This window comes from Desmodus rotundus, chromosome 6 (assembly GCF_022682495.2).
Source record: "Desmodus rotundus isolate HL8 chromosome 6, HLdesRot8A.1, whole genome shotgun sequence".
NCBI lineage: Eukaryota > Metazoa > Chordata > Mammalia > Chiroptera > Phyllostomidae > Desmodus > Desmodus rotundus.
Window position 1 is genome coordinate 115,364,324 of NC_071392.1, and position 108,802 is coordinate 115,473,125.

General features: G+C 50.6%; 4 protein-coding genes, 1 long non-coding RNA gene and 2 pseudogenes across 7 annotated transcripts; 3 read left to right on the forward strand and 4 right to left on the reverse strand.

Moving 5' to 3' along the window:
* The first annotated feature begins 9,958 nt into the window (after positions 1-9,958).
* NRSN2 (neurensin 2) lies at positions 9,959-17,916 on the forward strand. 2 transcript variants are annotated; one of them, XM_045194804.3, is made up of 3 exons: positions 9,959-10,010; positions 14,090-14,284; positions 16,115-17,916. In XM_045194804.3, the coding sequence occupies exons 2-3, from the start codon at positions 14,099-14,101 to the stop codon at positions 16,538-16,540; spliced, it is 612 nt and encodes a 203-aa protein (XP_045050739.1). In that variant the 5' UTR covers positions 9,959-10,010; positions 14,090-14,098; the 3' UTR covers positions 16,541-17,916. The 2 variants fall into 2 exon arrangements, with proteins under 2 accessions (XP_045050739.1, XP_024415652.1); XM_024559884.4 differs by lacking the exon at positions 9,959-10,010 and adding an exon at positions 11,447-11,498.
* A 9,941-nt stretch (positions 17,917-27,857) lies between these two features.
* LOC123479634 (uncharacterized) lies at positions 27,858-32,440 on the reverse strand. The gene is made up of 2 exons (XR_006655306.2): positions 30,781-32,440; positions 27,858-29,026 (listed from the first exon to the last, which is right to left on the reverse strand). It is a non-coding gene; the product is annotated as an uncharacterized lncRNA (long non-coding RNA).
* A 4,484-nt stretch (positions 32,441-36,924) lies between these two features.
* Positions 36,925-48,869, forward strand: TRIB3 (tribbles pseudokinase 3). The gene is made up of 4 exons (XM_053927102.2): positions 36,925-37,128; positions 40,913-41,203; positions 44,456-44,745; positions 47,514-48,869. The coding sequence occupies exons 2-4, from the start codon at positions 40,913-40,915 to the stop codon at positions 48,004-48,006; spliced, it is 1,074 nt and encodes a 357-aa protein (XP_053783077.1). The 5' UTR covers positions 36,925-37,128; the 3' UTR covers positions 48,007-48,869.
* Positions 48,870-53,924: 5,055 nt separating this feature from the next.
* Positions 53,925-71,350, forward strand: RBCK1 (RANBP2-type and C3HC4-type zinc finger containing 1). The gene is made up of 12 exons (XM_024559694.4): positions 53,925-54,622; positions 55,701-55,845; positions 61,137-61,230; positions 61,335-61,533; positions 62,644-62,765; positions 62,847-63,020; positions 64,032-64,192; positions 65,182-65,293; positions 68,086-68,265; positions 68,893-68,991; positions 69,306-69,449; positions 70,628-71,350. The coding sequence occupies exons 1-12, from the start codon at positions 54,601-54,603 to the stop codon at positions 70,706-70,708; spliced, it is 1,533 nt and encodes a 510-aa protein (XP_024415462.1). The 5' UTR covers positions 53,925-54,600; the 3' UTR covers positions 70,709-71,350.
* Positions 71,351-73,558: 2,208 nt separating this feature from the next.
* On the reverse strand, positions 73,559-99,581 carry TBC1D20 (TBC1 domain family member 20). Of its 2 annotated transcripts, XR_008427070.2 has the most exons (9): positions 99,368-99,581; positions 92,639-92,824; positions 90,362-90,442; positions 81,147-81,333; positions 80,874-80,975; positions 79,587-79,728; positions 78,592-78,779; positions 76,684-78,341; positions 73,559-76,249 (listed from the first exon to the last, which is right to left on the reverse strand). XR_008427070.2 is itself a non-coding variant. In XM_053926249.2 (8 exons), the coding sequence occupies exons 1-8, from the start codon at positions 99,435-99,437 to the stop codon at positions 78,086-78,088; spliced, it is 1,212 nt and encodes a 403-aa protein (XP_053782224.1). In that variant the 5' UTR covers positions 99,438-99,581; the 3' UTR covers positions 73,559-78,085. The 2 variants fall into 2 exon arrangements, 1 of the variants encoding a protein (XP_053782224.1); XM_053926249.2 differs by having other exon boundaries at positions 73,559-78,341.
* Positions 86,916-88,350, reverse strand: LOC128781173 (small nuclear ribonucleoprotein E-like; annotated as a pseudogene).
* On the reverse strand, positions 88,727-90,350 carry LOC123479618 (rho-related GTP-binding protein RhoN pseudogene; annotated as a pseudogene).
* Positions 99,582-108,802: the final 9,221 nt, after the last annotated feature.

Below are 108,802 nucleotides of genomic sequence, written 5' to 3' on the forward strand. Positions count from 1 at the left end.
GAAATCTAGTTTCCACAAAGCTCCCAAGCCTGCTCCCCAACTTCACCCCCATCTTCACATACCAGTAAAAGGGCCAAAATCTCTCTCTTGTTTTGGCTCCTCTTTTTCCTGCAGCTTCAGATTCCTTGGCTCTGCCTTCAGAATGTGCCCTGTGTTCTGTCACTTCTCACCTCTTTCGTGGCCACACTGCTGGGCCTGGCCCCCATCATTTCTTGCCTGGATCCTGTACCACCCTCTTCACTAGACTCCTTTCTCCTTCGCCCTGCTCAGTCTTCTCATCCACACATTGGCTACAGGGATCTGGTTCATCTGTAAATCAGACTGTGACCCCGACCCCCTGCTCAGAACACTCCAGGGGTCTCCATCTCGTTCAGACTCAAAGCCAAAGGCTGCGTCTCGCCTGAGTACCTATCTCCAATGGCTTTTCCTTTGCTCCCCGTGCTCTAGCCATACTGGCTTCCTTGCTGTTCCTCAAAACTGCTAAGCCCACAGCCACCTCAGGCCCTTTGCACATGCTATTCACCGTGCTTGAAATGCTCATCTCCCAGATATTTACTCCCTCACGTCTCAGCTCCAATGTCACTGCCTCAGAAAGGTCTTCCCCAACCATTTACATAAAGTATCACCACCACCCCCTTATACTATCTCCTTTGCTTTATTTTCCTTTATGTATTTTTATTTTTTTAAAGATTTTATTTATTTATTTTTAGAGGCAGGGGAGGGAGGGAGAAAGAGAAGGAGAGAAATACCAATGTGTGAAGGACGCATCCATCAGTTGCCTCTTGCACACCCCCACTGGGGACCTGGCCCTCAAACCAGGCCTGTGCCCTGACAGGGAATCAAACTGGTTACCTTTCTGTTTGCAGGCCAGCACTCAGCCCTCTTAGCCACACCACCCAGGGCTGTTTTATTTTTCTTAATAGTATTTAGCACATATAGTTTTTATTTTTATCTATATTTCTGATAAATATGTAAGCTCCATGAGGAAGACTCCACGCCTAAGGTTATTCAATGTCTCATTCACTCACCCATTCAACAGGAAAACCCTTATTTATTAAGGGTTTGCTAATGCCAGACTCTGGGCAGACAAAGGTGAAAAAGACAGACATGGTCCGTTCTCACTGAGCCCACAAATCTGAGAAGGAAGAGATACATATACACAGGGGTAGAAACGCACTTGTGGGGATGGGAAGCGGGGCTGGGAACACAGAGGAAGCACTCAGTCCAGGCATGGAACAGGGTACCCTCCAGGAGACGGTGATTTTAAGCTGTGAGACCTCAGTAGGTGGCTGTTGTTTTAGAGCATGCCTTCCAGTTCTTTGACATTCCTTCCATAAATGTCCTTCCCCTTGAATCTGGACTGGCCTTTGTGATCCACTTGTAACCAATAGGATACAGCAGATTGATGTTATGCATTTCCAAGGTTAGGTTACGGTGAACCATCAGGTGAGAAGTCCAACAACCCTCAGACCATCATGTGCTGAAGAGTTCAACACACATGGAGAGACCACGGGTAGGTGCTCCGGGTTTGCAGGCACCTGCTCAGGGCCGGACAGGTAGGCAAAGAAGCCTCCAGGGGATTCCAGCCCCGCCATTCAAGTCACTCCCAGCTGTTGCAGTGCCTTCCCAGCTGAGATTCAGCCGTCAGGGAGCAGAGACAAGCCACCTCCTCTTGCCCTGTCTGAATTCCTGACCCACAGTGTCCGTGAGCCTAATGAAAGGGTGGTTATTCACACTTCTGAGTCGGGGGACAGCAATTTTAACTAGAGCAACAGGACGGAGCTTTCAGACACCAGTAAAGGCGAGTGGAAAGACTCAGCGAGGCTGCCATGGAAGGAAGTCGGCTGTGGCTGGCGGGGTGGTGGGCGAGAGGAGACAGACTGGCGAGAGCATGAAGGGCCTGGAAGGCAGTTGGACTTTCTCCGAAGTCTCCACACTGCAGCCCACGGGTCTTCTGAAAACAGCAATCCGACCACTACGGAAAAACCTGGGCGGCTCTACACTACCTCCAGGATGATGTCAAAGTTCTTGACCTGGCATGCAAGGCCTTTTGCAATGGACTCTTTACTGTTTTATAGACTCTTCTTCAGCTACCGGCTCTGCCTTAAAACTGCCCCAGCCATGCCAGGCCACTCATGACAGTGGCCTCCCACGCCATTTGTCTTTGTTCTTGTTGAGAAGTTGGAGTGACTTTGAGCTAATCACAGGGCCTTTTGATGCCTCAGTGTCCCCCTCTGTGCAGTTAGGTGGTTGGACTAGAGGTCTGTAAGAACACACCTGGCCTGGCATTGTAGGAGCCTATGAAAAGGTGGGAGAAAGGTGCTTCTAGCCAAACCTGCCTGGCTGGCTTCTTCCAGGTTGCCTAGCAATAGATTCTAACCCTCTCCCCAATCCTCAGAGGTCTCTTAGCAACAGGATTCCCTGTTAACTAAATGAATGTCAAGTTCTGCTTCTTCTATCTTAAAAAACAATCTTACACCAAGGATCTCTTTAGAGACCTGGATACCAACCCAGAATGGAAGGAGGCCTGAGTTTGAAGTCACCGGAGGATTTGCTGTGTGACTTAGAGAAGTTTCCTGACCTCTCTGCTTTTAATGCATATTAAGAGTACCTGCCAGGTGCTCCTGAAGGCTTTCCCTCTTCTCATGTGGGTGTTTTATCTGACTGCTAAATTTATTCACTTTTTCATTGTATTTTTTTCCATCACCATTAATTCTCCCTTATATCCCCTCCCCCCAGCAATCACCATACTGTTGTCCATGTCCATGAGTCCTTTGTCCTTTTTGCTATGTCCCTCTACCCCCTAACTCCCCACCCCCCAGAGCTGTCATCCTGCCCGCTCTCTATGAGTCTGCCTCTGTTTTGCGTGTTAGTTCAGTCTGTTCATTAGATTCCCCATATGAGTGAAATCATATGGTATTTGTCTTTCTCTGACCAACTTATTTCACTTAGCATACTATTGTCAAGGTCCATCTATGCTGTCACAAAGGGTAAAAGTTTTCTTTTTTACGGCCACGTAGTATTCCATTGTGTAACTTTTCCCACTCATTTACTGATGGACACTTGGGTACTTTCATATGTTGGCGATTGTAAATAATGCTGCAGTGAACATAGGGGAGCTTCTGTTCTTTCAAATTAGTGTTTTGGGTTTCTTCGGATATATTCCCAGTAGTGGGATTTATTCACTCATTCAATAAATTTTTACTGAGTGCCTACTCTGAGCCAGGCCATGTCTTAAAGACTGGGCATTCTGCAGTGAGCAAAACAGACAGTCCCTGCCTTCATGAAGTTTACACTCCGGTGGATGGAAACACACAATAAATCGACACTTAAGTAGGTACAATAATGCCATGTGGCGAAGGGGATGAAGTGTGAGAGGGGGCCACTATTTCAGGTCCAGTGATTGTATCAGTCAGGGTGGGCTACAGAAGCAGAGGAGACAGGGCAGAAAAACTGTTCAGGCTTCTCCCTGTTTCCTGCCAGTCTCCGGTCCTGCCTGTTCCTCTCTGCTGAGCTCAGCTGGATGCCAGCTGACAGGGGTGGCTGGGAAAGAGCCAAGAATGGACTGGAAGGCAACCAGACCGAGCTGGCTGGGATTCTTGGGCAGCCCACAGCATTTTCCTTTCACTTCCTGCCTGCAAACTTTGGGGACCCTAGGATGATCTCCTCTTCCTCTTTCTCCTCTTTCTTCTAACATTTTGATACTGAAAAAGAATTGTGGTAGATACACATAACATAAAATTTACCATCTTAACCACTTGTAGGTGTGCAGATCGGGGGCATTAAGCAGTCCCATTGCTGAGCAACCACCATCGCCATCCACATGCAGGACTGGAACACTACACCCCCCAAATAGCTCCTCCCTTCCCCCCCACCCCGCAGGCCCTGGCAAAAGTCATTCTACTTTCTGTCTCTGATTTGACTACTCTAGGAACCTCATATAAGCAGAATTTACATTACTTGTCTCTTTGTGACTATCTTACTTCACTTAACGTAATGTTCTCAGGGTACATTCATGTTATAGCATATGTCAGAATTCCCTTCCTGCCTTGGCTGGTGTGGCTCAGCGGATGGAGTGCCCATCTGCAAACCAAAGGGTTGCTGGTTCAATTCCCAATGGGGGCACATGCCTGAGTCGGTGCGGGGGCCGTGAGAGAGGCAACCACACATTGATATTTCTTTCCCTCCCTTCCCCCCTCTCTAAAAATAAATAAGTATTTTAAAAAGTAAAAATTTTTTTAAATAAGAATTTCCTTCCTTTTTAAAGCTAAACAATATTTCATCGTATATGTATTGCATTTTGTTTATCCATTCGCCCATAGATGGACACTCAGGTTGCTTCCACATTGAGCATTGTGAATAATGCTGCCATAGACACGGTGTGCAGACACCTCTTCAAGACACCCTGCTTTTCGTTCTTTTAAGTGGGATTTCTGGATCATATAGTAATTCTATTTTTTTAAGATTTTATTTATTTTATTTTATTTTTTAGAGAGAGGGGAAAGGAGGGAGAAAGAGAAACATCAATGTGTGGTTGCCTCTCGCGCGCCCCCTACCGGGGATCTGGCCAGCAACCCAGGCATGTGCCCCAACTGGGTATCAAACGAGCAACCTTTTGGTTCACAGGTAGCTCAATCCACTGAGCTACCCCAGCTGGGGATAATTCTATTTTTTTATTTTTCAAGGAGTTGCCATAGTGTTTTCCATAGTAGCTACACCATTTTCTCACCAACATTATACCAGGGTTCCAATTTCTCCACATCCTCACCAACACTTGTTATATATTTGCTGTTGCTGTTGTTTTTTATAGTGGCCATGCTAATAGGTGGAGGTACCTAGGGTCATTTTGCAATTCAAACCATCATGGGCTTTTTATCCCAGGCTCGTGATTTTTTTGGCAGAAGAGTTCCCTCAAAAATGTAGTCATCTTATCTCTTTGACTCCAGCCGGTTCCATGTGCCAAAACCACACCCGTAATATGTTTCAGTACATAGAGCTCAGGTTTGCTTAATTTCTTTGCTTTCTTACCCCAACAAAGTCTCTTCATGTAACGGCAGCTCTCAGGAATAACAGGTGGTGAAGCCACACCCTTAATGTAATCTTGGCCCTGAATCAGTTTACCCATCTGAGAGTATTTTCCATCCAATACCTTTTAAAATCCAATCTCTTATTTTAATGGGCTTTAGCCTGAGGTACTTTAATCAATACAGAAGGTTTTTTAACGAGTGTGAAGGCCATATTCTTAATCCAGAGACTTTCAACCTTTTTCATCTCATGGCACACGTAAGCTAATCACTAAAATTTGTGGCACACCAGAAAATATATTTTTGCTGGTCTGATAAAAAAAAGTAGGTGTAATTTTGATTCATTCACACCAGATAGCTATTGTTGTGTTGGCTGTTGTATTTTTTATTTGACAGTCTGAAGGAAAAGAGGTCAGTGCCCCGCCCGCCCCCCCAAATAGTCAGGTATTTCATGTTTTAAAAACTCCTGCGGTGTGATGGTTGGAAATCGCTGCCTTAGCCTAATCTTTACCTTGGAACATCTTAGGAATTCATCGATTTTACTGTGCTCAGCACCTTTGAAAAGCTCGTTTCTTTGTATTTGGGCTCAAGAGGCCTTAGACTTTGCCACATCTGCAAGGACCTAAATTTCGGAACTCTATTGCCTTTTATTTCTGTTTGCAAACAAGCCAGTTCCTTCCTGAATCCATCTCTCTCTTAAACATTTGGACAGATGCTATCCAAGGTACCCTCAGAGTCTGCTTCCCAAGTTACCGCAGTAAAGGTTTTACTGGACGTTTTCCTTTTGCATAACACGGGTTGCCAGCTCTCTTGCCTGCTGTGCCAACCACTAAGGTATTGCCACCTATTTTAGTTTCGGTTACATAAGTAACCTAAAAAACCTACTTCTGCTACCAATTTCTTTATGAGTCAAGATAGGCTGGATTGTGACCCAGTTAACACATGGTGTGAAATACCAGTGGACCGGCACGGTAAAGGCTTATTTCTTTTAAAAAATATTTTATTTATTTACTTTTAGAGAGAGGGGAAGGGAAGAAGAAAGAGAGGGAGAGAAACATCAATGTGTGGTTGCTTCTCACGCATCCCCCACCGCGGACCTGACCTGCAACCCAGGCATGTGCCTTGACTGGGAATCGAACTGGTGGCCTTTTGGTTCACAAGCCTGTGTTCAATCCACTGAGCCACATGGGCCAGGGCTAAAGGCTTATTTCTTACTGAAATATAGTCTGAGACTGTGACTCTCTGGAGCAGCTGCCTTCCCCTCACAGGCTCAGCAATCCAGCCCACTTCCATTCACTGACACTACCGACTTCTGATACGACTGTGCCAACACGCAGTCTCCGCAACCGCAGTGGCCAGGGAGGGAAGGCAACCGGAAGGTCATGCACCAGCTCTGAAATGCTCTAGCTTTTCTAAAACATAGCCCCCAAATTATTTGACACTGCTTCTACAGAGAGTTGGGGTGTAAATTTTTGCCCCTTGAATCTGATCTGGGACCAACAGAATAGGGTAGAAGTGACACTGTGCCCGTTTGCAGACTCTGGCCTTAAGAAGTGTATGGCTCTCGTCTCCCCTTCCCTGGGGTACTCGTCCTTGGGATCCAGCCACCCGGCTGTGAGGAACCTTGACAAACTGTGCAGTCCCGCACGGAGGAGAAGGGAGGCCCCTGGCCCTCAGCCCCAGCTGAGAGCACAAGGCAGAGACCAACAAGTGCAAGGGCTCCAGAGCCTTGAGGTAGGAGTTTGCCTGGTGCACTTGGCTCATTCCGGGAACACCAAGGAGGCCAGTATGGCTGGAGAACAGTGACTGAGGGAGTGAAAGAGGAGGAGATAAGGAGGCAAGTAAGGTTCTGGGACAGGTGCAATTACAGGCCATAGTAGGGACTGGTTTGGGCTATGTGTTGTTGCAAAACCACCTCACAATCTGGTAGCTTAAAACAACACCGTTTTATTAAGTCTCAAGATTCGGTGGGTTCACAGAATCACTGGCGTGGTTCTTCTGCTCATGGGACGTCATCCGAGGGCTCAGGTGGGCAGCAGCATCCAAGAGGACTCACTCACGTGTCCGGTGCATTAGCTGGTGCTCGCCGTGGGCTGAAGTTTGGCTGGGGCTGTCACCTGGAGCACCTCCACGTGGCTTGGGCCCCTTCAGGATGGGGGCCGGGGTCCAAGAGGGAGCAATCCACAAATGAGTGTTCTAAGAGGGGGAAGAGAAAGCCAGTCCTCTTGAAAGCTGTGTCCAGAGCTGGCGCGGCAGCATCACTGCTTTCACCACAGCCCCTTGGCTAAAGCTGTGGTTGGCCAGCTCAGATTCCAGGGGAGGAGAAATAAACTCCCCCTCTGGAAGGGCAGGGGGACCAAGAGTCTGTGGCCATCTTTAATCCCCCACAGTCTTTTCTTTTACCCTGAGTAAGTTGAGGTGTCATCGGAGGGATCTGAGCAGGGGGAGGAGAGAATCGACTCACAATTTAAAGGATCGTTGTGGCTGCAGCATGGAGAAGAGACCACTCGGGGCAGGGGAAAGCACTGGGTGAGAGGGGAGGGACGGGGGTCTGAGACGGCAGTCGGCAGGTCCAAAGTAGGGCCCTGACAGCGAGGCTTGTCCCACTGACCCTGGACAGTCCAATATGGTGGCCACTGACTGCATTGGGCTGAACTTAAATTTACAGTAATTAAAATTAAATACGATTTAGAATTCAGGCTCTTACTCATACTAGCCACGTTTCAAAGGCTTCATAGCCAAGTGTGGCCAGTGGCTCCCACAGAGGCAGCACAGATGTAGAACATTCCCATCTTTGCAGAAACTTCTATAGGATGGCGCTGGCTTAGACATTCTCGTCTCCTGCAAGCTCTGCATCTAAAATCTGGAACTACAGCGTCCCACACTCTGACCTCAGACTCCCTTCCTTCCCATCCAGCTATTTTTTTTTTTTTTTTTTTTTGGACTTCCTTCAGCTCCTCAGTCTAGAATCCCTGCATCTTCTCCAGAGTCGTCTGCTCCCCCCCTGGGCTGTCTTGGCATCCTTCCCCACCCAGCCAGGGCCCTCCTGAGGTTCACTGTGGGATCTGCTCCCTGCCCTGCTCTCTGCATCCCCATCACTCCCTCCTTCTGCCCCCGCCCCGTGCCCATCCCGGAGAACCTCACTCAACCCAGGAGCTGGGGTATCAGCAGCCTTCTTCATTCCCGCTTCTCCTGACACTGACAAAGAAAGTGACAGCCACGCGGACCACCATCTGCACAGATCATGGCCTCAGAGCCAATTCAGAGTCTGCCATGTTGTGACTGAATGACCGCAGGCAAGTGACGTACCCTCCAGGGTTTATCCTCTGTAAAATTGGAATGATCACAGCTTCTATCTCCTGAAGCTATTGAGATGAATTATCCAGGCACATAGTAAATGCTCAACAAGTTATATTTCTCACTGCTCTCATTATTATTACTGATTGTTCTGGATCTTCTCCGCCTTTTCTAAAAAAATTGTGGTAAGATTTACATAACATACAACTTAGCATTAGTGACATTTAGTACATTCAGAATGTTGGCCAACTCACACCACTCTGTAGTTCTAGAATATTCTTATCACCCTAAAAAAAATCCATTCAGGCAGTGCTCCCCATTCTCCCCTTCCCCCAGCCGCTAGGAACCGTTAATCTGTTTTCTACCTCTGCAGATTTTCTGGCTGGATGTTTCCTGTATATAATCACACTAACTGTGGCCTCTTGTGTCTGCTTCACCGCCCTTTTCAGGCCTCCTGTTGAACTAAAACCTTTCTTTTTCTTTATAGATAATGGGTCTTGTTTCTCTCAAGAGCATGCAATCTATCAGGTGTCACGTCACTCAACTTCCCACCTACAAACTAACGTGCTATTAATAGCGGTAACAACACGTTCCAGGTACTTTGCTGAGTGTCTTAGATGAACATCTCTTTTCACTTTTTCCAACCCTCTGAGAGGCAACCACTCATATTATCTCCATTTCACAGTCAGGGAAACTGAGGCTCAGAGCAGATACATCATGTAAGTAGCAACTGGCAGAACCGAGACTCAGACTTGGGTCTGTTTGACTCCAAAGTTCAGCTCACAACCGGCACACTCTGTCTCCTCTCAGCGGCCACTCTCTCTTCCCTCCCCGGAATTCAGCTAGTTTCTTAGACAGCAGAGGACACTGGATTCTTCCTGGGCTGGCTCCAGCCTAGCCCATCTTTCCGTGCCTCTCACCCCACCCCTTCCCATCTCCTCCAGAGCCTCAGCCATCCCCTCTCTGAGATCATCAGAACTGAAGCTGATTCAAACGGCAGTGTGCTGAAATCATCTAGTCGCTTCTTCAGTCGCTTGTCTGATGACTGAACTAGGATGACTCAAAGGCCAAGTGCAGCTGAGACTGCGGCGCCCTCAGGTGGGCTCTCCACGTGGTATTGGCTTCCTCACACCACAGCAGCCTCACGGTAGACAGTCTTCTTGCATAAAGCCTCAGGTCTGCAAGAGCTAGAGCTTCCTGGGAAGTGTGCCTCCTCCCGTGTCTTAGCCGTGGAAGTCAGGGCCTAGGGCCCGCCATCCTCTAGCGGTTGAAGCAGTCATCATCAGCTCACTCAAGACACACAGAGAGGGTACTCCAGAAGAGAAGCGCTCAGGAATTTGCAGCCATGTTTTACATGATCACAGGTGGTCTCCAATTTGTTGCCATCTCTTTAGTTCCTTTTAGCCCCTAATGTCTCTTGAATCCATTTCTCTGCAAGCTCACTGGGCAAGGCATCATCATCTCTGGATGGGAGTCGCCTCTCTGATCTCTCCACTGCCACTCTTGAGCTTTCTATCCTGTTCCCCTAAGGGATCAGCAACCAGAGGGAACTTTTTTAAATTATTTTTTTAATCCTCACCCAAGGATATATTTTTCATTGGTTTTTAGAGAGAGAAGAAGGAAAAGAGAGAAACATTGATGGATTACCTCCCATACTTGCCCTGGCTGGGGATTGAACCTGCAACCTAGGTATGTACATTGACCAGGAATCGAACCCACAACCTTTTGGTGTACTGGACGAGGCCCCAACACACTGAGCCAGGGCCAGAGGGAGCTTTTGAGTGCAAATCAGATCACGTCCCTTCCCTCTTTACAACCTTTCCATGGACTTCCATTTCTCTTGGGTTGAAGTCCAAACTCCTTACGAGGCCCTGAAGGATCTCATGTATGTAGCCTGCCTGTGCACGCAAGGCTTACAGTTTGAGCTCCGTCTCTCTCTCTCACACACAGTTAGATGAGTAAGTAGTACATATAATGCACTTAGACAAGCCTTTGCACATAATGGGCATTACACAGGGTGGGGCAAAAGTAGGCCTATGAAACACAGAGTTTATGCTTGTATTATTATTTATTAATTGTATTTTCCACACAAACATTTGTAAATCTACTTTTGCCACATTCTGTATATCTGATATTATCATTAATCTGTGTTCAGAAAGTATTTATCGAGCTGCCTACTCAATGCCGAGCCCTATATGAGGCCCGGTGCACAACACTGAACAAAAGGGTGTGCGGAGTTCATTCATCCCCATGTCCCAGCCCCTAGCAGGGAGAGAGACAGAATGGATGCTCGAGACATGAAGACATGTTTGTCCAGTGGTACCTGATGAAGCTCAGAGAGGTGCAGTGACTTTCCCAAGGCCACACAGCAAATGTGGGACAAAACCAAGGTTGTAGGTACCTGACAAGGACTCTCCAAGGAGATGGGCCATAGGCACACATCGCCCAGGGCAGAAGCAGGGGTAGGTTGGGAGAGACAACAAGGGAGCCTGTCTCATCGGCTCCCTCTTGGGGGAAGAAATCTTCTTTTCCAGCACCTCCACCCCAATCCCAACTCCCTTCTCTAGATGAGGGGTGGGGTGGGAGTGATCCTTAGCAAGGGGTAGAGGCTCAAAGACGGAAAAAGAATGGAGAGAGGATGGGGGGTTCAATGAGAGGGTGAGGTCCTAGGTAAGAGATAAGGCCCCCCCCCCCCGTAGGGACTCAGTGAGATAGGTGAGGCTCAGTGATGGGTGGGGGCTCGGAGAGAGGGGGGGATGGAAGCCTGTGAAGGGGGTGCTCAGCGAGGAGATGAGCGTTCGTATACTGGGTGAGGGCTCCATGAGGGGAGTGAGACCTGGAGGGGGGACTGAGAACAGTGAGGAAATGAAAGCTCCGTGAGGGCAAAGGTCTTCAGTGAGAGGGAGCGCTGCGAGAGTCGGGTGAGGAGTTTGCGGGGACCGCCTGAGGCGTGTGGTCCAGGGAGGTGGTGGGGTCTCTGCGAGGGGTCTGGAGACTCAGAGAGAGATAGGAACTCTGGAAGGGCACAGGGGCTCGCGATCCTGCAGGGGTCCGCAATCTGCAGAGCTACTCCTTGGGGGGGCCCTTCCACTCTCGGCTGCGGCGCAGGCGCGACCGAACCGGCTTTTGCTCTGCTCGCGCTCCTGCTCCCGCTCAGCTGAGACAGCAGGCAGAGAGGTGAGTTTAACCCCGCTCCACGCGCGGCCGGACCCCCACCCCGAGCCCCTACCCCTGCCCGAATCCCCAGCCCAGGATGAGTCCCGCCTCGGGCAGGACTGCAGCGCCCAAGCCCGGGGTGCCTCTGGCTTTGGGAGGTGGGCTCTCAGTGAAGTAGCCAGGGGCAGCGATCGCACCAGCTGTCGGCCGTCGCCCCGAGACATCTCCGGGGTGATAGGCTGGGCGGAGGCTTCACAGGACAAGACCTGCACCCACCTCTCTACTAAAAAGCCATTACCCCACCCACCTGGACTCAGTTTACCTCTAGGGGAAAGGACGCAGTTACTCTCGACCGGAGAACCGTGGCTGGGTCAGAAACATTGGCGCGGTGGGGGGCAGAGGGGTTGGCCTGATCCCTCCGGCCTGGCCCCCAGGAGGGCGCCCCTTCTCCCGGCCTGGGCAGCCCGGGGCGCTGGAGTGGGTGGGTCTGGGGCTCTGGGAAGGAGAACTAACTGAGGCGGCGCAAAGAGGCGCGATTCCATCCATCTCCAGGCCCTCGCGCCGGTCATCTTCCCGTGCGCCTTCCCCCGAGCGCCTACTCGGCCGCAGTGCCCCCTCTCAGAAGCTGGGCCCCCTCCTCTTCCCAACGAGCTCCTCCCCGCTCCCGCCTCTGGGCACCTCCCCAGTGTTGCCTCCGCTAGCCTCGTCCCGGGTACGCGCGCAGGGTCGTCTGCATCCTCTCCCTCCCTCCTCCGGACCACGAGACCGCCTCCCGGCAACTGGAGATGGGGGAGGGGGAGGGGCCAGGCCGAGGGAGGGGGGCAGGCAGCGTCAAGGTCACCTTCCTTCTTCCTCGCCTGCAGGATTGAGTGATTATGTATATTTGGGGAAGGACAGTGAGTTGCAGGGGAGGAGCTAACCCAGGCCAGCCATCCCTGAACCCTTTCCCTGCCGTCTCCCTTAGGGGCTCTAATTAATGGTGGCTGCCCTAACTCCGACTGTTCCGCGGGCCCCATTCATTCTCCCTCCCAGGCTCCTCCGCCCTTCAGTTCGGGGCGGTCCCCGCACTGGCCACGCCTCCTCAGAGCTCCGCCCCGCCCGCCTTCGCCAGTCTTCTTGCCCTTTTTCTCTGCCTTCGCTTTTAGTCTCTGCCTTTTCCCTGTCAATTTTCTCTCTTTCTTTCTTTTCCTCCTCTTTTTCGCCTGGATTGTAGGTGAGGGCTGTGAAGAGCTGTGATTTATAGGCAGGTGTTAACTACCGCACGCCCGTGACATGTGTGGATCTCTGGGGGCTCCCGGAATCACCCCAACGCACACTGGCTGTGTTTGTGCCTGCGTGTGTGTGTGTGTGTGTGTGTGCTTATGTGTGTTTGTATGGGTTTGCTTCTCTGCGCTGTGCGTGTTTACCTGCTTGTGTCTCTGTGTGGTATAATACGTGCGGCTGTCTGGTATGTATGTCTCTTTGGGGTGTCTGTCTGTCTGTGCTGGTGTGTGTCTCAGTGGTGCGTGCGTATATGTGTCTGTCTGCGTATGTTTCTGTTTGGGGAGGGTGCTGATGAGTCTCCCTCTGCAGGGATTTGAGGGCCACATCTGATTGGAAGTGAGAGGGGGGCTGGAAATTGGTCTTCCCCTTCAATGGAAACCCGTTGCTTTATTTTGTCTGAGGGCCATCACGGAGGTGGGAAGGGCAGGGGCCCAGTCCTTCCCCAGCACTGCCCCACCCCCCTGCTCTGACTGTGGTCCTACCTGTGTGTGGACGTGCAAGTACCTTTCATTCCCGAGACCTGGGGTTCCGGACGTGAGAAGAGGGGATCTTAGACAGGCTTCTCTAGAAATCTAACGCCCTTGACCCTAAGGGCCCCTAATCCCAAGCGCTCCCGAACTTCACTTCCTGTGGAGTTGAGATTCCCTGGGACTGGGAGGTTGTCACCTTTTGAGTGGCAGCCCTGGAGAAAGACCCTTTCAGGCCTTGCAGCTTGGGGAGCTCTGCCTGATTGGACAAGTGTCAGCCAGGACAGCTGCCCCCAAGAATGCCCTGAAGGGGAGGGAGATTTTGAGAGGAGATGGGGAGGAGCACCTCTCACTCCAGACATGGGACTCCGAAAGTTCAGGATGAAAATAATAAAGACAAAATTACAGCAATAATAACCATCACAGCAGCTACCACTTCTTTTGGCACCGGAAGACACAATAACTGTACAAAGCAAGGTGTGATCACTAGCCCTGATTTACAGATGAGGAAACTGAGTCTCAAGGAGGTGAAAGCACTTGTCTAAGGCCACACAGTCAGGAAGTAGTGGGTCTGGGATTCCATCCAGACAGCGAGGCTCCAGAGCCCAGTGTCCCAGCCACGGAGTGGACTCCAGGGCAACACACACCTTTACTGAAACCTACAATTGCCAGGCACCGGGCTAAGCACTTCAGTCACTGGCTCATTCACAGTATACTTGGGAGAGCCAGGCCAGGATTCCAGAAGGCCAGGCTGTGCTGAGTGTGGGGTGTCTTAAACAGGAGATGTGGATGGCACACCAAGGTTTAGGAGCCTGGGAGGGTCTCCATGGGCAGCTCTCACTGACCCTCCCCTCTGTTCGCTGAACCTTGCCTGCCCCGCAGGAATCCAAGATGCCAAGCTATGACCGTTCCTGTGGATGTAGCCAGGGCCCCAATGTGGAAGATGGCAAGTGGTATGGGGTCCGTTCCTATTTGCACCTCTTCTACGAGGACTGTGCAGGTACCGCCCTCAGTGATGACCCTGAGGGGCCTCCTGTTCTCTGTCCCCGTCGACCCTGGCCCTCACTGTGCTGGAAGGTAAGGCCGGAGGAGGAGCAACTCTGGTGATTTCCCGTGGCTTCAAGGAAGAGGTGGACTCAGTGGAGAGAAAGAAAAGGGACAGTGCAGCGGTCAGGAGTCTTGCACATTCAAGCAATAGAAAACCCAGCTCAGACGGGTTTACACAACGAAGGGAAAATATCACTCATTTTACAGAAGAGGCCAGAGGTGGTGTGCTTTCAGGCAAGGTGTGATTCAGCAGTTCAAACCCTCACACTGAGGACTCAAGATTTCTCTTAGTCTTCAGGCTTCCCATGGGGCTCCCTCCCTGCAGCCCCTGTTAGCTTCCGGTTCTTCCCACATGTTCCCCAGCTGGCTGGGGCTGTGCTGACCCTCAGTCTTCCACTCCACACCACCCAAGGGAAACCCTGCAGTATGTCCTTCAGAAAAGAAACAATGCTGTTTATTTATGGAAGTCCTGGAGAGCATCGCATTGGCTCTGATTGGGTCGCTCGCCCAGCCCCAAACTAATTACTGTGGCCAGGGGGGTGGCTTACGCTGACTGGCAGGGATGGAGGTTCGTCCCACTGAAATATTACTATGCTTTTCAATGACTTATTGGGGTACTGCTGTCAGGTCAGTGGAAGACGTGAGAGAAACAATCAATGTTTACATCAGCCAGGGAGAGTGGCCAGCTGGGGCACACCGTGTGGGTAAGCGTGTGGAGGTGGCAGCGAACCCCGTCCCTGCAATGGTCACGGCTCTTTGGTAAACTGTGCAGGGTGAGTGCACAACCTCAGGCCGGGTGTGCAGAGGATGCCGGGAGAAGAAATGCTCTCAGTGCTCCCCGGGGTGATCAGGGAAGACTTCCAGGAGAAGGCCAATGAGTATTTGACTTTTTTTAAAAAGCTTTTATTTATTTATTTATTTATTTATTTATTTATTTATTTATTTATTTATTTATAGAGAGGGAAAGGGAGGGAGAAAGGGAGGGAGAAAGAGAGGGAGAGAAACATCAATGTGTGGTTGCCTCTCACACCCCCCCTACTGGAGATCTGGCCCACAACCCAGGCATGTGCCCTGACTGGGAATCGAAACTGCGACCCTTTGGTTCACAGCCCATGCTCAGTCCACTGACCTACACCAGCCAGGGTGTATTTGACATTTCTTAAGTGTCTTCTAGCCAGGCCATGTGCTAGGCTCTTGGGGACACAGAATTGAAGAAGACCTGGTTCCTGTCCTCCAGAAGCTCCTAACTGTGGTTCATTTAATTAGTCTGCAAACATTCTGGCAGCTACTGTACTAGTACAGTGCTAGGCATGGAAGACACCTAGTGAGCCAAAGTGGGCACAGTCTCTGCTCTCACGGCTCTCTCAGCTCTCAGGCCGGGAGGCAGGCCGACATCACTTACACAGTAACCAAAGCACTCACCCTAGTACACACCAAGGTGAGTGCACTGAAGAATGAATGGGCACAGCATTTGCACAGAGTGTAGAGCAGGTGACTTAACCCAGTTCAGGGGTGTCCTGGAAGGCTTCCCCGAGGAGGTGAGGTTTAAGGTGCAATCTCAGGGATGTGTAGGAGTTAACCAGACAGAGATAGAGGGTAGATGGCACAAAGGGATAAGATAGGACCCAAATAATGATGGAGGGGGACTCAAGATTGGCAAGAGAAACCCCCTGCCAGGTGGGAGCTGGGAAGGAAATTAAAAGAGAGGCCCCAAGATTCCAAGTAGAATCAGTGTGCTCTGTGGTTCCCATCTCTTAACATTGATTAAGGGGTCACCTTTAAGTCCAATTGGGACCCAAGGTGATCCCTTGGCTGAGGGGTTGACCCTGACCACCTCCCAATCTGTTCACCTCTCTCCAGATCAGCCTGTCCTCGGGGACCCTGCTTCTGCTGCTGGGTGTGGCAGCCCTGACCACAGGCTATGCCGTGCCCCCGAAGCTGGAGGGCATTGGAGAGGGCGAATTCCTGGTGTTGGATCAGCGGGCAGCCGACTACAACCGGGCTCTGGGCACGTGCCGCCTGGCAGGCACAGCGCTCTGCGTGGCAGCCGGTGTCCTGCTGGCCATCTGCCTGTTCTGGGCCATGACCGGCTGGCTGAGCCAGGACAGCAAGGCAGAACCCTTGGACACGGAAGCTGACAGCCACGTGGAGGTCTTCGGAGATGAGTTGGAGCAGCAGCTGTCTCCCATCTTCCGTGATGTCAGCGGCCAGGCTTGGTTCTCTCCGCCCGGCAGCCCCTTTGGGAAATCCTCTGTGCAGACCATCCAGCCCAAGTGGGACTCCTGAGCTGCCCACATGGCCAGAGAAGGCACCAGGCCCAGGGTCTGGACCCTTCCTCCTCCTACCACACCCCACCCTCCCACTGTCTCCTTAACTTCTCCCTGTCAGCAGGGACCCTCCTTTCTCTGCTGAAGGCTCAGCTCTGGGTCAGAAAGCCTGGAGCTCATGTCCCCATGCCCATTCCCAGGGGATAGGGCCCCAACCCATCCCAGATACCAATCCTTCCCAAGTCCAGTGAAACCTTCCCAGTCACCACCTCCTTCCCCAGGCCCTTCAGGGGCAGAAAGTGTCTCCCTCAACCTGCCTTTACTCTTCTCTCTCTGTGACCCTTACCCTTTCAAACCACATTCCTGCCTCTGTATTATAAGGGTTTGGACCAGATTCTCAAGTTCCATGACTTTCCTATTCTCCCTTGATGTAAGTGTTACCCTCTACAGGCAAAAATGGGTGGGGGGTGGGGTGGCAGGGTCATTCTCCTCCCTTGACCCCCACCCTCTGTCGGCTGCACCAGGATGCCTCAGGACGGGTCAAAGATGCTCATTGGACTTTCTGTCCAGGATGGCGCAAAAACATTTAGCCCCTAGAGTATGTTTTCTTCATGCATTTTGGCATCCGGGCCCCTCTTCCACCACATTTTGGGCTATTACCAGCCCCAGTGCACAGATGAGGCGGCTGAGGGAGGCTGGCAGTCTGCAGGAACACTGACTCGCATCTGCTGACGACTCCTGGGCCAGCTCTTTTTTTAAAAATATATATTTTTAAATTTTTATTTATTGATTTTAGAGAAAGAGAAGAAAGAAGAGAGAGAAACATTGATTTGCCCTTCCACTTATTTATGTACTCATTGGTTGATTCTTGTATGTGCCCTGACCAGAGATGGAACCCATAACTTTGACATATTGGGATGAGGCTCTAAGGGTCTGACAATTGAGCTACCCTCCCAGGGCTGGGCCAGCTCTTGTTCTACAGCTGGAGCAGGGCCCTGCACCTTCCTGGCTTTCATGGGACCCGCAGGGGCTGGGGCCAGGCTTGGCCCAGAGAGACTAGCTGGAAGCCTGATGAACCCAAGTAGCTCAGAAAATACTTTGAGCATGTACTTAAAGGGTCTCTAAGACTTAGGGGTAGGAAACCTAGGACCTCCAATCCCTCATCCAGAATCACCCACCCACAGGTGACGCGGCGTCTTCGTTCTCTGCCACTAGGGGGCGCTCCAAGATAGCAGAAAAGAGCCGTCCAAGCCGCACCCCTACCCCGGGCTCAGTGTCGTCCCCAACCTTCAGAGGCCTCTTTGGGTGGGGCGGGCGGGCGTCCCTCAGTTGTCTCCCACCAGGCAGGCCCTACTGCCCTTGTGCCCCAGGCCACCTCCCCATTCTGCACCTCTTCCACCCCACCTTCCCATTCAATAAACAGCTGGGGTGGATACTGACTTTGCTTCTTTTCTTCTGACCACTGGGGCTTGGGGAGGGTGGAAGGAGGCTGCCACCTGTGCTGGGGACTTAAATCCATCATTTTTCATTCGCTCCTCACGAGCCAGGAAATTATTATCTTCATTTTACAGATGAGGTAGTTAACCTCAGATGAGGAAGAAGGTTTCTTTGGCATCTTGTGGACAGACTGCCCCACCAGCCCTGAGAGAGAGGGAGGGCAAGGATGGTTTATTTTAGGGAGGGAGCTGGAGCCAAAAGTGGGATCTTCACAAGCAAGAACAGCTAACCCCTGTCGGCACCTGCCGGGGCCCAGGCTCTGTTCTCAGTGTTTTACAGACCCCGTGTGATGCCCACACCTTAGAGAACGGCAGTGCCAGCCTCCTGGTTGCTCCCGGAAAAACCATGGAGTCATGTTTGCCTCCTCTCTTTCCTCACGGCCTGCATCCAATCCTTCTGCGAGTTCTGTCAACTCAACCTTGGAAATACGTTCTGTGCCCAACCACTGCTCACCAAACTCACGGATAGCCACCAGGCCTGAGCTACGGCCTCCTCCCATCTGGATATTGCATCAGCTCCTTCTTGGTCTCCCCGCTTCCGGCGTCTCCTTCCCCCAAGTCTACTCTTTACAGAGCAGCCAGATAAACCCTGTTATATAAGTTAGGTCACACCCTCCTCTGCTCAGTACCAGCTCAGGGCCCCTACTTCACTCATATTAAAAGCCAAGATCTCCCAGACTTCGAGCCTCCAGGACTGTGAGAGAATAAATTTTTGTTTTGTTTTTTTGTCATGTAGTATGGGGTGCTTGGTACAGCAGCCTTAGCAAGCAGGCTGTGACCTGGCGCAGCCTCCAAGAGAGGCGGTGTGGCCATATCAAAATGGGAAACAAACAAGCCCTGTGGTCCCTCCCTCTTGTGCGGGTAAATCCATAGCTTCAGTGATACATATTGGGACTTGGGACACAGCAGCACTGTCTGTGACAGAAAACATTTGGGAACAACCTAAATGTTGATTGATAGGGGACGAGGTAGTAAATCACGGCACAGTTACACACTGGAGCACTATGCAAAAGAGCAAAAAAGCTCCTTGCGTACTGATCTACACGGATCTCCAAGTTGTATTGTCAGGTGAAAAGGTGCAAGGAGCAGAACACTATGCATATTTTCAAACCGTTTGTCTAGAAAGATGCGTGGGTCTCGCTGGTGCATGCATAAATCTCTATTGCCTTTGGTCGTCTTTGGGGAAGGGACCAGGGATGGGTTGGCTGGGGACAGGGGTGGGAGAGACACCTGCACTCATTTTGAATTTTGAACCACGTGAGGGTAATTAACTTTAGCATAATTAACTTTAAGTTTTTAAAAATAATGTAATTGATTAAACACATTTAATAAATTGGGGAGAAGGGGTTTCCCTTACAGAAAATTTCAATAAGTAGACGCAGAAGGATTGAGAGAAATAGAAAAAAATGCCCTTAGCGTACCACAGTAGTGATTGCTGCGGGCAAAACCCACCTGTGGATGCTAAACGGCGTAGGTGAAAGGGGACATCTGCATAATCTTCCCTCCAAATACTTATTAATTTCTGTGGTGACTTTAACCTGCGTCCACAAGTTCTTTGATGCTCTGCCCTGCGGATGGTGAGGCTTGGTTCCCGTCTCCCTGAGTGTGAACTGGACTCAGCAACTTACTCCCAACAAACGGAAGGTGGAAGGGGAAAAAGAGACTCGCAGTGGAGACATCTGCCAGGCACTACCTGCACCAATGATGAAAGTCTGGCTGATACCGCGGAACCCTGAATGATGTGAGAAGTGAACCTCATTGGTGTGGTTCTCTCCCCGCCAAGCCCATGACTCCAGCCTAACCATGGGAAGCCCCAAACTAAAGAATGCTGCAAAGCCCCACCAGCACTCTTCATAAGTGTCAAGGTCACAAAAGACGAAGAAAGGCCGGGAAGCTCACCGACTGAAGGTGAGCATCTAGGAGGTCATCTAGGAATTATCTGGACTCTTTGCAACTCTTCTATAAATCTAATACGATTTCCCCCCCAAAAAGCTAAAAAAAACAATAATACAGTTGTTCTGGCCAAGATGGAGTAACAGGAATCAGTCTCCGTGTCCCACTGGAAAGAACCAAAGAACGAACCAGTAAGTAAAGGAATGAGAGGAGCCCTACAGTCGCCCTTGGTGCCCCCCCTGAGTTTCCAGCCTATGGCCCAGATTTCAAGACTTCTCAATACCGAGGAAACATGCAGAAAAAACCAGTAAGGGTGGGGAAGGTCTGACCAGCACTGCCACCCACGTAGGCCTAACCGGCATTTAAAAGGCACTCCACCCAACAAGTGCAGAATACAAAAGGCCTTGGGCCTTGGTGGCTCCTGCAGACCCAAGAGGCGCGTGGGAGGACTGAACGGACACAGAGTACTAGCTGCCTCTGGGCACCCTCTGGGGCAGCTCGGCAGTTTGACAGCTTCCCCTACCTCAAGGGGGAGCTATTTTCCCTCTATCCTGCAGTCCCTCCCCTCTTCGAGGTGGGGAGACCTGGGAGAAGGAGGAAAAGGGGGGGTCTACCTTCTGCTCCACTTCTCCTGTCAGAGCCTGAGCGCCCACCCCCACACCACCCAGAAGCTGCGCCTCCTTCCTGCTGAGTCTTGCATTTCCTCCCTCACCCCTGCTGACCCAGGGGACCAGCCTCAGAGAAGCTCCTCCACCTCAGCCCCAACTGGGCCAAAGAAGGGTGACCTGGTGCCATTGCCTGGCGTCTGGGGACACCGTGTCCTGCCACGGTGAGAAGGAGAAATACAGGGATATTCATGGGGGGCAGGGAGAGAGAGAGAGACAGTCGGACGGGGAGTCCAAGAGCAGAGGATCTGCAACATCGTGGCCCAAACTCTTCATCCCAAATCTCATGTCAGGCTGTCGGCCAGGTTCAAGTCATTTTGTGGGCCTGGGAAATTTTTAACCAATTTGAGTCTCACCTTCTTTGTCTCTAAAATAGGGCCATCGAGGATACCAAGCTCTTGAGACTGTTTGAAGACCTAATGAGCTTAACACTGTGCCTGGCACATAGAAGTGCCCGTGAAATGCTAGCCGTTGTCTTGAAGGAGGAGAAATCCCAGGTTCAGGATGAGCAGGCGACGTGCAGGTTATAACCGAAGATGTCTCAGACACAGCCCTGCCCGCCGGGACTTCCAGTCTAGCGGAAAGAACAGCCTGGCGGAGAGGCAGTGGTGGTATAACGGGGGGGGGGGGGGGGGGGGAGGGGGGTGCTGTAATGGAAGGTCTTGTCACGTGTCACAGAGGACAGACCCAGGGAGATTCAGAGGGACAGCACTGCTCTGTGCCAGGCTCCGCAGTCCGTCCTTCACATGAACTGATTCTCTTAGTCTTAGCAGCACAGAAGGCGGTTATCATTATGTCCAACTCACAGAATGGGAAAGTGAGCGCAGAAAGCTTAAGGACCCTGCCAACGGTTGCACGGGCGAGATGTGAACCCAGACTATGCAGGTTCAGAATGCCCCAGACCCCTGGCATCCACAGACACCGAGGTGATGCCGTGCCCACAGATTCACCCACTAACCAACCTGATGAACGGTGGGGTCGTACTCATAACCCCTCACGTAGGTTCACACGGACACGGGCAAGCATATGCTTATCCACCCAGATAAACACCAGTTCCTGCCCATGACCAGAGCTCAGCGAATCCTCCGGAAAACCACCCTACTGGCCTGCATTGCTGGGAAAAAATAACCCGCCCAAACGACCTCTCAGACACATGCGTCCATATGGAAATTGGTGGACTCATATGAGTCCTTGAATAAGCATGTTACCTGTGTAGATATGTGCCAGTATATGTTCGTGTGCACACCAACAGGCATGTAAATGATGATGATGATGTATGTCTCTAGACATGCTGATACAGTGTGCATTTGCGCTTACTCTGCTATCGATTTTTCTTTAGCAGCTACACCCACTAAGTATCTCTTCCGTGTAAACAAAGAAAGATAAGGCTCGGAGAAGTGAAGCACTTGCCCGAGGTCACACGCTAGTAAATAGCAGGGCTTAAACCCTGGTCCCGCAATATCAGGAGGTGGGGGTCTCTATCACTGCTCAGTCATGTCCATGAGTGGACAGAGGTGCCACAGGTGGGATTCTACATTGACATTTCCTGTGACTGTAGACACATGACATCCTCTTCCCAGTCACATTCGCACACGCCTGTTCACAGGTGTGCTCCGTGGGGGCGTGGTGATCAGGGGCTCTGGCCTCTTTCCAAATCAGCCTGGGCTGGTGTCACTGAGGGCTGTGAGCTTCCTGTCCCACCCCACCAGGCCCCAGAGCACATGACTGGAGGCCAAGCCCTGGACATCAGGAGCCTGGCAGTGAAAGAACTCAGGATTTCATAAGATCTGGCCCAGCACACGTGGTCAGAGCAGGGAGAAGAAGGGAGGGAAATGGGGTGGCCGCTGGGGCGTGCACTTGGTGGGGTCCACAGGCCAGGTGTGGCAGGGGCAGGGCTGCCAAGACCGGCATCTAATGGGGCACTCAGCAGATGCACGCTGGTTGGGTGGGGGGCAGGGGGAGCAGGATTGATTGCAGCACCGCCCCATGCAGCTCCGGGGGTGGAGTGACCGAGAGAGTGGGTGAAGGAAGGGTAAGACAGCAATGATGGTCCACAGGTCCTGAGCGCCTGCTCTCAGCTATGTGGGAGGTTGGTGAGCAGGGCGGGCACAGCCCTGCCTTTGCACAGCTGGGAGCTCAAGTGACCCCATTCCGGGTGGGTGCCAAGTGACTCAGCCAGTGTGAGCAGCCGGCGGCATGCCTGGGGGAGCGAGAGTATGCAAGAGAGGTGTGTGTGTGTGCACGTGTGCCCGAACAGCCTGCTGTCTGCCAAAGTGTGTCCCCATGGCACAAGCATAACCTCCTCCTTCCCCGCCGCAGGCCTCTACCTGCCCTGTGTCGGAGCTGCTTTTTCCAACCACAGGACGAAGGCCTCCTCGGTCCAGAATGTGGATCTCAGCCGAGATGCAGAGAAGTATAAAAGTTTGACCCCCAGCCCTGGCTGGAGTGGCTCAGGGGATTGAGTGCCAGCCTGAGAACCAAAGGGTCACCGGTTTGATTCCCAGTCAGGACACAGGCCTAGGTTACAGGCCAGGTCCCCAGTAGGGGGCATGCCAGAGGCAACCGCACATTGATGTTTCTCTCCCTTTCTCCCTCCTTTCCCCTCTCTAAAAATAAATAAATAAAATCTAAAAAAAAAAAACAGTTTTACCCCCAGTGGTAGAGACTTCCCAGCAGAGAGAGCCCTGGTGCCCTCTGCAGAGGCCCCTCCACCGGGAGCCCCAGCCTTGGGAGGAAAGCATCCTGCCCAAAAGCACCCCCTGGTGCCCAGGGGGGTGGGGGTGCCCAGGCCTGTGCCCGCATTCCAAGCACCAGAAGTGCCCTAGGGAGGTCCCAATCGATGTGTGAATGACACCTTGGCCACTGAGTCATCTCTCTGGGCACAGATACTGTAAGTGTTTTGGAGACACATTGCCCAGCTGGGTGACCTTAGGCATATCAGCCTCTTTGAGCCCCAATTTCTAATCTAAAACACACTTCCAGTCCTGCTGTGAGAATAACTCAGGGCATCATGATGTCAGGAAGTCATGATTATTTTCCAGCTGTGGGGTCTCTTTCTCAACAGCACCGGCTGGGCCTCCTAACCCTGTTTCTCCCATGACACTTCCTCACACAGGACTCAGGTAAGTGCGTGCTGTCACAATTGCTGAGCAAAGTCTTCTTCATAATGAGAGCCACCGGCACTTACATCACACTAACCAGCAGCAGTTTCCAGCTTTATTATATGTCAGGCATTGTGCTGAGCGCTTTCCATTCATTCATTCAACAACTGACTGAACACTTAGTAGGTGCAAGGCTTTGTGCTAGAAACAGGGATACAGCAACAGAGAAGAGCATCTTAGGACGTCGTAAGTGAGATCACGTCAAACCTTGACAAGGGCTGTGAATTTTGTTTAATTCACATATGTCCCTTTAATTCTGTCCCTTATGGAATAGAGCCGGACTGCAGAGGCTGCTGGTGATAGGGGCATGGCCCTTCGGGGAGGGTGCCTCAGGGGAGGTGACATCTGACCTGAGGCCTGAAGGAGGAGAAGAGGCCCAGGAAGATGTCAGAAAAGCTCCAGGCAGATGGAACAGCCAGGGCCAAGGTGCTGGGGCAGGAAGAATTTGGTCTGGTCAAGGGGTAGAGAAAAGGGAGCGTGGCTGGAAGGGAGGGACGAGGTGAGCGTGGAAGGAGATGACTCATCCAGGCTGGCAGGGGTCAGCCCCTTAGTTATCTCCCCAACTTTGTAGCCCAGAGAACTGCAGCTCACTGAGGCTGGGACCGGCCCAGCGCCTCACCGCTGATCAGAGGCTGAGCAGGGGTTCAAATCCAGGTCTGTCCTGGCTCCAGAACCAGGCTTTTTGTTTTTCCTCCAGGCTGCTACAGAGACACACATCTGAGCCACACACACCAATGTGGGCACATCGGCACATACACTCTGCACGCTGACCACAAGGAGGGGCTGTGGCTCAACCTCCACCGAGTGCCAGACCAGCAGACAGCCTAAGATGCTAACGTTTGTGCTGGTGGCTTTCCAAGTAGGAGGGCTGGGTGTCCCCTGAGCCCAAGCCTTCCAGAGCCTCTGGGCTGGGGAAACTTTAAATGGCAGGAGGAGGGAAAGGGATCCCTAAGGAAGGGGGTGGGACCCTGGAATGACCTGTGCACATGCAGCCCTGGGGGGTGAGGACAGCGCCCAGGCACATCTGGGAGGGGAGGGCAAGCCAAGGACAGAGGAAGCAGAGGGAGGTGCCACTGCTTTCTGAAGCCCAGCCCCTGTCACGCCAGCCGCCTGGCCTCTTCTTGCTCTGCTGAGTCGCCTCCGGAGATGGGACACTCGCTGCCCACCGAGCCGGCCCGGGCAGTGCTGACCTGGGGAAGCTGGTCTTCCCCATCGGCCTTTGCGGCTGTAAAATGTGAAAAGATTCATCTGTCAGAACAAGATAAGCATGTGAAAGCTGCATGAAGACATTTCGTTTTTCTGAATCAGATTGGCAAAAATCAAAAAACCTCGATACCAGCACTTCCACGCTCCGCTAGCAGGAGGCAGATGGGCACAGTCTGGGTGGAGGATCATCCAGAAACTTCCATCCGAAATGCAAACGCTCCAACTTTTGACTTAGTAATTCTGCTTCTCCAGGAAATGAGCTCCGAGTTTCTCTCTACTCCTCATGTATGAGCCCTGCAGCATTGTTTGGTGTAGCAAAAGGATGGAAATAATGAAATATTCTTAGACAACGAAAGACTTCCATAAACCAGTACATCCCTCCAACATAATACAACAAAACTATTTTAAAAAATCAGGAAGGTCTTTCCGAACCGAAGTGCAATAATCCCGAAGACAAATCGTTAAACTAAGAGAAAAAGGCGATCTGAAGGACTGTGTGTGTGCTCCATCTGCACGAAGCGGGAGAGGAAATAGTCGTAACTGCAGCTGGGCTGCTTTGCCTTCACGGTCTTGCTGGCCACACGCAGCATCCGCACACAGCATCCGCGGCCTCCCCAAACCCTGTCTGCAGCTCTGATCTGAGAGAGACTGTCCTCTCTCCTTGCCCTGCCTCAGCACTGCCCTGGCTCAGCCCCAGTGGCCCCGGCTGACTCCACACCCGGCTCCCACCCTGCTAAGTCATAGTGCGGCCGGTCACAGCCCCATGGGGCCCCCAGTCTAACCCAGCCCCTTGGCCATCCTCAGCCTGGAATGGGGTACAATGGCCAGAAGGGAGACCAGCAGGTGCCAAGTGCTTGCTGCATGTGCCTTCGAACAGCTCTCCCGATTCCTGAGTGTCTCTGACCGTGCCTAGGCTGGAGTTGGGGGTTTATCTGGGGACTGAGGTCAAAGGTCATGAATTAGAGCAGCGATGTTCAACCTTGTTCCTCTCACGGCACACATCAGCTAATTACTAAAAGCCTACAGCGCACCATATATTCTATTTTTTACCATCCGACAACCACCAAAAAAAAGGGTATAATTTTCATTCATTCACACCAGGCGGCTATTGCTGTGTTGGCTGTTATCATTTTTTTATTTGACAACCTGAGGGGAAAGAGGGCAGTGCCCCTGACTGAACAGCCAGGTATTGTGTGTTTTAAAATTTCTTGCGACACCCCGGTATGCCTGCCGCGGCACACCGGTTGAAAATCGCTGAATTAGAGCAAGTGTCTGCAGGCTGTAACTCAGTCAGGAGCTGGACTGGGCTTTCGGTCAGGGGTCAGCACAGGAAAAGTTGTGTGTCCGTCAGTGACCAAGTCAGCACTCGGTCTGGGGCCAGGGTCAGAACTGAGCCGTGGCTAGGGGCAGTGGCCAAGGCTCAGTGACCAGGCCACACCCCAGATTTCAGGGCAGAGTCCTGTGGGAGTCCAAAGCCAGGGAACAAGGCTCAGTCTGTGACCAGAGTCGAGGGTCAGGGCTCAGCCATTGCCCAGGGCACCGGCCTAGTCTCCTCTTTCTCCACTGAGGGACTGACGGCTGGGTTTGCTCTGGACTCCTTGATGAGCACCTTCCAGCCTAAAGTTCCAGCTCCCAGGCAGATGAGCTGCACCGGCCCCAAACCTGCCCCTCCTTCCCCCGGCCCTCCCTAGGCCACTCCCGGAGGACCAGGCCTGGATTGGTGTTTCCTACGAGTCCTAACGGTCCTCACACTGGCACCTCTGGGACCCGGGTCGGGGTGAGGGCTATGGGGCAGTGCTCTGTGCCTAACCCAGGAGGATGCCTTGCGCAAGGGGCTCTGATGCAACTGGCTGCTGGCCGAACACCTCGACACCCTGCTCCTACTCTCCACTCCACCCAGCAACCTTTTCTCCAGAACAGAACAGCTGGGGAGTAGCCTGGACTGAACACATGTAACCCCTTTCCTTCCCTCCCCCACAAAGCTTTCTGGACCCCCAGGAGGCAGGCAGGCAGGCAGGCAGGAAGGGGGGATCAGATGACAGCAATTTTTCAGCAATTCTAGTACCAGGAGGGGCTGGGTCTCCCATTCCCTCCTCCTCCCAGCTGGAAGGTAACAAGAGAAGCAGGACCCGTGGAAGTTTGGAGGCCCCTCCCTGACACACTCAGCAGTGACTGTGTGGCTGAAGCCAGCGAGGGACTGGTGGCTGTGCAAGGTCACCCGGCTGTCAGAGGCAAGATCGGAACCAGAAATCAACTTTCCTCCCACGTGCAGAGTCTCTAGCTCCAGGTTAGGCAGGGGACCCCTCCCCCTTGAGGAGGGCATGGGACCTCCCCAGGAACTTTCAGCCAATCTCATGGAGGCTCCTCAGTGGACTGACAGGGGCTTTGAACTACACCGCCCAGTTCAACCCCCCCGGTTTGCTGTGTGATCCTGGGCAGGGTACTTCTCCTCTCTGATGCCTGTTTGTCACTTGTGAAAAAAAAGGACATACATTCATTCTTGGCTCACAGGGCTGTGGTCAGGATTACATCAGAGAGCAGATGAAAAACACAGCCCAGGCCTGCCACCTGGGGGATGCTCAGGAAACCTGTCCCTGCGGCTCCATCACCCTCAGCTCTCAAGGGGTGTGTGCTGGGGAGCCGGGGGAGAGGCAGGAGCCAAGGCTCTGTGGAAATAACATTAGCCACTTGTCATCAAATGCTTACCATGTGCCGGGGACTTTTCTAAACACTTTGCATGTATTAACTCATTAATTTCCATTTAATCCAATAACAATGACCAATAACAATAAGCAGTTCAATAACCTTATCAGGAGGATACTGTTATCAGTTCCCTCTTCCTCTGGGTCTCAGAGTAGCTATGTAACCAAAGCAGGTCCAGCTGTTACGAAAGCCAATACTCAAGAGGCAGGTGCTGATGTAAAAGAAAGTGGTTTATTTTCAGGTGGTGGCAGCCGGGAAGAGAAGGGACTCACGTCTCAAAGCCCAGCTCCAGGGAAGATGGGGGACGCATGTCACAAAGCCCATCTCCACCTGTCAGAGGAGGCAGAGGTTTTTACAAGGAGGGAGATGGGAACAGAACAAAGAGATCGAGGGAGGGGGTTGAAAAAGTTCTCTAAGTGCAGACAAGCACAGTCCATTCGGATAAGGCAGGTGATGGTCCGGTAAGAGTCATCCCGGCTTCGCATCATCCTGGCTCCACAGTTGAAGGTCAGCAAACTGCCTGGAGCTGGGATGCCTGAAGGTTGGAGTCTGTATTTTTGAAGTTAGTTCCTAGGATTCTTATACAAACATGCTGTATCCAGGAGCCACAGATTCGTTACTAGTGTCAGCACTAGAGAAACAATGTCAAAGAACGGTGGGGTGGGTTACAATCTCCCATTGTTACAACCCCCCTAAATGTTTCCTCCATTTCTATGGACGTTACAAGGTTTTGTTCCAAACATTTAAGAAAACTAGAACAATTTAGGATCGTAAGAGAAAAACAAAATTTTATAGATAATTAACTGAACTATAGTTTAATTTCCACAATCGTGTATACTAGATTCTATTGAAACACTATTTCTCCCCTAAAATCTCTCTCATGTTCATCAAAGAGCCAAATCAAGACCAATTCGTTTACTGCATTCGGTCCAGTTTTGATTTGGCCTATTTGCATAAACACCACCGGAATAGCCATTGATCATACAGGTTTTGATAAATCTGCTTGGCTGGAAGGTCACAAACCTTCAGACTGAGCTTTATTTAATCTCTCAGGGCAAAGAAGCCAAGCCACACAGTTGCCATCAGGCTTTGCCTGAATACCTGTAGGTTTGGTAAATTCCTCAAGTTCTCAAGGTTCCCGAAATGTCTGAGGTTCTTCCTTGCCATCTCCCCAAAAAGCAACCTTTGCTCCTTAGCTGCAAAGACTACATGGGCCATAAGAATAAGTAAGGTATCTGGCCATTTCTCCACGGGCCTTTTATAGGCTCCAAAGTCAATCTTTATTCCTTAAAGCTTCTTGCTGACATCCAGAGTCCAGGCGTGTCTCTTTCAGACATACTATTCCAGGCAAAGTCTTGGCTAATAAAACCACAACTGGAACCTGGAAAAAAAAAATCAGATCCTACTGAATTCGTGCAAACAAATGTATCACCATGAAAACAATAACACTCCTTAAGCATCTCCAAATTCTGGCGGGATCAAGTAGGGAGAAGAAATATAAGTGCTCCAATGTTGCTACACTTGACCACATTGCTCTATGGAAACAAACACAGGTCTTTGATCAGCAACACTTCGAACAGTCCCAAGGACAACGATTGTCTTCAGTCATTGAGTCCCACAACCAGTTCTCGTGGGTTCTGACTGTGCCAGCGTCTCTGTGAGCCCGCCCGCTCCCCAGAGCCCCACAGGGCCCCATCTATTTCAAAGGGTGATCTGAAAATTTACCCTCGGAAACTCATATTTTAGAATCCGTCAGCAGACGTAACATTTCTGCAAATGCTTCAGAATAAAACAATGACTGCCTCTAAATGACAAAAAAGATACGAAAAATGACATGGTTATAGATCAGATTACACCGCAACTGACAAAGGAACGTGCTTTTTTTGGTAATAACATTTTAAGATAACACTAAAAATTATAAATGAAAGTGTATCAGAGTAATACATTAATTAATTTGTCCCCAACTGTCAATTTTACCTGGGGTTTATTTGGGGAAGTAACAGTTGGTTTTGGAAAATCAAAGGGAGCTTTTGACTTTTTCTCATGTTATTAAAATTATCATTCTGCTTTACTATCTATCTATGTGCCTTTCCTTTTCTCTCTCATTCCTAGTCTTCCTTGTTTCCGTTTCCCTTCTTGAGAAATTCCTTCTCCAGTGTCCTTCCTTCCTGTACGTCCCTTTCCTTTATCCTTTCTTACCTTTTTTACTTCCTTATTTCTTTCTCTTTTTGCTCCTTCCCTATGCACCAGCCTTCTCCAACTTCCACAGACCCTCTGTGACTTACAGGAGCCCTCTGCGACGTACAGACCCTGTGTGACTGGCTGACACGGACCCTCTGCGACATACACAGACCTTCTTAGTTTGTTTCGTCTTCTTAACTCGTTCAGAAGTAGTCAACCTTCAATTCTATTTCTTTCAATATATAATGTCATAATTTAAACTTTTTATTGCCCAAATCATAGATTTTCCCAACTTAATTAGAATTTTCAATTTTTAGAAAACTTAACGTTAGTGACAACAAAAAGTAAGTAACTAGCATTCTTTAGACTGACAAATTTATGAATATATTTTGTAACTTTCAGAAATAGTTTTCTTCCCCCATTGGCAAATATATTTACATTCTTAAGAGGCATAGTAGAGATAACAATAATTTTTTTGTAAACCCAGGCAAAAACAAACATATTTTATGTTAATAAGTTTAAAAGACATCAACCAAACTTAAACTACTCTTTTGGATTCTTGGTGATTACTGCTTTGTGTTAGTGGGTGGAAAGGTCAGCTGTTTGATTACCGTATTTTACTGAGTATAATGCACACCTTTTTGGATCAAATTTTTGAGCAAAAAATAAGGATGCACATTATACATGGGTAGTACTAATTCTGTATCTATATACATATTTTTAATTCTTTTATTTATGCTTATGCATTAAAAGTGTAACTCTAGAAAGCAATAACGATATCCATATGTTAAAAAGAAATGCAAAAATTCCTTTATAATACAAAAAAACAGGATCTAAATATAAATAAATAAATAATTGACCTAAAAAATTAAAACGAAAGATTTTTTTTCCTTGAAAGTTTGGGCCCAAAATGTGGGTGCGCATTATACATGGCAAAATACGGTATTTACTGACCTTGACAATTTTTAGGAGGCTGGAGAAGAGGCAGGAGAGATATCAGGCTTGACCTGGCTTTAGCAGCTTAGTTTTAAAATGCCAGTTTTTTCCTTTTTCTTTTCTTTCTGAGTTTTACTGTCTGAGAGGGGAGTGATCTTTTCCAGTCTTCAAACCATTCATTGAAATCCTTTCTGAGTAGGATCCTTATGATGTAACAATATGGATTATATCCCACTGACCAGACCTTGGGCAAAACAATCTGAGATCAGACCAATGGTTCCTTTCAAAACAGAAACCAAAACAAAATCTAAAGCAAAGACAAAGTTCAAACAAATGAGTATTTCAAATTAAATCCTCTAAAAGGAGGGACTGGGACTAGTCTTGGAATCTTGTCTCACACCAACCAGTACTGCCAATGACCCTGGCCAGGTCCAAGTGGCCCGAAGCCCAGATGGCTGAGACAGAAGATTCCCGGTGTGTGCAAAACAGCAAAGATCAAACCAAGTCCCCCAAAAATAAGAAAGCTACAAAAAACTGTGAACAAAATTCCATTTCAGACAGCGGAGAGAAACAGAGAGCTCGCAAACAGAAACAGGCTTCCTCCCACGGAAGAACAGAAAAACAAAACTAAGAGACAATTCGAAAGCAGTGTGCAACAAGAAACGCAAACAATAAACCCCACACTGGGGAACTGTGACTTTTTTCCTTGTCACTGAGCCGCGCTGCCTCTGAGCGGCGCTGCTGATTCCTGCAGAATTCCAAATGGTTCAAAGAACCCAAGTGGTGGGCAGGGGCTTCTGGTTGTGCACACCAGGGACTTTGCCCAGTTTGGGCTGTCAGTCCACCAAGAACCCGGTTCCGTTCACCAGCAAAGCACTTAAAAAGGCAGCTGATGCCTCGCAAAGGAGAACAGGAAGAGTCACAGCTGCTGGCAAATTCCTGCAATCCCTGCCACGGGGTCAGCCTGCCACAAGCAGTTGAGACCCCCAGCCCAGGCCCTCCAGGCCTTACTGGGGCCCCCATAGTCCCATCTAGAGTCACCGAAAACTGTAAATGAAAGCAGTTCCAGCTGCCTGCTGCTATAAAAGCCTTTTCAAGAGGCAGGTGCTGATGTAAAGGAAAGTGGTTTATTTTCAGGTGGTGGCAACTGGGAAGACGGGGGATTCACTTCTCAAAGTCCATCTCCTGGGAAGATGGGGGAGCTCATGTCACAAAGCCCATCTCCACCTCTCAGTGGAGGCAGGGGTTTTTACAAGGAGGGAGAGGGGAACAGAAGAAAGAGATCAAGGAAGGGGGTTGAAAAAGTTCTCTAAGTGCAGATGAGCACAGTCCATTAGGATAAGGCAGGTGATGGTCCGGTGTGCATCATCCCGGCTTCGTGTCATCACGGCTCCGCATCATCCCGGCTCCACAGTTGAAGGTCAGCAAACCTCCCGGAGCTGGGATTACTGAAGGTTGGAGTCTGTATTGTTTGAAGCTGGTTCCTAGGATTCTTATACAAACATGCTGTTCATCCACAAGCCACATATGCATTAGTGTCAGCACTTAGAGAAACAATGTCAGAATGATGGGGTGGGTTACAATTTCCCACTATTACGACTTCCCACTGTTACAGCTAAGTGACTTGCTCAGTGTCATACAACTAGTTCAGGCCAAGGAGGTGGCATAAAGCAGTCGATAAAGACCACCTAGGCCTTGAGCCAGACCAGCTGGTTTCTAATCCCATTGCCCGCCTCACTCCTTAGGCCAATGATGCCAGCTCTCTGAGCCCTTTCCTCATCTCCCCCCAGGGATGAAAACAGCAGCTTCGTGGGGAGGTTGGAGGATGCAGCGAGATGATGTAAGGGAAGCACCCACACAGGGCCATACTCAATCCATGGGCACACGAATTATGTTCCCAGGCTCACAGGGTTTTCTTTGCAAAGACAGAGCAAGATCACCCAGCAGGGCTGCGGCGGCCACTGGGCTGACACTGGGTTGATGCTGCCCCAGCACCTGCCTGCTTGTCTTCCCCAGAGCCCAGCCTGAGCCGGATTCAAATGACGAAGGATTTCTGCAAAGCCCCTGGGAGACCCCAGAGAAGGAGGAGGTGCCCAGTCTCCTATTAAAGGCTCCCCAAGAGGAGCAGAGGTTAGAGCCACAACTCTTGAATCACCCACCATCTTTCCCAAATGCCTGTATTCGTTCCATAATGTTCTTCTTCCAATCAACTCATTTAAAAAATGTATTTAAAGTGGAATTTTAAAATTTTATTTTATTTTGTATTGTTCAATTACAGTTGTCCCAATTTACCCCCATTGCTTTCCCCCACCCCACCAACCCCTAAAATAGAAATTTTAAATTGCTGGCCTCAAATGGAAAGTCACTATCATTTGCCATATAGGTGAAGCAACCATAAAATTAAATACCAGGGAAAAAAAAACAACAACAAGATTCTTAAATTCTACTTAAACCCCATTTCTTTCTGACAGCTCTGAGCTGAGCCCTGCTTTCTGTTCCTTAATAAATGAGATGTTAAAGACCCAGAAACTGCCCTGGCTGGTGTGGCTCAGTGGACTGAGTGCCAGCTTACGAATCAAAGGATCGTGGGTTCGATTCCCGGCTGGGGGCACGCAAGAGGCAACCACACATTGATGTTTCTTTCCCTCTCTTTCTCCCTCCTTTCTGCTGTCTCTACAAATAAATAAATTAAATTAAATTAAATTAAATTAAAAAAGACATAGAAACTGCTAAATGAAGAGGAAGGAAATCGAAAGGAAATATACATGTCTTGATAGGATTCAATGTTATGTAATAGCGTCCAGAGACCCTTAAACCACCTGGCACCTACCATTGCTGTACATATTGTGTCTTGGAAAACACTGACCTAGTCCATCTCTCTGTTCTTATCTTACGTATAAGAAAGCTAAGGCCCCAAAGAAGAGGTAATTTGCCCATGATCTCACGGGGTCAGTGACTTCAGCCAGACCTAGAATCCAACCAGAACTCTTTCCAAAGCATCTTTTCACTTTAGTGGGGAGAACTTAGACAGATAAAAGTTTAAGGACACACAGTGGTGGAATTTCAGGCATGTGGCCGTCACTAGCGCCACCTGAGTGGAAGGGAAGGAGGCAGGCTTGCTCCTATCGTAGCAGTCCCTGGGACCCCCCGGCCCCACCCTCTCCTGCATCACAGCCCTCCGACCTCCTGCCCCAGCAGAGGGTCAGAGCCGGGGCCGATCAGAGCTACAGCAAAGAGAAGTGCAGCCTGCCTGGCTCAGACACGGGGGCAGAGGATGTTCTGTGCCTGGAGAGAAGCAAATTTATGAAAGCAGAACTCCCATGAAACTGCACATTTTTACACTTAATTTGGAGGAGGTTATTTTCTTGCTTTTTAGCAAAGGCTTATATAGCAGTTACATTCCAGGTACTTCACAAATACTAGTCATTTAAGCCTCATGACAAACCAATGAGGTGGGCACTATTACTATTCCCTTTTTAAATATGAGGAAACCGAGGCACAGAGAGCTTTATTCACTTACCCAAATCTCACCACTTGGAATCGGCAAGATCTGAACCCAGAAAATGTGCTTTGACTACAACTTGCAGCTGCCTCGATGCGTTCAGTCCTTAGGATTAATGCAAAGAAGATGTAATTAATTGCGTTTTATGGATGCAGAAACTGTGGCTCGAGGCTATTTGGCATTTCTGTTGTAGATCCCACAGCCTCTCCGCTTTTTTGCTCTACGCCATGGCGCATGTCCGGAATTCTTCATCTGGGGTTGTGCTACTCAAGCCAGCCCATGTGGCTGTTGCACAGTTAAAATGTAGCTAGTATCACCAAGGAAGTGAATTTCACATTTTATTGCATTTTAATTTTAAAACAGGTATTTTTTCCATTACATGGACCTCAACCTAATTATTTGGGTAGGACAACCTTTCGCGTTAACCATTGACCATTTAGCTTCCATGCTGATTTGTGTCCCAACTAAGCGTAAAATACACACCAGGTTTTGAAGATATCAGTATGAAAAAATTAGGTGATCTCACTCATAACTTTTTTATCTGCTCAACTGATAATAGGCTTGCTGTAAAGGATTAAATAGAATATACTATTCAAATTGATTTCACCTGTTTCTTTTTATTCTTCTTTAATGCATGACTAGAAAATTTGAAGCTACAGATGTGGTTCATGTTACGTTCCATTGGAACATGCTGGCCTAGAGATGGGGATTCGACATCTGCACCTGTGACCAGGGACTCAGACTCGGGGCCAAGCCCAGAGTGTTCCAGAGAACATGCCCACCGGTGTGATGGGGGTGCTGGTTCGCAAAGATGTGAAGTACCCCTTGCCTGTGTGGGCAGTGGGGTCGGTAGCCCCACCACAAAATCCAAATCCCCCTCCTACAACAAGCTGGGTGGTCTTGGGTGAATGCCTCACCTTGACTCATCTGTAGAAGGAAGGTGACAGCACCCGTGTCACAGACAGTTCCTTCAGTGCCCCAGGGCCTTTGCATCTACTTTTCCTCTGTCTCCCCTCACACCTTTGTACTTGTCTTCCCTTCTCTTCCTTAAGACCCTACTTTAAGCATCACCTGCCTGATGATTCCTATTGAAAACATCCACCCCCAGTCATATCTGATAGAGAACAAATCTACCCTATTTTATTCAAGAAAATATATAACACTTATACTCTATTTTAAATGACCTTGGTTTATTGATTTTATTTTCTTGATAATGGTTTGTCTCTCCACTGATTTATAGAATCTGTGAGGACAAGGATAGGTCGGTCTTGTTACTGATGGGTCCCCTGCCTTCACAAGATGACACAGCGTGAAACCAAGTCAGGGATGTGTGAATAAACCCAGCAGAACGCCAGCCACGTAGCCTCGCTCAGAAGACAACCACGCCTGCCTTCTTTTGCCCCTTACAGCTGTGGGGATCTTCTGACCTGAAGGGGCAGAAAAAGAATTCATCCCCAGCCCCCTTCCCAGGCAGGGGAGTCTTGGAGGATAAAATAGCTCCCAGAATTCCCTGCTGTGCCCTGGAGGCTGAGACACAGGTGAGCTAGTCCCTGGGGTTCTGGAAGCAGGTAAACAGAGATGACTCCCTCGGCCTCCCACTCAACCTCTGCCCGAGGAGGGGTTTTTTGTTTTTTTGTTTTTTTGTGTTTGGCACCTGTATATTCCAACATCAAGACCTAAAAAGGATTTTCACTGAGGGGTGCTTGGTGTGTGTGTGTGTGTGTGTGTGTGTGTGTATGGGGGGGAGCTGCCCAGGGATGCTTCACCAACCAGCAAGTGCCAGTGTGGCCTGCCAGTCCTGGGGGGCAAGTTCTGTTACAGCTGCCTTCCCCTCTCTGAGCCGCCATTCTGTCCGCGTTTTTTACTGAGCACCTACAGTGTGCTACACTCTTCTCGGCATTTTACATGGATTCACTTAATTCAAGCAACAACCCTAGGAAGTGAGTGCTGTACTATTTATAAGCCCATTTTATAGAGGAGGAAGCTGAAGCAGGTTTTCCGTAGCTTTCCCGTGGTAGCACAGTGGGTCTGGGCAGAGGTGGGGTGCACTGGTACGCAGGCTGGCTTTAGGGTGCTTGCTCCTAACCGGCAGGCTGCACTGCCGCTGTCAATTGAATGCTGTGAAGCCCACCCAACTTCAGGCTTCCTCGGGGCGTTACACTAGCCCTTTCAAGCCCAGAGTCAGCTCCTGTAAGTCTGTGGTTTTCGCCAAGTTTCTGGGCGGCTTTCCCATAGCTGAGCCTCGGGCTGTACCTTAGTAGAATGGGGGGGGTGGGTACTAGAACTTTCTGCCAGGTTCTCTAAAGGTTTCATAAAGCAATGGTGGGAAAGTGCTTTGTAAGTGGGAAGCACAGGGGAGACTGCCCGGGTTCGCTCTTTTCAGCTCAGCGCCACCTTGAGAATGAACGATGTTCTCCCCATTTCACAGGTAGGGAAACTCGAGCTCAGAAAACCAAGCTGCTCTGTCCAAGACGACAGCGAGAGCCGGTGGCTGGCGTCCACACTCCGACTTCGGGGCGGGGCGGGAGGGGAAGGGGGTGGAGGAGAGACACCCCCGGAGGGCGGGAGAGGCAGGTGGTGCCCGCGGCCGGCGCCGGGACCGGGCGGGAGGGGCCCAGCGGGGCCCAGGGGCGGGGCGCTGGGGATGGTGCAATCCCGCGCGGGAGCGCATCAGGCGGCGGGTGATTAACTCAGGTTTACATCACCCAGGCGGCCGCCGAACGGAGCCTGGCGTCCGGCGCCTCCGAGACACTCGCAGTGGAAGCGGCGGCCGCTCCGCACGCGTCGGCTGTGGGGTGTAGAGGCCCGAGCTCCGACGGGCGCCGAGCCCAGCAGCCGCGGAGCGGGCCCCTGGCGAGGGCAAGGTACGAGGCGGGCGGCCGGGGGCGGGCGGGCCGCTGCAGGTTAGACACACTCGCAGACTTCGAACGAACCCGCCGTGGGGGGTGTTGGGAGCGACCTGGGCCTCGTTTATCCGCCGGGTCCCGGGTGACGCGGCCCCGCAGAGCTTGGGGTCGCCGAGTGCGGCCGGCTCCGACTGGGGCGCGGCTGAGCCCCCCAGGGTGGCAGCTGTGTCCCGGGGGCGGAGAGAGTCGAGCACTGAAGTGTCCGAGTGTCGCCCCGAGAAAGGAGTGCGGTTGTGTGTTTTGGGTGAGAACGAAGCGCGAGAGTCGTGTGGTTTGGTGCGGGGAGGTCTGTGTGCGAGGGACTGCGGGGGACACTGGGGGACTGTGTGTGCGGTCTGGCACTGCGGGCCGTGTCTGCAGGGGCCCGCGTGAGCCGGAGGACACGGCTGGGGGACAGCGGGGCTGCCCCGGGGGCAGGGGACCCGCGTAGGGCGGTGGGAACGCGGATGCAGCGCGAGGCGCAGAACCCCGGGGGGTGGCAGGCGCCGCCGCAGGTGCGCACCTAACGGTGCGGCTGTCGGTTTGCACGTCGCACTGTGCACTCGCGTGTTTGGTTCCTGCAGACGGGGTGCGCTGTACCTACGGGCAGGGAGGGGGAGGGAGGGCCAAGTCCGCCCCTTCCCACAGCCCTGGGGCCCGGCCTCCTTCCCTTTGCCTCACCCCCTCCGCGTCCCCCGCCGTCCCTCGGTTTCCGTAGAACATTGAGCCCCCGGACAATCGGGGGCGCGGCTTCCGCTCCCCTGAGAGGAGCCTGGCGGTGGGAGGAGCCTGGCGGTGGGAGGAGCCTGGCGGTGGGAGGAGCCTGGCGGTGGGAGGAGCCTGGCGGTGGGAGGAGCCTGGCGGTGGGAGGAGCCTGGGGCGGAGTAAAAGGAGGCGGAGGCAAGGAGCGTGTATCAGACTTTGTGTAACCTTTTTTGTAGCAGTCGTGCAGTCCTGAGTGTGGTAGGTGGGAGCTCTTCGCGGGTGTACGTGCACTGTTGCCCACGGAGGGAGAACTGTGTGTTACTTAATGATGCGTATGCCCCACTCTTCCGTGGACGTGTGTCTGGGCTGGCTGGATTGGAGAAAGTGTTTCGGAGGGGCATTTGTTCCCCTGTCTGCCCTGTTGTGTGTGCTTGGTATGACCCGCCCTTATCCCCCCCCCCCCCCACCCGGGTGCCAGGGGTCAGAGGCTGCCTCCATCCTACAGTGGAGCTCCCTCCCTTGTCCTGTGGGCCGGGGTATCCCAGGCCCCACCAAGCTCGGCACGGATAGGGTCCAGGGAGCCCGACAACCGGGCTTGCTGATACAACCCTGGAACTACCTCTCCAGGGTGTCTCTGCCTCACGGGGCACAAAGCGTCTACACAGCCAGAGATCATCTTGCTTGACTCAGAAATGGTGAGATGAGTGGTGTCATCCTAGCCTCATCCCTGGGGAGATTTCTGAGACTCCCAAGGGTAGCACTGAATCCACCTTCAGCGATGAATAATAATAGTAATAATAGTAATAAAACAGTAGTGGTCATTTCCCTGTACCAATCCTATAACAGGGCCGTGCTACCTCATTTGATTTAATTTCTTCACCACAAAAATCCCGTGAGCTTCCCATCCTGTGAAGGAACTGGGGCTCAGGAAGGTTGAAGGCTTTGCCCAGGGCTGCCCAGCCAGGGTTCGATCCTGGGAATATTTGACGACTGCCACCCCCATTTCCTTCTTACCAAGACAGGACTGTGACCTTTCACCCAAGGTGGGGCTCCCTCCTCCCTCCCAAGGCAGCGCGTGCACTTGGCGGTAGCGTGAGAGATGGGCATCAGTCTGAGAATGGACTCTGAGTGGTGTTTCCCCATTCATCCTGCCTCCGACTGACTGTCGACTGTCCAAAGGCCTTTAATTGGGGTAACGTCTCTGCCCCTCTAACACCTCACCCCTGGGCCTCTTTGTCCCTCATCTGGAGTCTGAATGGATGGGCTGATGGGTCCTAGAGAGAACCTCTCTGCCCTGACGTGTCATGGCCCCGTCCTCCACGCGCCACACCCAGTGACACAGTTGCAAGGGTGGTGGCCTCCTTCATCGCTGAATGAATGCAATCTTGGGCCCTTTGTGAGACCTCCCCTCCCACCCGATGATGAAACTGAGCTGGCAGTGGATGAGCGCAGCGTGTGCGCCCTGAGAGTCTGGTGGCCCTTGGGCTATCAGGCAGTCATTGGTAAAGTTCACAACTGAAAAAAGAAATCCACTCATCTGTTTTGAAATGCTCAAGCACTAAATGAATGTAGAATCTTTATTTGTATTGAAATAAAAAATTTACTTGCCTCCTGACCAGATCCCTTCTCCTAGAGGTCTCCCAGGAGTCCGAGAGCTACTGTGTGGCTGTTTTTGCCGGGGTCCTGCCAGACCTTTTCCTGTACATTTCCACATCTATAATTATGGAAATACGGAGATGCGTCATAGTATATGCTGCTGGGTTTTTACGTAAATGAGATCATCTTAGGTGTACTGTTCAGCGGCTCGCTTTGTTCACTTGATGATCTAACCATTCCAGAGTATATATTCGTGTGTAGATACCTTAGTCACTCACCATCGTTCCTCCCTCCTTCCCCACTCCTTCCACCCCTCCCTCCCTTTCCTAGTACTGGCTGCCTACCCTCCAACACTCAATAGATACCATGCAGTCGCTCTTCCTTCCTCTCACCAACCGTCAAGTCTGTCTTTCCACTTCGCTCTTATTTCACTTAATAGTTCACTCTGGACATCTTTTCAATTAGCAATATAGAGTTAATTCAATCTTTTAAATGGGTGCAACTGTCCCATGTATGGATGAAATGTAAGTTATGTAACCAGTCCCCTAATGGTGGATATTCAGTGGTTTTTTAAAAAATATATCTTATTGATTATGCTATTACAGTTGTCCCATTTTTTTCTCCCCTTTATTCCCCTCCGCCCAGAACATCCCCTCCCACCAGTATTCCCCCCCTTAGTTCATGTCCATGGGTCACACATATCAGTTCTTTGGCTTCTCCATTTCCCATACTGTTCTTAACCTCCCCCTGTCTATTTTGTACCTCCCATTTATGCTTCTTATTCCCTGTACCTTTCCCCCCATTCTCCTCCCTCCCCCTCCCCGCTGTTAACCCTCCATGTGATCTCCATTTCTGTGATTCTGTTCCTGTTCTAGTTGTTTGCTTAGTTTTTGGTTTTGTTTTTTTAGGTTCAGTTGTTGATAGTTATGAGTTTGTTGTCACTTACTGTTCATATTTTTGATCATCTCCTTTTGCTTAGATAAGTCCATTTAACATTTCATGTAATAAAGGCTTGGTGATGATGAACTCCTTAAACGTGACCTTGTCTGGGAAGCACTTTATCTGCCCTCCCATTCTAAATGATTGCACGTGGGCTGCAGTAATAACCTTGGACTTGTATCATTACATCAATATGTAGAGAGCTTCCTGGTCCTTTTTCAGAACTGTATAGTATTCTACTATATGGCTATACTGTGATGTTTTAACCAGTCCCCTACTGCTGGACATTTGTGGGTATTTTCTGCCTTTTGCTCTTAGGCCCAAGGCTCTGAGGAAGAGCATTTTGATTGGAGGATAACTTGCGGAAGCGGGACACGCAGTAGAGGTGCGTGCAGTTGTCAGTTGAATGCACTCTGCCAGATCACCCTCTGTCCAGGTCCTGCCGGTGTGCCCTCCCACCAGCAGAGGAAGGCAGTGGCCGCCAGACAGCCTCACTGTAGTGCCTTTCTCTCCTTCTTTCTAGATGCGAGCCACCCCTCTGGCAGCTCCTATGAATGCTCCCTCCAGGAAGAAGCAGTTAAAGCTGCACGATGACGTAGACACTGAATGTCCCACCCAGAAACAAGCTCGAAGTGGACCCCAGCCCAGGCTGCCCCCCTGCCCACCGCCGCTGAGACCGCCTCCTGCTGCGGGCCGTGCCCCTGCTGTGACCGCTGCCTCCAATCTTGGGCCCTATGTCCTCCAGGGGCCTGAGGAGGGCGGCCGGGCCTACCGGGCCCTGCACTGCCCCACAGGCACCGAATACACCTGCCAGGTATGTGCCGTGGGGGCCACTCTCCATCAGCATCACGGGGGGCTTGGAAAGAGCCTTGGCTGCAGAGGACCCTCAGGGCTGATATTCATTTAGTCCTGTGTTTATTGGGGAAGCAGCCAGTGAGCCCCTAACTCTGTCAAGCCAGAAGGCTGGGTTGAGACCAGAGAGGTAAACCAGATGGTCCCAGTGCTGGGGAACTCACAGCTTAGGCCCCCATAGTGCGATACATGTTGTAGGGGTGCAGCTTCTGGACTGTGAGAGCACAGGGGAGAAGCCTCTAATGTACTCAAGGGGGTGTCCGAGAGACTGAGGAGTTAGCTAGGGAGGAGTGGGAAAAGCAAGGGCCAGGCCGGGCAACAGCTGTGCAGAGAGGCCGAGAGCAGTGAGAGCATGGCGTTCCCGCTGGCCGTTTGGAGAAGGCGTGCAGTCAGGGCAGCAGATAGGGGCTGACGGCTGCTGCATGGGAAAGCTCTAGAAAAACTTCCCCTAGGCTGTGGGAGCCACTGAAGATGTTTGCACAAGAGAAGATGAGCTATGGTAGACATCAGAACTCCTGGGACCCTAGAGGGCACTGGGCCTGCCCTGTGGCCATTTTACAAACACAAAGACTGAGGTCAAGACAGCAGAAGGGCCATGCATGAATCCACATAACATTGGGCCCGGCCCTGGCTGCTGTGGCTCAGTGGATTAAGTGCCAGACTGGGAAGCAAAGGGTCACTGGTTTGATTCCCAGTCAGGGCATGTGCCTGGGTTGTGGGCCAGGTCCCCAGTAGGGAATGTGCGAGAGGCAACCACATATTGATGTTTCTCTCCCTCTCTTTCTCTCTCCCTTCCCCTCTCTCTAAAAATAATTCTAAAAATAACACACACACAACATTGGCCTGGCTTCCTTGGGCAAGGTCTAGGTTCTTGGCTGAAATCAGGGACTGGGCAGGGCCAAGGCCCCCTGAGGGTCGGACCCGCACAGAACATCAGCAGGTCACGGCCCGAAAGGACAGAGATGAGAAAGTATAATAACAGTATTGACTGTGCAGCAGGTACTGCGTTGATTGCTTCGTGTGCATAATATCTGCTAATCTTCACACGCCCTATGAGGTAGTTACTGCTATTGGGCCCACTTGATAGGTGGAGGACACCGAGGCTCAAAAGGATGTGGTTACTCACCACATCACAGAGCCAGCAGGGGTCAGCTGGCATTGGACCCTGGCAGGCTGAGCCCAGAACCGTGTGCCCCACGCTCGGACAAGTGGTTCAGACACAAGCAGGACAGATTTGCTCTCAGAGGACAGGCATATGGAAGACAGGAGAGGCCTGGGCACATAAGGGAGGGGCGCAAGGAGACCTGGATCCCCTTGGGAATGCAGAGAAGCCAAAGGGCTTAAGCCTCCAACTGGGAGCAGCAGCAGCTGACTCCGGCTCCTGCTGTGGGGATGCAGTGGACAGGGGGACACATCTGGACATGTGGTCCAGCCACCAGCTTCACCAGGGCCCAGGGCTGCCTGACGCAGGTCCCCAGTGCTCTGCCCCAGATGCTCTAAGGAACCCCTGAACCCTGGGTCCCCTTCCTGCAGCATCACAGGTTCTTTGCTGTTCCTACTGGGGAGGGAGGTCCGTGCTGAGCGGAGGGACTGAAGCAAGCTGGAGCCAGAAGCCTCATGCTTCCATATGGCCCCAGTCCCTTAGAAACGTTTAGGGGAGTCTCCTGGAACGTGCTTGTCCCTATCCCAGCATGAACGGTGGTGGCTGACCTGCCGTTTCCTCATGTCTAGGGTTTTCTGGTCAGCGTGTAGAGAGATAAACAACTGTCTTTGTAGACTATCACCTAATTCATTAAGTGAACAGACCAGGGAGCACCAGCACATGCCGTGCTGTGGTTCAAAAAGAGACAAAGCTCTGCTCGCATCAAGCTGACGTTCTAATGCGGGATGTGGACGATAAACAAGCGGATGAAAAACATTTGTGTCAGGCGATCGGAAGGGCTATGGAGAGAAGGCTGGGAGACAGGAGAACAGGGAGGGTAGGGGGTACGGGTGATTTTAGCTAGGGAGGTCGGGGAAGACCTCTTTGAGGAGATGACATTTGAGCAGTGACTTGCCTGAACTGGGGGAACCAGCCCTGTGGTTGTCTTAGGGGAGAGCGTCCCTGCTCAGGGAAGCAGGAAAGGCAAGCGCAAATGTGCAGAGGGAGGGATGTGCTTACCCTAACTTTCAAAAAAGTCTCTATTTTTGGATTCTTTCCTCCATGCCACTCACCTTTTTTTTTTTAGAGACATATGCTTACAGTTTTTCCTAATGGATCAAATATGTGTATGCTTTATTTATTTTTATTTTCTGTGTAGCACAGCTAAAACAGCATGCAAAGGGTTTATGCCAACGTGGCTGCTGACTAGCCGTATGGCTTCCAACAATTCACCTTCCCTCTCTGAACATGGGAGGCTTCCATCTGAGGCCCACAAAGCCCCAGCTCAGTTCCTGACAAGCTGAGCCACCGCACCACGTGCCTCCCTTCCCTCCCCTACCCCGTTTCAGCCTGCTGATCTTTGGTTGTGTTTCTAGAGCTGACCAAGCTCTTTCTTGCCCCGGGCCCCCACCTGGAAAGCGTATCTTATGGGCATTCCTGAATCATTCAGGTCACTTCCCCAGAGTCCCTTTTCAACCACATGTTCTACAATAGGTGCCCCCTTCCAAAATATTCTGTATTCCAGCCTCCTTCTCAGTTCCTTTGCAATGCTTACCAGAATTGTGTTGATTGTTTAGTGTACAGAAATGTTTAGCTTTTGGGCCGTTTACTGTCTCCCGTATTGGACTGTGGGCACCAGGGGGGCGGGAGGCAGGGACCTGGGCTGTCAGTCAAGTTAGACACCCAGTGGCTGTTGCAGGGAGGAATGAATGAAGGGTAGGTGGTCATGAGTTCCAGAGAATGGAAGCTAGGATGGTGATGATGATGATGGGCATAAAGTTACTTCTGCATCATCTGCTCTTTTGGATTTCCCTGCTTTCAGGGTTATTTTTGTTTGGGTTACCTGTTATTTTTCAACTATCTTAAGTTTAAGGCCATATAAGGCATCAATGAAGAGAACTTGTTGGCTAGGAGACCTCCCAGCTTTGGCAGGGTTGAGTAGCTTGCCGCTGAAGTGCATGGCACAGGGTCTTGCACGCAGTAGTGTCTGAAGTGTTGGCTAGGACTGTTTCCAGGGCCAGCCTGGGCTCCACGTGGTCCCCACCTGTGCTCACGACCATGCTCCACCCACAGGTGTACCCAGTCGGCGAGGCCCTGGTGGTGCTGGAGCCCTACTTGCGGCTGCCCCCTCACAGGCACGTGGCACGGCCAGCGGAGGTGCTGGCGGACGCACACCACCTTTACACCTTTTTCCCGCGGCCCCATGGGGACCTGCGCAGCCTGGTGCGCCGCGGCCGCCTGCCTGAGCCCGAGGCCGCTGGCCTCTTCTGCCAGATGGCCGCCGCCGTGGCCCACTGTCACCAGCACGGCCTGGTCCTGCGAGACCTCAAGCTTCGTCGCTTTGTCTTCACTGACTGTGAGAGGTGAGCGTGGCAACAGACACCCACCCACAGACACACCCAGGAGGTGGGTCGTAATGGGGAAACCGAAGCTCAGGAAGGCGAAGTAGCCCTCACAAAATGTGGCAAGCCTGGACCGGTCGCCCTGCCGGGGTCCCAGGAAAAAGTTGACTCAGTTCTGTTGGAAGCCCCTGTTGGCTCTACCTTGCCTTGGTGATGATCGTGACAGCGATGAAGGGCGCAGCTGCGCTGTCTGACTTTGCCTGGCTCCTTACAAAACGAGGTAGATACTCTTACTGTCCCCACCCGGCAGGTGAGGAAACCGAGAGCCAGAGAGGTCAGCAAGGCCCCGCAGCTAAATAAATAGTAGAGCTGGGATCTGAACCCGGACGGGACTCCAGAGCCAGGGTCCTAACCCCCTCTGAGCTTCAGAGCCAAGAGGCCTGGCTGGGTCTCTTGCTGACTGGGTGACCCAGGGTCTGTAGACCTCGGATTCCCGATCGGTAGGGGGAAGGTCTGGGTTGTCAAGATGTTTCCAGGATTTCAAGATAACAGACAACAGCCAAAAATGCGCCTTGAGTTCCCCACACAGGAACCTTTTCCTGGGAAACTGAAAATCAGTGACTTTTGGAGTGGGGGACACAAAGGGACCTGGCATCCTGTCCCCACCCAAACTGCTGGAACTATGCAGGATGGTCCTCACGAACATCCATAAAGAACGTTAATTTCATGTCAAGATTTTTTGGGGGGGAGTGACTCCATTGAGCTTTTTAAAACCTTTTTATTTTCAAATACTTTTAGACCTACGGAAAAGTTGCAAAAAACTGTCCAAAGAGTTCCCGTATTTCCTTCCCCCAGCTTCCCCTAAGGTCAGTGCCTTAAAAGGCCACAGCACAGCCACCACCGCCAGGACGTTAACCTTGGTCTTGTGCTAGTAACCAAAGCACCGATTGGTTCAGATCTCACCAGCTTCCCACTATGTCCTTTTTCTGTGCAGGATCCATCCTGGTCCCCACCCTGCATTCACCAGTCACGGCTCCTTAGCGTCCTCCGGTCTGACTCAGGTCCGCAGGCTTTTCTTGTCTGCCTTGACCTTGACACATTTGAAGGGTACCAGTCAGTCATTTTGTTGAATGCCCCCCAGTTAGGGTTCGACTGATGGTTTTCTTATGGTTAAGTTGAGGTTCTACATTTTTGGCAAGGATGTCCCGGAAGTGATGATGGCCCTTCTCGCTGCCTGGCATCGGGAAGTGCAAGGTGGTGGCAGGTGTTACTGTGACATCAGCCTCAATCGTCTGTCACGGTGCAGTCTGCCCAGTGCCTCCACGGTGAGGTTCCCCACTTAACCTTTGTCCTTAATTAGTACCTTGAGTAATACCTTGTAATTAATGAGCACCTCGAGGTGTTTGGAGGCTGTGCATGCGAATATACTCTTTCTCCTCAAACTCCCACCCACTGGGCTTAGCAGCCGTCTGTCTTCCCTGTAGCAGGTTTAACGGTGATGTTTGTCTAAGGGTGCTTTTCTATTTCCTTCTATATTTTATACTCTAAAAACTTGCCTTTAGTAAGATGTGGAATATAAAATGTATAATGATTTTTGAGCGAATGCACAACTTCAAATCGTTTTGAACCTTGGGTGAGCACAACACCCCAGCCGTCCCAGAGGTGAGAAAGTACTTCTTTCTCTTTCCGTGGCAATAGTTTGCGAAGCACTGTTGGTAGAAGACAGGCAGTGGGGTCAGGCAGACCTGGGTTCAAACCCTGATTACACTGTTTAACCTGTTCTTTGGCCCTGGGCAGTGGCTTCACCTGCCCAAACCTGGCTTTCTGCATCTGTGAAATGGACCGGCAGTGCCGACACTGACCTCCACAGCCTCCCCTCCCTCACTGTGATTCACAGCGTTGGCCACCATTTGTGAAATGCCAGTGAGCACTGAGGGAGCGGTGCCACAGAAATAAAGGGAACAGCAGTGGGAGTAGAATGGTTATTAATAAAGCAATAGAGAGGCTCTGTGGGAGGTGTTTAAAGCAGAAGCTGCAAGTGGCGAGCTACACACTTATTTTTGGGGGGCCCCCCACATACGTTTATTCGTTTTCAATTGAAATAGGTTGCCAGCGTTTCCAAAACGGAAATTCCTTTGTTAAAATATGATTTCTGGCTTCCCTTGGAGAATGGGAACGTGGGGTCCCCTTGGGAACTCGTGAACCGTTCCTAGCGCTGGCTGCGGGGGGTGGGAGCTGGCACCCCCACCCCAGCCCCGTGCCCTGTGGAGGTACAGGGGTGTCTTTCTCACGGGCTGTATGAGGATGAAGTGAGACGTGCCAGGTACCAAGCTCAGGGCTAGGTACCCAGAGGACGGTTTGTGCGTATTGACTGTGGTGGTGTTAACGTCACCCTTTTCAGGCAGGGTTTGTGCTGAGACGTTTGGCCCACCCCACTTCCTATTTCTCTCATGTTATTACCTGCCCGGACCCTAAGTTTGCATCTGTTTTATAAGAGGTTCAATGCCCTCAGCCCCCTCCCACCCCAGGGACTGTTGGGAAATGTGTTCCTTTCAAAGTCCTAGTTCAAATTTAATTGCTCTGTGACCTTGAGCAATGGTGTAACCTCTCTGAGCCTTCTCTCTCTCATCTGTAAAATGGGCTCAGTCATCCAGCCACACAGGACTGGCTCAATTCTGCCAGATGGCAGTGGGCACTTGGGAAATGGGTAACATTCAGGGTGCTGGTGTGAGGTGGTGGCTTGGAAGTTCCAGCAGGAGCTGACCCCTCTGTCTGTCTCTCTGCTGCAGGACAAAGCTAGTGCTGGAGAACCTGGAGGATGCCTGTGTGCTGACTGGGCCAGATGACTCCCTCTGGGACAAGCAGGCATGCCCGGCCTACGTGGGTCCCGAGATCCTCAGCTCACGGGCATCCTACTCAGGCAAGGCGGCGGATGTCTGGAGCCTGGGCGTGGCGCTCTTCACCATGCTGGCTGGCCACTACCCCTTCCAGGACGCAGAGCCTGTCCTGCTCTTCAGCAAGATCCGCCGGGGGACCTACGCCCTGCCTCAGGGCCTCTCGGCCTCGGCCCGCTGCCTGGTCCACTGCCTCCTTCGACGGGAGCCAGCTGAGAGGCTCACGGCCTTGGGCATCCTGCTGCACCCCTGGCTGCAGGAGAACCTGACTCCCTCAGTCCTGTCCCGAGCCCACCTCTGGGAGGCTGACCAGGTGGTCCCTGAAGGGCCGGGGCTGGAGGAAGTGGAGGTGGAGGAGGGAGAAAGGGAAGTGGGCCTATATGGCTAGGGCCACCCCACCAGCCTCTCAGCTGTGAACTGTGGGCTGAGTTTGGGGCATCCCCAAGCTCTTTCCTACTGCTTTGAACTGAAACACACCTGAAGTGCCTTCGAGGAGGGCGAAGAGAGGAGGTGTGTGTGGAATGTACTGTATGCACGCGCATGTGACTCACACACCTGTGCACACGGGCTCATGCACTCGACAAGTCTTTCTTCAGAGTTCCCTGCGTGCCCTGTTGTAGGTGCTGAGAACACAGCTGTGACCCAGAGACCCACCCCTGCCCACAGAGCTGACAGTTCTTTTCCACGCCCACAGGCCATTGTCTTGTACCCAACCGGGTGCATTTAGTGCAGGTGACGACATCCCCTCGTGCTGGCACCGGCACCTCTGTCACGGGGCAGCGCCTCTCACAAACAACCCAGCTACCTTTGTATCTTGTACCTTTCAGAGGAAGGGAAGCATCGTGTGCCAAAGGCTCCAGGCCTCCCCCTTGCAACTTAGGGCTCCGGAGCCCTGGCCATGCTGGGAATTCTGCACCAGCAGCTGTGTCCTCTTGGTCATGGGAGCCTCTGTCCAGGCCTGAGCCAAGGATTTGAGCCAGAAGGTCGAGAATGCAAATCGTGAGACTGGTCCTCATCTGACTTGAGGAGTGGTTTGGAATAAGGATCCAGGCCTGTCTGCTGCAGCAGCCCCTGACCTGAGCAGGGGGACAGGTTTAGGTGGCGTATGCCCCCTGGCCCCATGGAAAGTGCTAAACCCAGTTCTGGGGACGCTTGGGGTCCAGGGCCCCACATTAGTACTATAGGTTTTGTATACCATGAGTATATATTTTTACTTTGTGCCTAATAAAGGAGTTATGAAATTCTTGTATTCCTCCCAGACGTTTCTCCGATCCTGTCTTATCAGTTTTCCCAGGCCAGCCCACGGCGAGTCCTCTGCACTCCCTCTCTTTCTTCTGGAGGCAATGGTGTCTCAACGGGGCTAACTTCTGGCTGCAAGTAACTGAAACCCTGAGTCAGAGTAGCTTAAAAAAAGGAGATATATTTCACACAAAGCATGAAGTCAGAAGGTGGGGTGGGCTTCAGGGCCAGCTGACTCAGCTCTCAGAGCTGCCAGCAGACTCCAGCTCCCCGCCTCTTCTGTCTCCACTCTGTGGTCCCTGGTGTCTGTCATCTTAGAGACATCTGTGACCTGAGGAACAAGGGAGGTGGCACTGCAGTATTTGAGAAGTCAACACCCTTGAGTCCAGCTGCTTGGTGTTTGGGGGCCTCTGCCTGTCCCCTTCCTCTCTGTGTGGCTAAGCCCCGCCCGTCCCTGGAGGCTGGACCTGGAACCTCTTCTGATACTTGTCAGAGAAGGTCCCCGCACCATTGAAGCCCTCACCCTGCAGCCCTGCATCAGCCCCCTGGGGTGCCTGCTTAAAAATGCAGATCCCTGGGCTCTGCCCAGACCTAATGCGTCAGGTGCCTCCAGGGCTCTGCTTCCTAAGGAGCCTCCTAGAGATGCCGCTGAGCATCCTGTTTGAAGAACCTCTTTATTGGGAGAAATCCTGATTCCTCGGGAACTCAGAGCTCCTGTCAGCCCCTTCTGTGTCTGTTTGACTCCAGCCCAGGTGTAAAACGGGTGTAAACTCTATCCGCCTGTGAGGCTAGGATGGGCTCACGGGTGTGGGAGGGCTTTGCCAGAGGTCACAGTCTGAGCCACCGCCACTGTGCTGGCTTTATGGGGAAAGCCATGTAGCCCGCTTCCCCTTGTCATTCTCTCCCCACTTCCCTGGCTTTGTGGTTCTTCAGAGCACTTAGCACCACCTGGCAGAGCATTCTAGATCTGTTTGTGTTAGTTTCATACTAATTTTGTTTGCCATCGTGTCCCCAGCTCCTAGAATAGTGCCTGGCACACAGAGCTGCTCAGTGTTTGTTGAATGACCGAATGAAAGCTGTTGCTCTGTAGATCCTACCTGCCTAGAGCAAAGCCAGGATGTTTATGAGGGGTGGTCCCTGTTTACTGTGAGCACACACCTGTACCATGCATGGTGTCAAGTGCTTTACACGTATTATCTCATTTGACACGTGATAGTTAGCCCAAGTGGTCCTTGACCCCGTTATCCATGCCCTTGTTAGTTCTCTCCCACCTGAGCTGGGCCAACCAGTGTAACTAATAGATGACTGCAAATGATGAAGTATGACTTTTAATGCTAGGCTGTAGCATATACTATGGCCCCTGCTTGCTCCCTGCATCATCTGTTCTGGGGAAAGCCAGCTGCCAGGTGGCTGGGACACTCACAGAACCTGTGGAGACGTCCATGTGGTCAGCGACTCAGGTGCCCTGTGATCACGAGCACCAACCAGCCACATGACTGGGCTTTCTGGAAAGTGTCTCCTCCAGCACCATCAAGCCTTCGACTGAAGCCCCAGCAAAAATCTTAACTACACCATCACGAGAGGCTTTTAGTCAAATGACATAATTGCTCCCAAACTCTTAACCCATAGAAACTGTTGATTTAAGCTACTCAGTTTGGGGGTAATTTGTTACTTACCAGTAACCAATAACTGATGCAGATGCTCACAGCAACTCCATAAGGGAGGGACCGTGACAGTCGCCTGTTGTACAGAGGGAAAAACGGAGGCCCAGACAGGGGGGTGTCTTGTCCAGGGTCACACAGAGAGTAGTGCACTGGTGGGGCTGAACCAGGTTTGAATGACTGGAGTTTGCCCACCAGGGTAAAGCATGTCCAAAGTGGATACCAGCTCTGCCCTTGGAGGGCCAAGGCGAAGACCAGAACACTAGAAAGCATGTATCTGCTCCGAATACAAATTTGTGCAGGTGACCTCGGGGCTGAAGGGGACATGAGCACCACAAGCCAGCAGAACCAGCAGGAGAAACAAGGCAACAGGAGTGAAAACCAGCAGACACAGACATCCAGAGTTCGGAGAGCGATATTATTGGACACAGATGATAAAAATGTTTACTAATAGGGCTTACACGAAGAACAGGCTTAAGCCCTGGCTCGTGTGGCTCAGTGGATTGAGCGTGGGCTGTGAACCAAAGGGTCGCAGGTTCGATTCCCAGTCAGGGCACATGGCTGGATTGCAGGCCAGGTCCCCAGTAGGGGACCACGTGAGAGGCAACCACACATTGACATTTCTTTCCCTCTCTTTCTCCCTTCCCTTCCCCCCTCTCTGGAAATAACTTTAAAAGAATCTGAAACTATGGCCAAAGTACAGGAATTACATATATCAAGTGACCTAACAGACTTGAAAAACAGTACAGGAATTACATATATCAAGTGACCTAACAGACTTGAAAAACATTAACCAAAAAATCCAGAAGATAGGCTAAACAGGAGATTAGATGTGGCTAAAGAGGACATTCCTGAGATAGGAATCAGACATCAATCACGGATTCAAGAGACTCCATAAGTGTTCACACGCAGACATACCACAGTGAAAATGCAGAAAAAAAGCAGAGACAAAGATAGAATCTTAAAAGCATTAAATGGGAAAGGTAGAAAGATTACTTTCAAAAGAACAGCGATACAACATGGATGAACCTCATAAACATTATGCTAAGTGAAAGAAGGCAGTCACAAAGAACCATTAATTAATGTAAAATGTCCAGAAGAGGAAAATCGGTAGAGACAAAAAGTGGGTTCATGCTGGGGGCCAGAGAGTGGGAGATGGGGAGTGTCTGCCAATGGGTACAGGTTTGTTGTTGGGTTTTTTAGGGGTGATAAAAATGTTGTAAAACTGGCTTGTGGTGATGGTTGACAGCGGAATGCTGCCATCTTCATGGCGCTGGAATGCCAGCTGGAATTCTAGACCCAGGAGAAATGCCCACCCTCAGGGATTCTGAATCAGTTGATCTGAGACGTGGCTTGGGCTTGAGGGTTTTTAAAAGCTCCCCCAGGGAAATCAAACCTCTTTTAAGGGGTGTGTTTCAGGCAAAAGGAAAGTGATCCCAGATGAAAGTCTGAGATTCACTCATTCAATTAGCATATAATCGGTAAGCCCCAGAAACACAGCAGTGAGCGAAACAGACAAAGCCCCGCCCTCTAGAAGAGGGAAACAGACCAAAAACAAGATAAATAAGTAAAATTTGCTGTTAGATAGTAATTCATGATTTGGGGGGAAATGAAGCCTGCCGCGGTCCAGCCGCAGCAGAGTCCAGGGGGTCCCGAAGGTGCTATGAGGCGTCGGCGCATGGAGATCAGGCAACTACACAGCTCAGAGGCAGGTGAAGCACTGACTCGTTTATTAAAAGTACAAGTGGATTTTTATATTTTCCTTTTTGGCATAGATTAACATTTGCAAGTATATAGCATGATCAGTTAAGGAGAAAAATCAATACAAAGGTAACCAGGAAAAGTACGAAAGTTTCCATGGATTTAATTTTATTGAACAAGGACTGTTTTGACCAAAGTTTCCATAGATTCAGTTATAGTGAACAAAGATTATTTTAACTAGGAGAGTCATAAATCAGACGATTAGACATTTTCAGAAATTGTTCACAGGGCAAGAGTATACAGTAGATTGAGCAGAGGCAATAAGACCTTTGTGATATCTAACTTAGCTATCTACCTTTTCTGTCTAAAATGTTTCTGTGTACTATAAACTTTAACTTCATAGTAACTGTTTCTATATGCTTAATAGCTAACCAGCTTTTCTTATTTCTATGGCTGTCTAATTGATATATATTCTTATTTAAGGTAAGGGAGGGGCTGTTACTCTAACGATTTTTAGACATTCAGGGACTTGTTGACTAGAGACGCATTGGCCTGATTATATCCTGTTTGTGTCAGCTGTGGGTCAATTCTAAGAGTGGTGATCATTTCTAGGAGGTTCCAGATGATTAAGGCAGTAAAAATACAGATTCCAAGAAAGAGAAAGAACAAAATCACACACAGATCCCAAGTAAGGCCACGTCCTCCAGGCCAGGATACGCTTCCTTGAAGACATATCCCCCATGTCTGGACCTTGTCAAACAACATGGTTGACCGTACTGGAACTGGACGTGGCAGAAGCCAGGAAGGAGACTACGAAATGCTGGATGTAGATGTGTATGTGAAATTTCAGATAGAGAGGACAGGGAAAACCTTTGGATAAAAACCAAAATAAAGGGAGAGAGTAAGCCATGAAAATATTTGGATTATGGAAAGTGCAAAGGCCCTGAGGTGGGTGTATACTCTGCCTTGTTCTGGGACTCAAGCCAGTGGGGCTTGAGTGGAGTGAGCCAGGGGATAGCAAAGAAGGAGAGGAGGCAGTTTACTCACTTTCACAGGCTTTTGAGTGAGATGGAAACTACGGGGAGTGTTTTGAGGAGTGACATAGTTTGATTCACATTTTAGCAGGACCCTCTGGCAGCTGAGTGGAAAATGGGATTATAGGGGCCAAAAGGAAAAGCAAGGAGCCCAAAGAGGAGATTGTAAAACACCAGAGAAGAAATGATGAACAGCGGGATGGGGTGTGGAGGGGGTGAGAGGTGACAGATTCTGGATCTAATCTGAAGAGGGACCCCACAGGACCTGACGATCTACGGGATGAGGAGTGGGAGGAAAATACGGGACAGTTGTCCGGACGACGCCAAGAGCCTCCAGCGTGTGGCAGGCCAGCGCAAACTTTATTAGCGGCCCAATAAACAGGTGGAGAGTGATCGCCGAGAGGAGGCAGAATCTGGCTGGCCGAGGGTGGCTTCCTGAGCCCGCCAGGCCTGAATTCAAACCCGACTCTGTGGCCTCTGGCAGTTCTTAAACTAAGTCTCCGTTTCTTCTTCTGCAAACCGCGCTAAGAACCGGGTCTGCGCACCCTGGTGCCGGCGGCTCCGTCCAATCCCCAGCCCCGGGAGCTGCCCCGCCCCTACCCCTTCCTCCCCGCCCCCCCAGCCCCGCCCCCCGTACCAGACAGAAGTGCGGGCGGGGCCCACCAGGAGTCGGGAGTCCTTTGGGGGTGGAGTGGGGCTGCCCGGGGCTAACGGGCTGGGCGCCAGGGGCCGCGGTGGACTGGAGCAGGGCAATGTGCGCCAGCGACTGTCCCGGGTGGCCCCGGGTGGCCGGACGCCGGGGGTGGGGGTAGGGTGTCCCGGATCTTGTGACAATCTCCCGCCCCCACTTCCGGGGCCGCCACTTTCACTTTCTCTTCCGCCGAAACTGCTCCCCTCCTCCTCCCGACTCACTGGGGCTGGAGGGCAGGGAGTTTGGCTGAAATCTCGGGCGCCTGGGCGCTCCCAGCAGGAAGAAGTGGGGGCCCTGCCCGGAGCTTTCCAGCGTCCCGGCCGTGCGGTGTGGCCGCCCCGCCCCACCAGGCCGGTCCTGTTTTTTTCGGTCGCCCATTGCGGGCTTGGCTAGGTACCTCCTGCCCTTTCACCTGCGACGCAGGGTCCCGGCATGTCCCCTATCCTAGGCCCAGGCCCAGGCCCCGGTCCTCGGGTAGTGTGATGCTACCGACTGCTGCAGGGGACACGGAGGCACAAAGGGGGCTTGGGCCACGCCGGAGGCCACTGGCCGGGGCTGAGTTGCTCCTGATCTCTCGCCCTCTGCCTGGTGACCTGGAGATAGCATTTCCCCGGAGCTAGAGCCCCCTCCTGGGGTGATGGGAGCAACCACGCCAGATGGACGAGAAGACCAAGAAAGGTGGGCACAGCCTGGATGCGACTGGGAAACTTCGGGTGGAAGGTTGACCCTGCCAGGACCCTGCCTCCCCTGCCTTCACTGCCAAGAAAGGCCTGGGAGAGGGGCTTTAACCCTGGTCTCCTTCTGCCCACTTGTCCTTCATTGTCCTCCCTGGGGGCCCAGTTACTATCAAAGCTGTCGGGTCATTCATTTCTGTGGGTCATTCATCTCCGTGATGCCCCTGAGGCCTCCGTGGGCCAGAGCTGGGAGCTCCCAGAGGACACAGGAAACTGCCCAGGCTGGTGGGGGAGACAGACCTCACCGATCTGAATACCAAGGGTCCTTGCCTCCCCTGTAGCCCCCTCCACCTTGTGTTGTAGAACATACGTCACCACCCTACTCAAACCCTCCTCTGCTTCTCTGTGTTCTTCGGACAAAGCCCAGAGCCCTTGGGTAGCTGGCAAGGCCCTGCTGGCTTGGCTGGCCTCACAGCCTTCCTCCATTCACCCCCTTGCTTATTCTGCTGGAGCTCCACTGGCTTTTTCTGATCTAATCCAACCACTTCTTGCTCAAGGCCTTTGCTCTTAACCTTCCTCTCCACCTGGAACACTTCCCGATTGGGTCTTGAAAGATCCAGCTTCTCCTCTTTCAGGTCTCAGCTTAAATATCACCTCCTCCTAGAAGCCTTCCCTGATTTCCTTGCCCTGTTTATTTTGTTGCCAACATGCATCGCAATCTGTTTTTCTCTTATTAAACTTGCCCGTCTTCTTACCGGAGTGAAAAATCCTGTTTATGTAATTCACTTGCTGAATCCCACTTTCTGGGACAGTGGCTGGCACACAGTAGGAGCTTAGTAAATTCTCGTCAGCTAAATGAATGGAAGTAAGGGGAACTTGGGGAGGAATATGGAGGAAAAACAGAACCAAATGAACAGGCAGGGGGACTGGGGAGTATGAGAGAAGGCTCCCCAGGGTATGTAGGAGTTCACAGGAAGACAGAAGCAGCAGCTTGTACAAAGGATCACCTCCTGTCTCAGCCCTCACCCCCAGCTCCTGAAAAATAAACTGTTTTAACTTGCTTCCGCTGTGTTGAATTTTAGCCGAGGAGATGGCCCTGAGACTTACCCGAGCAGTGGCAGGTGGGGACGAGCAGGTGGCTATGCAGTGTGCCATCTGGCTGGCAGAGCAACGCGTACCCCTAAGAGTGCAACTGAAACCGGAGGTCTCCCCAACACAGGACATCAGGTGAGGAGCGTGTGGCTGGCCCAGGACTTAGGGAGGGCGCGCTGAAGCCCAGTGGGCCATACTGTATTCCTGCCAGTAGAACAGTTCCTCGTTTATATTTTTCCCTCTTTTACAGAATTTATTTTATACTTACACCAAACAGCATTTTAAACACTGACATGGAGAACTCCCTGATAAGGTGAAGCAAAGACACAAGTGTTTATCGTACGAGAAATGAGATATACCATCACTTATAATCTTCAAAAATTATTGCACTTTAACTTCCATAATTTTTTTAAGTTATTTATTTATTTATTTAAATCCTCACCCAAGGATGTTTCTTGATTTGAGAGAGAGAGAGAAAGGGAATCAGTGTGAGAGAGGAGCATCCATCAGTTGCCTCCTGTACGCTCCCTGACTAGGGATTGAACCTGCAGCCCTTTTGGGAGGATGGGAGGATGCTTTAACCATCTGAGCCACTCGGCCAAGGCTAAATTTTTAATTTATTGATTGATTTTTTTAGAGAGAGAGGAGAGAAACATCGATTTAGTGTTCCACTTATTTATGCATTCATTAGGTTGATTCTTGTATGTGCCTTAATGGGGGATCGAACCTGCACCTTGGAATAGCAGGACGGTGCTCTAAGCAACTGAGCTTCCCGGCCGGAGCTCACTTTTATAGCATGACAATGCATTCATGAAACCATCTGTAGACAACTAGTTTCAGCAAACTAAAGAACACTTTTAAGCAGATATGACAGCCCTAAATTGATTATTAGGTCAGAATTTTTAAACTTCACTTATATCAGCAGTAATGGTGGAGAGGGAGAGTACTGCTCCTTCGCCGAGCTGCACAGCGAGAACCAGCAATACTGTGGGAGAACTCGTGGCCCTTTCCAAGGTCACGGGGCTCTTGCCACCTGCAGTGTCGGCCCTCGCCTCTCCCCGCGCTTGTGGACTGGTTGGACGACCCATAGGGGTCAGGATTCCTTCTGGTAGCTTTGAGGAATGGTTCAGTGAGAATAAACTGAAGAATGTGTGTGCGGGATCCTCACCAACCCAGCAAGGCCTCGGGACCCTCGGACCTCTGCTAGAACAGTCGCTGTCATGGGCGGGTGCTGGTGTCAGGAGGCCTGCCTTCCAACCCCAGCTCTGGCACTAATCACCGGTGAGGTCGAGGGCAGGTCATGTCACTTCTGAGTTTCCGTCTCTGTCATTTGAAAAATGGGGCGTAGTAGCTATCTTCTGGGGTTGTTAAGGGTGCATTAGGATGTTAGGCCTCCTATTACAGAAAAGCACATAATGACAGTGGCATAAACGAGTGTGATGGCAGGCAGTCCAGATGTGGAGGCTCTGCCCCCGCGGGCCTCAGAGTCTCTTGCTTCTCCTGTCTTGTTCTTCTGTTTGTGGCCTCCATTCTGAGGTTCACATCTTGGTCCAAAATGGTCACTCCAGCTCCAATCATCACATCAGCATCCTTACCAGCAGGAAGGAGGGAGGGAAGAAAGGCCACCCCTCCCACGCTTCTTTGAAGAGCTTAGCTCAGAAAGTTGCACGCACTTCTTCCACGTGATTCCTGTAGACCAGAACTTGTTCTCCTAGCCTGGAGGGAGCGAGTGAAATACAGCCAGGGGACAGCAGGAATGCAGAGGTTCTTGCTCTGGCCGCTCATTGGGTAGAGCGTTGTCCTGACGTGCCCAGGTTGTGGCTGATCCCTGGTCAGGGCACATACAAGGATCACCCCATGAATGGATCACCCCATTAAGTGGAGTAACAAATCCATGTTCCTCTGTCTCTAAAAAAATAATAATAAATAAATAAACTTTTTTCATGAAAGAAAAGGAATTCAGGAGAAAAGGAAGCAAGAGAAAATGGATACTGTTAGTCTTGTTAGTCTTTGTCCCAGGAGACCTGTGAAACACAGCGGACGCGGTTTCCATGGGGATTGCATTGATCTCTAGATCGATTGGCCAGTTTGGTTTAAGCAGAATACTCATATCCTCTTCAACTAGGTGTATCAACCTGAGACGGCACCTGTGTATTCTTTCTTACAAAAATAAGGAATTTAGCAAACTCCCCTCACCTTCCCTTTTCCTGGCTCTGATTTTTGTGGAAGTACTATAGTAGGAGTCTTCCCAGTTGACTCCACCCAGTCCCTCCAATTAAATGGCGCTGTGGTTCCTGCTGTAAAACATAGTGCTGCAGCCCTGCCTGGTGTGGCTCAGCTGGGTGGGAGTCATCCCGCAAGGTAGCCAGTTCGATTCCTGGTCGGGGCATGTGCCTGGGTTGCAGATTCCACCCCCAGGAACGGTGTGTACAGAAGGCAGCCAATCAATGTTTCTCGTCTCTGTTTATCTCCCTCTCCTCCTCCCTCCCTTCCCCTCTCTATGTGATACATATATGCATATATCATATGTGTATGATATATGTATATGTATGATATGTGTGTGTGTGTGTGTAATACACTGCTGCCCCACAGCTTTGTTTACAGCCATTGTACTAGTTACTGTAACAACATAATACGATTAGCTGTTGTATCAGTCAGTGAAACCTGAGTGCCAGAAAGGAATTGTTTCTGGGAAAAATAAGTTGATTGCTTTAGAAAGACAACAGAGAGACACGTTACCAAAAAAAACCCACTTAGCACTCTAGCGTGAGGCAGTTGTAAAAAAAATGGTAAAAATCCACAAGAATTCTGTACTGAGATGCTTTGAGAGTGTCTTTAAGTTTTTGCTCCACTTTAAAGAAAAAGCTGATACTGCAAAGCATGGACCATGTATTATGGGTGTGGTTCATCCAAAAATAAAAATCACGGGAAACTCCAGGGGCGGAGTGACACTCAAAGAACAGCCATTGGCTGTTCACCGGGAGATGGGCGGACGACTCTGTGTGTGTGACTCGTGAGGTGGAATGAAGTGTTTGAGGTTCGTCTGCGGCTGTTTCTGCAGTTCTCCACCTTAACGAGTTTTCTGATTAAACTCATCAGTGACTGATGACATTGGATACGAGGGCTCCAACTATATTTTTTTGTCATTGGTGCTAAAGTTATAGCTTGTAGCTTCTGTTGTTTTTTTTTTTTAAACTATAATTGAGGCTTCTAAGCTTTGTTTCTAGGTTGATTCTAAAAACCTAAACCCACTAAAATAGCATGTACAGTACTTCAATTTTGGAAATATGATTCATTGTAGGATAAGTAATGCAGTTGAAAATGTATGTACTTTTTTAAAATATATATAATCTTTATTTTATTTTTTCCCATTACCATTCAGTCCCCTTATACCCCCTTTCCCTCAGCAATCCCCACACCATTGTCCGTGTCCATGAGTCCTTTTTCCTTTTTGCTCCATCACTCTACCCCCTAACTCCCCGCCCCGACTAGCTGTCATCTGCTCTCCATCTGTGAGTCTGTCTCTGTTTTCCTTGTTAGTTCCATTTGTTCATTAGATTCTGTATATGAGTGAAATCATACGGTATTTGTCTTTCTCTGAGAGGCTTATTTCACTTAGCATAATGTTCTCCAGGTCCATCCACACTGTTGCAAAGGGTAAAACTTTCTTCTTTTTTACGGCCAAGTAGAATCCATTGTGCGAATGTCCCACAGTTGTTTTACCCGCTCACGCACTGAAGGGCACTCGGGCTGAAAGTGTGTGCGCTTTAATGCTCCACATGTTTCGATGGAGAAGGTCAGTCCCCTTAATTTCCTGTTAGTTCTCTTGCATTCTCATGCATCAGACTCAGCTATTCGTATTTCTTGTATTTCAAAAACTCTTTAGAAAAGATTTTCTTTATTTATTTTTAGAGAGGGGAAGGGAGAGAGAAAGCAAGGGAGAGAAATATCAATGTGTGGTTACCTCTTGTGCACCCCCTACTGGGGACCTGGCCCACAACCCAGGCATGTGCCCTGACTGGGAATTGAACCGGTGACCCTTTGTTTGCAGGCTGGCGCTCAATCCACTGAGCTACACCAGCCAGGGCTATTTCACAAACTTTCCATATGGGAAAGTGGATGGTAAGCTTTTGAAGTCTTTACATGCCTAAAAATTTCTGTTTTACCCTCACTTCATTGATAGTTAGCTGGGTGTTGAAAATCATTATCGTGAAGAATTTTGAGAGTATTTTCTGAATTATTTTAAAGTAAATTTCAAATGTTATTTCGTTCTTGAATAATTCGATGTCTTTAAAAAAATAAGGACTCAAAAATAACCTCACCACCATTTTCACACCTAAAAAATTACTAATTCCTTTAAATTCCCCAATACTCTGTTTATATTCAACTTGCCCTAATTATCTCATTCCTGCGTTTTATACTTGTTTGTTCCGATCAGGAACCAGGTGAGATCTACACATAGCACTTATCATTGTCTGAGCCTTTTTTCTTCTCCTCTATTTTTAGGCCATTACTTTTTTTAAGAAAACTGGTCTTTGACCTTTAGAATTTTCCCTCCATCCTGGATTTATTAATTGCCTCCTCCGGGTGTCATTTACTATCTGTCACTTTCCCTGTGAACTTGTAGTTGGAGCTAAGGGCTAGGTTAATCAGGAGTTACTTGTTAATTTCCAGGAGTTCTTCCTTCCTCCTTTTCTGATTGCTTGTTCTCCCAAATCTCTCTGAAGGTGCGAAGGGAGCTTTACTGTTACTGCTTGGTGTCCTAATAGATGTTTCCTGTGGGATCATTTCCCCTGGGATTCATCTCGGCTCTCCCTTTTGTGCTTTTGGTCTTCCAAAACTGTGTTAGGATCCTGGAGAAGGTTGGTGTGTAAAGCCACTTTCTCTGGAACAGGACTGTTGGGATTGCAATCCTGCCTCTAACACTTAGTAACGGCTTCCGTGGCAGAGTCAGCGAACCTGCCTGTCGCTCTGTTTTCATCTGTAAATAGGGACCACACAGTGCTGCCTCGTGGGTTTGTGGAGGGGATTAAATGAGTTAATGCATACGCAGTGCTCTGCAGAGGCTTGGCCTACGGTGAATAATCACTGGGGCGGCTTAGCTGAGGAGCAAGGGAGGGAATGATAGAAGAGGCCGGAGAGGTGGTGAGGGGCCAGATCCCGAGACCTTTCTGTGCACAGTGAGCGTGGATTTTATTCCAGGGGCAGCGTGGGGCCATTGGAGGGGCCTCAGCAGTGGGTTCTTATAAAGGAGGAAGCACGGGAGTGCGAGAATCCAGGAGAGAGGCCCCTCGCACAGCCTAGGGGCTCGCGTGTGTGTGTGTGTGTGTGTGATGCACACACGTACAAACATGTCCACGCTGATTGCTGGTTGCTGAGGTCGGACCTGCAGCCAGAGCCCTTGTTGCTCCCGTTCTCCTCCGCAGGCTGTGGGTGAGGGTGGAGGACGCCCAGATGCACACCGTCACCATCTGGCTCACAGTGCACCCTGACATGACAGTGGCTTCCCTCAAGGACATGGTGAGTGAGGGGACTGAAGGCAGACATCAGGGCGGGGGCTCCCCATGGCGGTCTGACTGTACCTGGTGCCTTTCCCTATCCCTCTCCCTTCATCCCCCTGCCAGGTGTTCCTGGACTATGGCTTCCCATCGGCCCTGCAGCGGTGGGTGATCGGGCAGCGGTTGGCCCGCGACCAGGAGTCCCTGCACTCGCACGGGGTGCGGCAGAATGGCGACCGCGCCTACCTCTACCTGCTGTCAGCCCGCAACACCTCACTCAGCCCCCAGGAGCTGCAGCGGGAGCGCCAGCTGCGGATGCTGGAAGGTGAGGCTCCACTCTGAGTGATGAGGATGGGACTCGCCTGAGGTCATGGGGCTAGACCGGAGGGTCTCACCCACAGTGGAGAAGGGAGGACAAAGGACAGTCCAGGAGGGAGTCATTTTGGGGTCCATTTTGGGGACAGCGGCCTAGGAGAGGGGGCTGCGTTTAGTCCTGGCTCTGGCATTTATCAGCTCTGTGGCCTTGGCGGAGGCCCTTCCTGTCTTTGCTCGTTAGTTTTCTAAATCTGTAAATTAGATAAGATGATAATCACTAGTGTTTACATTTTTTACTTCATATTTTAAAATACTCCAAACCTACACGAAAGTTACAAAATTGTACACAGAACTGTATAACAGCTTCCCATGGACCGTGTGTGTGGTTCCCCAGCTGTTAACATTTTACCTCATTTGTTCTGCTGCCTTGTTGTGTCGGTAGGATTATTTATACAGTTTACTTGTGTGCACACACGTGACTTTCTTCTGAACTGTTTTGAGAGGACGGGGCAGACACGAAGGCCCTCTCCCACGACTGCTCCGGTGTGTATTTCCTTTAAGAGGAAGACCCGTTTTCTTGTGTTGCCACAGGCAGCTGTGGAGCTGAGGAAACTGACGGTGACACAGCGCTGTCACCGTGCTGGCCTTCGTAACAGACGCCCTGGCGTCCAGCTGTCCCCTCGCCGGGGTCCTTTAGTGTTTGGGGCCCTCAGTTTCCCCTTGACCCTCCTGTACTGGCATACCGAGTCCAGGCCGGGTTTCTGGTGATGGTCCAGTGCCCCCTCACCAGGGGATCAGAATTTTGGCAGGACCAGCTGAGGAGTGTTGTTTGTCCTTCTGGGTGCCTCACTTCAGGGCGCAGGAGGGCGGGTGTTAGGCAGGGTTTTCAGCCCTGAGGACATGGGAACATTCTTGGGTGGTGGAGGGACTCTGACCCTGTGGACACCAGGCCACTCAGCCAGGTCTGGGTCCACCTGGTAGGACCAAGTCGGAGACTCATTCAGGGAGGGGGAAGAGGATAGGAGGGGGCGCAGTGCAGGGTGCGGGGTTCGTGGCTGACCAGGGGGTATGGATGAAGTGGGTTGGTTGGATCCACCAGCCTCTCAATTGACCTTTCCAGATCTGGGCTTCAAGGACCTCACACTGCAGCCCAGGGGCCCATTGGAGCTGGCACCCCCGAAGCCTGGGGTTCCCCAGGAGCCAGGGCGAGGGCAGCCTGACACCACTCCCGAGCCCCCACCGGTAAGCTGCGTATCCCTGCGTCCTTGACTCACCCTGTCCAGGACCCTCAGCGCACTGGGCTCACCAGCCCTTCGTCCCCAGGTGGGCTGGCAGTGCCCTGGCTGCACCTTCATCAACAAGCCCACACGTCCCGGCTGCGAGATGTGCTGCCGGGCGCGGCCCGAGACCTACCAGGTACCCCCCACGTACCAGCCGGATGCAGAGGAGCGAGCGCGGCTGGCCAGCGAGGAGGAGGCTCTGCGCCAGTACCAGCAGGTGGGTGGGGATGTCCCCTGGCACCTGCAGACTGACCAGGAGGTGGCGGCCAGGAAGGGAGGCTCCTCCACTGCCGCTTCTCCCCGGTGGTTGCCTTGCCCCCTCACGGACGAAGGGCAGGCAGTGACCCCTTCACTTCACTGTGATCCTCCCTTGCTCGCTGACTGTGCTGCCCATCCAGGCTAACATGTCCTGCCCCCTTGTGGGTTGTGGCTCCGCCCCTAGCGTTGACGTACACACCAATTGTGCATACAAGTGTACCTGGGAGGGACCCCAACACCCTGGCTGAGACCCTGACTGCGCCCCATCTCCCACTCCCTCGTCTGCCTGTGACCTAGCTCTGCTTTACTCAGCTTTGACCTCACCCTGGACCCTGCTATTCCCGACTTCCCTGCCTCTCTGGCCATAGCCCACCCCTGATTTCCTGTGACCCCAGGACCCGGCACCTCCCTGCTCCCTGGGAGGTCGACCCCACCCTCTGGCCTGCACCCTCTGGTCCTGCCCCCAGTCATGGCCCAAGCGCTGGTTCCACAGAGACACCTGACCTTGAGTGTTCCCCGTTCAGGTCAGATGCCCCGTCTTCCACCTGCCTTCCCTTGGACCTGGTGCCACCCTTGCCCACCCCGGCCATGACCTCACTCCTGGTGCCATCTGCATGTAGTCTTGGCCTGGCCCATCCTCCGTGCTGCCTTGCTCTGCTCCCTAACTTTATCACTTCCCCTTCCCATACCCCTGAACCACTCTGCTCCACCTCCATCCCCTGGCCGCCCATTTCCCTTCCCTACCACCATCGCCACCATCACTCCTTCGCCTGGCTTGACCCCTGATTGCAGCCCCAACTTGCTTCTGCCTGGCCCTCCTCCAGCCCTGGGTCCTACCCTTCCCAGAGGCTCTGGCTCGTGCCCACTGCCTGGCCACCCCCACCCCTACCCGGGAATCCTGACTGTCTCCCAGTCTTGTTCCCATTCCGGGATCTGACTGACCCGCCCTGGCCCCTCCCCCTGTGCGCAGCGGAAGCAGCAGCAGCAGGAGGGGAACTACCTGCAGCACGTCCAGCTGGATCAGAGGAGCCTGGTGCTGAACACGGAGCCCACCGAGTGCCCTGTGTGCTACTCGGCACTGGCGCCTGGCGAGGCCGTGGTGCTGCGGGAGTGTCTGCATACCTTCTGCAGGTGCGCCCCCACCCCCAGCTCAGTGTTGGTCCCAGCCACCAATTAACCAGGGCAGAAAGGGGGTGGGTGCTATGGTCACATCTCATTGGACACCCACAAAACCCTGCCAGGTAGGCGCTGCCTCCCCGTTTTGCAGGGGAGGCATGTGAGGTACAGAGAGGCCACCGGCTCGGGCATTCTGGCTCCAGCGCCTGCCCCCCTCACTACTCCTGACCCAGGCCCATGCAGGGGCATCGAGGCCTTGGCCCTGGCCACCTGAGCCAACCTCTCGCGCTGCACCTGGCTGGTGGGCAGCCTGCCCCGTGCCAAGCCTTTGCTCCTGGCCCGCCCGTTCTGGGCTGTGGAGAGCACGTCCTGCTGTTTGGCGAGTGGCCCCTGGGTGCCCGGGACTGTGCTCCACCTGGTGAGCCAGGAGGAACGGAAAAGTTCAGTTACTGCCCGCTGGAGTTGACATTCCAGTGGGGACGCCAACTCTTCGTCCAATAATCACTGATATAACTAAATTGTGACAAATGCCTAGTATCAGTGGACTGTGGTAAAAGAGCGGGTCCCTGCCCTGGCAGGGCGGCAGGGAAGCGCTGGAGGCAGCTGGTGTGGGTGTGCGCCTGGCCGGTCTGCAGGAATGAGGGTTCGCTGTGGCCGGCACAGAGGGGTGGACAGAGGCATTAGGGAGGCGAGTCAGGGGCTCTCATGAGTACAGTTAGGCGCTTGGGCTTGTTCTGAGCCTGATAGAATGGGAGTCACTAGGGTGGGGTGTGGTGGACCCAGAGAGCCTGGGAAGAGGCTGCTGCAGTCCGGGTTAGAGACCTGGACCGGAGTGGTGGGGTGGGCAGGAGCTGGGGCCGAGGTGACGGGTTGTTGGGAGGGTCAGGGAGGAAGGGAAGTGCTGAGGTGAAGCCCACCTGGGATCAGGCTTGCGGTGTGAGGGTGGAGTCCCAATGGGTGGGTTCAGGTGACCCTCATCTCCACTCTGTTATCCCCCCCGCCAGGGAGTGTCTACAGGGCACCATCCGCAACAGCCAGGAGGCAGAGGTCGCCTGCCCCTTCATCGACAACACCTACTCGTGCTCGGGCAAGCTGCTGGAGAGGGAGATCCGGGCGGTAAGGGGCACACCTGGTCCCAGGGGGCTGGGCCCGGGGAACTGGGCCCTGGGCCGGCAGGTGGGAACTGGCTCGGGGTGCTGGTCTGAGGCAGCAGACACTTATCCAAGAGCCTTCTCTGGGTGGGATGCTAGGGACCCAAGCAGTGAACAGGACAGGAATCGAAGGAGATAGTTAGTCAAGAACCCCCCGTATGAAGGAGAGACAGCCAAGCAGTTAACAGTGGGCCTGGGTGACCTCCAGTCAGATACTCAGCCTCTCGGTGCCTCAGTCTTCTCTTGCTTAAAGTGAAAGTCAGGGTTAGTTTCTGTTTCAAGAGTTGTGAAGGTCACAGTAGAGGGAATGTGCAAAGGATTTAGAGTGGTGCTCGACACAGGGTAAGCCCTCGTCAGTTAGCTTTTGCAGGGTGGCAGGTCATTCAGACTTAGTGGCTTAAAACAACCATTTCTTTAGCTCATGAATCTGCAAGTTAGTAATTTCAGTTGGGCTTATCTGGATGATTCTTTTGGTCCAGGCTGGGCCTAGCTGATCTGATCAGGGCTTAGCTGGTGGGTCAGCTGTCCTGGACTGACATATGATGACCTTATCTGTGATGGCCGGGTTGGCTGTGCCTCTTCCCAGTAAGGTCTCCCATCTCTCGGCAGGCTGGCCAGGCTGCTCACGAGGTGTCTCAGAGTTCCAAGAGCGGGGAGCGGGGAGCCCCAGGGCAAGAGTGCTTTCCAGCTTGGCACCTTTCACACTTGCTGCTGTTCACTGGCTAAAGCAAGTCACATGCTCAAGGCAGATTCTGTGCAGGAGGGGACCACCTGCGAGTGTGGAGTCAGGGAGACGAGAACAAATGGGGCCTTTCCTCCAACAGTCTGTCACGGTGCTGTCTCTGTCTGCACCTGTGTGTGTGCTTGCTGCTGTTACTGTGAACGGTAGTATTAGCATGTTCCCTCCCTGACTGCTGGTGATCTTGAGCAGGTCCTCTCCCTGCCCTGGTCTCCCTTTCCCCAGTTGTAAAGTGGACTGTTTAGAGATTCTTTTATAGGCATTCTTTTTATTTATTTATTTTTAGAGAGAGGGGAAGTGGGGGAGAAAGGGAAAGAAACAGCAGTGTGTGGTTGCTTCTCGTGTGCCCCTACTGGGGACCTGGCTTGCAACCCAGGCATGTGCCCCGACTGGGAATTGAACCGACGACCCCTTGGTTCATATAGGCTGGCACTCAGTCCACTGAGCCACACCAGCCAGGGCTGATTTATGGTTTTTAAACTGCTGGGGAATGGCCTTCCCAGAACTGGGCATCTTAGGGCTCCTAGGCAAAAATGTGAGACATAGCCAAAGGTGGCTGAGGTCCAGAGGAGAGACCCCCTGGCACGTGGACAGACCCCTGTTTTCTTCCCATCACTCCTGCCTCTGTCCTGTGACCCTTCTTCTGAGAAAGCCCTGATCTCACCAAGCATTTCCTGGGGCCCAAGGAGTTCTGCCTCAAGGGGGGAAAGGGCAGGCAGAGGGGTAGAACTTGGAAACTCCCACCCTTTACCCCAGGAGCAGCCCCATTTTTATCTCATCGGTGGGGTGTCTGAGAAGGGCAGCTCCAGGAGGTTGCTGAGGCCCGGTCTCTGTGCCCTGGAAGGTCAGTCCACATGACCTGACACCCACAGTCGTCGCTCAGAGGCGCGTCCTGTGCAGTCCACCCATGCCAAGGGCCTGCGGGGCCTGTGCTTGCCTGGAGCCCCTGCGAGGTGATATATGCCCCAGAATGACCTAGGAGTGGTCAAGTGTGTCAGAGAGTGAAAGGGACAGGGAGCAGCAGGGTCATTCAGTGGAGGTTGTTTTACAGAAACACGCCTGAACTGTCGAGAACCAGAACAGAAATGACAGAAGAGTCTCCACAACTCCCACCACCCCAGAAGACCCCTGATTGCATTTTTCTCCTGTTAACTTTAGAGTGTCTGGGGAGGCACGATGTTTTTCCTTTTTAAATCAACTTTGTGAAGGTGTACTTGGCACACAATAAAATATACCCATTGTAAGTGCAGTTGGGTGAGTTTTGACAGATGTCTCTTATAACCACCACCCAATCAACGTGTAGAACACAGGCGTGATTTTTATTTCATTGTGACTGGTGCAGACACAAGGGCTCTTGCTATTTGGCTACAAACTTTCTAAATATCATTATAAATCTCTATGGCATGTCTTGTCTGTACCTCCTCTGTTAATAATCCCAGTGTGTCCGTGTGTAAGTAATGTTTCAGGGAACACTTTGCATAGTGTTTCTTTCTCCTCAATGTTGTTTTCTTAGGATGAACTTGTAGAAGTGAGTGATTCCCAGAAGATTGAGAAAGGTTTGGGATGATTGTAACGGTATCACCACATGGCTTTCTCAGAGTGAAATGTACCCGGGATGCTAGTTTAACCACATATCCCCTAGCATTGCTTGTTATCATTTTTGTCCATTTTTTCTTTTATTTTTTTATCGTGGTAAAATATATATGAAATCTACCATATTGACCATTTTTAATTGTGCAGTTCTGTGGCAGTAAGTATATCCACGTTGTCAACAATAAAAATAAAGGACGAAACGTACATTCACATTATTATTGTGCAGCCATCATCACCGTGTCCCTTCAGAACTTTTAATCCACCTTTTGAGTGGAGTTTTTAAATATTGATGTGAAGAAAAGAGCCTGGCGTTGGGTTGGACTTTATGGGTTGGGGGCTTCCAGGAGGGTGTTTGGTGGCTGGGGGCGGGGGGCACCTGTCAGGTTTTCTGAGCCCCGGAGACCAAGGCTGGGGTCTGTTGGCAGCTGCTGAGCCCCGAGGACTACCAGCGGTTCCTGGACCTGGGCATCTCCATCGCTGAGAACCGCAGTGCCTTTAGCTACCACTGCAAGACCCTGGACTGCAAGGGGTGGTGCTTCTTTGAGGACGACGTCAACGAGTTCACCTGCCCCGTGTGCTTGCGCGTCAACTGCCTGCTCTGCAAGGTGTGGCTGGGGACCCACGCTGCCTAGTCACCCTGGTTCTGCCAGGAGCTCCCCACCCGTCAGTGCTTGTTCCACGAAGGGCCTGGGTGTCATGAAGCTGCCCCAGGCCTGTCCCCCAACCTGAGCCTAAGCCTTGGACCAAGCTCTGGCCCTGGCCTGAGCCCTTACCCCACACTAAGCCCCAACCCCTGCCCTATGCTGAGCCTTGACCCCAAACCCAGGCCCATCCCTGCCCCGTCATCTCCACAGTTGGTCGTTAAGAGAGTGGTGAAGAGGAGGCAAGTCTGGGCCTGGGTGCCCCAGGCAGGCTTGGTCTCTGAGCACTGGGCTTGCCTGAGGCTGAACCTAGGCAGGCTCGAGGGCCACGGCCTGGGTGAGGGGTGGTCTGGGGTTTCTGGGCCCATCAGGACTTGAAATAAAGGGGTACGTGTTACCGTACATGCTGACCCTGACTTCACCTGCCCAGCCTCTGTCTCTCCTGTAAAATGGGGGTATGGTTCAGAAAGCGGGGGCCTGTCAGACACAACACCTAGAGGCGCTGTGCGTGTGTGCAGATGCCCATTGTGTTCCCACTCTCCCGGATCCCTCCCGGGGAACCTTCTCACCCCAGCCCCTCACTTACTGCAGGCCATCCACGAGAAGATGAACTGTAAGGAGTACCAGGACGACCTGGCCCTGCGGGCTCAGAACGACGTGGCTGCCCGGCAGACGACGGAGATGCTGAGGGTGAGTCTGGGGCGGGGCTGAGGGCCTGGGGATTCAAGTTCTGGGAGCTGGTAGCGGGTGGGGGACCCGAGGCTCTGACCTCCCTGCTGGTGTCACTCCTATCTAGAGCTGGCACTTGGGATAAGTGCTCAGGGCACACGCAGCAGGATAAGTGACCAGGTGGAGGGAGGAGGCCGCAGAAACATGGAGCCTCGGAGAGGGACGCCATAGCTCCCGTGGCAGGGTCTCCAGTTTCCCTCCACAGTGGGGAGGGTGCCGGTGGGGGCAGCGGCTGAGGCCCGAGGTCAGCCCCCGCCCCACCCCCGCCCCGCCAGTCCATGCTGCAGCAGGGCGAGGCCATGCACTGCCCGCAGTGCCGGATCGTGGTGCAGAAGAAGGACGGCTGTGACTGGATCCGCTGCACTGTCTGCCACACCGAGATCTGCTGGGTCACCAAGGGCCCGCGCTGGGGACCGGGGGTGAGTCCTTGGGGAGCAGAAGCTCGGGACAGTTGTGGGGAGGGGCCCTCCTGGGCCTTGCCCAAGAGTGAAGTTGGGCAAACTATGGCCCAGGGGCCCGATCCAACCCCTAGCCTGTAATTATAAGCTTGTGAAGTAAGAACGTTTCTTAAATTTTTTAAACGGTTGAAAAATATCAGAAGAATATTTTGTGATATGAAAATTATATGAAATCCAGCTCTGGCCGGGTAGCTCAGTCGGTTAGAGCATCAGTCTGATATACCAAGGTTGTGGGTTTGATCCCCAGTCAGGGCACATACAAGAATCATCCAATGGAAGCGTGAATAATAAGTAGAACAGCAAGTTGATGTCTCTCTCTCTCCCCCCTTTCCTCTCGCTCTCTGAAAATCAATAAATTAAAAAATGAAATTGAAAACAAATGGTATGAAATCTGAATGTCATTGTCCATAGGGAGTTTTAGGGGAGCGCAGGCGTGCTCATTCCTTTGCGTGCGGTCTCTGGCTGCTTTGGAGCTACGAAGGCAGAGACTGTGTGGCCTGCGAAGCCAGAAATAACGGACTGGCTCTTTGCGGAAACAGGCTGTGCCCCTTGCCCTAGAGGACAGCGGTGAAGGGTGCGGTCTGGAGTCAGGTGGCGTGGGTGCCTGGCCCTGGCACAGGCGAGCTGCGCGGCCCCGGCTGTCCCTGCCCTCTTTGAGCGTCATTTCCTTCTGTAAAATGGAGGTGACAGCCGGGCCTGCCTCACGCAGGCTGGTTGTCAGAATCAAGTGGAAAGGTGTGGGGAAGGTGCTCAGCAGGGCGCCCATCAGACTGCAAGCACTTCGTGTGTGGCGGCTGCCCGGGGTGTGTTCCCGGCGTGGGGGGGTTGTGGTTGTTACAGATACGCAGGCACTGAGAGGGGGGGACGGCCCTTACCGAATATGCAAAGGTCCCTCAGCGCCTTTCCCTGCTCTGGGTCTGGGATAGGCAGATGGAGGCTATGGAATTGGGGTGCCTAAAAAGGCCTTCGCAATGGCCTCCATCAGGTTGCTGAGGCTGAGAGGGCCAGCTGAGAAGTGGGGGGAACCGCCTGAGCGACAGACTGGAGTGGAGTGTGCACTGTGTTGGGGTGTGATGGAATAGCAGGGGTGGGGGGACACCGTCTTCCCTGCCCTGACCTTCTCTCCCCTCATCCTCTAGGGCCCCGGAGACACCAGCGGGGGCTGCCGCTGCCGGGTGAATGGGATTCCCTGCCACCCCAGCTGTCAGAACTGCCACTGAGATGCTGGTGGCCCCATGCCCACGCTGACCCAGCCCCACGTCCACAAGTTGCTGTGGGAGAGGGCAGATGCTTTGGCTCTGATTTCTGGCTTGGGAGATGCCTTTGCACTTGGCTGAGACAGGGGCCCCGGCAGAGGCCAAGGCCCTGAGCTGCATGGAGGCCTTGTTTGCTACAGTGTTGCAAGCGCCCTGCCTGAGCTGGCTGTTGTCCACAGCTGCCTCTGCCCCAGTGCCTTTGTCCTTCCCCTGGGGCTTGCTGGCCAGACCTCTCATCTCTTCTTTGTGGCTCCTGCTCTGCCTGACCCAGCCTTAAACACAGCCCTGGCCAGAGGCCTTGCGGGTTGGAGCCTCTGAGAGCCCCGTGTGAGTGCACACACTCCTAATCCCCCATCTGCCACCGTCTCCCACACCCGGAGCAGTCACACCTGCCACTTCCCATTGGCCTTCTGGGGCCAACCTTTCTCTGGCTTTGCTATTGGAGGCCTGGGCCCCCTTGGAACTGCTGCTAACCCTATTTAGAGCCAAGAGGGAGACCTGGCAGTTTCTGGAGCACAGCCTGCCTGCCCTGGGTTCCGCTGCTCCCTCTTTGCTACTGGTGTAAGCTAATTAAAGTGGTTTTCCAGGAAGGGACAAGTGTGATGTCTGTGAGAGGACACGGGCTGGGACTCTGCACACACGCAGGATCTCCGGCTCTCCAGGGACTGTGGCAGGAAGTGTATGTACGAGCTGCCTGTACTCCCTGTGCCCAGCTTGAGGGCGGCAGGAAGCTCGCCTGGACAGGCGGGGTTTTGCACACTGCCGGGCGTCCACAAAGCGGGGTCTGTGGATCTGCAAGGGCTTGAGGGGCAGGAAGGGGCTGAGCAGCAGATACAGGCGGGCGGGGAAGTCTTGCTGCTCCCCCGGGCCGCTCAGTGGCCATCCGGGGTTGGGGAAGTTACATTTCAGGATCAGGTGAAGCTGCTGCAGTTGAGGGGTGGGGTTGTCCCTCCTGATTTTACCGTCTCAGGCAAGATGTCACAGTATTAGTCCAGCGATATTCATTAGTCGCTTTCCTGTGCTGGTCGGAGATTAGTAATACACAGTTCTCTAAGTTTTCACTGCAATCTCAGACACACCCCCTCCCCCTGGCGAGATCCAGGCCAACAGGTCTGGGCTGTGCTGTGGAGCATCACAATGGGGCGGGGGAGGGGGGGGCCTGTCTTTGCTGTTCAAGGCCTGGGCTTCAGGCTCCAGAAGTTGGGGCGTGTGGTTTTGGGGGAATGCGCTCATTCTAGCCCCTGGAAACTCACTGCCACTCTGTCATCGGATGCCACGACTAGAAAGAGGTGACCCCAGGCACTGTGAGCAGAGCTATCAGAGAACACACATGCCTTCCTGCCCTTCCAGTGCTGGCTCACAGCAGCTGTCTGAGCTCAAGGGCAGCCTCCCACCTGGGAGCGAGACAGGGTCCAGCAGAGCCACTGACTTGGAGGACACAGAAGCATTGAGACCTGGATTGCAGGAGTGAGATGGGGCCCAGGTCAGGGCAGGCGGCTTTCTCTTACCAGCTCCTCCCTCTGCCTGTCCTGCCACGGCCCATCTTGGCATCCTTCGGGGGCCTGGGCACGAGAGAAAAGCAAAGACTGTTCTCTTGGTTCAGAGGATTCACACTGGTAAGCCACGGGCTGTACCCAGCCCACCCAATGTTGTTTTAGAAATGTGAATTTGTGCCCATGGATTTTAAACGAGAAACTATGTTAAGATCTACATGCCTAGCCTTTCTTGAAAAAAGTGAAGCTTGGTAACCCTAGGCCCTCATTTCCCTGTGGCAGGAACAGCCGAGCCATGTCCGGTAGCTCCCTTCAGGAGGGCGCCCTCCCCGCTCTGGTTGACCGTGGTCTTTCTCACCCTCAGTGTGCCTTGTGCTGAGGTCCTTTCCAATGTCCTTGCACCATTCTTTTTCTCATAAATATTAACAGGTATTAAGGAAGTGCTTTCTACCAATGGCTGTTTTTTAAAAAAGACTTTATTTCTAGAGAGGGGAAGGGAGGGAGAAAGAGAGGGAAAAAAACATCAATGTGTGGTTGCCTCTCAAGTGAGGCCCCACCAGGGACCTGGCCCACAGCCCAGGCATGTGCCCTGACTGGGAATTGAACTAGTGACCCTTGGGTTCGCAGTCTGGTGCTCAATCCACTGAACCACACCAGCCAGGGATACCTATGGTTGTTTCCAAAGTGAGGACAAGACAGGAAGGAGGCTTCATTGGCTGTGTCTTTTCACTCGGCCCACTTCATTCATGCTGACTCGTACAGGGAGTTGGAGTTTGCTGCAGCCAAAATGGAGGGCACAGGGCGGCCCCAGGGGTCTGGTGCCACACTCAGCGGACCAGTGGGTGAAGGATCGAAGTTAGGCAGGTTTACCCTGGCCGGGTAGCTCAGTTGGCTAGTTGTTTTCCCAGTATGCCAAGGTCGGGGGTTTGATCCCCAGTCAGGGCACATACAGGAATCAGCCGATGCACAAATAAGTAGCACAACAAATCACGTTTCTCTCTCCCCCCTGCTCTTCCTCTCTCTGAAATCAATTACAAAAAAAAAAGAAAAAAGATAGGCTCCCAAGTGCTCTCCACCGCAGGGTCCAGGGGAGGTGCCGCCCTCACCCAAAGGGTCACCCCAGGCTGGGGCCCCAGAGCTGGAGAACCCATCACCGACAGGCCAGAGCAGACTTGAAACCACCCCCGCAGGGCTTGGGACTCAAACCACCTACCTGCAGCAGCAGGAGGCCCCCGATGCACATGAGGGCTATGATCTGTCTCCCAGAGCAGGGAAGGCCAGCGGAGGCCCACAGCTCAGAGCAGCTGCTGCTGGCGTGAACAGGAAGTGGAGGGCGGCCCCAGGGCCTGCACCAGGGCTGACGAGTGTCGTCCTCCAGGGTGCGCTGGCAGGACAGCCGCTTGCTGAAAAAGCAGGAAGCTGTGGCAGCCCCACAGCCTTGCTGGCTCACCAAGGCTCCTGGGCAGATTCCACCGTAGGTAAGTCTGGGGAGAAGACTGCTAGCCAGGGCAGGGCCCTTGTGAAGACAGGCAAAAGGCAGCAGGAGCCAGAGCAGAAAACGAAGGGGGACAGCAGGGCCGGGAAAGAAGGTAAGGTCAGGCCGAGCCTCGGGCCGCGTCCTCTCTCGGTTGGATTTGGCAAAAGCCTTTGGCCTATTCCTATGTCACCACTTAATCCCTGAATGAGCACGGGCCGGAAGTGTAGGGCTGGCTGAAGACATTTGCTGATTAATAAATGCTCAACAGAATGGAATCGAAACACTTGCATGAGCTCACAGTTTGTAAAGCACTTTCCCAAACATTTCACTAAACCGGATGGGGTGGGGCCATCTCTCTCCCCGTTACTGACAGTCTCAGAGACGCCGCCTGCAGAAGCTCGGATGGCCACGAAGTAACGCACTTGCCATGATGCCACCAGTAATTGTTCTCTCTAACCCCAGTTTGGGTCGTGGCCCGTCCTCCCCTCCCAAACCGCCCAGGGTCCCACCCCCACACAGTGCCCAGAGCTGTCCCCGACCTGAACCCTGAGTTCCCTTCTGCTGACCCTGCGCTCTCCACCTCTGCACAGACCCCAAACTCCGGTCCTCCTGGGCTTTGTGGCCCACAAAACACCCACTTTTTATTCAGCTGTTATTTTTACACTACTTTCCCCTCAGCCTTGCATATTGTGCGCTGTTCTCTGATGCCACCTCTCTAATCCTCCAGCTCCAGCTGGGAGTCCAACAATTCCATTCTCACACTGCCTGGTGTTAGCATCAGATCCCACACGCTGGGAGTCCAACAATTCCATTCTCACTGCCTGGAGTTAGCATCAGATCCCACAGGTCAAAGGGCTCAGTCCCACAGGACTGCCTCACTTCTGATGCCGGCTGCATAGGGTGTCCTGGCTACCCATGCTTCTATCTGGCCCACTTCAATTCAGGGGTTTCTGCAATTCCCCCTCAGATTCAGTAATTTGCTAGTAGGGCTCTCGGAACTCAGGAAAACACATTTCCGATTTTGCAAGGTACGGGGAAAGGGTGCAGGCCTCCCAAGCTCTCTCTGGGCGCACCCACCCAGAAGCTCTCAAAGTCTCAGTCTCCAGCCTCCCCTCACCTCCTTGAAGTACTGGGCCAAAATTTTTCTAATTACTTGGCCTTTCTGGTGACTAGCCCTACTCCGAAGCTACCTAAGGGCCCCATTGTGTCACCCCATTAGCGTGAACTCAGGTGGGATCAAAAGGGAATCATTATGAACAAGACACTCCTATCGGGAAACTCCAAGAGTTTCAGGGGAACCAGGGACAAAAAATTTCTTATACCACATAGAACTTTCCTTCAATGTCCCAGTTTTCAAAATCCTCCCCTTACTCAAACATCAACTCCTATAAAACTGCCAGTGAATCTGCCACTCAAAAAAAACTTCCTTCAATGCAACTCTGATGCAGAGCTCCCATGCAGGGTGCTGTCCTGGCCAGCCCCGTATTCTCCACGAGGCAGGTCGCAAGGCAGTGCAGGCACCGGGCCTACAGTGGCGGGACAAGGTCAGGGAGCTGTGATGCCAGCTCAGCCTTGGGCGCCCTCCCCTCTGGGCCAGGGAAACATTAAACATCCCAGACGGCATGGATTCTTGCCCCTGTGACCTGCCCATCCTTGGGGTGGAGGCAACAGGCACTTGGCACTATTCTGGGCTCCAGCTACCCAACAGCTGGGAGTGTTAAGATGTTGGAAAAGGTTGGCAAGAAAAAGCTCTCAGGAGCTCCTTTGTGGACAGAAATTCCACGTGGAGGCAGAGCGGTGGCCACACCAGGCTCTGGTCCAGTTCCAAACCCCAATGTCATCCCTCAGAAACACAGGGCCCCAGAATAGAGTGTGAGCAATAGTGAAGATCACCCCCGGCTCATGTCCTGCACCCCGTGTGCTGCTTGAGTGACCGGTGACACCTGGCAGCAGCTGGGGTGGGCAGGTCAGGTCATACTTCCTGCAGGTAAAACAGAAGCAGGGCTACAGGTATTACCCAAGCTCTCCGGGCAAGGCAAGGCTGCCCGGGAGTCCACACACACAGTCCCAGGCCAGGTGTCTGTGATCAGGTGCCACTCCGAACAAGTGGTGGGTGGAGAGAATGACAGGAGAGGAGATTAGTAACCACACGTGGCTGTGTATTTCATATAGGGCTCTGTACAAAATATTTACACATTCTTTACAGAACAGTAAACCACCTGAAGGTAGAAAGATTGTTTTCTTCTCATTGACGGGGCGAATCCTGATGTCAGCAAAGCTGTAAAACGGATGAACTAGCTCCTTCTTAGGTCGTAACAGAAGCAAATGCCACCTGCTTCTCAGGCTCCAAAGAGCTGTGGCCTCAGGACCCTGGTCGAGTGCACCTCCTTCCCTGTCCCCCACCAGCCCCTTCGGGGCTCACAGACGGGCTCCAGCGCTGCGGCAGGGCTGCCGACGGGCTGTGCGTGTGCAGCAGAGGACAGACTGGCTGAGGGAGCAGCCTGGGGATACCTGTCACGTCGTCAGCTCTGGATCCTGAAAGAATTACCTTTGTCATGACGTATCTCCGACTTCCTAGATGAACCCATCCACGTCACGCCCACCCCAGGTGGGACCCCTGCTGTACAGAACGACCCTTCACTAAGAGCTTGTCTCGTTGTAAAGTGCTGAGTGGGACTTAGTATAGGTGCCTGTCCTAACCTCCCTGGGCTTGCTGCTGCCTGGCACGCTGAATGCCCTCCACTCTGCACACGGAGGGCATGCGGGAAGGACATGGGGGTCTAGGTATGGTGGGCAGAGTGCTTCTGGCACGCTCACATTGAAACACTTGTCAAGACGGAACAGTGCCAGAGAGAGACCAGGAAAATGAAAGTACATGGCTGCTATCCAACCCCAATTCTTTAAAGAAGCAAAAGGCACTTTTTTTTCCCAAGCCAGAATGAATCTAAAACAAACCTGGCTTCACTTACAGGAAAAGCTGTCCCAGAAGGACTGAATGACCCGTCTTGTTCCCTAAGGCCTGGAGGGTCCCCAGGCGGCTTGGTAAGGTACTGGCTGTGGCAGGCCCTACCACACTCTTCAGGCTGCGGTTTGTCCCTTTCCGGGCGCTGAACATTTCCATTGACATTTCCAAGCAGGAAGGAGAGACCAGCAGTCAAGAAGATAAATCAAACCCAAAAAACGAAGCCAAGGTAGAGAGTGGGTGCCTATCTGGGAACGGACGGGTGACCGGAAGCAAACGGCAGAGGCAGACACGTGGGCACTCCGGAGTATGCGGCTGTTTACAACAGCAACTCTGGCTACAGTCAAATGTTAGCTGAGCAAAACGGAACTGCAGGGTCTTCGAAGCTCATCCTTCTGATGAGAACCAGTTTTTTCCATGAACTATTATTTTTAAAGTGAGAGTGTTACATAATTCTAAAAATAGCAATCAAAGTGTCTTTTATCTGCCCTGTGTGGCTCAGTGGTTTGAGCACCAGCCTGCAAACCAAAGGGCTGCGGGTTCGATTCCCAGTCAGGGCACATGCCTGGGTTGCAGGACAGGTCCCCAGTAGGGGGCATGCGAGAGGCTACACACATTGATGTTTCTCTCCCTTCCTTCTTCCCTTCCCCTTTCTCTAAAAATATACAAATAAAATCTTTTTAAAAAAATGTCTTCTATAAGCAACTTCATGTGGCTTATGGAATAAAATAGGCAGGAAAAAAAGGGCAGGTAAAACCAGTCTACATCTGGGCGCTAATATTCAACATTCCTTCCCATTTGACTGAAAGTGCCTGTGATTTCTAGGCTGAAAAGTGGTAGGCTTTACCTGGTAACCTAGTTCCCATCTGTCCCTTTGATTTCTGACCAGCTGATGGAGCTGCTCTTAAGAAGGGCGGATCTTGTTCCTGGGCTGACCTGCTCTGCCCCTCGCCCTCGTGCCGCTGTCCGACTTCTTTGGCAGTAGCTCCTTCCCTGCTTGTCCAGTCAAAGCAGACAGAACAGGAGGAGCTTTGAGGCGGGCATTCAGTGGCCCACCTCACCACCAGGCAGCCGAAAAGGTCCCCAGTGACTGGGCCTAGTAGGTTCCAAAGGCAGTTGGGAGCTTAAAAAAAAAAACAAACCACTTCCTCCAACACAAGAGGTGGCAGCCCACTCAGAAGCCCACTGTGAGGGAGAAGAGCTCTACGCCCAGGCAAGTGCCCAGTGTCAGACAGGCTCTGTTACTGGCCACTGAGGCAAAGGCAAACCATGGACAGGCCGGGAAGGGTGGTAGGAATAGAAAACCCTTGACAGAAACCCTTTTAATAAAGGACATTCCATCCCTCCCCATCCTTCCATGGAAGGGCAAGACCTTAGAGTAACGTCAGGGGAAGCATCTTCCCTGGCATTTAGGGGAACAGCTGCAGCTGAAACTTAGGGGCCCACTCCAGGGCACTCTTCACCACAGCCAGAGCGGCCGCGCCGAGTGCCACCGTCAGCCCCATCACCGCCAGTTTCACAAAGCGGTTGGTCCTTGGTTTGGTCAGGACGTCTTTTGTTCTCTCCTCAGTCTGCAGAAGCCCCCGAAAGCGCTGCCGCAGCACCATGTCAGGCCTCTGCTGGGCGGATGCCAGCTCAAAGTCTTTGAAGGTAGAGGCTGCCGTTCTGCAGAGGAGGAGGAGACAAAAAGAAGGAAGTAACATGAAAGAAACAGAAGGAAAGAAAAAGTAGATTAAATAGGCTGAGGGGAGGCCGTCCATTGCTCAGAAAGCCCTTCGTAAAGACCTATCAAAACTACAGCGGTGACTCTGCTCTCTGGGCACATCCCCACAGCCCTGTCCCCACAGCACCGCCTCCCATCACTCCTGCTCACTAACGAACACCCCCCACTCAACCAGTGGCCGGCCTCACTCACTTCTCCGCTTGCTGCTGGGCGGCTGCCTCCCGCGCAAGTTCAGACGGGGGAAACTGAACAAAGAGGTCTCCAGCTCTGCTGATCAGAGTCTCATAGGGCAGGTCCTGAGGGATCTGGGACAACAGGTGGTGGACCGAGGGCATGTCACAGTCGCAATCCAGGACTTCCTGCTCTCGATACAACACGATCTGTGGAGAGCAGGGCCTTGCATCAGGGGCCAGAACATACAAGGCCTTGGCCACACGCATTTCATTCTCCTCTGACGTGAATTTAAACTGGTAACAGACAGGGTTCACCCCAAATGTTTGGCAAAATCTTGTATCCACTTAGGAAGTAACAACGTACAAATCTGAGTGCTTTTCCTACTGGGCTGACCCTTCCTGCTTGAGGCGAACTTCCACCCAGTGATGTGAAAGACTGACCAACTAAATGAAGGAGACTCTTTTAGGAGGAGGAAGAGGAGAGAGATTACTGGAAGATTCCTGGAGCTCCAGCACAGAAAAAAATGGTTCAAAACAGTAGAAAGAATGGTCTTTCTCCCTTCGAAGAGCAATGAAGAGCACCTGTGAGTCCACACCTTCGCCCCCCACCCCTGATGACTCGGGCTCTCTGATAACCGGAGCACCCTCACACCCCCAAGCCGTCTCAATCTTCTATCACACCACCACACGCCTCCTTTTCCTAAACCTGAAGCTGGCAGTTGGTCCTTGCTCCAGGAGATGTCAACAGGAACATAATTCACAATGCGGGTGAGCATTTTAAAGGTTCAGAGGGATCAAGCAATAAACAGATCTATTTATCTCTGTATAACAGGCATTTCCGAAACCCCTTTTCCCACAGAACCTGTCTTTCTATGACATTCCCCATCACCGCTGCACAGAATGGCGCCTGGGCACAGCAGCCTGGGACACGCAGTCTTCTGCACCTTTCCTTGTAATCACCAGGTTTCCATTTAGGGAGAAAGATCAAGCTGCCGGCACCTGGCCTGTACCTACCACAGCTGCGAAGTAAATGGGCATCAGCGGGTGGCAGGCCAGGAAGAAGTCGTATAACCGCACGACATGCCGGAAGTCAGACAGCACGTGCCCAAACCAGGTGATGAGCCAGCTGAGGGCAAAGATGGTCCCCACCTCGGCACTAGGAACAAGGAAATCCAGACGTTAGGTTCCCTGCTGAGTCGTCCCGTCCCTTCTGGGCCTTCTTTATCCTCAGTGCTGTGAGAAGAAAACAGCTGGGAGACAGGCTTTCTGGAAAATTCAGCCACCTAGGAATTCAGCATTTTTCCCTCACAAAATACGAATCCTTAAAATGGACCTACCGTCGTGCCATTAACACCACAATAGGACCCTGGTCTCCTCATTTCACTGAGTGATTTCCTAATGGCCACAAATACCTACTACAGGAAACTGAAGGATCTGTTTACAGAAAATGATACCACGGTTTCCTTCTGAGAAAGTTGTACCTTTTTACGGGGCACAGACACATATTCTCAGGCTTGAAAACACAACTCTATTACTTTTTTAGTTAACATGCGATGAGAAGCATCTTAAGATGTAGCTATTTTTTAAAAAATATTTTATTTATTTACTTTTTAGAGAGGAGGGAAGGGAGGGAGAAAGAGAGGGAGAGAAATATTGATGTGCAAGAGAAACATCAATCAGTTGCCTCTCACACGCCACCAGCCGGAGACCTGGCCTGCAACCCACCAAGTGCCCTGACTGGGAATCGAACTGGCGACCTTTTGGTTTGCAGGCTGGCACTCAGTCCACTGAGCCACACCAGCCAGGGCAGACATAGCTGTTATCAAAAAAATTAAAAAGGCAGGCATTGGCCAAAGATACATTTCTAACTCAAATAAGAAGAAGAAAAGTGATATGAGGTTTGCAAAGAAATTATTTCTTCTTGGTGCTTGGTAAATAATACCACCCACCAAGGGCCTCGTCCTTCTTGTCTCCAGATCTGTAGGACTCTGGACTTATCCTGTGGCCATAACCTTAAAGTCCACGTTGGCACACTTACCTCGTCCATCTCTCCCCACTAGATGTAACCTCCTCAAGGGCATGGTTGTCACATGTCTTGTAGCCCCAAAAGAGCACAGCACTCAAAAGGTGCTCCACGACTCTGCACAGATCTGAGTCCCCCGGAGAGCTGGTGACTGAAAAGGGCGACTCAGAAGAGCTGAGCAGTGACCCGTATGAGATGACGATGGGCTAGGTGTGCGAGGGAGAAATGACGGCTACAGAAGGCTGCAGGCGCGTGCGCGCACACACACACGTACGTACCTCTGCATGAAGTCGTGGAGCTCTGGGTTCACCTGGTCAATGATGGGCATCAGATAGTTTAGTATGTGTTTGGTGTTGTCCATTGTCCGGTCCATGAAATCCCTAGAGGGAGACAGTTCAGTCAGCTTGGTCAGCCCCAACACTCAGTTCGGGGTGGGGGTGGTGGGTGGGGCTCAAACCATTGAAGACACTGATTAGGAAATGGGCTGAGGAGTTCCCCCCAGGGGCACCTGGGGAGTGATGCCTGCCTCTTCTGTCCCTTTGCGCTGGTACCTGAGGTGGTGGGTAGATAGTTTTTCTACCAGCGACGTTGCCAGCCTCTCTCCTACAACCAGCAGAAACGTGACCACGATGTCATGGTAGCCCTGGTAGTAATGCAGCTGGGGGTTGCGCTCCAAGATGAGGAGGATGATGTCGATCAGTTCTTCCTGGAGCCCTTCTCTCTGTTCTTCTGGCATGCCTGGGCGGGAAAAGGGATGCGCTTGAACATGGCAAGCAGCCTAGTAACGCAGAGGTTAGGAAAACAGCAATAGGTTTTCAGAGAAAGGGTTTTTAAAATTTTATTTATTTATTTTTAGAGAGAAGGGGAGGGAGGGAGAAAGAGAAGGAGAGAAGCACTGATCAGCTGCCTCTCATACATGCCCTGACTGGGAACTGAACCCACAACCCAGGCATGTGCTCTGACCAGGATTCGAACCGGTGATCTTTCGCTTTATGGGATGATGTCCAACCAACTGAGCCACACTGGTCAGGGCTCAGAGTAAGTATTTAATAAAAGAAAGTTTGCATCTTAGTGACACACACCAAGGTCCACACACAGAAAGGGATTATGTGGCATACAGAAGAGAGCCAGTGACTAGCAACCTCACAGCAGGAGAACTCAGACAGCTTCTCGGCCAAGTCACCATAGCAGCGGGGCCATGGGCAGCAGCGGGGTCACGAGCAGCAGCAGGCCACGGGCAGCAGCGGCCATGGGCAGCGTGCGCCTCCGGATGCGATGCACTGAAAGGAACTCAGCATCACGTCTGCGCTGCTCCCATCAAGAATGTATAAACCTAAGTCTAATATTGAGGAAATACCCAACATATTCAAATTGGGGGAAACTGTATAAAATAATTCGCTTGTCATGAAATACAAAGGAACTACCCCAGGTAAAGAAGCTTAGGGATGTGACGCCTGAATGGGAACTGCATGAGTTTGTGCTTCCTCTCCCTACACAGGACATTGCTGGGATAGGTGGTGGAATCTGAGTAAAATGCATAGATTAGCGATGTGCTTTAATGTTGTTACTGATTTTCTACGCGCACTGTGATTCTATGAGAGCCTTGTTTTTTAGGAAATATACTCTGAAATATTTAGGAACAAAGGGGCATAGTCTGTAATTTGTTCTCAAATAATTCAGAAAAAAATTTATGTGCATGTATATGGAGGAGAGAAAGCAAATAGAGTAAGATAGTAACATATAAGAAAATCTGGGTAAAAGGTATGTGGGGAATTCTGTCCTATTTCTGTAACTTTTCTGTAGGTATGAAATCATATAAAAATAAAAACAAATTAACTGCATGTTCCCCTCTAAACCGAGCTCAGTGTCACAGGCGACTGATCCCCTCGGTGCAAAGACGTGGGTGGAGACCAGGAGCCTGTCCTGGGCGCTCTTTCTGAGCAGGCAGCGGGCCTGCCCGTGGGCGGGGCGGCTCCTCGGACTGCCTGCTCTCAGTGTGGCAGGGCCAGATGCTGGCCATCTGAACCGCTTTAGAAGGACGACACATGGCACGGCTCCCCTGCACCATCAGCCTTTTCAGTTACAAACAGGTCCTGCGAGAGAAGCAGCTAACATAAGGGCTCAGATTAAACTGAGCAACAGGTTGAAAGTGAGAGCAAAGTTCATCTCTTGCCCATGTTTACCCTCCTCCTTCTCAAAAGGGCACACTCTAAAAGGTGAAATAACAAAAGAAAATGAAGTAAATCCAGTAGAAGGGTAGGTAAGGCCAAAAAGTAGTAATAGGAAACATTAAACCCTGCTTGGATTTTCAGAGTAAGAGAGCGGTCAGCTAAGCTCAGAGGGCCATGAAAGCAAAAACGACATTAAACCGCACGGAAAGTTCGGCCTACAGAAAGAATATCATAGACGGATATCATGTAAATAAGAGGAGTAAAGGATTCAGCGGGAAAACGGGGAAAAAAAGGGAGGCACCTGTACTAGGTGGTCTATTCCACAACAACAAAATAGGGAGACCCTGCCTCACCCACCTATGCCCCAGCCTGAACCTCTTTCAGAAGCTTCTCCTCACAGGCTGCTGGCCTCAGCCCACACTGCAGACCTGCCTACAACTTCTCAAAGGTCACAAACCCCACTTAAGCAGCCACTAGCCTCGGCGCGCCTTGTACCTCTTGCTAAGTGGCTTCCAGCCCTAGTGGCAGCGGCCTCCAAGTCCAGCACAGGCAGCTAGCAACTGCAGATCACTGTGTAGCTCCTACCAGGTGACCCCAAGCTGGGCACAGGCAGTGGCTGACCTGGGGCTGCATCAGAGCCCCACCCTAGAGGCCCCAGAGCCAATACACCCAGAGGCCAGTGGCCGGCTTCAGACTGCATCAGAGCATCACCCAATTAGCTGCACAAATGGCACACCCAACGGGGGACTCGGCAGGCACTAGAGCCCTACTGAACTGAATCCTGCTCTGTGGGGTCAGCCCCTGCACCACAACTTGTCTACTTCGGTCACAGACAGTCCTCACAACCGGTCAGCCTGGGGCTCTGTCCCACCTACTGATGTACCAACAGCAACCAAGGCTCAACGACCACAGAGGGGCACACACAACCCCCACGAGGGACACCCCTGGAGCACTTGGCTTAGCTGACTAGGGAGTTCCCACCTTGGGCCCCAAAGAACACCTACTACATATGACCACTCTCCAAGACTGGGAGACGTAGCAGATCTTACCAAATACACAAAAGCAAACACAGAGAGGCAGCCTAAATGAGGAAACAGCCCTGACCGGTATGGCTGAACTGGTTGGGCATCGTTCCAAAGTGAAAGGTCACCAGCTCAACTCCCGGCCAGAGCACGTGCCTGGGTTGCAGGCCCAGTTGTCGGTCGGGTGCATGCGAGAGGCCACCAATCAATGTTTCTCTCAAACATCAATGTATCTCTCCCTCTCCAACAATAAATGAGTAAAACCTTTAAAAAAATAGAAAAGACAGGATGAAAACACCAAAATGAAACAAAGAAACATCCTAAGTTAAAGAATAGGACAAAACTCCAGAAAAAAAATAAAGACAAACAACCGACCAGATACACAGTTCAAAACACTGGTTATAAGGATGCTCAATGAGCTTAGGGAAATCAACTCAGTGAGAACGTCAAGAAAGAGATGAAAACCACAAGAAAGAACCTGTCAGAAATGAAGAATATAATAACTGAAATGAGAACTACATTAGACGGAATCAACACCGATTAGATGAAGCAGAGAATCAAATCAGTGATTTGGAAGACAAGAGGAAAACACACAAGGAAAACAGCAAAAATTTTTTAAAAAATTTTTTAATGAGGATAGTTTAAGGGAACTCTGGGACAGCATCAGGCATAACAACATTCACATCATAGATACCAGAAAGACAATAGAAGAGCAAGGGATCAAGAACCTATTTAGAAGAAATAATGACAAAAAACTTCCCTGACCTGGTGACGAAAACAGACATGCAAGTCCAGGAAGCACAGAGAGTTCCAAACAAAATGAACCCAAACAGGCCCACACCAAGACACATCATAATCAAAATGCCAAAGATCAAAGACAAAGAAAGAATATGAAAAGTGGCAAGAGAAAAGCAGTTAGTTACCTACATGGGCACTCTCATAAGACAGCTGATTTCTCAACAGAACTTCGCAAGCCAGAAGGGACTGGCACAAAATATTCAAAGTGATGAAAAGCAAGAAGCTACAACCAAGGTTACTCTACTCCACAAGGCTATCATTCAGAATTGAGATATAAAGAGCTTCTCGGACAAGAAAAAGCTAAAGGAGTTCATCACCACCAAACCAGTATTACAAGAGATGTTAAAGGAACTTCTTTAAGAAGAGGAAGAAAAAAGACCAAAAATGTGAATAATAAAATGGCAATAACTACATACCTATCATTTATTAATAAGTATACACCTGTGTCTTTTGGTGGATTAATGTTCCAATCAAAAGACAGAGGGCCCTGGCCGGTGTGGCTCAGGTGGTTGAAGTATAAACCGAAAAGTCAAGGGTTCGGTTCCAGGTCAGGGCACATGCCCAGGTTTGGGTTCGGTTCCCAGTCAGGACTCGTAAGAGAGGCAACCCATTGATGTTTCTCTCTTATAGTGATGTTTCTCTCTCCCCTCCCTTTTTTCTAAAATCAATAAGCATGTCTTCAGATGAGGATTAAAAAAAGTGACACAGGGTGGCTGAACGGAGCAAACAAAACCCAACAAAACCCACTTGAGATATAAAGATACAGAGACTGAAAGAAAAGGGATGGAAGGAGATATTCCATGCAAATGGAAAGGACAGAAAACTGGAGTAGCAATGCTTATTTCAGACAAAACAGACTTCAGAAAAACGCTGCAACAAGAGACAACAAAGGACATTTCATACACAACAGCCAAGGCACGGAAGCAACCGAACTGCCCATCAGCAGACGGCTGGGGAAAGAACGTGTCGGACACATATGTACAGCCGAGTATTCCTTGGCCATAAAAACAATGAAACCCTACCATTTGCAACAACATGGATTATGCTGTAGAGGGTGATATATTTAGTAAAATAAGTCAAATACAGAAAGACAAATACTATATGATTTCACTTACATGTGGAATTCAAAAAACAAAATAAATGAACAATCGAAACAGAAGCAAACTCCTAGATACGAGAACGAGCTGATGGTTGCCAGATAGAAGAGTACCGTATTTTTCAGACTATAAAATGCACTGGACCATAAATCCTACCTAGGTTTTAGAGGAGGAAAATAGGAAAAAAAACCCCACTCCACCACTGCCCCCAACCCCCAGGGAGCCAGGTAAGCTACATTCGGACTGTAAGACACACCCCCACCCCCACCCCCAAATTTGGGGGAGGGAGTGCGTCTTATAGTCCGAAAAATACGGCATTCGGGGGCTGAGTGAAAAGGTGAAGGGATTAGGAAGTACAAAGCGGTAGTTACCAAACAGTCACAGGGAGGTAAAGCACAGTGTGGGAAACAATACAGCCAGCAACACTGTAGTAACTACGTATGTTGCCAGGTGGCACTAGACTCTTCGAGAAATCACTTCCTATATAAATGTCTAACGCCTATGCTGTACACCTGAAACTAATATAATATTGAGTATCGACTATAATTGAAAAAGACATTAAAAAAAATAACAGCAAAAAATGAACATCACTATAGATTTCTTCTTTCGTTGTTAATAAAACAATCCCATGGCATTTCTTGTCACCTGGTGATAACATAAGGGTAATCAACACCATACAAATACATGTTTAAGAACTATACTCCCGGACTTCCCGGAAGTCTATTTCCTTTGCCAGATCGGGGAAGTTCTCCATTATTTGTTCAAATAAGTTTTCAATTTTGTTGAAGAGGCTCATCATCACCAAGCCCTTATTATATGAAATGTTAAAGGGAGTTACCTAAGAAAAAGATCAAAAATAGGAACAGTAAAAATGACAGCAAACTCACAGTTATTAACGACCACACATAAAACAAAAACGAGAGCAAACTAGGCAAACAACTAGAACATGAGGGTTGTCAATAAGGGAGTGGGAGGGGGAGAGGGGGGTAAAGGTACAGAGAATAAGTAGCATAGATGATAGGTGGAAAATAGACAGGGGGAGGGTAAAAATAGTGTAGGAAATGTAGAAGCCAAAGAACTTATAAGTATGACCCATGGACATGAACTATGGGGGGGGGAATGTGGGAGGGAGGGGGTTGGGCAGGATGGAGTGGAGTGGGGGGGGAAATGGGACAACTGTAATAGCATAATCAATAAATATATTAAAAAAAAAAAAAAAAAAAAGAACTATACTCCCAACAAAGAACACCTAAAAAACACACCGTGTTGCTTCTCAACAATTTCTCACTGCACCAGGCATTTCTAGTGGGAGACACTCGGGAGCAGAGCACTATTATCTGCTTTTAGGACGTTCTGACCTGGTTGTTTCGTTGACTATTTTAGACTGAATCTCTTCTGCCTCATCTAAGACGAGGCTCACGCACTCACCAAAACCAGTGACGCAGCCCTCTAGCCGCCTATTCACTTGCTCAGAAAGCCACGCCTGAATCCGAGATCTATTTTGCAAGGATCTGAGGACAAGGTTGGTGGGCTGCACCATCTCCTTCTGCACCTTTCGGCCCTGGCCTCGGTACGCCACGGTGGGGGCTGACAAAGGCCACACTAAGCCATGTGCCACCTCAAAAAGCTACTTCTGGAATCTGTACATTTCTTTTTAAAAAGTTTATCTTCAACACAGGGGCCTAAATTAAAGTTATTAAAAAAAACAAACAAAAATCAAAGCAGCAGGATAGGAAAAGGGGATTGGGCCATGGGCGTATGTTTTCATTAAAACCAAGTTGGATATATACAAATATTGAATCATTATGTTGTACACCTGAAACTAATATAATGTTGTATGTCAATTATACCTCAATAAAAATAAATAAATAAATAAAAATAAAATTAAAAACCCAGATGGCAGGCCAGTGGCTATACAAAAACCACTAAACCTCTCCAGGTGACAAAGATATAAGCAGGAATAAAGGCTCTTTAAAAGACAAAATCCACCCTGGATGGTGCAGCTCAGTGGATGGAGTGCCGGCCTGCGAACCAAAGGGTCGCTGGTTCGATTTCCAGTCAGGGCACATGCCTGGGTTGCGCGCCAGGTCCCCAGGAGGGGGTGCGCTGGAGGCAACCACATGCTGATGTTTCTTTCCCTCTCTTTCTCCTTCCCTTCCCCTCTGTCTAAAAGTAAATAAATAAAATATTTTTTAAAAAAATCCAAGCCAAATCATGGGTTCGGAACAGTGAAGCAAAGGGTTTACAGCAGCGATTTTCAACCTTTTTCATCTCATGGCACACACAAAGTGATTGCTAAAATTCTGTGACACACCAAGAAATATTTTAGATTTTTTGCTGATCTGACAAAAAATAGGTATACTTTTGACTCATCCACACCAGATGGCTATTGTTGTGTTGGCTGTTTTCATTTTTTCAATTTGACAATCTAAAGGAAAAGAGGTCAGTGCCCTTGACTAAATAGTTAGGTATTGCGTGTTTAAAATTTTTCTATTCCCCATGGACAAGGGCTTCATTTGGGGACTGCTAGGGAGAGAGGGAGGAGCTAGGACTGGTGGATATATGGAGGGAATTGCTTCTCAAGTTGCTTTTTATTTTTAATTAATCAATTAATTAATTTTCAGAGAGAAGGGACGAGAAAGAGAGGGAGAGAATCATCAATGTGTGGTTGCCTCTCACACCACAACCCAGGCATGTACCCTGATTGGGAATCGAACCAGCGACCCTTTGGTTCGCAGGCCGGCACTTAATCCACTGAACCACACCAGCCAGGGCTCAACTTGCTTTTTAATTTAGTGCATGTTGTCTGGAGGTGAGGATGAGTGAGAACAGCTGTAGAAGTGAGAGAAGGGCAAAAGAGGTCATGGAACGGACACTTTCCTTAGGGAAGGACGCCAGGACCAGGATATGGGGACTTGGGCAGCGGTAGTGGGGGGGGGGGGGAGGCTTGAGGAAAGCACTCTTCCTATACTGAGACTCAACCAAGGTCATTGCTTGATACCAGCTTCCCCACCTCCTTTGCCCCCACCCTAGCTCCTGGCCCAGATATCTGCCCTACCAGCTCCCTCAACTTCCTGTGAAGAGGAAGGGGATGTACTGTATTTTTCAGACTATAAGACGCACTCCCCCCACATTTGGGAGGAAATGGGGGTGTGTCTTATAGTCCAAATGTAGCTTACCTCGACTGCTGGGCTGGGGGTGGGGGGCAGCGGTGGAGCAGGGTCACAGGAGGCAGGAGCAGGACCACATTTTTTTGCTTCAGAATTTTTTTCCTATTTTCCTCCTCTAAAACCTAGGAGCATCTTATGGTCCAGTGTGTCTTACAATCCGAAAAATACGGTAGATGTGGAGAATGGTGGCACCCTCCTCCTCCGGGTCCCCTGCCTAGGAGAACTGCTCCCTCAACCTGCCCTGAAGTCCCAGCCAGAGTCAGGAGGTCAGGAGGCCAGGAGGCCAGGAGGCCAGGGTGCAGGCAGGAAAACAGCTGTGCCCCCCACCACCCCTCCTGACACTCTGCCTTTCCCTGGCTCTGCACATGAGCCTGCAACTCTTCACTCCGTCCCTGTGTGTCTCGCCTGCGTCCCGCCTCTCTGGTCTGGCTGTCCTGCCAGCTGAGGGGATCACTGCAGTCCCCAGTGTGAGTCCGTACAGCCCACACCCACGGCCACGAACCCGGGAGGCCACTGTGGCCACATGGAAGACGTCCCCAACACCGCGCTCACAGGACCGGGAAGATCGCTCCACACAAGACATGGCCCCCACCTGCCTGGCCAGCAGCGCCCTGCTCATGTGTAACAGGGATGAGCCGCTGCTTGAACAGCTCCCTGTGTGGCCAGGTCGGCCTGCATGCCCAGTTCACAGTCAAGCAGCAGAACCTTGGCCCTGGGGTAAAACTCCTGAGCCTCTCCTTGCCACTTCTAGAGGACACTCCCGTGTTTCTGGTCGGCTAATGTCAAAGCTGATGAGCACAGTGTCTGAGTCAGGATAGGCCAGAGCCAGCACTGTCATAGTTAAGAGGAACCTGAGGTGTCCCGCGTGAGCTCAGTGCGGCGTTTGTCCTTCTCGCACCTCGCGGCGGGGACGTAACTCAAGGGGTAGGCATCCTCGGCAAACACCGCCACTGCAGCCTTGCGTAGGCTGCTCTGCCACCCCATGGTTCCTGCTTCGCGCGCCACCCCTGACTTCCCTGCACAACCCCCTCCCAGGCCTCACTGGCTGCCCACACCAGCATCTCAGGGACTGCACTGAGCCCCCACCGGGGACGCTCTGTCCCCTCTGCCCCTCCCCCAGCCCCTTAAAAATTCTTGCAGCACACCAGGTGACAATCACATCGCTGGTTTAGAGGGTCTTGTTAGTGTCTGCTTTCTAACCCATCTGCTCTTTAAAGCCAGACGGATGGCTCTAGGAATTCCTGTTCTCTTCCGTGGCTCTGAAAGCAGGGGAACAAACCTCTGCTTCCATTCACCACCTCAAGGCCAAGAGAAATCACTTTTGGCTCAGGCTCCCAGTGGGGCTCTGAGTGTGACGGAGTGACTGAGAGAATGACTCGGCGGACCGGGAGCGCATGCTGGGTTCCACTGTGTGCTGGGATGGAAACTCCGGGACTGGCGCCAACACGCGAAGGCGAGTGCAACTGGGACGGAAGCCTCCGTGTAACCAGACAGAGGGAGCCTCTCACCAGGAGGAAAGCGCCGTAACGACCGCTGGACGTCCAGGAGCACTTGCTGGTAGTCCTTGCTCATCTGTCGCAGGTTTTTCCCTATTGGAGGAGAAGGAACATGTCACTGTAGGAATGTCGGGGAAGCCAGATCAGGAGTAAAACATTCTGGTTCTATCCCAAAGCCAAGGAGGACGTACTCCTGCGTTTTCCTAAAGAGAATACGACTTGAAATACAACATTTGGAGAGGAATCCTGAGTTTAGTTCCAAACACGTTCGCTGCAAGTCCTGCCAACCAGAAGAGGAGGGGCCACAACGTCCAGGAAGGTCCCAGAGGCAGGTGGACACAGCAGCAGAGAAGTCAAGAGGCCAGGGGCCTCCTGTGGCATCACTGGGTATCTGTTCTGAATTTCCAAGTCCACGTCTGTGAAATGGCAGTATTTCCCCACAGGCCAGTGTGGCTCAGCTGCCTGGAGTATCATCTGCAAACCAAAGGGTCTCGATGCCCAGTCAGGGCACATGCCTGGGTTGTGGGTGCGATCACCGGTGGGGGGGTGTGAAAGGTAACCGATCGATGTTTCTCTCCCTCTCTCTCTCTCCTTCCCCTCTAAAATTAATGAGTTTGGCCTTGGGTGAGGATTGAAAAAAACCGGCACTATTCCCTTCCATAATATACCTCTCAGGTTACTGTAAGGATCAAAGAGGCCGGGGGCCTCCCGTGGTATCACTGAGTAACTGCTCGGAATACCGGGCCCACATCTGTACAATGGCAACATTCCCTTCCACGACAGACCTCTCAGGTCTCTGTAAGGGTCAAATAAGATCATAAGCGTGGAAGCCACAGACCACTGAAAACACTCTAACATCTGCAAAGTCTAGGGAGCAATGAGCTGTTCCGAAAGGAGTATTGAGATAAACTCACATAAAGAAAAGCTAACTTCTCTTTTTTAAAAAATGTTGATTTATTTACTTTTAGAGAGAGGGGAAGGGAGGGAGAAAGAGAGGGAGAGACACATAAATGTGTGAGAGATACACATGCCCCCAACCAGGCACCTGGCCCACAACCCAGGCATGTGCCCTGACTGGGAATCAAACCAGTGACCTTTCGGTTCCCAGGCTGGCGCTCAATCCATGAGCTACACCAGCCAGGGCCTAACCTCTCTTGACCCAGAAATTCTAAAACTAGAGTGCAAATAGGAGACAGTACTTGTGTTCAGGTGATGAGCCCAATACAGTGTGAAAGGAAGGGGGCAGTCTCTAGCTATTATATTACATATATAAATATATGTATACAAAACAAGTATAATATTTCCCTCAACCCAAGCTGAGTGCTATATAACAAGTGTACATTTCCTTCACAAACCAACATCGAAAGCTACCAGAGGAGACTGTGCAAAACATCCCCACCCAGACTGCAGCTTCCAAAGACCTGGGGGGATGGGGGGATGGTAGAAGAGCACATCATCTCAGGATTCAGAGCGTAAACATGGCAATGCCCTCTCCTTCCAACAGAAAGCTGACTGCTCTGAGGCAGCCAGGTTCAAAGACAGTAACAAGTGGTAACTCAACACCTACTCAGCTGCCCTCCGACACTGTGACCTCTCCCTGGCGGAGGCTGCTTTAGTCACCTCCAGCATCTGGCACGCAGCAGGGACACAGCCAGCATCTACCAACCAAGTGAAAGCCTCCCTGGCAGCTGGACTTCTGCCGCACGCGGCGGAAAGGCAGCAGCGTCTGTCTGTGGAGGGGATGGGGGACAGAGCACCCTGCAGAACTTGCACCCTGTCCTGCGCCGCTTCCCAGGGAACCCCTTTCACCACATGGCCCTTGCGGATGGATTAGTTAAGCAGCAGCTTTTCACAGATTATAGAATTTTAGAATTCAGACCAATCACAGTATTTCCCAATAAAAATTCTTTTATTTTTTTAAACGATATTATTTCCCCCCACGGCCTAATGTTTCTCAAAATGGAGTCCATCTACATCAGAATCAGGTGGAGAGCTTGTTAAAACGCAGGTTCCTCTAAGTGAATACAGAGTGCAACGTGCATTTTTAATAAACCCCCCTCGCTAGCCAGTGACAGCGCCCTACATAACTACCTGAAAAAGCTCACTACGCTTTCGAATGAACTTCTACTTAGTAGTTTGGCCTAACATTCAGAGGCGACCCAGTCGTATTCTCCAGTGCTTTAGATTTACTCATCTGCTCTCAGTCTGACATGAGCATAAACATCAAAGGTCCTGGACTTGTTTTTCCCTCGCCTCCTAAATAAGCTCCCCTCACAGCAGCCCCCTTACTTGAGATAGGAGGCGGGTCGCTGGCACTGACATTGAGGAGCTTGGGCCACACTTTCCGTCTGATCTCATCGGTCAGGAGCCCTCCTTCGCTAATGGCCATGCGTCTAAGGGCAGCCACGTCGGTGGGATCGCTGTTCAGAGCCTGGTATATCTCCGCCACTTTCTTTTTCCTCTTCCCGTTAAAGCCTGCAGAGACAAACAGCGGGGGTGGGGGTGCATCAGGTGCATATCCAGCATGTGTGCATTTTTTCCAGGGCTCATCTCCTAACTTGGTCTGAGGTACAGGTGGGTATATTTGAAGCCAACCTACAGATGTTTAACTAGCACATAATGTGCAAAGCAGGAAGGAAAGACATCACGTAAGTAACCAGCACGGAACTGTAATGATAACAAATGCCCGGTAAATGTAGGCATATCTAACAGTTACTGTTGATGTTTTCCTAAATGAACGCCTCTTCTTTCTTAGTATCAAGCTTTAGAGCATGTATTATCTCTCTCACATTTTTTCTTGTGGTTTAGAGAGGAAAAATGTATAATGTACGCCACCAAAATTCAATACCACATTTTTAAACAAAACCACAAGAGTTTCCAGTTGCTGGTAAAAACATCAGCCATAGAAACTTTCCAAGTCAGAACGCAAAAGGGTGCGCTCGGTCCCGAGTTGGGCAGCGAAGCGAGAGGCACGCGACGTCGCACACAGAGCGAAAGCCCCTGCTGGTCAGTGTGACCAGGAAGCGCTGTGTTAAGCATCTTACACCCTTTTGTGACCCTTTCTTATTTATACACAGGCTCTTTACTGTGTTTAAAACACGTTTGAGGAAATCAGTCGAGAATTTGTGGTTGATGTTTATCCTATTGTAATTTTTCTATTTCAAAGAAGGGAGTAACGGGTCCTTAGAGTTTTCATGCAGAATATCTAACATGAGGAACGGCAAACACAAGAAAAGTTAAACGAGGCACCATAAAAGAGACGTCACAAGGGAGCGCACTGCAACTGCCAGAAGCAGGACTGTGCAGACGCCGGGAGCTCAGGGAGTGCTGGGGGTCAGGCCGGCCTGGGAAGCTGGAAAAGGGAAAGGAGGCTTTCAAGAGGCTGGGAAGAGAGAGCGCAGAAGCAGCACTGGCAGCCAGGACACACCGGCCCTTCCACTGAACAGCAGCCAGGCCCGTTAAAAACACGTGTAGCACATACTGGGTGTGAGGCACTGGAGGCACGTATGGTGGATGACGACATTAGAAGGTAGGCTTTAGAGAAGCCGAACATCGAAAGGTGAATTAAGTTTAGGACACTAAACCTAGTGTCCTAGTCTCCTTAGGACACTAAGCAGCTTCCCTCAGTAATTTCCCATTCTGAGGCAACAGTACACAAACTGTTTCCATAACAGAACGGCCTGTTATTAACACAAATGAAAGTGGCACTAATGGTCCTGGTTACCTGCCTATGAGAGCTGTGACATGTCGGTCAGCTGGTTTGGAGTCACATGCAATTGGAGGTGCAGACAGGAAAATCATGTGGGTGACTTTTAACCTAAGTAAACCCGTTTTCCCGGCTACACTGTTTTTTCCTCGGTAACCTAGGACAGCGACCATCTCTTTCGGTTTGTGTGAGGCTCCTGGTTCACGCCTGTAGTCCTGGCATAACTGTTCATTGCAAACCCCTCCTGCAAGCTGTACTTTCAGAAATGTCCCAGCTTGGATGCGAAATTACATGGTTACTCTATCTAGAAATCATAAAAATTAAGGCCCAATTTCCACTGTCAGTGCGACACCTAACTAGTTAAACGTTTGTTTACAAGGTGCGTCAAGCTCTTGGCTTCAGTGTATCCATCTGTCTGTCCACCCATCTCTCCGTCCATCTATCCACTTGTCCATTAGTCTACCTGTTGATTTATCAATCCATCACTTAATGAACATCTACTCGTAGTAAGCACTGTACAAGGGGAAAAGGATTAATTTGAGCCCTGACTAGTGTGGCTCAGTTGGTTGGGTGTCATTCCGCAAAGTGAAAGGTCACAGGTTCAACTCCTGGTCAGGGCACATGCCTGGGTGGCAGGTTGAGTCCTGACAGGGGCACCTACAAGAGGCAACCAACTGATGTTTCCTTCCCTCTCTTTCTCCCTCCCTTTCTCTCTTTCTTAAAAAGAAAAAAAAAAATTAATGTGACTCCCTCCCAGCCTTTGAGAGGCTCACAGCAGGGATGGACACAAACAATTATTACACATGATATGTAAGAGAATCCTGAAGAAGTATGAAACTGCAGACGAAAGAATGACTGCTTCTCACGCAACCAGGAAAGGCTTCACCAAGAATACACTCTGGTACCTTCCTAAAGGAAACTGCACGTGGAAGAGCGGTTGAAGAGAGAGCATTCCAGGGAGATGAAAGAGTGTGCCAAAGACCTTGTCACAGGAGAAAAACACCATGCCCCCAAAACGCAGAGATAATTCTGTGAAGCTGAAGTGTTAGGTGAAGGGAGAGGAGAGGGGACAGAGTTGAAGGACTGCAGTGAATGTAGCTTAGGGAAGAGTCTGGGCTTCGCTCTACAGTCAAGGAAAGACGGGGAGGGATGTTACTTTGGGTCACGGGGCCCTGCTGTGGAAGAGAAGGCTGTGTGTTTTCAAAGAGCGATCGCAGACACACGGGATGCAGAGGAGACTTTATATAACAGACTGAGACAAAATAGGAGCAGGAATTGAATTAATTTCCAATAACGAATATAAAGTACCAGATAGCCTGGGATGTTTTTTCTCCGAGTTTCCTTGCATTCTCTACATATCACAAATGAAGAACACTTACATGGTAACTGAGTACTGCTTGAGGTAAGCTGGTGCTCAGAAACCCTGTTAATCCACCTGAGAGTGTGGAAAACGTTCCTCCGTTTCTTTAGACATATATCCGCCCTGCCCCTCTTTCCAAGGAAGCCATTTAGCAATCTGGGGGAAAGGAGAGCCGCGGCTTGTATCTTGGAGAAAATAACACTGCTTGCCATCAGCTGGACTTCCGTTAGGTTTTGGTAAATAATCTGTCGGAGTTTTTACTAATTCTGAACCCAAACCACAGCTCCAGTGCTCAGTTCTCTTAACACTCTGTTCTAACTCTATTTTTAATCCTGCATTTCAAAATTGACTACTATCTTCTGGTTTTCGGTGCCCTGTGGGGAATACAGTAGAATAAAAAAATGAGCTTGGCTACCGTTCCCTTGGAAACACCGGCCTATGATAAACGACATCACCTTCCCACCCTGCCCTCTCGGTGCAACCCCGAACAGGGTGCTGCACTGCCTGACAGCGGGCGGTGTCCTGAGAAGGTGCTGTAGCGCGGTTTCGCTGTGGGGCGAGCATCAGCGAGCGCACTTACACAAACCCGGGTGCTACGGCCCACCGCACCTAGACCTCGTACACCGCCTTCATATACGCGGTCCAGCACTGACCCAAACGCTGTGTGGCACACGACCACAGATTGGTAGACTCTTTGGTCTTCATCTAAAGCTTCTGGTACTTCCCAGAGTAGGATGCTGCTGGAATGTGAACTTCAGCTGCTGTCTGTTCGGGCCCCAATATCCCCTTCATCAATCCCACTTTCGATTAAGTGTTAATGGCCGAGGAGGAAGGCGCTCTTAAGTGTGCCACCCCCCCATACAGAAATATTTATTACACCTAATATATAAGCTCTCCCTGTGACATAAAAAGGGAGGAGAAAACAGGAAACTCAAGTGAGCTAGAGACATAGAAATTAGAGTGGTAAATGACTCTGTAGAAATTACACTGCTAGTTACACAGTGAAGACGAAAATGTTAGTAAAATCTCAACTGAAACTAATTTACGCATCTCTTCTTCATCTCGGAGAAAAATCATAGAGCCATTTGTGGGATACTCAGAAAAGTACTAAAATTAATGCTTACTACCTACTTTAAGATAAATTATATAGATGGATTTGGGGTGGGACACGCACTTGCGGGCTTGAGAACGTTGTATCTGGGCTTGGAAGAAAAGCCCACATTTCATCGGGAGGTAGCACGCCCACAATCTCAGCCTCCCTAGACATTTCTTCTCCAGTTTCTTTTTGCCCCACTTATAAAAGAGATGGATCACATATCCCAAAGGTGATTCCTTCCAAATTATTTGCAGCGAGAGGTCTTGGCTATCATAATCACGGCAAAATGGTGATCCTACAGCCGGCTGCAAAAGGTAAGACACTGCTATAAATAAACCCCTGATGCCTGAAAAGCAATTCATTCAACACAGGAAAAAAAGGACACAGGCACTACTTGGCCTGCTCTCCATGAAAACAATCATCTTAATAAGGGACACTGAAGCGGTAGTCCTTAACAGTTCAGATAAAGATGACTGAGCCTGCTGACTCAAACCCTCCCCAACTCTGGCTACAGAGCCCAGGTAGAGATTTCTGCCTCTTCAGAGAAAGGTGTTATTTCTCTGCCTCCTCAGAGAAACATGTATTTCCAAAAGCACCTGGTTTGGGTAAATATACACACACACACACACACACACATATACATATATATGTATATGTGTATGTGTGTTTGTATATATGATAACGACTAAAGATGAACACTAGCTATGCTTCCTCTAAAAGTTTTTCCATATCAGCAAAATACATATTAAGGACTTGGAGTAGGTAAAAGACCTATATATGAGTACATTGTAATGGACCCTTATGTGAGAGTATAAAACTCCATACTTATTATTTGGGTTAAGCTTCATATCAAGAAAGCTTTGCAGTCTTTAAATACAAGTCAAACTCAAACTAAGCAGTGCTAGCCTTAATCTAAACAATGAGAGAGGCCGTCAGAGAGAGAGGTGGGGGGGACGGGGATAGCCCCTCAGACACCACCCTATCCCACCCCTTGAACTCCAGATGTTGATTTTTAAAATTAACTTAAAGTTTTAGGCTTGAGCCCTGGCCAGGTGGCTCAGTTGGTTGGAGTGTGGTTCCATACACCAAAAGATCACGGGTTCAATTTCCGGTCAGGGCACATGCCTAGGTTGCAGGTTCGACCCCCGGTCGGAGCACATAGGAGAGGCAATCAACCAATGTTCCTCTCTCACAACGATGATTCTCTCTCTGCCTCCCTTTCTCTCTCTCTAACATCAATAAACATATCCTCGAGTAAAGATTAAAAAAAAATTTTTTATGCTTGAACTTAATATCTGTACCAGAGAAAGACAGTAGGAGAGTACAGCCTTACCTTTTTCTGAGTAAGGTCCCCATTAAAAACAAAGTAAGACAAAGTAGCTTCTGTTTTTGAAGGTCCTATTTAGTTTCAACTAACTGTACCAGAGTTAGTACGGATTCGTTACTTGAAACATACCCACAAGCACGTATTAAGAACGACAGCTTTACCCTAACAATGCAGAAAAATATTCTAGAGAGTAAACCAATCCGATCGCGAGCTCTACACAGGAGAGCTTCTAGTGTTAGTAACTGTAAATTCTCCAAAAATACTCTGATTTCTAAGTTCCTCCTATTCATCCAGAGAAGTACAATCAAGGAAACCAGGACGTCAAGTCGGCACAGCTGTGCCACCCCAGGTCACAAGACTCGCACCACTGGGGCACTGACTCTTAGGAGGCCGTGAAGAAAGAGGTCACCAACAAAGGGCCACAAAGCCAAAGGGCCAGGAGAAGTAGTGTGATGAGTGAGCTCCACTTCCACCCAGGACTAGAACAGGGGAAGGGGGGGGGGGATAACAGAAAATGAGCCCAGAGAAACAGATCCGGAGATCAGGTGCGGCATCAACAAATGTGGGCTGAATAGGACGACAGGTGCTGCAACGCTATGGATACCACCGACTAGAGGATGGAAGAGTGGGAGAGCTGCTTCAGTCTTCTCAGGGGGAACGGAGATTGCTTTACTTGGTACAGGGTAAACATTAATAATTTTAACTGTCATGTCTTATACGTGAAACATCTGTGAACACAGCACACAACAAAACCATGATTTCGTAGAAATAATTGTATGAAACAATCATTAAACGGTATAAAAATACAACATCGCTTTTTACACAATTAAATAACATTACAATAGGGGGAAGAGGGTTGAGACATGAAGTGGATTGGTGTCTGCCAGGAGCTGTGGAGACTGGGGAGTGCGGAGAGACGGGCTTTCTTCTTGGAATATTACTGTTCTGAAACTAGACAGGGCTGATGATTGCACAGCCCTGTGAAAGTACTAAGAACCATTGAACCGTACGCTTTTAAAGGGCTGGGTTTTATGGTAACTAATAAAATAAGTAGGGGGTCACGCACATCACGCAAATCAAGCCGGCGACAGATGAATGAAGTTTGGGAACCTGCCTTACAACTCGGGAGGCGGCACCAGGAGTCTGCGGACGTGGCCGGACAGTCTCGGGACGGAGGTGAAGCTTGGCGTCAGTTCTCAGAGACCAAATTCTCCCTTTCAGACGCGACGAGGAAGGGCGCAGCGTCGCCTCCCCTACCTTCCCACTGGGGACGTGGTTCTGCCACCACGGTTTCTCTGGTCTCATCAGCGTCCGCGGATCCCCCGCTTCTAGGCTCTGGTTCTCTTCAGCCTGCTCGTCTCCCGCCCTCCTGACCCCCGCCCGCGGCCCTGGGCGCACCCCACGCGGCCAGTCGGGAGCCCCTAGCGCCGGGGCCCGCTCCCCCGACAGCTGTCCCCAGCCCAGGGTGGCCCCTGTCGCTCAGGCCGCCCTCGCAGGCCACTCCTCGACGCCCCGGCCGGATCCCATACCTGCCGTCTCCGCGCCGGTGTCCGGGAGACTGGAGGTGGGGCTGTCGCCCTGCGCACTCCGGGAGGTCATGTCCCGGGGGCCCGGGCCCGGGCCCGAGCCCCGGCTGGTGGTGAAGCCGAGAGGAGACGCGGCCGCGGGCGGGTCAGCCAGAGCCCGCACCGCCCCGCAGGATCGGCTCAGCTGCCAGCGGCGCGCAGGCGCGTAGGCATCTTCGCCACGCCGGCACGTGACCGCTCGCTACGCCGGAGCAGGCGGGGCTCTCTAAACCGGAGCCGGGGAACCGGGAAAGAAATATGAGTAGGGAGGGAGGAAGTGGGCAGTGGGGAGAGAAACATCACTGCGTGGTTGCCTCTGGCGCGCCCCCTACTGGGGACCTGGCCCGCAACCCAGGCGTGTGCCCTGACGGGGAATCGGGGCGGCGACCCTTTGGTTCGCAGGCCAGCAGCCCTCAATCCACTGAGCCACACCAGCCAGGGCGAGCCAGAACAAGTGTGTTCTGGACCAGATTTTGTCACTTCTTAGTTATAACTTACCACTTTTCTTATTTGTAAAGGATGCTGATTAATAAATAAGTTCTGAAGTCAGAGTTATTGGGAAAGTGGTTAGAAAACTATTAAACATATAGTAACCACTCAACAATTAAAGCCAGTGTTTTTTTGCTTACCAAGGATTTTACCTCCTGCCTCACCTCCCCGTTCGTACTCCCGTCATACCTAGCTACTTCAGGGTTTTACAGAACCATTGTGTATGGTTCCACAGGTTCACTGCACAACCCAGGAGACGCCGTTCACGTAGAAGGTTATGTGAATGAGTGGCCAGTTTTGTATAACTCAAAAGTTATACAAGAGTTATACAAAACTGGCCACTCATTCAAAATGAGCATTTGTCTTGCCAGGTTATTGACCCCCTTCTCATCTCTGATGACACTCCTTTCTCTCCAATTGGCCACCTATTCCCTCTGTCACACTCTTACTGTGTGGCCAGACAATATCCCCTCAGGCTCCCATAATTCGATTCTGGTTGCTGGATGAGCCCTACCAAAACAGTTCTTTATTCTCCCAGACCTCCAGCCTACTTGGTTGACTAGTGGACCCTCTTGGTTTCATGCCCATCCTGTTCAACCCAAGTTTCATGGCCTATCTACCATTAAAAGGTAAGTCCTTTGTAAAAAGGTCCTCTGGGTAGCTTTCAGGAGCAGAAAAGATTACTTTGAGGTTAATTAGATTTTTAAAACTAATATTCAATTTATTAAAATTAGAAATCCCCAAATAGAGTTTTCTTAATTTCAACTGGCAAATTTTACAGTTCCATTCATAAATCTAGTAAATTTTAACAACCACTTCTTTGGTCCCATCAATAAACTTGGTTAATTAAAAGTTCCATTGAAGACTTGAAATTGTATTTATAAATTTAATAATTCACTTTTCTCTTTTCAGTATCACAATTTTCTAACAATGCCTTTTCCATCCTTATGTAATTCTTATAAATAAAATAAATTAAACATAAATATGTTGAGTCATGAGCCCTTTTAAATGTGTCGATGCAAATTTAAAAAGCCTTCAACTTAAATCACAAGTCAAATCTATTATCCAAATACACATTGTAATCAGTACCACAAGGAGCTGTTAGAATTCCCAAATTATCTTAAATATTATAAGAATTTCAAGCATCACATTTACATAGATTGCTTCATGCAAAAATAGTGGCGCTGTGAGTTTAAAACATTTCTAGTGTTTACTTTCAACAGTAGTTGAAGTTAAAAGATGCTCAGGTTTGACATCCCAGTTTAGGAGTAATCGACTCAAGCAATCTGGGGTATTTACTCCCTCATTACTGTGCCGGCAGGTGGATTCTTGCCTGTGGCAGTGATGGGACAGGGACCTGCTTCCCTCCCTGCCATCACAGCGCTAGGGCTAAACTGTGTGATGTTACTGTGAGATTGGGCCAGCTCTTATCCTCTGCGAGACGAGGAAGTGGCTGGCTCTCAGGGAAAAGAGAGGGGGTCAAGCTACCACCAAGTGCTCAGCAAGATGACCGAGGTGTCACATGGAGAAAAACAGTTCCCGTCCCAGGCTGATACCCCACCTTCTGAGCAGTCCATTGATTCACTGCAGTTCATCGCAGGAGCTCTATGTCGGCATGATCGGGAACGCCAGTCAATTTGCCTCATAATTCCTCATGCCCACTGTCTTTGAAAGGAGCTCTAGGTGGCAGAAGAGAATTTTTAAAAAGCCTTCCTAGGTCAACAGAAACAAGCTGAGGATTCAAGTGCTATGATGGTCATGCCCTCTCCCTGTTGCTTGAGTTTGGAACCTGTAGTAGAGTCAGACCCTGCTGGGCTGGGCTGCCAGGGGGCCCAGGGCACCAAGAAGCATAAGTATCTTGGAAGACTCCCGGGCACAGACATGCGTATTACTGAACTCATTGGTTTGCTCAACAAATATTCATGGACCTTAACCGGGCCAGTGCTAGGCCCAACATAATGAAGCTTTATTTTCTGTTCTCCTGGACAGCTCAGGTTGGTAGGGAGGTGGACTCTTCAACTTACAAGAGATGATGAGTCCTAGAAAAGGGGAAAGAAGCTTGGAGGGTTGTAGAAGCCCAAACCACACACAGAAGTAGGAGGATGATGAAAAATTCCCTGGGGTCGGGATTTCTAAGCTTATGTAGAGGGATGAGTAGCGTGAGTCAGCTGGTACAGGGAAGAGCATTGGAGGCTGAGGAAATAGCACGGGCACTGTCGTGAAGCCAGGAGGAAGAAAATCAGTCTAGAAACTGTGAGTGCTTTATTGTTCTTTTGTCACAGTATGAAAGAGAAAGTGGACTTTGACACTAGTGAACACAGAGAAGTATGCAGGGGCAGGTCAGGCAGGACCTCTCCGGAGTTTGGACTGGATGGGGTCAGCAGGGTGGAATTAAAGAATTTAGCACTGAATGTGGCCCTTGATGTCATCTAGATTTATCCTCATTTCCAGTGTAAGCACCGCCGCTACTGATCCACACAACAAATGTTTATGGCGCACCGAACCCGTGCCCAGCTGTGAGCTGGGATGTAGTGACAGATGTTGTATTGCTCGTTTCTAAGGGAGGAGACAAGTAAGGCCAAGCGAACAGTGAGACAGGGGACAACCTGTGAGTCTGAAAGAACATGGAAAACCCCAGAAACCAAGAGATTCAGGGGCATCAGTTAAATCCCTGTGTTAGGTGGAATTCTGAGATGGTCCCCAAGATTCCCCTTCCATAGTGCACAAGCCCACATAATCCCTTCCCAGTGAGTGTGGGCAGCACTTGTGAATACGGTGCGATTTCATTGTTGTGATTAGGTGAAATTATAAAGTAAACATGAAGGAATCCTGCAGAAGGAATGAAGGTCCCTAATCAGGTGACTTTGGAGTCGAAAGGGAGCTTGACGTGGGTAGACCTCATCGGGCGAGTCCTTTAAAAGAAGTCGCGGGCCTTCTCTGTAGGAGACATCTACATTCTCCTGTTGGCCTTCAAGAAGTGGACTTCCATGTAGAGAAGGCCATGCGGCAGGGAACAGTGGCGGTCCCTAGGAGTGGAGGTCTCAGTCCTACAGCAAAAGAAACTGAGTTTGGCCAGCAGTAAGCTTGGGAGAGGGCAGGGAGCCTCAGTCGAGATCACCGCCTTGGCCGACAACTTGGCTTTACTTGGCCCTGAGTAAAGGAGCTGGCTGACCCACACTTGGGTACCTGCACCACAAAAGCCGAGATAATTACATTTGTGGTATTTTGTCACACAGCGAGTGACTGAAAGTCTCACCCCACAAAAATCTCCAGCAAGGGTTTATTGGCTCACATAACTGAAGTTCTCACCCTCCTGCATCCCCGTCTCCATCTCTCAGCTGCCCACCTCTTCACGTTGACTGAACTACAACCCCACAGAGGCCCTGGGATCTTAACACCCTGACAGCTCCAGGTGGCACCATACTTTCTACATATGACTCTGTGAAATACCTTGAACTCTTTGTCCCGGCATTTCCAAGGGAAGCGTTGACGTCTCACTGGCCGACTTGGTCAGTGGCCTAGCCCTGGACCAGTCACAGCAGTCGTCCTGTGCCGATTGGTTAGGCCCGAGTCTCATGCCCCACCACGGAGCAGGGGCGGAGCCCTGGCCAAAACCCTGGGACTGAGAGCAGAAGTGAAAGACATCAGTTTTAATGATGGCCCTGAGATTTACAACTCACATCTTTAATTAATCGGTTTGCCTTCAGATACCCTGCTTCGGGTGTAGTAAGTCTGAAGACCTTACAGCAGTAGATTCCCATTTCCTTCCTTCTATTCTTCATGCTATTGTCATACTTTTATTTTCTTCTTAAACCCCTTCTTTTCCCCATCGCCTCCCGCTGCCCTGCGCCTCCCCCCCCAATCCTTGCAGACAACCACTTTACATTCTGTGGCTATCGTTTGCATTTTCCACAATTTTATAGGGATGGAATCATACAGTAGCCATCTTTTGGGTCTGGCTTTCAGTCAGCAAAATTATTTTAAGACTAATTCATTTTATTGCATGTATCAAATGTATTTCTTTTTAAGTTTTTTTTCTTTTAATCCTCATGCCAGGATATGTTTATTAATTTTAGAGAGAGGATGGGAGAAATAAAAGCATCGATGTGAGAAACATCGATCAGTTGCCTCTCATACGGGCCCTGACTGGGTTTGACACCTGAAACCCAGGTATGTGTCCTGATGGGGAATCAAACCCACAACCTTTTGGTGTAAGAGACAATGCTCCAACCAACTGAGCCATCCAGCCAGGGTTATTTCCTTTTATTGTCCAGTATTTTGTCATATGGTTATACAACTCATTTATCCGTATTCTATACATACACAATTCATTGCTCATATTTTTGCTTTACGCCTGGGGTTAGCAAAAGATGACCCATATGCTAGTGAAAACCAGCCCAATACTTGATTTCATATGGCCTTTTACAATTTTAAATGATCGGGGGGGGGGGGTGGAAATCAAAAGATTAGTGGCACGTAAAAGTGACATGAAAGTTAAATGTCAAATAAAACCAAGTTTTATGAAAACACCACCACGCTCATTTGCCTGTTGTCAGACCGCTTTCCTGCTACAGCAATAGGGGTTGCAGTAGAAATTATGACCCGCGAAACCTAGAACATTCGCTCCTTTACAGAAAGTTTGCTGACCTCCTACTTTAGACTTATTTTTTTAGGTAACTAAACATCCTTTTTATTTCTTTCACTTACTCCACTTCCAGTACTTTGGTCTGTTGTTCCACTTATTTATGCCTTCACTGGTTGAGTCTTGTATGTGCCCTAACTGGGGATCGAACCCAAAACCTTGGTGTATCGGGACAATGCTCTAATTAACCGAGCTACCTGTCAGGGCCACTTCCAGTATTCTTAATTTTGTCGTGTAGATCTAAATTTCTGTCTGGTATTGTATTCCTCATGGCTGAAGAACTTCCTTTAGTATTTCTTGCAGGTCTTCTGGCAATGTATTCTCTCAGGGGGTTTTTTGTTTGTTTTTTTGTCTGAGAAAGGCTTTACTTCTTTATTTTTGAAAGATATTTTCACTGAGTATGGGATGCTGGGTTGACGGGTTTCTTCTTTCTTTTGGTACTAAAGTCACTGCGTTGTCTTCCAGTTTGTGTGGTTTCTGGTAATTTTTAGATTCCTTTGTGTGGAAAGTGTCACTTCATTCCCTGAGCTGCCTGGAAGAGCTGAGCATTTTGAACATGGCATGCCTAGTTGTGAGTGTACTTTTATTCAGCCCGGTGTTCTCTGAGTTTCTTGGGCCTATGGCGTGTCTGTCAATTTTGGAAAATTCCCAACCTTTATTTCTTCAGTATTTCCTTTTGTGTGGGATTTGGCCTCTTGTGCTCCAGCAGTCCACGGTGAGAAGGCCATGCCTGGGGTATGGGCTGCAGTCTCAGCTCGGGGCCCAGGCGGAGGCACCACATGGAGCAAACCTGAGTCTGATCAACACAGTTGCCCGGCCCCGCCAACCCTCAACCTGAGGCAGAGCTGACTGGCTGAACCCAGTTTAGATCCGTTGACCTAGAGATCTGTATCCTGCAGGAAGATACAAATTTTTATTGCAAGGACCAGAGAGCAAAAGCAAGTGAAAGAAAAAGGTTAATATTGTTTCCTTCCCACCTTTTTTTCTAGAAGCAGCCTTCTCAAGTGCCAGGGGGTTGTTTCAGTTTCTACCCTGAAAGCCCCTGAGGTTGTCTCCTCTGTCTGAGGCCATCCAAACCCTAATCCCTAAGGCCCATCTCTACCCAAGCCTGGTGTCTTGGAGCCACTGTGACTCTAATATCCACTTACCTTCTCAGAGGAAGACCTCCAGGTCTTCCCTTTCTGCCACCTGGGAATTTCTAGTTCATTTGAACTTGGGACATTTATTTGAAGGTAAACCATGTCATCATTAGGAAAAGGAGGTGGGCGCCTGTGTGAGTTAGCTGTCTTCCACTTTGGGCAACCTGATTTTTCTCCTGGAGAACTTTTCTTTTAAACAGTAGAAATGACTCGATATGCACACTTTTGTTTCCTCTTGTATTTGAAAAGAACACGTTTCCCCATGGGCTTGTGTCTCATCTCTCTCGCTCTCCAGTATTTAGCACAGGACTAGGCTCATGGACACCAACAGATGTTTGCTGAAGGGTCGTCTTACACAGGAAGCAGCCGAGTGGGTGAACGGGGGAGAGAATGCGGTATGTACATCAGGAGATCAGGAGAGCTGTGGCTATTGGGATTTCCTCATAGGAAGCTCATGGCGCAGTTCACAGAAGCAAGGTTCCGCCTTTCCATACCAGCCTATAAATGTGTGACTCTGACTCACAAGGTAGGATCAGGAAACCACTTTCTAAGCTGCTGTGGCTTTTTCTCATTACAGGAGCCAGGAAAACGCTACCAAAGCAGGTGATGCAAGAGCGCAGTTGACTCAGAAATACCCAACCCCCTTAGGAACTTCACCAAGAAACAGATTGGCCGTCCAATAAACTGCCATCTGGAGGCACCTGGGGGACACCTTCTTACACTAAGGCCAGTTGGAATCCTTGGTGATTATGCTACAGAGAGGCAAATCCAGATTGTAATTTGCTACAGTGCAAAAATATTTGGCTTTTAGTAGAGAAATTAAAAATTTAGAGGAGACAGAATGATAGAATCCTAGAGGGAAATCTTAAGAGGGTGGGAACAGGGCAATGGAAATGAGAAATTTGACTTGCATTTGTTGGAAACCCGTTATAATGAAGGCAATTTTTTTCTTCTAGAAGACACTTTACTGCCACCTACTGTAAAACTGCAGACATAAATGCACAAATGTACAGCATCCCTACAGATGCAGCAGCTTTTGCATATAACCTGAACAACTGCACAAAACCCCAGAGCACTACCGAACATTTAGTTCAACTCTGTCAGAAACCGCGCTGGGCCCTTCCGAAACATGCCGTCTCATCTGAACAGAACCCGTAAAACAGGTGTTTGCTCTCGTTTCATGGGTGAAGAGAACAGGAGGACCCCTAGGGCAGCGAGGAAAAGGAGGGTATGGTTAGGAAAGGACAAAAGGGGCCTCATCCTGATTGCTCACGTAGACGTACCTTGGGTGGTAGGTTCACGGGTTATAGCTTCTTTATAACTTGGTACATGTGTAAAACGTTTTATAGTAATAATTTAAGTCACTGTGAAGATTCGGAGGTTAAGTAGCTGATCCAAAACTACACAGCCAGACAGGATTCTGATTAGAACCAGGACACCTGCAGTTCTACCAGGTTGCTTCTCCCAAGTGGTTAAATTTAGCACAGAATCAAAGGTCCTAAAATCCAAAGGACTTGTTTATATCAGGACTACAGAACCAAACTATCTGTGACCCCCCCACCCCCCGTGTGTCTGTTCCACTTGGAATCGTCTGAATTTCGTATTATTATAGATAAGTGGTGGAAGGCAGAGATAGTTTAGCATCCTCATCTAGTAAATTGGTGAGAATCATTGTTCAGCCTTCAGTCTCTTATAATTCCATCAGGGACTCATTAAGCACACACCTTCTTATCATGCTAATTCAGTCTGGGGCTTGTGGCTTATCGTTACAGTTGCAAGACTAAGGACAAATCTCTTCTGATCTTCAGATGCTCTTTATGCAACAGGACTTCTATTAACTTGTGCGCTGGGAAGGTGGAAATGGAAATAGAGAATGAAATTATGATTTATTGAGCATCTATTTTGAACCTGGTGTGGTGCTAAGCAGTGTCCTTGTGCTATTCCACTCATTCCTCTTCAACTCTGAGGAATCCTGGCCCACTTTAAAGCAAAAAAGTTTTCTATAATCATGCGCCGATTAGTCAGACATAGAAGGCCATCAGGGAGGTTTTTAAAAAGATTTTATTTTTAGGGAGTGGGAGAAAGAGAGGGAAACATCAACGTGTGGTTGCCTCTTGCGCGCCCCCCAACTGGGGACCTGGCCCCAAACCCAGGCATGTGCCCTGACTGGGAATTGAACCGGCGACACTTTGGTTCACAGGCCAGCACTCAATCCAATGAGCCACACCAGTTGAGGAGTTACCAGGATTTTATATGCACGCGGGAGAGAGACAATAAATAAATCAAGAAAATACCCTAAAAGTTCAGGTGTTAAGCAAAAAGGGCAATGGGGTAGTGGTAGTAATGGCAGGGGGAGAAGGAAGGCACTTTAGATAGGGTAGAGCATCGGCTAAGATCAAGTGGTTTTTTTTAAAAATATTTTATTTATTTTTAGAGAGAGGGGCAGGGAGAGAAACATCAATGCGAGACAAACTTCAATCAGTTGCCCTGACAGGGGACCAAACCCACCACCCAGGCACGTGCCCTGACTGGGAACCGGACCAGTGACCGTTCTGTTTGGGGAACAACGCCCAAATGACTCAGCTACAACCGACTCAGCTACAACTGTCAGGGCTAAGATCAAGGGTTCCAGACCCATCTTGAGGAGGGAACTGGGGGCTACTTTACTTCAAAGCATTTTGGCTTACTTTTTCCTCAAGGAAGGGAAAGTCCCTTGGGAAGACAGCCTCGCTAGCATGCAGAGATTACTAACGATCAGCCGACAGTCCCTAAAACTTAGTTCACAAGGGGGGAGGAATTATCTATGTAGCAGGAGGTAGGCGAAGACTGATGATAAAACGACGACTCAAACCCAACTCTAAGGAGACATCTGGTGGTGGAAATCTTCAGGCAGTGATGACAAAACTAGATTTCTCAGGAGATGTTCAGTCAGTTTTAATTATGACCATACTTGACAACAGGTGAAACAAAATGAAATTTAAAGACGGAAAGGAAACTGAAATTCCCAAGTATGTCAACCACTAAACCAATCTCCAATTTCTCTAGTACTTTTAGGGCTATAATAATTGCCATACTCTGAAAATCTGTTTTTACAAAATACATTCCTGTCTCTACCAGGCTCTCTCGAAC

Coding starts and splice junctions, on each gene's coding strand:
- NRSN2 (XM_045194804.3), top strand. CDS start 14,099: ATGCCAAGCTATGACCGTTCCTGTGGATGTAGCCAGGGCCCCAATGTG. Junction 14,285..16,114: donor GGCCCTCACTGTGCTGGAAG/GTAAGGCCGGAG, acceptor ACCTCTCTCCAG/ATCAGCCTGTCCTCGGGGAC.
- TRIB3 (XM_053927102.2), top strand. CDS start 40,913: ATGCGAGCCACCCCTCTGGCAGCTCCTATGAATGCTCCCTCCAGGAAG. Junction 41,204..44,455: donor GCACCGAATACACCTGCCAG/GTATGTGCCGTG, acceptor CTCCACCCACAG/GTGTACCCAGTCGGCGAGGC. Junction 44,746..47,513: donor GTCTTCACTGACTGTGAGAG/GTGAGCGTGGCA, acceptor TCTCTGCTGCAG/GACAAAGCTAGTGCTGGAGA.
- RBCK1 (XM_024559694.4), top strand. CDS start 54,601: ATGGACGAGAAGACCAAGAAAG. Junction 61,534..62,643: donor CCAGCTGCGGATGCTGGAAG/GTGAGGCTCCAC, acceptor TGACCTTTCCAG/ATCTGGGCTTCAAGGACCTC. Junction 65,294..68,085: donor TGGAGAGGGAGATCCGGGCG/GTAAGGGGCACA, acceptor GTCTGTTGGCAG/CTGCTGAGCCCCGAGGACTA.
- TBC1D20 (XM_053926249.2), bottom strand. CDS start 99,437: ATGACCTCCCGGAGTGCGCAGGGCGACAGCCCCACCTCCAGTCTCCCG. Junction 78,780..79,586: donor CCATTTACTTCGCAGCTGTG/GTAGGTACAGGC, acceptor TGCTCTCCACAG/ATCGTGTTGTATCGAGAGCA. Junction 78,342..78,591: donor GCCCAGCAGCAAGCGGAGAA/GTGAGTGAGGCC, acceptor CCTCCTCTGCAG/AACGGCAGCCTCTACCTTCA.